The 105661-nt window shown below is 44.6% G+C and overlaps 13 non-coding genes across 13 annotated transcripts; 7 read left to right on the top strand and 6 right to left on the bottom strand.

Annotated features, from left to right (window-relative positions):
- Positions 1-5810: 5810 nt before the first annotated feature.
- On the bottom strand, positions 5811-5881 carry trnag-gcc (transfer RNA glycine (anticodon GCC)). Its single transcript has one exon. It is a non-coding gene; the product is annotated as a tRNA-Gly (tRNA).
- A 15468-nt stretch (positions 5882-21349) lies between these two features.
- Positions 21350-21438, bottom strand: trnap-agg (transfer RNA proline (anticodon AGG)). Its single transcript is given in 2 exon segments — positions 21350-21385; positions 21403-21438. It is a non-coding gene; the product is annotated as a tRNA-Pro (tRNA).
- A 4180-nt stretch (positions 21439-25618) lies between these two features.
- Positions 25619-25692, top strand: trnat-agu (transfer RNA threonine (anticodon AGU)). Its single transcript has one exon. It is a non-coding gene; the product is annotated as a tRNA-Thr (tRNA).
- Positions 25693-30295: 4603 nt separating this feature from the next.
- trnas-cga (transfer RNA serine (anticodon CGA)) lies at positions 30296-30377 on the bottom strand. The gene has a single exon. It is a non-coding gene; the product is annotated as a tRNA-Ser (tRNA).
- Positions 30378-36001: 5624 nt separating this feature from the next.
- On the bottom strand, positions 36002-36075 carry trnat-cgu (transfer RNA threonine (anticodon CGU)). The gene has a single exon. It is a non-coding gene; the product is annotated as a tRNA-Thr (tRNA).
- A 4029-nt stretch (positions 36076-40104) lies between these two features.
- On the top strand, positions 40105-40193 carry trnap-agg (transfer RNA proline (anticodon AGG)). Its single transcript is given in 2 exon segments — positions 40105-40140; positions 40158-40193. It is a non-coding gene; the product is annotated as a tRNA-Pro (tRNA).
- Positions 40194-45011: 4818 nt separating this feature from the next.
- On the bottom strand, positions 45012-45093 carry trnas-gcu (transfer RNA serine (anticodon GCU)). Its single transcript has one exon. It is a non-coding gene; the product is annotated as a tRNA-Ser (tRNA).
- Positions 45094-55192: 10099 nt separating this feature from the next.
- Positions 55193-55263, top strand: trnag-gcc (transfer RNA glycine (anticodon GCC)). The gene has a single exon. It is a non-coding gene; the product is annotated as a tRNA-Gly (tRNA).
- Positions 55264-58210: 2947 nt separating this feature from the next.
- On the top strand, positions 58211-58281 carry trnag-gcc (transfer RNA glycine (anticodon GCC)). The gene has a single exon. It is a non-coding gene; the product is annotated as a tRNA-Gly (tRNA).
- A 12817-nt stretch (positions 58282-71098) lies between these two features.
- trnav-cac (transfer RNA valine (anticodon CAC)) lies at positions 71099-71171 on the top strand. Its single transcript has one exon. It is a non-coding gene; the product is annotated as a tRNA-Val (tRNA).
- A 6241-nt stretch (positions 71172-77412) lies between these two features.
- trnat-agu (transfer RNA threonine (anticodon AGU)) lies at positions 77413-77486 on the top strand. The gene has a single exon. It is a non-coding gene; the product is annotated as a tRNA-Thr (tRNA).
- Positions 77487-87618: 10132 nt separating this feature from the next.
- On the bottom strand, positions 87619-87691 carry trnav-cac (transfer RNA valine (anticodon CAC)). Its single transcript has one exon. It is a non-coding gene; the product is annotated as a tRNA-Val (tRNA).
- Positions 87692-93732: 6041 nt separating this feature from the next.
- trnan-guu (transfer RNA asparagine (anticodon GUU)) lies at positions 93733-93806 on the top strand. The gene has a single exon. It is a non-coding gene; the product is annotated as a tRNA-Asn (tRNA).
- Positions 93807-105661: the final 11855 nt, after the last annotated feature.

Raw genomic sequence — 105661 nt, 5'->3', positions numbered from 1 at the left:
GAACGCCGAATCATAACCACGAGCCCACCAGGCACCTGTACGGACAGTTCACCCAATCCGGTTACTTTGATGATCTGCCCTACTCTGCTAGAAAAACAATAGGATGAAGAGCCCTTGTCTGTGAAAAGGTTTCCTCTCCCCATGATCAAACTAATATCTGCAATTGATGAACTGGAGTGAATTGCGCTCGAAGCAGATCTGGAAAATGCGCAATGCAGCCGCACAGGAATTCCAAATCCACTCTCCGTGGAGGAAAAGGAGTGACAGAAACAGAAGGAGATGCCACGTGAAAGATTTGGACCCGGACCTGCTGCATGAGACTTTAAATGTTGTCAGCCTTTAATTGGTGCTCACAGTGTGAGAACAGTCATTGTTATCATTTTCCTTTTATGTATCTTCTTGTACTGCATCTCTTCAATATCCCCGGGTTGTAACAGCACTGCTTTCTTCAAATTAAATCCCAGTGTGAAAACATACACGATTTCAAACCAAAGCGAGGTGTGTGAGATTGGAAGGAGAGTGTGAGTGGGGATCATGGGCCCGTGCGTGCGTGCATTTTGGAAATGGAAACAGAGACATCCGCTGCTTGTTGGAGTATTTCAACTCACTTTTCCATTTCACGCGCAGACCTACCCGCACTCGGTACTGTCATGGCCTGAACAAGTCTTTCGTGTTCTCACAGAAAATGCCACTCTGTGCGAGCAGTTTGTCCGGACTGGGCTGCAATGTGGTAGGACACTGGGAGTATTCAATTAATGAAATCAGTACTTCAAACAGAAAACATTCTTCACTCACTCATCCTGATACATTAGGGTCTCTATACTTGAATTATTGTTCCATTCATTGGAACTTGGGAACATGAGTAGGCCATTCAGCCCCTCGAGCATCCTTCCTGAGGTGGGTGCCCGGAACTGAATGCAATCCTCCAGATGGGGTCTCACCAGAGCTCTGTGCAGCTGTAACATAACATCCACCCCTTGTTTTCCAGCCCTCTTGAGATAAACGGGGAGAGTCAGAGCTCAAGAGAGAAAGCGAGAGTGAGCAAATGGGAGAGAGAGAGAGGACTATGCATTGCACAAACCGTCCCTGTGTCGATTTCTCAGGAGCGCTGTGAATCCCCACTGAGCTTTTGAACCACTTACTGCACCGCAGCAAAAGTTCCAAAGCAGCATATGGGTAACGTGAAATAACCTAATCGATAGCCGATTTGTGGTGCCATGGGTAGCACGTGGGACTTCTTCTAATCACTGCAAAGGTTGTGTGTCCGAATCTCACCATCGTTGAATTTTAGTTCAGGGTTCGGTGATTTTGGCGCTGGGAAGTGAAATTTTGCAGCAAAACCGCAACAGGATCATTAATGCTCGTCAAGGAAGGGAAATAACCCCCTACACTTCATCTGATACAAGTGGCTCCAGTCCCACCCGAATTTATAATGCTTAATCCACTCTGAGCTGGATTGGCGAAACACTCTCAAGAAGGAGGCACATCATCTGCTCACCACAAAAGTCAATCTGCTGGACTTCCGGCTCTGTCAGACTGCATGTTCCTTCAGTCAGGTTTCCAACTGGACACATGCATCCTGCTGCCGTGCGAGCATTGGTGCTTGAGGGGTAGACTTCTTGCTTGCAGTAATTCTATTCCTGTGAAAGTAGCTCCTGAAGATCGCAAGATGGAAAGTATCGTGACTGAGCGGTCGAACGCGCAGCGTTAAAGCTCAAACTAAATCCCATAATTTGTGGATGGATCAAAATCATAGCTTGCGGCTCCAATACCGCAGCCTCCCTCCTGTAAACTAATAACACGAAACATCTCATCTGATATTGCAACAAGAGGCGATACAAATAATGCACATGGCGATACAAATAATTGATGCATTTTGGAACACTCAATTATACGTTCAGCTCCGTTTCGAAATGTTCACAAGGAAATGGATTCGTTGATCTCGGTGAGACTCGACGAACAACCTCGCCATTTCCCGACCTTGTACGGTCATATAAGGACCGCGCACTGACTGATTGCACTGCTAGAGCCCGGTCACTTTGATCACCTCTCCTACTCTGCTGGAAAGAATCTTAAGGTGAGAGGCCCTTACCTGTGGAAACGTGTCCTGTCCCCGTGATGAAAATAATATCTGCACTTTCACTTTCAGCTTCTTTCACATCCTCTGCTCCATCGCACTACAATCGGGTTTTCTGTGAACAGATCAAAATAAATTTTGGCAGAAATTCTAACAGCAGTGGGATTCAAACCCACGCCTCGATAGAAACTAAATTTAACACTTTAGACCGCGAGGCCGCGCTACCATAATGTCACAGTAATGTTTAAAGAGCTGTTTAATGCTCAAATAAATGAATTGAAGCTAACTGACCGCATTTACCCCGTGCTCGGGTTGTTCTTAGATCAGAGAACGTTAAGAGGTGATTTGATCGAAGTGTTCAAAATCATGAAGGGTTGGAATAAATAAATAAAGAGAAACTGTTCCCATTGGCGGAAGGGTCGAGAACCAGAGGACACAGATTTTAGGTGATTGGCAAAAGAACCAAAGGCGATATGAGGAAACAGTTCTTTACCCAGCGAGTAGTTATAATCTGGAATGCGCTGATTGAAAGGTGGCTTTCAAAAAGGAATTGGATAAATACTTGAAGGGAAATAAATTCAGGGCTAACGGGAAGGGGCGGGGGAATGGGACTATCTTGATTGCTTTAACAACGAGCCGGTACGAGCTCGATGGGACGAATGGCCTCCTTCTCTGCTGTAACCATTTTATGATTCTATGATTCTGTTTATACTCTTTATTTTCTTTGCATGCATTTCTCTATCTCTCCCTGTCTCTGTCTCTTGTGTTGTCCTCTCATGGACTTCTCAGGCTTCCGTGAACGGCGACGGCTGATCGATCCTGCAACACCAGCAGAGAAGGCTAAAGAAAGGTTGAGACGGTAGGAAAAGTAAAGGTGCAACCCAGCTGCTGCAGCCAATGTCTAAACATTAAGATCTCTTCGCTCTCACAGTAAAACAAAGCACCAATTTGATTAAAGTATACTTATGGGAGAGTGTATGTTATCACGATGCCGAGACAGACGGCAAAACATATCATAGAATCATTAAAATTTATGTTAGCGGAGGACATTCGGCCCATCATGTTTCTTCCGGCCGGGAAAGAGATATCCAGCATCACCCGACTTACCGGCGTTTAGTCCGTAGTCTTGTCGGTTACGGCTCTTCAAGTGCATATTGAAATCCTTTTTAAACCCGATGAGGGTTTCTGCTTCTCCCACCCTCTCAGGCAGTGAGTTCCAGACCCCCACCACCCGCTGCGTGGAACAAAATTCCCCTCTGCTCCACTCTAATCCTTCTACCAATTACCTTAAATCTATGACCCTTTTTATTGAACTCTCTGCTACGTGAATCAGGTCCTTCCTATCCACTCTATCGAGGCCCGTGATAATTTTATACACCTCAATTAAATCTCGCCTCAGCCTCGTCGGTTCCAGAGAAAACAACCTCAGCCCATCCAATCTATCCTCATAGCCAAAATTCTCCACTCTTCACAACATCGTCGTAAATCTCTGTACCATTTCGAGTGTAGTCCCATCGTCCCTGTAATGTGGTGACCAAAACTGTACGCAATACTCCAGCTGTAGCCGAACTAGTGTTTTATTCAGTTCCAGAATAACCTCCCTGCTCTTACATTCTATGCCTCGGCTAATAAAGCAAAGCATCCTTTATACCTTTTTAACCACCTTAACCACCTCTCCTCTTCCCTTCAGGGATCTGTGGACATGCACTCCAAGGTCTCTCTTTTTAACGACACCTCTCAGTATCCTCCAAAGCAATGTAGTTTCCGAGCAACTAATTCTGAAACGTCTTGCTTGATAATATAAGTCGTGGAAACGAAACCAATTTAGTAAAGGGAAACTAATATTGGTGACTGGAAATAGTTAGTGTACAACTTGATGTTGCTGTATACCGGAATAGAAAACGAGATTGGATGGACAGAAGAGGTCTGAAAGGGTAGCCGATCGGCTATGGGAGACAGCGAAACTTTAAACTGGCTGCATGATGTAAGTAACAGCGTCTGGTTGGTCTAGATGTCTGATTCTTGTTTCGGGGGCTTTGGTTGATTAATATCTGAGAGTCCAGGGGTAAAATCCCCAATAAGCTCTTGCTGTTCAGCTACGTTGAGTGTAAAATACACCAATTGGCTTCTGACATCTTTTCAGTGTTCCTGTTGGTAGGATTAAAGTGCATGTTTGAGCTCCAGAGGAGAGAAAGCTGAAGTTTCCAAAGTGCAACACATGTGAAGTAAATAAAATGTCTCAAGATGAAGCAGAGATTGATGCTGAATGTGAATCTCCCCCTATTCAGGTGGTCTCATTGATATTGGATGACGGGACAGGGAACGACATATGGAAGTTTGCCGATGACACCAAAATGGGCAGCGTTATAAGCAGTGCAGATTATATCGGAATAGGAACACAGGAACAGGAGTAGACCATTCAGCCCCTCGTGCCTGCTCCGCCATTTGATAAGATCATGGCTGATCTGTGATCTAACTCCATATACCTGCCTTTGGCCCATATCCCTTAATACCTTTGGTTGCCAAAAAGCTATCTATCTCAGATTTAAATTTATAAATTGAGCTAGTATCAATTGCCATTTGCGGAAGAGAGTTCCAAACTTCTACAACCTTTTGTGTGTAGAAATGTTTTCTAATCTCGCTCCTGAAAGGTCTGGCTCTAATTTTTAGACAGTGCCCCCTACTTCCAAAACCCCCAACCAGCGGAAATAGTTTCTCTCTATCCACCCTATCTGTTCCCCTTAATATCTTACAAACTTCGATCAGATCACCCCTTAACCTTCGAAACTCTGGAGAATGCAACCCCAATTTGTGTAAACTCTCTTCGTAACTTAACCCTTGAAGTCCGGGTATCATTCTGGTAAATTCCAGAGAGACATTAATATAATGAATGAATGGGCAAAACTGTGGCAAATGTATTTCAATTTCGGCAAGTGTGAGATCATCCACTTTGGACCTCAAAAGGATAGATCAGAATACTTTATAAAAGGTGAAAAATTCGAAACTGTGCAGTTCCAAAGGAACTTAGGTGTCCATGTACATCGATCAATAACATGTCATGGACACGAACAGAATATAATCCAGAAGGCTAATGGAATGGTGGCCTATATGTTTAGAGGATGAGAATAGACATTATGCTACAGCTACACAAAGCTCTGGTTGGACCACACCTGGAGTACTGTGTGAACCGCACCTTAGGAAGGATATATTGGCCTTGGAGGGAGTGCAGTGTGATTTACTAGAAAGATAACTGGACTCTAAGCGATAAATTACGAGGAGAGATTACACAAACTATAGTTGTATTCCCTTCAATTTAGTAGATTAAGGGTTGATGTGATCGAAATGTTCAAGATATTAAGAGGAACTGATGTGGTAGATGGATAGAAACTATTTCCGCTCGTTGGGGTGTCTATGACTTGGGGACATAGGCTAAACATTCGAGTCAGGACTTTTAGGAGTGAAGTTAGGAAATACTTCTGCAAGCAAAGTGTTGGAGAAGTTTGGAACTCTCTTCCATAAACGGCAGTTGATGCGAGCTCAATTGTTAATTTCAAACCCGTGATTTATCGATTTTTGTTAACCAAAGATATTTCGAGATATGGGACGAAGGCGGGTGGAGGGATTTCGGTCACAACTCAGTCATGATCGGATTGAGTTGCGGAACAGGCTCGACGGACCAAATACCACAATCCTGTTCCGAAGTTCCTCATTGGTGCAGAATGCAAAACGATCTTGCATTGGCCGGGAATTGAACCCGGGTCTCCCGCGTGGCAGGCGAGAATTCTACCCCTAAACCACCAATGCTTGCTTTTGTAGAAGTTACATGTTCCTATATGGAATGCTGTCTAAACGAACATGCCGTTCACAGCTGCGATGGCCGAGTGGTTCAAGCGTTGGTCTCAAAACCCCATTTGGATTTTCCTGCCGAGTTTTGAATTCTGCTCGCAACACCCCAACTGTTTAAAGATCTCTTCAATGCTCAAATAGATTAATTGGAGTTAATTGACCGCATTTACCTCTCTCCTAGCATCAGAGATACTTCAACGTGGCCGGTGCTTTTAATTGAGCGTCCAATCTTCTCTTGCAAGATTTCAAGACCCGAGAAGGAATCTCTCCCAATCTGTAACTTAAATTCTGGTCGTTTGCAAAACCTGACATTTATACTCTTTATTTTCTTTGCATGCATCTCTCTATCTTTCCCTGTCTCTGTCTCTTCTCTCTCTGTTGTGCCCGACGGGCTTCTCAGGCTTCCTTGAACGGCGAAGGCTGATCTCACCTGCAACACCAGCAGAGAAAGGTAAAAAAAAAGGCACTGAGACGGTTGGAAAAGTAAAGGTGCAACCCAGCTGCTGCAGCTAATGTCTGCACACTTATGTCGCTTCACTCTCACAGTGAAACAAAGCATCAATTTGATTAAAGTATACTTCTGGTCGACTGTATATTATCGCGATGCCGAGACAGACGGCAATTATATCATAGAATCCGAGAAAGTTATGCCAAAGAAGGAAGCCATTCTGCACATCGTGCCTGTGCCGGCCGAAAAATCGGTACCGAGTCTCATCTCACTTTCCAGCGTTTGGTCCCTAATCTTGTCGGTTACGGATCTTCACGTGCATATTGAAGTTTTTATTTTTCAATGCGATGAGGGTTTCCGCCTCTCCCACCCTTTCTGGCAGTGATTTTCCGACCCCCACACCCACCACCCTCTGGATGGGAAAAAAAATTCACTCCCCTCTAATCATTCTACCGATTACCTAAGATTGATGTATCCTGATTATTGACCTCCCTACGAAGGGAAATAGGTCCTTACTATACACTCGATCGAGGCCCGTCATAATGTTATACACCTCAATTAAATCTCCCAACAGCCTCCTCAGTTCCAAAGCAAACAACCCCAGCTTATCCAATCTAATCTCATAGCTAAAATTCTCCAGTTCTGGCAACATTGTCTTAAATCTCCTCTGTACCATCTCCAGTGCAATCACATATTTCCTGTAATGTGGTGACCACAACTGTACGCAGTATTCTTGCTGTGGCCTAACTATTGTTTTATACATTTCTATCAGAACCTCCCCTGCTCTTATATTCTATGCCTCGGCTAATAAAGGAGAATATTCTGTATGGCTTCTTAACCACCTTATCTAGCTGTTCTTCTGCCTTCTGGGATCTGTGGACATACACTCCAAGGTTTTGCTGTTGATCTACATCTCTCAGTCTCCTCCCAAGCAATGTAGTTTCAGAGCAACTAATTCTGAAACGTCTTACTTCATAATTCAAGTCGTACAGTCGAAACCAATTTGTTAAACGGAGACTGATATTGGTGACTGGAAATAGTTAATGTACAACTTGATATTGCTGTGCACCGGAACAGCAAACGAGATTGGATGGACAGAAGAGGTCTGAAAGGATGGCCGATCGGCTGTGGGAGGCAGCGCACCTTTCAACTGACTCCACGGCTTCAGCATCAGCGGTTTGTTGGTCTCGGGGTGCGATTTTCGCTTAGAGGGTTGTGTTATGTAATACGTGCGCGATCTCAGCTTCAAATCCCGCATGACCCCTCCTGTTTCTGTGCTTTTAGTGAAAAGTCACCAATTAGCTTCCGATATCTTTTCAATGTTGCTGTTGGTGGAATTGAATTATATCCAGAGAATGTTTGAGCTCCAGAGGACAGAGTGCGGAAATTTCCAAGGCAAAACACAGGTGAAAAAAAAATTCTCAATATGATGAGGAGATTGAAGCTGAATTTGAATTTACCCCAGTGCAGTCGGTCTCATTGATATAAGATGACGGGATAGAGAGCGACATGTGCAGATGACGCCAAGATGGGCAGCACTGTAAGCAAAGTAGATGGAAGCAGAACATTACAGAGAGTATTTAATATAATAAATGAATGGGCAAAACTGTGGCAAATGGATTTCAATTTAGGTAAGTGTGAGGTCATCCAACTTGGACCTACAGAGCATTGATCAGAATACGTTCTAACTGGTGAAATGCTCGAAACCGTGGAGTTCCAAAGGGACTTAGCGGTCCATATACATAGATCATTAAAATGTTATGGACAGGGACAGAAAATAATCAAAAAGGCTAATGGAAAACTAGCGTTTATATCTAAAGGACCAGAATACAAGGTGATAGACATTATAGAATCATAGAAGTTACAACATGGAAACAGGCCCTTCGGCCCAACATGTCCATGTCGCCCAGTTTATACCACTAAGCTAGTCCCAATTGCCTGCACTTGGCCCATATCCCTCGATACCCATCTTCCCCATGTAACTGTCCAAATGCTTTTTAAAAGACAAAATTGTACCCGCCTCTACTACTGCCTCTGGCAGCTCGTTCCAGACACTCACCACCCTTTGAGTGAAAAAATTGCCCCTCTGGATCCTTTTGTATCTCTCCCCTCTCACCTTAAATCTGTGCCCCCTCGTTATAGACTCCCCTACCTTTGGGAAAAGATTTTGACTATCTACCTTATCTATGCCCCTCATTATTTTATAGACTTCTATAAGATCACCCCTTAACCTCCTACTCTCCAGGGAATAAAGTCCCAGTCTGTCTAACCTCTCCCTGTAAGTCAAACCATCAAGTCCCGGTAGCATCCTAGTAAATCTTTTCTGCACTCTTTCTAGTTTAATAATATCCTTTCTATAATAGGGTGACCAGAACTGTACACAGTACTCCAAGTGTGGCCTCACCAATGCCCTGTACAACTTCAACAAGACATCCCAACTCCTGCATTCAATGTTCTGACCAATGAAACCAAGCATGCTGAATGCCTTCTTCACCACCCTATCCACCTGTGACTCCACTTTCAAGGAGCTATGAATCTGTACTCCTAGATCTCTTTGTTCTTTAACTCTCCCCAACGCCCTACCATTAACGGAGTAGGTCCTGGCCCGATTCGATCTACCAAAATGCATCACCTCACATTTATCTAAATTAAACTCCATCTGCCATTCATCGGCCCACTGGCCCAATTTATCAAGATCCCGTTGCAATCCTAGATAACCTTCTTCACTGTCCACAATGCCACCAATCTTGGTGTCATCTGCAAACTTACTAACCATGCCTCCTAAATTCTCATCCAAATCATTAATATAAATAACAAATAACAGCGGACCCAGCACCGATCCCTGAGGCACACCGCTGGACACAGGCATCCAGTTTGAAAAACAACCCTCGACAACCACCCTCTGTCTTCTGTCGTCAAGCCAATTTTGTATCCAATTGGCTACCTCACCTTGGATCCCATGAGATTTAACCTTATGTAACAACCTACCATGCGGTACCTTGTCAAATGCTTTGCTGAAGTCCATGTAGACCACGTCTACTGCACAGCCCTCATCTATCTTCTTGGTTACCCCTTCAAAAAACTCAATCAAATTCGTGAGACATGATTTTCCTCTCACAAAACCATGCTGACTGTTCCTAATTAGTCCCTGCCTCTCCAAATGCCTGTAGATTCTGTCCCTCAGAATACCCTCTAACAACTTACCCACTACAGATGTCAGGCTCACTGGTCTGTAGTTCCCAGGCTTTTCCCTGCCGCCCTTCTTAAACAAAGGCACAACATTTGCTACCCTCCAATCTTCAGGCACCTCACCTGTAGCGGTGGATGATTCAAATATCTCTGCTAGGGGACCCGCAATTTCCTCCCTAACCTCCCATAACGTCCTGGGATACATTTCATCAGGTCCCGGAGATTTATCTACCTTGATGCGCGTTAAGACTTCCAGCACCTCCCTCTCTGTAATATGTACACTCCTCAAGACATCACTATTTATTTCCCCAAGTTCCCTAACATCCATGCCTTTCTCAACCGTAAATACCGATGTGAAATATTCATTCAGCTCTGGTGAGACCACACCTGGAGTACTGTGTTCAATTCTGGGCACCACACCTTAGGAAGGATATTTTGGCCGTGGAGGTAGTGCAGTGTAATTTTGCTGGATTGATACCTGGAATTCTAGGGTTAAATTATGAAGGGAGATTACACAAACTAGGGTTGTATTCCCTGGAATTTAGTAGAATAAGGGCTGATTTGATTGAAGTTTTCAAGATATTACGGGGAACTTTTGGTGTTGATGGAGAGAAACTCTTCCCGCTCGTTCGGATGTCCAGGACTCGGGAACCTGGCCTAAAAATTAGAGTCAGGAATTTCAGGAGTGAAATTAGTTAACACTTCGACAAGCAAAGGGGGGTAGAAGTTTGGAACTCTCTTCTGCAAGCGACAGTGTTAGCTTAATTGTTAATTTTAAACCTGAGACTGATAGATTTTTTCGTTAACCAGTGGTATTAAGGGGTACGGAGCGAAGGCGGTTATATGGAATTAGGTCACAGATCAGCCATGATCTCACTGAATTGCGGAACGGGCTCGAGGGGCTAAATGGCTTACTCATCTTCCTAATTGGTGCAAAACATGAAACGTTCATGCATTGTCCGCGAATCGAATCCGTGTCAGAGGCCAGAATTCTATCCCAGAGCCACCAATACTAGTACGTACACGCACTGCATATGTCCATTTATGTTACTCTCATAGTGATTGAAAGCAGCAATTTGAGTAAACTATACTTATGGTAGAATGTATACTATGACGATGTCGAGACAGACGATTATGTTGTTTCAGAGCAATTCATTCTTCAAAGTGTTACTTGATAATGCAAGTCTTACATTCAAAGCAAATTTGATAATAAGCGAGAAATATTGTTGATATGAAATGATCAGTGTAGAACCTGATATCGCTCCACATCGTGCATCGGAGAAGAAAGCGGGATTGTATGGACAGAGCCTTCTGAAAGGATGGCGGAAGGGCTGCATGGCAGCGAAATTTTACAGCGGCTGCACGGCTCTGTTGCTTGTTGTTCTTTGGGTCTGAATGTCGCTCAGGAAGTTCGAATCGTTCAAAATTCCGAATGAGCCCTGTTATGTCCCCATTTTTAGTCAAAAATCACCAATTGGCTTCTTACATCTTTTCAGCGGTGTGGAAGGCAGTTTTGACTTATCTCCAGCAGAGCATGTTTGAGCACCAGAGGAAAGAAAGCAAAGGGTTTGTCCATGCAACACAAGTGGACGAAATGAAGATCATCTTTCAAGAAGTTGTAGATTGAAGCCGGCACATGAATTTATCCCAATTCAGACAATCTCATGGGTGCAGAACAAAAAAGGTAAAGGATGCTGCATTGGCCTGGAAACAAACCCCAGGTTTCCCACCAGCAGGCGAGGGTTCCACCACTGAACCACCAATGGACACACGGCTGCAGGCAGCACATGTAGCTTTGGATACATGTCTAGAACATGCACTCTGGCAGAGTTCCTGTGATTACCCTGCGCAATCGACTCTACAGCCGCGCGATGCCTTTGTGTTAACTTATAGATTAAGCATGGTCGTGAAATTCACTGAGGGTTCGAAACCAGCTTACACGACGATTGTGAAACAGTCAAATAAATAAGAGCTGTAATTACCAGGCAGTGTTTACTTCTCTCAGAGGTTAAGGGATAATCCAGCCCAATGTTCACCTTTAAGATTTCACGACTTGAGACAGAATTTCAAAAAAACTGTACCTTAAATTCTGCTCAATCACAGAATTTGGAGATTTATACTATTTTATTTCTTTGCATGCATCTCCCTATCGCTGTCTACGTTTCTTCTCTCTCTTATCAGGCTTCCTTGAACGGCCAGGTCTGGAAACCCGGGATGGAAAAGACTGTCGGATCTTCAGTCCAATTGTTGGATTTCGACGGGATGAGCTTTGCTATTTTCCGTCTCCGTTTTAGGAAAATATAAACCCAGATGGGATTTCACCTCCTCAGTCCCGTCACCTCCGGGTAATGGGAATGAACCCAATCTATCGCTCGGTTGGAACATCCGTATTCTTATTGCTTACGTATAAAATTACGGGGTTACAGCTATATTCAGGACGCATTTTAGAAATTAACACGTAACAGACTTATGCGAAAACTAGAAGCACGTGGAATTAAAGGACCTGTGGTAACGTGGGCACCTAATTGGCTCAGGAATGGGAGGCAGAGAGTAGTGGTGAACGGATACCCTTATACATTAGGGTCTCTATACTTGAATTATGTTTTCATTTATTGGAGCATAGGAACAGGAATCGGCCATTCAGCCCCTCGAGCCTCCAGGTTAACACATCCTTCCTGAGGTGGCGTGCCCAGAACTGAATGATGTCCTCCAGATGAGGTCTCACCAGAGCTCTGTGCAGCTGTAACATAGCTTCCACCCCTTTGTATTCCAGCCTTCTTGAAATAAACGGGGAGAGTAAGAGCTCAAGAATGAAAGCGAGAGAGAGCAAGACGAATAGAGAGAGACAGACAGACAGACAGATCACTGGGCATTGGAGAAACCGTCGCTGTGTAGATTTCTCAGGAGCTGCTATGAATCCCCACTGAGCTTTCGAACCACTTGCTCCACCGCAGCAAAAAGTAATAAGCAGCAAATGGGTAATGTGAAATCGATTTGTGGCGCAATGGGTCGAACGTTGGACTTCAAATCACCAGCTCCAAAGTTGTGGATTCCAATTTGACTACCGTTGAAGTTGAGGGCTCAATTTTGGTGGTGGGAATTAGAACTTTGCAGCAAAACCACAACAGGATCACGAATGTTCATCAAAGAAGGGAAACAGCCCCCTTGTCGCTCTTGAAAATATCAAGAATTCAAGTATCGTGACTGAGCGGTCTAACCCGCTGGTTTAAAGCTCCAGTTAAATCCCATAATTTGTAGATGGATCAAAATCACGGTTTGTGTCTCCAATTCCGCAGCCTCCTTCCTGTAAACTAATAAAACTAAACATCTCATCTGTTTTTACAACAGCGTAGGCCGGAGGAACCACATGGCTGAACAAATAACTAGATGCATTTTGTAACACACCAATTGCACATTCTACTCCGTTCGAAATGTTCACAAAGAAAAGGATTGGTTGATCTCGATGAGAGTCAACTAACAACCTCGCCATTTCCCGACCCTGGACTGTCATATAAGGACCGCCCACTGACTGATCGCGCCGCAAGAGCCCGGTCACTTTGATCACCCGTCCCACTCTGCTGGAAGGAATATTAAGGTGAGCGGCCCTCTCCTGTGGGAACGTGTCCTGTCCCCGTGATGAAAATAATATCTACACTTTCACTTTCAGCTTCTTTCACATCATCTGCTCCATCGCACTGCATTCGGGTTTTCTGTGAACAGGTCAAAATAAACATTGGCAGAAATTCTAAGAGCATTGGGATTCAAACCCACGCCACCATAGAAATTAAATGTAACACCTTAGACCGCGTGGCCGCGCTACCATAATGTCACAGTAATGTTTAAAGAGCTGTTTAATGCACAAATATATGAATTGAAGCTAATTGACCGCATTTACCCCGTGCTGGGGCTGTTCTCCTTCGAGCAGAGAAGGTTAAGAGGAGATTTGATAGAAGTGTTCAAAATCATGAAGGGTTTAGATAAAGTAAATAAAGAGAAACTGTTCCCATTGGCTGAAGGATCGAGAACCAGAGGACACAGATTTAAGGTGATTGGCAAAAGAACCAAAGGCGACATAAGGAAACACTTGTTTTACCCAGTGAGTATTTATAATCTGGAATGCGCTGCCTGAAAGGGTGGTGGAAGCAGATTCAGTCGTGACTTTCAAAAAGGAATTGGATAAATACTTGAAGGGAAATAAATGCAGGGCTACCGGGAAGTGGCGGGGGAATGGGACAAACTGGATCGGTCTTACAATGAGCCAGCGCGGGCTCGATGGACCGAATAGCCTCCTATGCTGTAACCATTTTATGATTGTATGATTCTATTGATAATCCTTATTTTCTTTGCATGTATTTCTCTATCTCTCCCTGTCTCTGTCTCTTGTGTTGTCCCCTGATGAACTTCTCAGGCTTCCTTGAACGGCGTTGGCTGATCGATCCTGCAACACCAGCAGAGAAGGTTAAAGAAAGATTGAGACAGGAGGAAAAGTAAAGGGGCAACCCAGTTGCTGCAGCCAATGTCTACACATTAATGTCTCTTCGCTCTCAATTAAGTTACTCTCTTTTCATTCCTCTTATTTCGTTCTTTTTCTTTCTGCCTCCAGCACCTTTATCTGTATCCTGTTTTTATTCCCTCATGTGTCTCTGCTGGATGATCCAAAATTCAGACCCGCCGCTTCTTCCAGCTTTTTCTTCCTTCCACAATAATGGTCCATTTCATTGAGACTTTATTGCGGCCTTGCTACTCTAACATTCACCTTCATTCACCTTCACATTCTTACGCCTTTATGTTTGCTCTATATCGACCGCTGTTCCTCGGGGGCACATGGCCCGTTCATTTGTGCCTTGAAACATTTCCACCTGCGTGACTGTTCCAGAGACAAGCACAAAGAAAGCAGGTCTGGCATTCCGAAGGACAGCGGCATAGTTTTCCGTGGAATTTCCATGGGGTATCTTGTGACACGGGGGATGTTAACTGAAGAACTGGGATTTGTTTTCATGGTCGTTGGAGCTTTTCCCCGAGCAGTTGATGTGCGGGAGAGACGGGCGGCACTACATTGCTACGAATGACGGCTGAAAGGTGCACTTTTGGCAATCTGGGCGGTGCAGTAAAGTCGGAAATGTTCCGCTTGATCTTAATAGGTCTGTGGAAATGTCCGATTGAAAAGGAATGAGGAGAAATGAAAAGAGCGGCAATGGTGAAAAGGTGTCGATTACAGGAGATTGGCCGTGAGCGAAAGATCCTTTGAAAGCTCGGCGAAGAGGGGAATTTTGTTCGGAAACGGCAGACTTTAAGCGCGTGAGGAAAGTGAAGTGCGAGTTGCGTCCTTGGGTCAAATTGGGTGTTTTCAGGAAAACAGCCATTGTGAAATCACGAAAATGAAAACAGAAAATGCTGAAAACGCTGAACAGGTCAGGCAGCACCTGTGGAGAAAGAACCAGAGGGAACGTTCCAGCTGCATGACCTTTGCAATCAGAACTAAAAGGTTTGTCATGTGTTTGAGCAACTTTGCTGTCGAAGATGCTCGCTTCCATCTCTGAATTATTTGGGTTCGAATCTTACTGCTGCCAGAATTTGTGGAGTTTTTCATTTTGGCCGCCACACCAAAAACCCTTCTTTAATAAGAAGTGTTTTTCCGCATTGCTGGTTTACACCTGTTTGTAAAATTCAGCAAAGTCTGGATTGCCACCCAACTGTTTCTTAGACGGAGGTGTTGGGACGGTAAGGTGTGATCTCGGTGAAGTATCAATCAATGTGCACAATGGCGCCCTGGTGAAACGAGTACCTCTTATCGTCAGTATAATATCAAAGATATGTAACATAATTATGAATTTCTTCTTTACATCACACTAGGATTTATTATCAGGGAATGGACATGAGCAGGTCGATTTACGTCACGCTCCGGTCGCTTTGCATCGCCCCCGACACATAGAATTGAAACATAGAAAGGTCACAGCACGAAAAGAGGCCATGCGGCACATCGAGTCCGTGCCGACAATCTGCCAGTGCAATCCAGACAGACCCACTCCCCCACCCTATCCCTGTAGCCCTGTATTTTCTTTCGTTTCAAATACTTATCCAGTTCCTTATTGAAGACCATGATTGAATCTGCCTCCACCACCCCCTCGGGCAGTGTATTCCAGATCCTAAACACTCGCTGTGTAGAAAAGTGTTTCCTCATGTCACCTTTGGTTATTTTGCCAAACACCTTAAATCTATGTTCTTTGGTTTTTGATAGGAACAGTTTCTCTCTATCTACTCTGTCTCGATCCTTCATGATTTTGAATACCTCTATTAAATCTCCTCGTAACCGTCTCTGTTCCAAGCAGAACAACCCCAGCTTCTCCAATCTATCCATGAAACTTATGCCCCTCATCCCTGGAATCTTTACAGTAAATCTCTTCTGTGGGGATTCGGTATTAACATCGCCGATTCCCCCACCATCAACATACTGTTGGTCACCATTAACCAGAAACATAACTGGACCAGCCACAGAGGCTGGATATTCTGCGCCAAGTGACTCACCTTTGAATTCCCGAAAGCCGTTCAACCATCTACAAGGCGCAAGTTGAGTGAGTTCGAATAGTCATGTGATGGTCATCGACCTGAAACGTTAATTCTGTTTCGATGTCCAAAGATTCTGCCTGACCTGCTGAGGATACGCACATTTCCAGTTTCTGTTTCAGGTTGGCAACAGAGTCAGTATTTTCATTTTGAATAAAGGGGCTTTCACGCATTTCTCCATGCAACGAGGTGGTTGAGAGGTTAAGGCGATGACCTGCTAATCTGTTGTGCTCTGCAAGCGTGGGTTCAAATCCCATCTTCGTCGTTATTGTGTTTAAGTTTTGTTCCTCTCATTCGTGAAAGAATGTCTGGTTAAAGTCTCATCCTTCTCGAAACGGCAGACGGAGGGTTGTGCATTGTTTGCTGAAATCAGCAACAGTTCCTTCCAGGAAGGTGTTGAGATTGTATGGTCGCGAAGTATCAGATTGAAGATTGGTGTCATTGTAAAAAGAGTAAATCTTATGGTCATCGTAAGAGAAACGGATGTACCATAATTATGATTTATGTCCGGATCATTGCGTGTAAAAAATGGATGTGCTGTCAGTCCCGGATCATTCTCTGTGCGTTTTACCCGATTTTCTTGATACCTTTTTCCTTCTGAACTGAAATGACGATCCTCTCTCTCGAGAAAACGGTTCACCGCCTGCTTCAGGCAACTGGTAGGAAAAATAACAAAAACTGATGAGACCAAGTTCATTCTGCTCGGATTAAATTCCAATCTCCGCACTCTATCCCCCATTCAGACCCACCCCCGCCTGGACATTATAATCTGCGATATTCATAAGGGAATGGAGAAGCAGAATATCACGGTTATAATTTTCTTCGTTGCTCAACACTGAATAGCTTCAATTACAATGATTCAGAAGGTAATCATCGGATCATAGAATCTTACAGCACAGAAGGAGGCCATTCGGCCGTCGTGCCAGTGCCGGCTTTTTCGAAGACCTGTCCAAATTAAACTCACACCCCAGCTTTTTCCCAATAATCCTGCAAATTCGTCCTCTTCAATTATGTCCAATTGCCTTTTGAATGATCCTATGGAATCGGCTTCCACCACCCTTTCAGGAAGTGCGTTCCTGATCTTAACAAACCCTCTGTGTGAAAATAATTCTCCTCAATTCCCCTCTAGTTCTTTTGCCAATTATTTTAAATCTGTGACCTCTGGTTTACCGACCCACTTGCCAGAGGAAACAGTTTCTCCCTACTTGCTCTTTCAAAACCCCTCATTATTTTGAATATCTCTGTTCGGTCTCCCGTTAATCATCTCTGCTGTAAGGAGAATAATCCCAGCTTCTCCAATCTCTCCATATAACTGAAGTCCCCCATCCCTGGTAACATCCAGGTCAACCTGCTCTGAATCCTCTTCAATGCCTTTTTATCCTAAAGTGTGGTGCCCAGATCTGTACAATATACTCCAGCTGAGGCCGAACCACTGATTGTAAGGATTAGTATAATTTCCTTATTTTTTGTATTCAATGCCCCTGTTTACAAAGCCAAGTATCCCATACGCTTTCTTAACCGCCTTATCAACTTGCCTTGTTTTATGAATATGAACCCCCAGGTTCCTCTGCTCTTGGAACCCCCCATAAATTGTTCCATTTAGATTATGCTGCCTCTCCATGTTCTTCTTCCAAAAGTGCATCACTTCACACTGATCGGCGTTAAATCTGTCACGTGACCGCCCATTTCACCAGTCGATCCATTTCATCCTGAAGTCTGCTATTATCTTGCTCACGATTTACTACGTTGCCAAGTTATGTATCATCCGCAAACTTCGAAATTGTACTCCCGATTCCCACATCCCAGTCATTTATATATAACAAGAAAAGCAATAGCCCTAATCCCGACCCCTGGGGGATTCCACTGCATATTTCTCCCCAGTCAGAAAAACATCCGTTCACCACTAATCTCTGCCTCCAATCCCTCAGCCAATTACTTGCCCACGTGACCACCGGCCCTTTAATCCCACGTGCTTCTAGTTTTCGAATAAGTCTGTTATGTGTTAATTTCTAAAATGTGTCCTGAAAATAACTGTAACCCCGTAATTTTATTGTTAAACAATGAGAATACAGATATTAAGACCGAACGATAGATCGGGTTCATTCCCATTACCCGAAGGTGTCGGGACCCGAGGAGGTGAAAACCCATCTGGGTTTATATTTCCCGAAAACGGAGACTGAAAATAGCAAAACCCATCCTATCGAAATCCAACAATTGGACGAAGAACCGACAGCCTTTTCCCATCCCGGGTTTCCAGACCTGGCCGTTGAAGGAAGCCTGATAAGTCCATTAGGGAGCAACAGCGAAAGTGAAGAAACGCAGACAGAGATAGAGAGATACATGCAAAGAAAAATAGTCTAAATTTCCAATTCTGTGATTGAGCAGAATTTAAGCTGCAGCTTAAAGGAAATTCGTCTCATGTCGTAAGATGCACGTAGGGCTGGATTATAACTTTATTTCTGAGAGAAGTAAACATTGCTTGGAAACTAGAGCTGTTATTTATTTAACCATTTTACAGTGGCGGTGTGAAGTGATTTCGAATCTCAGTCAATTTCAAGACCATGCTTGACCCACTCGTTTGGTCACCCACAGGTAGCACGCGGTTGTAGACTGCGCAGGCTTATCACAGGAACTCTGCCAGACTGCATGTTCCAGACTTTTATCCAACGCTACACGTGCAAACTGCAGCCATGCGTGCATTGGTGGTTCAGTGTAGAACCCTCGCCTGCCGGTGGGAAACCAGGGGTTTGGTTGCAGTCCAATGCAGCATCCTTTACCTTTTTTATCTGTACCCATGAGATCGCCTGAATTGGGATAAATTCATGTGCCGGGTTCAATCTGTACAACTTCTTGAAAGAGTATCTTCATTTCATCCACGTGTCTTTCGTGAACAAACCCTCTGCATTCTGTCCTCTGGTGCTCAAACATGCTCTGCTGGAGATAAGTCAAACCTGCCTTCTGCACCGCTGAAAGGAAATGAGAAGCCAATTGGTGATCTTTGACTAAAAATGGGGACACAACGGGGCTCATCCGGGATTTGAACCAGTGAAACGCCTTGAGCGAGAATCAGACCCAAAGACCAACTCGCAACAGAGACGTGCAACCACTGTACAATTTCGCTGCGACGCAGCCGATCCGCTATCCTTTCAGAACACCATGTCCATACAATCCCGCTTTCTTGTACGATATACGATGTAGAACAATGTCAGGTTCTGCACTAATTATATCATTTCAACAATATCAAATTTGTTTTGAATGTACGACTTGTATTATCAAGTAACACTTTACAGAATGAATTGCTCTGAAACGACATTGTCGTCTGTCTCGGCACCGTCACAGTTTACACTCCACCATAAGTACACTTTACTCAAATTGCTGCTTTCATTCACTATGAGAGCGAAGATCCATGAATGTGGAGACATTAGCTACGAATTTATCAGCTGGGTTGCACCTTTACTTTTCCTACTGTCTCCGTCTTTTTTTTCTTTCACATTCTCTGATATTATTGCAGGTGAGATCAGCTCTCGCCGTTCAAGGAAGCCTGAGAAGTCCATCGGGGACAATACAGAGAGACAAGAGTCAGAGACAGGGAGAGATAGAGAGATGCAGGCAAAGAAAATAAAGAGTAGAAATGTCAGGTTTTGCAAACTAGCAGAATTCAAGTTCCTGATTGGGAGAGATTCCTTCTCGGGTCTTGAAATCTTGCAAGAGAAGATCTGACACTAATTAAAAGCACCGGCCACGCTGTCGAATCTCTCATTCTGGGAGAGAGATAAATGCGGTCAATTAACTCCAATTAATCTATTTCAGCACAGAAGTGATCTTTAAACAGTAGCTCTGCGAGCAGAATTCAAACCTGCGCAGGAAAACCTCAATTGAATTTTGAGTCCAACGCTTTAAACACTCGGCCACCGCAGCTGTAAACGGCATGTTCGTTCAGATCGGATTCCAAATGGACACTTGCCGCTATTAAGAACGCGCGCATTGGTTGTGCAGGGGTCGAATTCTCACCTCTTCTGCGGGAGACTTTGGTTCGATTTCCGGCCAATGCAGAATCATTCTCACCAATGAGGAGCTGAGGAATATAAGTATGCCATTTCTCCCCTCGAGCCTGCTCCGCAATTCAAACAGATCATGGCTGATATATGACCGAACTCCATATAATCGCTTTAGCCCCGGATCGCTTAATAACTTCAGTTAACAAAAATCGATCAATCTCAGGTTTACAATTAACAATTCAGTTCGCATCAACTGCCGTTTGCGGAAGAGAGTTCCAAACTTCTTCCTCCCTTTGCTTGCAGAGGTGTTTCCCAACTTCACTCCTGAAAGTCCTGACCCTAATGTTTAGGCGATGTCCCCAAGTCCTAGACACCCCAACCGGCGGAAGTAGTTTTTCTCCATCTACTCCATCAGTTCCCCTTAATATTTCGAAAAGTTCGATCAAATCAGCCCTTAATCTACTAAATTCGAGGTAAACCCGAGTTTATGAAATCTCTCCGCGTAATTTAACCCTTGGGGTCCAGGTAACATTCCAGTCAACCGAAGCTGCACTCGCTCCACAGCCAATATATCCTTCCTGAGGTGCGTTGCGCAGAACTGAATACAGTTCTTCAGGTGTGGTCTAAGCAGGGCTTTGTATAACTGTATCATAATCCCGATCCCCTTGTATTCTCGTCCTCGAGATATAAAGACCAACATTCCATTAACATTTTTGATTATTTTTTGTACCTGTCCATGACATTTTAATGATGTATGTAGATGGACACATCAGTCTTTTTGGACCTCCACTGTTTCGAGCTTTTCACCATTTACAAAGTATTCTGATCTATCCGTTTTGGTCCAAAGTGGATGACCTCACACTTGACTAAATTGATATCGATTTGCCACAATTTTACCCATTCATTTATTATATTAATACCTCTCTGTAATGTTATGCTTTCATCTGCACTGATGAAAATGCTACCCATCTTGGTGTCATCGGCAAACTTGGATATGTGACTTTCTATCCCGTCATCTAATATCCGCCTGAATTGGAAAAAAATCCAAATTTAGCTTCAAACTCCTCATCATTTTGAGACATTTTATTTCCATCACGTGTGTTGCGCCGACGATAATCCGGCATTGAGTCCACTGGAGCTCAAACATCCTCTGGATATAATTCAGTTCCACCAACAGCAACACTGAAAACATGTCAGAAGCTAATTGGTGACTTTTCACTAAAAGGGAGGCTCGTCCGGGATTTGAACCCGGGACCTCTCGCATATCACTCAATGAAACGCCCTAAGCGAGAATCATACCCCTAGACCAACGAGCCGCTGTTACTTCAGCTTTGCAGCCAGTGTAAAAGTTCGTTGCCTCCCACAGCCGATCGGCCATCCTTTCAGACCAGGTCTGTGCATCCAATCTCGTTTTCTGCTCCGGTGTCCAGCAATATCAAGTTGCACACCAAATATTTCCAATCACCAATATTAGTCTCCCTTTATCAAATTGGTTTCGAGTGTACGACTTGAGTTATCAAGGAAGACGTTTCAGAATTATTTGCTGTTAAACGACATTGCTTGGGAGGATACTGAGAGGTGTGTCGATTTGCGGCAAGCTCTGTTCCCTTTGCATCGCCTCATGCACATTGAGTTGAATCATAGAAAGGTTGCAGCACGGAAAGAGGCCATTCGGCCCATCGAGTCCGTGCTAGCGCTCTGCAAGAGCAATCCAGCTAGAAACATTCCCCCGCCTTTCCCCGAAGCCCTGCATTTTTTTTCCTTTCAAGCACTTATCCAGTTCCCATGATTGAATCTGCCTCCATCACAACCTCGGGCAGCGCATTCCAGATCCGAGCCTCTCCCTGTGTGAAGACATTTTTCCTCATGTCACCTTTGGTTATTTTGCCAATCACCTGAAACCGATGTCCTCTGGTTCTTGACCCTTCTGCCAATGGGAACAGTTTCTCTCCATCTTCCATGCCTGGATCCTTCATGATTTTGAATACCTCTATGAAATCTCGACAAAACCGTCTCTGTTCCAATGAGAACAACCCCAGATTCTCCAGTCTATCCACGGATCCCTGCAATTATGCTGGTAATTTTTTTCTGCTCCCCCTCCAAGGCCTTCACATCTTTCCTGAAGTGCGGTGTCCCGAACCGGACACAATACTTCAGTTGTGTTCGAACCAGTGTGTTATAATGTTTCATCCTGACTTCTATACTTTTGCACTCTATACATCTATTTATAAAGCCCAGGACCCCGAATGCTTTTTAACCGCTTTCTCAACCTGCCCTGCCACATTCAACTATTTTTTCACATGAACCTCTCTTTGTTCCTGGATCGCTTTCACATTTGTGCCCCGGAGTTTATATTGCCTCTCCTCGTTCTTCCAACCGAAATGTATCACTTCGCATTTTTCTGCGTTAAATTTCATCTGCCACGTCTCCGCCCATGCCACCAGCCTGTCTATGTCCTTTGAAGTCTATCACTGTCCTTCACACTGTTTAGTACCCTTCCAAGGTTTGTTTCATCTGCATATTTTGAAATTGTGCCCTGTGCACTCTGGTCCAACTCATTAATATATATCAAGAAAAGCAGTGGTCCCAGCACTGATCCCTGGGGAACACCACTGTACAACTCTCTCCAGTTCGAAAAACAACCGTTCACCAGTAATCTCTGTTTCCTGCTCTTAGTCAATTCTGCATTCATGTTGTGACTGCCCCCTTTATTCCATGTGCCGCAATTTTGATGATAAACCTACCATGCGGCACTTTATCAAACACCTTTTGAAAGTCCATATACACCACATCAACTGAATTGCCCTCATCTATCCGCTCTGTTACCTCATCAAAAAACTCTTACAGGTTAGTGAACCACGATTTGCCTTTAACAAATCCGTGCTGGCTTTCCCTAATCAGTCCACCCTCGTCCAAGTGACTGTTAATTCTGTCCCGGATTATCGTTTCTAAAAGTTTCCCCACCACTGAGGTGAAACTGTCTGGCCTATAATTGCTGGGTTTATCCGTACACAGTTTTTTGAACAAGGGTGTAACCTCTGCAATTCTCCAGTCCTCTGGCACCACCCACATATCTAAGTATGTTGGTAGATTATGGCCAGTACCTCCGCAATTTCCACCCTTACTTCCCTCAGCAAACCAGCATGCATCCCATCCGGATCTGGTGGTTTATCTACTTTAAGTCCAGCCAGCCGTTCAAGTGCCTCTTCTTTTTCAATTTTTAGACCATCCAGTATCTCAACTATAACTTCCTTTGCTGAGACTCTGGCAGCATCTTCTTCCTTGGTAAAGATAGATGCAAAGTACTCATTTGGTACCTAGGCCATCCCCTCTGCCTCCATGAGTAGATCTCCTTAATCGGCCTCACCACTCCCCTTACTACCCGTTTACTGTTCACATGCCTGTCGAAGACATTTGGATTCACTTTTATGTTGGCCGTCAGTCAATAGTAATATTTCTCTTTGCCTCTCATTTCCTTTTTCACTTCCCATCTGAACTCCCTAAATTCGCCCTGGTGAATGAGTGCATAAAAAAAGTTATCATTTCTTTCAGCCGGAAACAGAAAGTTACTGGTTGATCAATGGCGATTTAAACAAGTATTCCTCTTTTTTAGGGTTTAATGAGTTTTGCGAAATTAATACAGTGAACTAATACAGTAAAGTTGAATTCCTGATCGGGAACCGCCTCAGACAGCGCATTACTGCCCATCCCTGGGAAACAAGATACTACCGAAACTTTGACAACACATCGCAGGTCCCCCTGAAAAGACACAGCTTGCCAGCTGTTTCGAAATTTGGAGCCTGGACAGGGAGTTAAACGCTGGACCTTCAGCTCACTACCCACTTTAAAAGTCTGATACTCTACCGACTGAGCTACCCAGGCTCGATACTACATAAGCTCCCATCGTATATATTCATGAGAGGTGTCTGAATTATCCCTGCAGCCGTCGAACAAGGGTGAGGTCCGTTTGATAAAATTCTCAGAAACGTGTTGAGGAGAATCCTTGTTTCTGTTGAACGAGATGTAAGAAACATGGACAGTGAACTCGTGAGTTTACAATTCTTCTTGTTTGTGCCAAATGTCTTGTCATTCGTTAGCAGCAATTAAAATCACACTTTACCCAGCGGCTCAAAAGCTGAACTTGTCCCACACGGGAGTTGGAAAAGGCCTCACGAACTTTCAGCGTGTTAACATCTGTAAGCTGAATAATTTCTTCCGTTACACAGTGACACCAGGCAGCATATTTCCCTTCCAAATTTTCCCCACAAGAAACTTCCAACCGATGAATATCGGCTTGACGAAAATAAGAATTGTTTGTTTGGTTCTTTAGATTTAATGATCTCGTACCGGCCCCTTAGCCATATGAGCTGCCGCTAAAAGCCCCCTCTCCCCCGATGAACAAGTAAACTGGCACTTGCTATTGAAAGACGGTAGGCCAGAGGAACACAAGTGCCCACATGGGAACACTATGAAGTAGATGCATTACGGAACATACCAGTTGTACTTTGAACTCCGGTCAAAATGTTCGGAGTAAAAGGATTGATGTTTTAAAAGACGCTCGAACTCACAACCTGGTCATATCTGGAGCCCATACTGCTGTAAATAAGTAACGCACGCTTAACAATTGTGCAACACGAGAGCAGCGAACAACCGACAGCATCAGCGCTCCTGTCAAACAGCTACATTTTCGGTCTCTCAATTATCACTTCGAGATCTTACTGAAACACAAGCCTCCAATCAAGATGCGCTTCGTTAAATAAAAATTCCTAACTCAGGAAAGTTTTGATCGATCATGACTGAAGCATGTACAATTACCTCACCTGTTCCTTTTAATCCCTGGGGTGGTAACAATCAGGTCCTGGAGATTTGTCTATCTTTAGTCTAATTATTTTCTCCATTGCCATTATTTTACTTGTACGAAACCCCTTGATTTATTAACAGTTTTCCTCGTGTCTCTGCTATGTTAGCCTCATCCATTTCTGTGACGACCGATGCAAAGTAAAAATTTAGCAACTCTACCATTTCCTGATTTTCACTTACAATTTCACCTCCATCTGTCTTTAAGTGGCCCACACTACTCTAAGCCTCCCTTCTCTCTCTTAATATACTTGTAAAAACCTTGAGAGTTGTCCTTATTTTCCCTCACACGTTTTTCTCCTTTTCCCTTTTTGCTCCTCTTACGATTTTTTCGTTTCAGCACCACGATAAACAACACTTCGCTGTCAAGTTCGGCTCAATAGTTCTCCAATGTCAGAGCGAGAATTGTCTGATGCCCTAATTTATTTAATGTAACAAATACAATCACACATAATCATCCGTGTATCACCGCACTGATGGATACACAAAGATAAACAAAGCGAGAAATGCAGGCAACATCGAAATGCACAGGTGAACGGACAAGCGAAACAGACAAAGATAAAACGGCCTGAACCCCCAAACGTGAAGTGTCGCTGATAGATATTAATGTGAGGAGGTGAACACATAAGATCGTCACTTGGCGCTGTGGCTTAGCTGGTTAAAGCATCTGTCTAGTAAACAGGAGATCCTGGGTTCAACTCCCAGCAGTGCCTTGTGTAGCTTGTTATTTTACATTATTTGTGCAATTGAGCGACAAAATAACACTGTGGCATTGGTATTTGTTCAGGAGGAAACGGACACCAGAAAGACTGTTCAAAATCGCCCTTTCATTGTCCAGACAGACCTCTCATGGAATGTGTTTGAAACACGTTAATTTAAAGACACGTTCTTGTTTCTGGGCTCGTTGGGGTCGTGGTGTAATTCACGATTTGAGGTTCAAACCCGGAAGTAGTCCTAATTTGGACCTGGACTTGTGACCTTGACCTGCGTTGGAAACTTTTGCAAAGAGGGAAATGAAGTCCCCAAATCACTCCACCTGAATCGCCAGGCCCGGATGAAATATATCACAGGCTGTTAACAGAAGCAAGGAAGGAAATAGCGGAGGCTCTGACCATCATTTTCCAATCCTCCCTGGTGACAGGTGCGATGCAGGAGGATTGGAGGACTGCTGAAGTTGTACCGTTGTTGAAAAAGGGAGAAAGGGACAGATCGAATTATTGCAGGCCAGTCAGCCTAACCTCGGTATTGAGCTCAATTCTGGGGGTAAGTATTAATTTTCATTTAGAAAGGCACGGAATAATGAAGGACAGTCAACATGGATTTGTTCAGGGAAGGTCGTTTGAATTGAATTTTTTGAGGAGGTATCAAGGAAGGTGGATAAGGGTCGTGCGTTTTTTGTCGTCGACATAGATTTTTGCGAGGCTTTTGACAAATTCCTACATGGCAGATTGGTCAAAAATGTAAAAGCCCATTGGATCCAAGGGAAATTGACAAGTTGATCCAAAATTGACCGAGTGGCAGGAAGCAAAGGGTCATGGTCGACGGGTGTTTTTGTGACTGCAAGGCTGTCTCGAGTGGGGTTCCGCAGGGATCCGTACTAGGTCGCTGCTTTTCGTAGCACAGATCATTGATTTGGATTTAAATGTACGGGGTATTATTAACAATTTTGCAGAAGATACAAAAATTGGTCGTGTGGTTGATGGTGAGGAGGGAAGCTGGAGACTGCAGGAAGATATCAGTGGACTGGACAGGTGGATAGAATAGTGCCAAATGCAATTCAATCTGGGGAATGAGGTAATGTATTTAGGGAGGGCAAACAAGGCAAGGGAATACAAAATAAATATTGAAACTAATTTGCCATTTACAACCAATTTTGCAAGTTTACTGATGTCTTCCTGTATTTTTCGCATTTTTCCTTTGTATTAACTACAGCTACCAATTATGTGCTGTCTGTCAATTTCGAATTTGTATTTCCGATTCCTGTGACCAAATCATTAATGTAAATTGTCAACAACAGGGGTCCCATCACCGATAAATTGTGAACAACAGTGGTCCCAGCACCGATAAATTGAGAACAACAATGATCCCAGCATCTTTCAATTGTGAACAACAATGGTCCCAGCACCGATAAATTGTGAACAACAGTGGTCCCAGCACCGATAAATTGTGAACAACAGTGGTCCCAGCACCGATGAATTGTGAACAACAGTGATCCAATCACCGATAAATTGTGAACAACAGTGGCCCCAGCACCGATAAATTGTGAACAACAGTGGCCCCAGCACCGATAAATTGTGAACAACAGTTCCTCCAGCACCGATAAATTGTGAACAACAGTTCCTCCAGCACCGATAAATTGTGAACAACAGTGGTCCCAGCACCGATAAATTTTGAACAACAGTGGTCCCAGCACCGATAAATTGTGAACAACAGTGGTCCCAGCACCGATAAATTGTGAATAACAGTGATCCAATCACCGATAAATTGTGAACAACAGTTGTCCCAGCACCAATAAATTGTGATCAACAGTGGTCCCAGCACCGATAAATTGTGAACAACAGTGGTCCCAGCACCGATAAATTGTGATCAACAGTGGTCCCAGCACCGATAAATTGTGAACAACAGTGGTCCCAGCACCGATAAATTGTGAACAACAATGGTCCCAGCACCGATAAATTGTGAACAACAGTGGTCCCAGTACCGATAAATTGTGAACAACAGTGGTCCCAGCACCGATAAATTGTGAACAACAGTGGTCCCAGTACCGATAAATTGTGAACAACAATGGTCCCAGGACTTTTGACTTGAACTGCATTTGAAACTTTTGCATTAAAGGAAATTAAGTCCCCGAATCGCCCCACGTGGCTCTCAAACGCATTGGGAAGAAGTTCAATGCAAACAATCAGGACTTTAAAGGCAACTCAACGACCTGCACTTTCTTTGAATAAGTTTTGTTCGCCATTATATTTGAAGGTGAAATCGCTCTCGGCTTTCATCTAGCTGAAGCAGAGTGTGGCCGCTTTATATCTGTGAGCATGTCGGTGACGTGGTTAGCTTTGACACTGATCGCTTCCAATTTGTACAATTTCACCAAGCGTCAGCCAAAAGAAACCGAGAATCGAATTGTCCCTGCAAGTGATGAATTGAAGGGATTGGTGCTCCAAGCAGATCTGGAAAATGCACAGTGCAATCGGTCAGGAGTTCCAAATCCACCCTCCAGCCACTCACCAATCATATTAACTGAGCTTTACTGTGGTCCGTTGTCACCGCGCTGAAATCGAGTATTTCTCCGGCATGTTTTTCTTCACAGTTGCTGCTTTGAGAGTGAAGACCGGCTGTTTGGATTTGCACTCCTGCAAGCTTCAACCATTCATTTTGGACTGACTGTGGACAGTTGTTATATTGGTCGCTGCAAACTCAAAGTTTAGCCCAATTAATTATTGGTTCAGCAGGTGACCTCTTCGCCTGTCCAGTTGGTGCTGTCGGTTAGCACGGAAGTTTGATGTTTAGGTTCGAGCTCTTATTTGATTTTTCCTCAGGATTCTTCGCTTCAAAGTTCCAGGGATTCAATGTGTGTTTTGGAAGCAAGAAAATCACAATTCTCCTTGGCAGACAAGCCCCCGAAAGGCCAGAAGGGAGGCCGCACTCGCTGCAGGAGAGCTGGTTCGCTGTGACATGGAGATTTCTGTAGTGAGCGAGACCAGACTGTTCCTATGTTCAGAGAATAAATGGCGCACCCTTTATGTTGGAAAAGCAAAACGGTGGGGATTTTTGTATCAGATGTTGCTCGTTGCGTTACTTTCATCTTGATCGTAGAATCGGTTTGGGCGTTCCTGTGATCAACGGCGAAAATTGCCTATTCATTTTAAATTTAACAACAGCTGCACTGAGCTTTTAATCATACCCTTAAGATACAGTCTATAAAATGATGAAATTTGATCATCTGCAAAGCATAAAAATCTGATTAAAGTTTTGACAGTCTCTCGGTCACCACGTCAACATCTCCTTCAGTATGAAATAGAAAGTTATCGTTTGATTAATGGTGAATAAAACAGTCATTCATCTACCAATAGGGTTTAATTCGTTTCATGTCATTCATTTAATAATTTCATAACTCTTGCTAAAGTTAATTCCTTGACTTGGAATCGAACTCATGATGTGGTTGCGAACACTGAATTCTCACCATCAGTCCATCGGGAAGCTCCCAAGGTCGCGCACCCCCCGTGATTCATTCAACTGTGTGTTTATTCTCAGGCCTCTTATCTCTCCCTTCTTTTCAGCTTCTGACTGGATATTCTTGTGGTTAAATATGAATAATATAGAATATCTCACAGCCCCAGTATATGTGCTCCTTCTCTGTACAGTTCTGTACAAAATCAAACTGTACGGTTCACCCCCGACAGAAGCAGCAGGAGATGCCACTTTAAAATGGCAGTTGCTTCAATTGATTTATGATGGACCTGCGTGGCCTTGCAGTTTTCCCAGGAGCTGCATTCGGTGCGTGAATTTTGGAAATGGAAACATGTCCATCAACAGCTTGTGGGAGTATTTTACCTCACTTTCCATTTCATGTACATGCCTACTTGCAATTGATGCTGTCATTGCCTGAACATCACCTTCTGTCGCGATAGTGGTTTGAACATAAAATGCCATTTTGTGCGAGCAGCTTGTCTGGCAGGAAAATGACCTGAATTACGAAGGGGCAAGTGGGAAAGGTCGCGTTGGTCTGCCTGTTCGCAGCAAAGAATTTTCAGCGTTTCCTTGTGGCCCAGTGTTTAGATTCGGTCATCACCATGGCAACGGATCGATTGGTGTCTGTCTCGACATCCGCATTTAAACACTCTACCATAAGTGCACTGTACTCAAATTGCTGATGTTTTCACTGTAAGGGCGAAGAGACATAAATGTGTGTATATTAGCTAAAAATTCATCAGCTGGGTTGCACCTTTGCTTCTCCCCCCGTCTCAGTCTTTCCATCTTTACCCTTCTCTGCTGGTGTTGCAGGTTCGATCATCCTTGGCCGTTCAAGAAAGCCTGAGAAGTCCATCAGGGGAAAACTCAGAGAGTCAAGAGACAGAGACAGGGAGAGATTAAAGTACAGAAACAAATAGTACAAATATCAAGCTCTGCGAACGAGCAGAATTTAAGATGGAGATTTGGAGAGATTCTTTCACGTGCCGTGCAACTTTGCAAGTGACCATTGGGCTCCGAAATCGAAGCGTTTGCCGCGCTGGAGCATCTCTCTGAGGGAGGGAACACGGTCCGTCAACTCCAGTTCATATTTATTTGAGCATTGAACAAATCTTTAAGAAACAGCGCTACGAGCAGGATTCGAACCTGCGTAGGAAAACCCCATTGGATTTCGAGTCCAACGCCTTAACCACTCGGCCATCGCAGCTGTGAAACGATTTGACAGCTACTGCTACCAAAAGGGTGCAACCAGTGCAGAATTCGGTGCCAGCCACAGCCGATCGGCCATCCGACAATCCATCCGATCACTTTTTCTATTCCGATGTGCAGCAATGTGAAGTTGTACACTAACTATTTCATATCAACAATATTAGCCTCTCCTTACCACATTCGTTTTCAATGTGCGACTTGTAATGCCAAGTGAGACTTTGCAGAATTAATTGCTCTAAAGTTACATTGTTCTCTCCCTCGGCATCCGCAGATTATCCACTCTCCCACAAGTATAACAGTGACTACACTTCAAAAATACTTCATTGGTTGTAAAGCACTTTGGGACGTCTTGAGGTCGTGAAACGCGCTTTATAAATACAAGACTTTCTTTCTTTTTATAGTGGAATAAAATTACTGATGTTTTCACTGTGAGGACGAAGAGACATTAATGTGTAGACATTAGCTGCGAATTCATCATCTGGGTTAGATTTTTACTTTTCGTACCGTCTCAGTCATTCTATCTTCACCCTTCTCTGCTGGTGTCGCAGGTTCGATCAGCTCTGGCCGTTCAAGGCTGCCTGAGAAGTCCATCAGGGGGAAAGACAGAGAGACAAAGACAGAGATAGAGAGAGAAAAGTATCGAAAAAACCTAACATCAATTTAGCAGAATTTAAGATGGAGATTGGGAATCATAGAAGCGTCACTGCACAGATGGAGGCCATTCGGCCCATCGAGCCTGTGCCGGCTCTCTTTAAGTGCAATCCAGATCGTCCCATTCCCCCGTTCTTTCCACGGACACCTGCAAATATTTTCCCTTCAAATACTTATCCAATTCCTTTTAGAAACCACGATTAATTCTGCTTCCACCACCCTTTCAGCCGATGCATTCCAGATTATATCTACTCGCTAGTTTAAAAATTTTTTCCTCATATCGCCTTTGGTTCTTTTGTCAACCACCGTAAATCTGCGTCCTCTGGTTCTCGACCCTTCCGCCAACGGGAGCAGTTTCTCTTTATTTACTTTATCTAAACCCGTCATGATTTTGAACACTTCTATCAAATCTCCACTCAACCTTCTCTGCTCTAAGGGAACAACTTCACCTTCTCCAGTCGACCCACGTAACTGAAGACCTCATCCCTGGAACCATTCCAGTTAATGTTTCTGCACCCTGTCTGAGGCCTTCACATCCTTTATAAAGTGCGGTGCCCAGTTTTGGACAGTTGTGGAATATTGTGAAGTTCCCTTCACATATCTTGATATTTGGCAAGAGACCACTGGGCTCCCAATTAAAAGGATCTGCCGCGGTGGAGTATCTCACTGAGGGAAGGAATTGCAGCCCGTTATCTCCAGATCATATTTATTTGAGCATTGAACAAAACTTTACACAATAGCGCCGATAGCACGATTCCAACTTCTGCCGGAATACCCCGTTGGGTTTCAGATCTAACGTCTGAACCACTCGACTACCGCAGCTGCGAGCGCCTTTGATGCACGGCTGTTATTCAGAATGCACAGGGTACTCACAGGAGATTTGTGAGACTATATGTTCTTTCAGACAGGTTTCCAACTGGACACATGCAGCCGCTACCGTCCGGACGTTGCTGTTTCACTGGTAGAATTCTCACCTGCCACCCGAGGAGACGAGGATTGATTCCCGGCCGATTAAGGAGGATTTTCTTTCTGCACCTATGAGATCGCCTGAAAAGGGATAGATTCACATTCAGCTTCAATCTGCACACCACGTTGAGACATTTTCCTTTCCCTATGTGGTGTTGCGTCGACAAACCCTCTGCATTCGAGCCACTGAACGTCAAACATGCTCTAGAATTAAGTCAATCCTGTATTCTGCAACGCTGAAAAGATGTGGAAAACAAATGAATGCAGCTCCACTGAAAATAGTGACACAGGAGGGCTCGTCCGGGATTTTGATCCGCGGACCTCTCACATATCAATTAGTGAAACGCCCAAAGTGAAAACCATAATCCGAGACCAGTAACACAGCCGTGCAACCAGTCGAAAGTTTCCCTGCTGCACACAACCGATCGCCTATCCTATTAGACCGCTCTGTCCATCCAATCATCGAATCATAGAATGGTTACAGCACAGAAGGAAGTCAATTCGGCCCATCCAGAACGTGCCATCTCTTTGTAAGAGGAATCCAGTTAGCCTCATTCCCCCGCTCTTTCCACGTGGCCCTGCAAATTTTTCCCTTCAAGTAGTTATCCAATTCCTTTTTGAAAGCCACGATTGATTCTGCTTCCACCGTTTCAGGCAGCACCTTCCAGATTATAACCACTCGCTGCGTAAAAAAGTTTTACTCATTTCGCCTTTGTTTTTTTTTGCCAATCACCTAAAATCTGTGTCCTCTCGTTCTCAACCCTTCAGCCAATGGGAACAGCTTCTCTTTATTTACTTTTTCGAAACCCTTCATGATTTTGATCACTTCTATCAAATCTCCTCTCAACCGACTCAACCGACCACCTCATGAGTTCGATTCCAAGTCAAGGAATTAACTTTAGCAAGAGTTATGAAATTATTAAATTAATGACATGAAACTAATTAAACCCTATTGGTAGATGAATGACTGTTTTATTCACCATTAATCGAACGATAACTTTCTATTTCATACTGAAGGAGATGTTGACGTGGTTACCGAGAGACAGTCAAAACTTTAATCAGATTTTTATGCTTTGCAGATGATCAAATTTCATCATTTTACAGACTGTATCTTAAGGGTATGATTAAAAGTTCAGTGCAGCTGTTGTTAAATTTAAAATGAATAGGCAATTGTCGCCGTTGATCACAGGAACGCCCAAACCGGTTCTACGATCAAGATGAAAGTAACGCAACGAGCAACATCTGATACAAAAATCCCCACCGTTTTGCTTTTCCAACATAAAGGGTGCGCCATTTATTCTCTGAACATAGGAACAGTCTGGTCTCGCTCACTACAGAAATCTCCATGTCACAGCGAACCAGCTCTCCTGCAGCGAGTGCGGCCTCCCTTCTGGCTTTTCCGGGGCTTGTCTGCCAAGGAGAATTGTGATATTCTTGCTTCCAAAACATACATTGAAACCCTGGAACTTTGAGGCGATGAATCCTGAGGAAAAATCAAATCAGAGCTCGAACCATCAAACTTCCGTGCAAACCGACAGCACCAACTAGACAGGCGAAGACGTCACCTGCTAAACCAATAATTAATTGGGCTAAACTTTGAGTTTGCAGCGACCAATATAACAACTGCCTACAGTCAGTCCAAAATGAATGGTTGAAGCTTGTAGGAGTGAAAATCCAAACAGCCGGTCTTCACTCTTAAACCAGCAACTATGAAGAAAAACATGCCGGAGAAATACTCGATTTCAGTGCGGTGACACTCGACCAGAGTAAAGCTCAGTTAATATGATTGGTGAGTGGCTGGAGGGTGGATTTCGAACTCCTGACCGACCGCACTGTGCATTTTCTAGATCTGCTTGGAGCACCAATCCCTTCAATTCATCACTTACAGGGACAATTCGATTCTCGGTTTCATTTCGCTGACGCTTGGTGAAATTTTACAAATTGGAAGCAATCAGTGTCAAAGCTAAACACGTCACCGACATGCTCACAGATACAAATCGGCCACACTCTGCTTCAGCTAGATGAAAGTTGAGAGCGATTTCACGGTCAAATATAATAGCTAACAAAACTTATTCAAAGAAAGTGCAGGTCGTTGAGATGCCTTTAAATTCCTGATTGTTCGCATTGAACTTCTTCCCATTGCGTTTGAGAGCCACGTGGGGCGATTTGGGGACTTCATTTCATTTTATGCAGAAGTTTCAGATGCAATTCAAGGTCAAAAGTCCTGGGGCCACTGTTGTTCACAATTTACCGGTGCTGGGACCACTGTTGTTCGCAATTTATCGGTTCTGGGATCACTGTTGTTCACAATTTATCGGTTCTGGGATCACTGTTGTTCACAATTTATCGGTACTGGGTTCACGGTTGTTCACAATTTATCAGTGCTGGGACCACTGTTGTTCTCAATTTATCGGTACTGGGTTCACGGTTGTTCACAATTTATCGGTGCTGGGACCACTGTTGTTCTCAATTTGTCGGTGCTGGGTCCACTGTTGTTCACAGTTTATCGGTGCTGGCGCCACTGTTGTTCACAATTTATCGGTGCTGGGACAACTGTTGTTCACAATTTATCGGTAATGGGACCACTGTTGTTCACAATTTTGTCAGTGCTGGGACCACTGTTGTTCACAATTTATCGGTGCTCGGACAACTGTTGTTCACAATTTATCGGTGCTGGGACCACTGTTGTTCACAATTTATCGGTGATGGGACCATTGTTGTTCACAATTTACAAAAATGATTTAGTCATAGGAATCGGAAATACAATTTCAAAATTGACAGACAGCACATAATTGGGAGCTGTAGTTAATGCAAAGGAAAAATGCGAAAAATACAGGAAGACGTCAGTAAACTTGCAAAATGGGCGTGTAAATGGCAAATTAGTTTCAATATTTATTGTGTATTCCCTTGCCTTGTTTGCCCTCCCTAAATGCATTACCTCATTCTCCAGATTGAATTGCATTTGCCACTATTCTATCCACCTGTCCATTCCACTGATATCTTCCTGCAGTCCACAGCTTCCCTCCTCCCCATCAACCACACGACCAATTTTTGCATCTTCTGCAAAATTGTTAATAATACCCCGTACATTTAAATCCAAATCAATGATCTGTGCTACGAAAAGCAGCGACCTACTACGGATCGCTGCGGAACCCCACTCGAGACAGCCTTGCAGTCACAAAAACACCCATCGACCATTGCTTCCTGCCACTCAGTCAATTTTGGGTCAACTTGCCAATTTCCCTTGGATCCAATGGACTTTTACACTATTGACCAATCTGCCATGTAGGACTTTGTCAAAAGCCTCGCGAAAATCTATGTAGACTACAAAAAACGCACTACCCTCATCCACCTTCCTTGATACCTCCAAAAAAATTCAATTCAAACGACCTTCCCTTAACAAATCCATGCTGACTGCCCTTCATTAATCCGTCCCTTTCTAAATGAAGATTAATACTTTCCCCCAGAATTGTGCTCAATACCGAGGTTAGGCTGACTGGCCTGCAATAATTCGATCTATTCCTTTCTCCCTTTTTAAACAACGGTACAACTTCAGCAGTCCTCCAATCCTCCGGCATCACACCTGCAGCCAGGGAGGATTGGGAAATGATGGTCAGAGCCTCCGCTATTTCCTTCCTTGCTTCTGTTAACAGCTTGGGATGTATTTCATCCGGGCCTGGCGATTCAGGTGGAGTGATTTGGGGACTTCCTTTCCCTCTTTGCAAACGTTTGCACCGCAGGTCAAGATCACAAGTCCAGGTCCAAATTAGGACTACTTCCGGGTTTGAACCTGAAATCGTGAATTATACCACGACCCCAACGAGCCCAGAAACAAGAATGTGTCTTTAAATTAACGTGTTGCAGACACATTCTATGAGAGGTCTGTCTGTGCAATGAAAGGGCGTTTTAGAACACTCATTCGGTGATCCGTTTCCTCCTGAACAAACACCACAGTGTTATTTTGTCGCTCAATTCCACAAATTAGGTAAAATAACCAGCTGCACAAGGCACTGCTGGGAGTTGAACCCAGAATCTTCTGTTTACGAGACAGACGCTTTAACCAACTAAGCCACAGCGCCAATTGATGACACTTTGTCTCCACCTCCTCTCATTAATATCTATCAGCGACACTTCACTGTTGGGGGTTCAGGCCGTTTTATCTTTGTCTGTTTCGCTTGTCCGTTCACCTGTGCATTCCGACACTGACTGGATTTCTCGCTGTGTTTATCTTTGTGCATCCATCAGTGCGTTATTACACGGATGATTATGTGTGATTGTATTTGTTACATTAAATAAATTCGGGGATCAGACAATTCTCGCTCTGACATTGGAGAACTATTGAGCCGAACTTAACAGCGAAGTGTTGTTTATTGTGGTGCTGAAACTAAAAAAAAAGCGTAAGAGGAGCAAAAAGGGAAAAGGAGAAAAACTTGTGAGGGAAATTTAGGACAACTCTCAAGGTTTTTCCAAATATATTAAGAGAACGAAGGGAGGCTTGGAGTAATGTGGGCCGCTTGAAGACAGATGGAGGTGATATTGTAATTGAAAATCAGGAAATGGCAGAGTTGCTAAATTTTTACTTTGCATCGGTCGTCACAGAAATGGATGAGGCTAAAAGCAGAGACACTAGGAAAACTGTTAATAAATCAAGGGGTTTCCTTTTAGTAAAATAATGGCAATGGAGAAAATAATTAGGCTAAATATAGACAAATCTCCACGACCTGATGTTTACCATCCCAGGGGATTGAAAGGAACAAGTGAGGAAATTGTACATGCTTTCGTCATGATCGATCAAAACTCTCTTGATTTAAGAATTGTTATTTAATGAAGCGCATCTTGATTGGAGGCTTCTGTTTGAGAAAGATCTCGAAGTGATAATTGAGAGACCGAAAATGAAGCTGTTTGGCGGGAGCGCTGATGCTGTCGGTTGTTCGCTGCTCTCGTGTTGCACAATTATTGAGCGTGCGTTACTTATTTATAGCAGTATGGGCTCCAGAAATGACCAGGTTGTGAGTTCGAGCGTCTTCTAAAACAATCAAACCTTTTACTCCGAACATTTTGACTGGAGTTCAAGGTACAACTGGTATGTTCCATAACGCGTCTACTTCTTAGTGTTCCCATGGGAGCTCTTGGGTTCCTCCGGCCTGCCGTCTTGCAATAGCAGGTGCCAGTTTACTTGTTCATAGGGGGAGAGGGGACTTTTTGCGGCAGCTCATATGGCAAAGGGGCCGGTACGAGATCTTTAAATCTAAAGAACCAAACAAACAATTCTTCTTTTCGTTAAGCCGATATTCATCGGTTGGAAGTTTCGTGTTGGCAAAATTTGGAAGGGAAATATGCTGCCTGATGTCACTGTGTAACGGGTGAAATTATTCAGCTTACAGATGTTAATAGGCTGAAAGGTCGAGAGGCCTTTTCCAGCTCCCGTGTGGGACAAGTTCAGCTTTTGTGCCGCTGGGTAAAGTGTTATTTTAATTGGTGCTAACGAATGACAAGACATTTGGCACAAACAAGAAGAATTGTAAACTCACGAGTTCACTGTCCATGTTTCTTACATCATGTTCAACAGGAACAAGGATTCTCCTCAACATGTTGCTGAGAATTTTATAAAACGGACCTCACCCTTGCTTGCCGGCTGCAGGGATGATTCAGAGGCCTGCCATGAATATGCACGATGGGAGCGTACGTAGTATCGAGGCTGGGTAGCTCAGTCGGTAGAGTATCAGACTTTTAAAGTGGGCAGTGAGCTGAAGGTCCAGCGTTGAACTCCCTGTCCAGGCTCCAAATTTCGGAATAGCTGGCAAGCTGTCACTTTGCAGCGGGACCTGCTATGTGTTGTCAAAGTTTCGGAAGTATCCTTTTTCCCAGTGTGGGCAGTAATGTGATGTCTGAAGCGGTTCCCCATCAGGAATTCTAGTTCACTGTATTAATTTCGCAACACTCATTAAACTCTGTAAAAAAGACGAATGCTTGTTCGAATCGCCATTAATCAACCAGTAACTTTCTGTTTCCGGCTGAATGAAATGCTAACTTTTTTATGCTCTCATTCACCAGGCCGAAATTAGGGAGTTCAGAGGGGAAGAGAAAAAGGAAATGAGAGGCAAAGAGAAATATGACTATGGACTGACGGCCAACATAAAAGGGAATCCAAAAGTCTTCTGCAGGCATGTAAACAGTAAACGGGTAGTAAGCGGAGGCGAGAGGCGGATTCGGCCCGATCAAGGAGATCTACTCATGGAGGCAGAGGGGATGGCCGAGGTACCAAATGAGTACTTTGCATCTGTCTTTACCAAGGAAGCAGATGCTGCCAGAGTCTCAGCAAAGGAACTTATAGTTGAGATACTGGATGGTCTAAAAATTGATAAAGAAGAGGCACTTGAACGGCTGGCTGTACTTAAAGTAGGTAAATCACCTGTTCCGGATGGGATACATGCTTGGTTGCTGAGGGAAGTAACGGTGGAAATTGCAGAGGTACTGGCCATAATCTATCAACATCCTTAGATATGTGGGTGGTGCCAGAGGACTGGAGAATTGCAAAGGTTGCACCCTTGTTCAGAAATGGGTACACGGATAAACCCAGCAAATATAGGCCAGTCAGTTTAACCTCAGTGGTGGGGAAACTTTTAGAAACGATAATCCGGGACAGAATTAACAGTCACTTGGTCGAGGGTGAATTGATTAGGGAAAGCCAGCACGGATTTGTTAAAAACAAATCGTGCTCAACTAACCTGTAAGAGTTTTTGATGAGGTAACAGAGAGGATAGATGAAGGCAATTCAGTTGATGCGGTGTATATCGACTTTCAAAAGGTGTTTGATAAAGTGCTGCATGGTAGGCTTATCATCAAGAAAGGGACAGGAAACAGAGATTACTGGGGAACGGTTCTTTTTCGAACTGGAGAGAGTTGTAGAGTGCTGTTCCCCAGGGATCAGTGCTCGGATCACTGCTTTTCTTGATATATATCAATGACTTGGACTTTCGTGCACAGGGCACAATTTCAAAATTTGCAGATGAAACAAACCTTGGAAGGGTAGTAAACAGTGTTAAGGACAGTGATAGACTTCAAATGACATAGACAGGCTGGTGGCATGGGCGGAGACGTGGCAGATGAAATTTAACGCTGAAAAATGCGAAGTGATACATTTCGGTTGGAAGAACGAGGAGAGGCAATATAAACTCCAGGGCACAAATGTGAAAGCGGTACAGGAACAAAGAGGGGTTTATGTGTACAAATAGTTGAATGTGGCAGGGCAGGTTGAGAAAGCGGTTAAAAAGCATTCGGGGTCCTGGGCTTTATAAATAGATGTACAGAGTGCAAAAGTATAGAAGTCAGGATGAAACATTATAACACACTGGTTCGAACACAACTGAAGTATTGTGTCCGGTTCGGGACACCGCACTTCAGGAAAGATGTGAAGGCCTTGGAGGGGGAGCAGAAAAAAATTACCAGCATAATTGCAGGGATGAGGGACTTTAGTTACGTGGATAGACTGGAGAATCTGAGGTTGTTCTCCTCGGAAAAGAGACGGTTTTGTGGAGATTTGATAGAGGTATTCAAAATCATGAAGGATCTCGACATAGAAGATGGAATGCACTGCGCGAGGGTGTGATGGAGGCAGATTCAATCATGGCCTTCAAAAGGGAACTGGATAAGTACTTGAAAGGAAAAAAAATGCAGGGCTTCGGGGAAAGGCGGGGGAGTGTTTCTAGCTGGATTGCTCTTGCAGAGAGCGAGCACGGACTCGATGGGCCGAATGGCCTCTTTCCGTGCTGTAGCCTTTCCATGATTCAACTCAATGTGCATGAGGCGATGCCAAGGGAACAGAGCGTGCCGCAAATCGACACACCTCTCAGTATCCTCCCAACCAATGTAGTTTAAGAGCAAATAATTCTGAAACGTCTCACTTGACAACTCAAGTCGTACACTCGAAACCAATTTGGTAAAGGGAGACTAATATTGGTGATTGGAAATATTTGGTGTGCAACTTGATATTGCTGGACACCGGAGCAGAAAACGAGATTGGATGCACAGACCTGGTCTGAAAGGATGGCCGATCGGCTGTGGGAGGCAACGAACTTTTACACTGGCTGCAAAGCTGAAGTAACAGCGGCTCGTTGGTCTAGGGGTATGATTCTCGCTTAGGGCGTTTCATTGAATGATATGCGAGAGGTCCCGGGTTCAAATCCCGGACGAGCCCTCCTTTTAGTGAAAAGTCACCAATTGGCTTCTGACATGTTTTCAGTGTTGCTGTTGGTGGAACTGAATTCTTTCCAGAGTATGTTTGAGCTCCAGTGGACTCAATGCCGGAGTATCGTCGGCGCAACACACGTGAAGGAAATAAAATGTCTCAAGATGATGAGGAGTTTGAAGCTAAATTTGGATTTTTTTCCAATTCTGGCGGATATTAGATGACGGGATAGAAAGCCACATATCCAAGTTTGCCGATGACACCAAGATGGGCAGCATTGTAAGCAGTGCAGATGGAAACATAAAATTACAGAGAGGCATTAATACAATAAATGAATGGGTAAAATTGTGGCAAATCGATATCAATTTAGTCAAGTGTGAGGTCATCCACTTTGGACCAAAACGGATAGATCAGAATACTTTTAAATGGTGAAAAGCTCGAAACAGTGGAGGTCCAAAAAGACTGATGTGTCCATCTGCATACATCATTAAAATGTCATTGACAGGTACAAAAAGTAATCAAAAATGTTAATGGAATGTTGGTCTTTATATCTAGAGGACGAGAATACAAGGGGATAGGCATTATGATACAGCGATACAAAGCCCTGGTTAGACCACACCTGAAGTATTGTATTCAGTTCTGGGCAACGCACCTTAGGAAGGATATATTGGCTGTGGAGGGAATGCAGCGTCGATTTACTAGAATGTTACCTGGACCCCAAGGGTTAAATTACGCGGAGAGATTACATAAACTCGGGTTTACCTCGAATTTAGTAGATTAAGAGCTGATTTGATCGAACTTTTCGAAATATTAAGGGGAACTAATGGAGTAGATAGAGAAAAACTATTTCCGCCGGTTGGGATGTCTAGGACTAAGGGACATAGCCTAAATATTAGGGTCAGGACTTTCAGGAGTGAAGTTGGGAAACACCTCTCCAAGCAAAGGGAGGGAGAAGTTTGGAACTCTCTTCCGCAAACGGCAGTTGATGCGAGCTCAATTGTTAATTTTAAAACTGAGATTGATCGATTTTTGTTAACTGAAGTTATTAAGCGATCCGGGGCTAAAGCGATTATCTGGAGTTCGGTCACATATCAGCCATGATCTGTTTGAATTGCGGAACAGGCTCGAGGGGTGAAATGGCATACTTATATTCCTCAGCTCCTCATTGGTGAGAATGATTCTGTATTGGCCGGAAATCGAACCAAAGTCTCCCGCACAAGAATTGAGAATTCGACCCCTGAACAACCAATGCGCGCGTTCTTAATAGCGGCAAGTGTCCATTTGGAATCCGATCTGAACGAACATGCCGTTTACAGCTGCGGTGGCCGAGTGTTTAAAGCGTTGGACTCAAAATCCAATTGAGGTTTTCCTGCGCAGGGTTGAATTCTGCTCGCAGAGCAACTGTTAAAAGATCACTTCAGTGCTGAAATAGATTAATTGGAGTTAATTGACCGCATTTATCTCTCTCCCAGAATGAGAGATTCGACAGCGTGGCCGGTGCTTTTAATTAGTGTCAGAACTTCTCTTGAAAGACTTCAAGACCCGAGAAGGAATCTCTCCCAACCTGTAACTTAAATTCTGCTAGTTTGCAAAACCTGACATTTATACTCTTTATTTTCTTTGCCTGCATCTCTCTATCTCTCCCTGTCTCTGTCTCTTGTCTCTCTGTGTTGTCCCCGATGGACTTCTCAGGTTTCCTTGAATGGCGAGAGCTGATCTAACCGGCAACAATAGCAGAAAAGGGTAAAGGAAAAAAAGACTGAGAGAGTAGGAAAAGGAAAGGTGCAACCCAGCTGATAAATTGTAGCTAATGTCTCCACATTCATGGCTCTTCGCTCTCATAGTGAATGAAAGCAGCAATTTGAGTAAAGTATATTTATGGTCGCGTGTAAACAACAATGTCGTTTCAGAGCAATTCATTCTGTAAAGTGTGACTTGATAACACAAGTCGTACATTCAAAAGGAATTTGATGTTGTTGATATGATATAATTGGTGTAGAACCTGACATTTTTCGACATCGTATATCGTACAAGAAAGCGGGATTGTATGGACAGAGCGTTCTGAAAGGATGGCGGATCGGCTGCGTTGCAGTAAAATTTTACAGTGGCTGCACGGCTCTGTTGCCAGTTGGTCTTCGGGTCTGATTCTCGGTCAGGGAGTTTCACTGGTTCAAAACCCGTTGAGCCCCGTTGTGTCCCCATTTTCAGTCAAAGATCACCAATTGGCTTCTCATTTCCTTTCAGCGGTGCAGAAGGCAGGTTTGACTTATCTCCAGCAGAGCATGTTTGAGCACCAGAGGACAGAATGCAGAAAGTTTGTCCAAGCAACACACGTAGAGGAAATGAAGATAATCTTTCAAGAAGTTGGACCGATTGAAGCCGTCACATGAATTTATCCCAACTCAGGCGATCTCATGGGCACAGAATACAAAAGGTAAAGGATGCTGCATTGTCCTGGAAACAAACTCATGGTTTGCCGCCGTCAGGCAAGGGTTCCACAATGAACCACACGGCTGCAGACTGCACGTGTAGCGTTGGATACATGTCTAGAACATGCAGTCTGGCAGAGTTCCCGTATGTCCACCTCGAAGATTTCACGAATTGCCTTTAAGCTGCACCTTAAATTCTGCTCAATCACAGAATTTGGAGATTGATACTATTTTTCTTTGCATGTATCTCGATATCTCTGTCTGCGTTTCTTCTCTCTCTGTGTTTCCCCCGGATGGTCTTATCCGGTTTCTTTGAACGGCCAGGTCTGCAAACCCGGGCGTTCCAGAAGGGTTTCTGGAACGCCCGGGTTTCCAGAAAGTCGGATCTTCAGTCCAATTGTTGGATTTCGACGGGATGAGCTTTGCGATTTTCGTCTCCGTTTTTGGAAAATATAAACCCAGATGGGTTTTCACCTCCTCGGGTCCCGTCAACTTCGGGTAATGGGAATGAACCCAATCTATCATTCGGTCTTAATATCTGTATTCTCATTGCTTAAGAATTAAATTACGGGGTTACATTTATTTTGAGGACACATTTTAGAAATTAACACATAACAGACTTATTCGAAAACTAGAAGCAGATGGGATTAAATGACCGGTGTTAACGTGAGCACGTAATTAGCTAAAGGACAGGAGGCAGAGAGTCGTGGTGAACGAATGTTTTTCTGACTGGAGAGAAATATGCAGTGGAATCCCCCAGGGGTCGGTATTAGGACTATTGCTTTTCTTCTTATATACACATGACTTGGATGTAGGAATAGGGAGTACCGTTTCGAAGTTTGCGGATGATACAAAACTTGGCAACGGAGAAAATATTGAGGAAGATAGCAGCAGACTTCAGGAGGACATGGACAGAATGGTGAAATGGGCAGTTACGTGACAGATTTAACGCCGATCAGTGTGAAGTGATGCACTTTTGGAAGAAGAACAAGAAGAGGCAGTATAATCTAAATGGAACAATTTATGGGGGGGTTGCAAGAGCAGAGGGACCTGGGGGATCATATTCACAAAACAGGGCAAGTTGATAAGGTAGTTAAAAAAGCGTATGGGATATTTGGCTTTGTAAATGGGGGCATTGAATTTAAATACAAGGAAGTCACACTAAACCTTTACAAATCACTAGTTAGGCCTCAGCTGGAATGTCTTGTACACTTCTGGGCACCATACTATACGAAGGATGAAAAGGGATTGAAGAGGATTCAGAGCAGGTTGACCTGGATGATACCAGTGATGAGGGACTTCAGTTATGTGGAGAGATTGGAGAAGCTGGGATTATTCCCCTTACAGCAGAGATGGTTAACGGGAGACATGACAGAGATATTCAAAATAATGAGGGGTTTTGAAATAGCAAGTAGGGAGAAACTGTTTCCTCTGGCAAGTGGGTCGGTAACCAGAGATCACAGATTTAAAATATTTGGCAAAATAACTAGAGAGGAATTTAAGAGATTTTTTTTTCACACAGAGGGTTTGTTAAGATCAGGAACGCACTTCCTGAAAGGATGGTGGAAGCAGATTCCACAGGATCATTCAAAAGGCAATTGGACATGTACTTGAAGAGGACTAATTTGCAGGGTTATGGGGAGAATCTGGGGTGTGGGTCTAATTTGGACAGGTCTTCGAAAAATAGCCGGCAAAGGTACTAAGGCCGAATGGCCTCCTTCTATGCTGTAAGATTCTATGATTCTATGATTAGCTTCTGAATCGTTGGAATTGATAATTTTCAGTGTTGTGGAGCAAAGAAAATTATAACCATGATATTTGGATTCACCATTCCCTTATGAATATCGCAGATTATAATGTCCAGGCGGGGGTAGGTCTGAATGGGGGATAGATTGCGGTGACTGGAATGGAAGCCCAGCAGAATGAACTTGATCTCAACAGCAGGCGGTGAACCTTCTTCTCGAGAGAGGATCGTCATTTCAGTTCAGAAGGAAAAAGGTATCAAGAAAATCGGGTGAAACAGATACGGTATGATCCGGGACTGACAGCACATCCCTTTTCAACAGACACAGACACGGAATGATCCGGGACTGACAGCACATCCCTTTTAAACAGATAGAGACACGGAATGATCCGGGACTGACAGCACATTCCATTGAAACCGACACAGGCACGGAATGATCCGGGACTTACAGCAAATCCCTTTTTGAACAGACGCAGACACGGAATGATCCGGGACTGAGAGCACATCCCTTTTGAACAGACACAGACACGGAATGATCCGGACATAAATCATAATTATGGTACGTAAGTTTCTCTTGCAGAAACCTCCGTTGGCCTTTTCGAGAAGGAAGGGACCTGACCTTCTGGATGGACTGAATGAAAAAATACTGAACATCGACGAGGATGGGATTCGAACCCACGCGTGCAGAGCACAATGGATTAGCAATCCATCGCCTGAACCACTCGGCCACCTCGTCGCATGAACAAACTTGCACAAGCTCCTTTATTCAAAATGGAAATACTGGCTATGTTGCCAAACTGAAATCAAAACAATAAATGCTGGACATCCTCAGCAGGTCAGGCAGAATCTTTAGATATAGAAACAGAGTTAATATTTCATGTAGGTGACTATCACATGAGTAATCCATTACAATCCTGACTTGCGCCTTGCAGATGGTGGGACGGCTTTGGGGAGTCAGGAGGTGAGTTGCTCGGCGCAGAATATCCAATCTCTGACCTGCTCTTGTCGCCACAGTATCAATATGGCTGGTCCAGTTAACTTTCTGGTTCATGGTGATCACCAGAATGTTGATGGTGGGTGATTCCTGGAAAGATTCCATGAATGAGGGGCTTTAGTTTCATGGATAGACTGGAGAAGCTGGGGTTGTTCTCCTTGGAATAGAGACGGTTGCGAGGAGATTTAATGGAGGAATTCAAAATCATGAAGGATCTGGACAGAGTAGATAGAGAGAAACTGTTCCCATTGGCCGAAGGGTCAATGACCAGAGGACATAGATTTAAGGTGTTTTGCAAAAGAGCGAAAGGTGACATGAGGAAAAACTTTTTTACACAGCGAGTGTTTCGGATCTGGAATGCACCGCCCGAGGGGTGGTGGAGGCAGATTCAATCATGGCCTTCAACAGGGAACTGGATAAGTATATGAAATGAAAAAAAAATACAGGGCGACAGTGAAAGGGCGGGGTGGGGTCTTGCTGGATTGCTCTTGCAGAGACCCGGTACGGACTCGATGTGCCGAATGGCCTCTTTGCATGCTGTAACCTTTCTATGATTCTATTCTGTGTGTCGGGGGCGATGCAAAGCGACCGGAGCGTGACGTAAATCCACCTGCTCATCACCATTCCCTGATAATAAATCCGAGTGTGATGCAGAGAAGAAATACATAATTATGGTGCATGTCTTTCATCTTATGCTCACCACGAGAGATACTTCGTTTACCAGTGGGCCATTGCGCACTTTGATTGAAACTTCACCCAGATCACCCCTTACAATCCCAACACCTCCGTGCAAGAAACATTTTGGGTGGCAATTCAGACTTTGCTGATTTGTGCAAACAGATGTGAGCCAGCAATGCGGAAACGCACTTCTTTGGAAAGAAGATTTTTGGGTGACGCGGCCAAAATGAACAGCTCTACTAATTGTAGCAGAGGGGGGATTCGAACCCACATAATCGAAAGATTGACTCCACTATCTTGGACAACTGCATTGCTCTCCTCCATACCAGTCTGTCCATTTCCGATATAAAAGTTCAGAGGGCTGAAAGCTTACCTCTGGTTCTTTCTCCACAGGTGCTGCCTGACCTGCTGAGTGTTTCCAGCATTTTCTGTTTTCATTTTTGTGAATTCACAATGGCTGTTTTCCTGAAAACACCCAGTTTGACCCAAGGACAAAGCTCGCACTTCACTTTCCCCACACGCTTTAAAGTCTGTCGTTTCTGAACAAAATCCCCTCCGCGACGGACATTCAAAGGACCTTTCGCTCACGGCCAACCTCCTGTCATCGACACTTTTTCACCATTCCCGCGCTTCTCATTTCTCCTCATTCCTTTTCAATCGGACATTTCCACAGACCTATTAAGATCAAGCGGAACATTTCCGGTCTTACTGTACCGCCCAGACTGACAAAAGTGCACCTTTCAGCCGTAATTCGCAGCTATGTCGCGCCGCCCGTCTCTCCCGCACATCAACTGCTCGGGAAAAAGCGCCAACGACCATGAAAACAAAACCCAGTTCTTCAGTTAACATCCCCCGTGTCACAAGACACCCCATGGAAATTTCACGGAAAAGTATGCCGCTGTCCTTCCGAATGCCAGCCCTGCTTTCTTCGTGCTTGTCGATGGAACAGTCACGCAGATCGAAATGTATCGATTGGTTTCAAGGCACAAATGAACATTGGTGCGAGCGGGACATGTGCCCCCGAGAAACAGCGGTCGATGTGGAGCAAACTTAAAGGCGTAAGAATGTGAAAGTGAATGTTACAGTTGGCAAGGCCGCAGGAAAGTCTCAATGAAATGGACGATGATTGTGGAAGGAAGAAAATGCTGGAAGAAGCGACAGGTCTGAATTTTGGATCATCCAGCAGAGACACATGAGAGAACAAAAACAGGATACAGACAAAGGTGCTGGAGGCAGAAAGAAAAAGCACGAAATAAGAGGAATGAAAAGAGAGTGACTTAGTGGAGCGCGAAGAGATACAGTAGCATAGTGGTTATGTTAAGTTGCTAATAAGCCAGAGGCCTGGACTCATAATCCGGGGTCACGAGTTCATAATCCCGCCATGACAGCTGGAGAAATTCAATTCATGAAAAATAAAAGTTGGAATTAAAATACCAGTATCAGTAATGGTGGCCATGAAACAACCGGATTGTTGTAAAAACCCATCCGGTTTACTCATGCCCTTCAGGGAAGGAAACCTGCCTTCCTTACCCAGTCTGGCCTCTATGTGACTCCAGACCCACAGCGACCAATGTGGTTCATTCCTAATTGCCCTCTAAAATGGCCAAGCAAGCCACTCAGTTGTAAAATCTCGATTAAAAAAAGTCATAATAAAACCGGACGGGCCACTAGGCACCAGACACGACAAAGGCTCAAAACAAGCCTAGTCGACCCTGCAAAGTCCTCCTCACGAACATCTGGGGACTTGTGCCAAAATTGGGAGAGCTGTCCCACAGACTTGTCAAGCAACAGCCTGACATAGCCATACTCACAGAATCATACCTTTCAGCCAAAATCCGTAGACTCTTCCATCAGCATCCCTGGGTATGTCCTGTCCCACCGGCAGGACAGACGGAGCAGACAGTGGCGGTACAGTGATATGCAGTCAGGATGGGAGTGCTCAACATTGACTGTGGACCTCATGGCATCAGGTCAAACATGGGCAAGTGAAACCACCTACTGACAAGCCCTCAGCAGCTGATATCAGTCCTCCTCCATGTTGAACATCACTTGGAGGAAGCACTGAGGGTAGTTGGGGGACTTCAATGCTCATCACCAAAGGTGGCTCGGTAGCACCACTACTCGCCGAGGCCTGAAGGGCATTGCTGCAAGATTGGGCCGACTGTAGATGGTGAATGAATCAACACGAGGGAAAAACCAACTTGACCTCGGCCTCACCAATCGACGTGGCGCAAATGCATCTGTCCATGACAGTATTGGTAGGAGTGACCACTGCATAGTCCTCGTGGAGACGAAGTCCTGTCTTCGCACTGAGGATACCATCCAACGTGTTGTGTGGCACTACCACCGTGCTAAATGGGATAGATTCAGAACAGATCCAGCAGCTCAAAACTGGGCATTCCATGAGGTGCTGTGTGGCCATCCTGCAGCAGCATAATTGTATTCCAGCACAATCTGTAACTTCTTCGCCCGGCATATTCCTCACTCTGCCAACAAGCCAGGGAATCAATCCGGGTACAATGAGGAGTGTGGAAGAGCATGCCAGAAGCAGCACCAGGCGTACTTAAAAATGAGGTGCCAACCTGGTGAAGCTACAACTCAGGACTAAATGCATGCTAAACATGCTATAGATTAGAGCAAAGCGAATCCACAACCAACGGATCAGATCAAAGCTCTGCAGTCCTGCCACAGCCAATCGTGAATGGTGGTGGACAATTAAACAACTAACGGGAGGAGGAGGCTCTGTGAACTCTGTAGACATCCCCATCCTTAAGTGATGGACGAGTCCAGCACGTGAGTGCAAAAGACGAGGCTGGAAGCGTTTGCAGCCAGAAGTGCCGAGTGGACGAATCCATCACGGCCTCCTCCCCATATTCATAGCAGCCAGTCATCAACCAATTCGATTCACTCCACGTGAGATCAAGAAACGGCTAAATGCACTGGATAAAGCAAAGGCTATGGGCCCCGACAACATTCCGGCGGTAGTACTGAGGTCTTGTGCTCCAGAACTAGCTGCGCCGCTAGCCAAGCTGTTTCAGTACAGCTACAACACTGGCACCTACCCGACAATGTGGAAAATTGCCCAGGTATGTCCTGTCAACAAAAAGCAGGACAAATCCAATCTGGCCAATTACTGCCCCATCAGTCGACTCTCAATCATCAGCAAAGTGATGGAAGGTGTCGTTGACAGTGCTATCAATCGGCACTTACTCACCAATAACCTGTTCAACGATGCTCAGTTTGATTCCGCCAGGACCACTCGGCCCCAGACCTCATTACAGTCTTGGTCCAAACATGGACAAAAGAGCTGAATTCCAGAGGTGAGGTGAGAGTGACTGCCCTTGACATCAAGGCAGCATTTGACCGAGTGTGACACGAAGAAGCCCTAGTAAAATTGAAGTCAATGGGAATCAGGGGAAAACTCTCCAGTGGCTAACACAAAGGAAGATGGTAGTGGTTGTTGGAGGCCAATCATCTCAGCCCCAGGTCATTGCTGCAGGAGTTCCTCAGGGCAGTGTCCTCGGCCCAACCATCTTCAGCTGCTTCATCAATGACCTTTCCGCCATCATAAGGTCAGAAATGGGGATGTTCGCTGATGATTGCACAGTGTTCAGTTCCATTCGCAACCCCTCAAATAACGAAGCAGTCCGAGTCCGCATGCAGCAAGACCTGGACAACATCCAGGCTTGGGATGACAAGTGGCAAGTAACATTCGCGCCAGATAAGTGCCTGGCAATGACCATCTCCAACAAGAGAGAGTCCAGCCACCTCCCCTTGACGTTCAACGGCATTACCATCGCCGAATCCCCCACCATTAACATCCTGGCGGTCACTATTGACCAGAAAATTTACTGGACCAGCCATGTAAATGCTGTGGCGACGAGATGCTGGGTATTCTGCGGAGAGTGACTCACCTCCTGACTCCCCAAAGCCTTTCCGCCGTCTACAAGGCTAAGGTCTGGAGTATAATGGAATACTCTCCCCTTGCCTGGATGAGTGCAGCTCCAACAACACTCAAGAAGCTCGACACCATCCAGGACAAAGCAGCCCCCTTGAATGGCACCCTAGCCACCACCCTAAACATTCACTCCCTTCACCACCTGCGTACAGTGGCTGCAGTGTGTACCATCCACGGGATGCACTGCAGCAACTCGCCAAGGCTTCTTCGACAGCACCTCCTAAACCGACGACCTCTACCACCTAGAAGGACAAGAGCAGCAGGCACATGGGAACAAAACCACCTGCACGTTCCCCTCCAAGTCACACACCATCCCGACTTGGAAATATATCGCCGTTCCTTCATCGTCGCTTGGTCAAAATCCTGGAATTCCATTCCTAACAGCACTTTGGGAGAACCTTCACCACACGGACTGCAGCGGTTCAAGAAGTCGGCTCACCACCACATTCTCAAGGGGCAATTGGGGATGGGCAATAAATGCCGGCCTCGCCAGCGACGCCCACATCCAGTGAACGAAGAAAACATTAATGTGAAGACATTGGCTGCAGCAGCGGGGTTGCACTTTTTATTTTCCTACTGTCTCAATCTTTCTTTATTAACTGGACAAATCAAATTGGTCAGGGCAGCCTTGAGGAAGAGTTTATTGAGTGTATTAGGGATGGATTTCTTGAGCAGTATGTAACTTATCCAACAAGGGGCCAAGCAACCTTGGACCTGGTCCTGTGTAATGAGCCAGGATTAATTATTAATGTCCTAGTTAAGGATCGCCTTGGAATGAGTGACCATAACATGGTGACATTCCATATCGAATTAGAGGGTGAGAAGATTGGTTCTCAAACAAGCGTACTGAGCTTGAATAAAGGAGACTATGATTGTATGAGAGCGGAATTGATTAAAGTGGACTGGGAAAATAGATTAAAGGGTAAGACGGTACATGAGCAATGGTGTTCATTCTAGGAGTTATTTTACAAATTTCAAAAAAAAAATATTCCACTGAGGAAAAAAGGGTGTAAAAGAAATGACAGCCATCCGTGGCTAAGTAAAGAAATTAAGGACAGTATCCGACTAAAAACAAGGACATATAAGGTAGCCAAACTTAGTGGGAGGATAGAAGATTGGGAAGACTTCAAAAGACAGCAAAAAGTAACTAAAGGATTGATTATGAAAGGGAAGATAGATTATGAAAATAAATTAGCAAAATATATAAAAGCAGATAGCAAGAGTTTCTATAGTTATATAAAAAGAAAAAAGGGTGGCAAAGGTAAACGTCGGTCCCTTTCGAGGATGAGAACGGGAAAATAATGGTGGGAAACATGGAAACGGCAAAAATGCTGAATAAATATTTTGTTTCAATCTTTACGGTAGATGACACTAAGAATATCCCAACACTGGACAAACAGGGGGCTCGAGGGGGGGAGGAGCTAAATACGATTAAAATCACTAAGGAATTGGTACTCAGTAAAATAATGGGACTGAAGGCGGATAAATCCCCTGGACTTGATGGCTTACATCCGAGGGTCTTGAGGGAACTGGCAGTTGGGATTGTGGATGCTTTGGTAATAATTTTCCAAAATTCTCTGGACTCGGCAAAGGTCCCGGCAGATTGGAAAACTGCAAATGCAACACCCTTATTTAAAAAGGGTAGTCGGCAGAAGGCTGGAAATTATAGACCAGTTAGCCTAACATCTGTGGTGGGTAAAATTTTGGAATCTATTATTAAGGAGACAGTAGCGGAACATTTGGATAAACATAATTTAATAGGACAAAGTCAGCATGGCTTTACGATGGGGAAGTCATGTCTGACAAATTTGCTTGAGTTCTTTGAGGACATAACGTGCAGGGTGGATAAAGGGGAACCAGTGGACGTAGTGTATTTAGACTTCCAGAAGGCATTCGACAAGGTGCCACATAAAAGATTATTGCTTAAGATAAAGAATCACTGGATTGGGGGTAATATTCTGGCATGGGTGGAGGATTGGTTATCTAACAGGAAGCAGAGAGTTGGGATAAACAGTTCATTCTCGGACTGGCAACCAGTAGCCAGTAGTGTTCCGCAGGGGTCGGTGCTGTGTCCCCAACTCTTTACAATCTATATTAACGATTTGGAGGAGGGGACCAAGTGTAACATATCAAAGTTTGCAGATGATACAAAGATGGGAGGGAAAGTGGAGAGGGAGGAAGACATAAAAAACCGACAGGGGGATACAGACAGGCTGGGTGAGCAGGCGGAGATTTGGTAGATGCAATACAATATTGGAAAATGTGAGGTTATGCACTTTGGCAGGAAAAATCAGAGAGCAAGTTATTATCTTAAAGGCGAGAAACTGGAAAGTACTACAGTACAAAGGGATCTGGGGGTCCTCGTGCAAGAAAATCAAAAAGTTAGTATGCAGGTGCAGCAGGTGATCAAGAAGGCCAACGGAATGTTGGCTTTTATTGCTCTGGGGATAGAATATAAAAACAGGGAGGTATTGCTGCAGTTATATAAGGTATTGATGAGACCGCACCTGGAATACTGCATACCGTTTTGGTCTCCATACTTAAGAAAATACATACTTGCTCTCGAGGCGGTACAACGAAGGTTCACTCGGTTAATCCCGGGGATGAGGGGGTGGACATATGAGGAGAGGTTGAGTAGATTGGGACTCTACTCATTGGAGTTCAGAAGAATGAGAGGCGATCTTATTGAAACATATAAGATTGTGAAGGGTCTTGATCGGGTGGATGCGGTAAGGATGTTCCCAAGGATCGGTGAAACTAGAACTAGGGGGCATAATCTTTGAATAAGGGGCTGCTTTTTCAAAACTGATATGAGGAGAAACTTCTTCACTCAGAGGGTAGTAGGTCTGTGGAATTTGCTGCCCCAGGAAGCTGTGGAAGCTGCATCATTAAATAAATTTAAAACGGAAATCGACAGTTTACGAGAAGAAAAGGGAATTAGGGGTTACGGGGAGCGGGCAGGAAATTGGACATTAATTTAGATTTGAGGTTAGGATCAGATCAGCCATGATCTTATTGAATGGCGGAGCAGGCTCGAGGGGCCGATTGGCCGACTCCTGCTCCTATTTCTTATTGACCTTCTCTGCTGGTGTTGCAGATTCGATCAGGCATCGCCGTTTCAGGAAGCCTGAGAAGTCCATCAGGGGACAATACAAGAGACAGAGACAGGGAGAGATAAAGAAATTCATGCAAAGAAAATAAAGAGAATACATAGAATCATACAGTCATAAAATGGTAACAACACAGAAGGAGGCTATTCGGTCCATTGAGCCCGTGCCGGCTCATTGTCAGAGCGATCCAGTTCGTCCCACTCCCCCGCTCCTTCACGTGTGTTGCGCCTTGGAAACTTCCACACCCTGTCCTCTGGAGCTCAAACATTCTCTGGAAAAAAATCAATTCTCCCAACAGCAACACCGAAATGATGTCGGAAGCTAATTGCTGACTTTTCACGAAAAGCACTGAGATAGGAAAGATCGTGCGGAATTTGAAACTGAGATCTCACGTATACCATTTAACGCAAAAGCTCGAAGCGAGAATCATACCCCGAGACCCACGAACCGCTGACATTGAAATCGTACACCAGTGAAAATGTGCGCTGCCTCCCACTGCCGATCGGCCATCCTTTCAGACCTCTTCTGTCCATCCAATCTCGTTTTCTATTCTGGTGCACAGCAATATCAAGTTGTGCATTAACTACTTCCAGTGACCAGTATTAGTCTCCCTTTACCAAATTGGTTTCGACTGTACGACTTGAATTATGAAGTAAGACGTTTCAGAATTAGTTGCTCTGAAAGTACATTGCTTGGGAGGAGACTGAGAGATGCAGATGAACAGTGGAACCTTGGAGTGCATGTCCACAGATCCCAGAAGGTAGTAGAACAGGTAGATAAGGTGGTTGTGAAGTCACAAAGGATACTCTCCTTTATTTGCGAGGCATAGAATTAAAGAGCAGGGAGGTTATGGAAGAAATGTATGAAACAATAGTTAGGCCACAGCCAGAATACTGCATACAGTTGTGGTCACACATTACAGGATAGGTGTGATTGCACTAGAGAGGGTACAGAGGACATTTACGACAACGTTGGCAGAACTGGAGAATTTTAACGATGACGATAGATTGGATAGGCTGGGGTTGTTTGCTTTGGAACTGATGAGGCTTTTGAGAGATTTAATTAAGGTGTATAAAATTATGACGGGCCTAGATAGAGTGGATAGCAAGAACCTATTTCCCTTAGCAGGGAGGTCAATAATCAGGGTACATAGATCTAAGATAATTGGTCGAAGGATTAGAGGGGAGCGGAAGATTTAATTCCCAGCCAGAGGGCGGTGGGTGTCGGGAATTCACTGCCTGAATGGGTGGGAGAGGAGGAAACCCTCATCGCATTGAAAAATAAAAACTTCAACATGCACGTGAAGATCCGTAACCTACAAGATTAGTGACCAAACGCTGGAAAGTGAGATGAGGCTCGGTACCGATTTTTCGGTAAGCACAGGCAGGATGTGCAGAATTGGCTTCCTTCAGTGGCCTAACTTTCTATGATTCGATGATATGTTTGCCGTCTGTCTCGGCATCGCGATAATATACACTCTACCATAAGTATACTTTAATCAAATTGGTGCTTTGTTTCACTGTGAGAGCGAAGAGACATAAGTGTGTAGACATTGGCTGCTGCAACTCGGTTGCACCTTTACTTTTCCTACCGTCTCAGTCCTCTTCTCCAGCCTTCTCTGCTGGTGTTGCAGGTTAGATCAGCCTTCGCCGTTCAAGGAAGCCTGAGAAGTCCATCAAGGGACACACAGAGAGACATGAGACAGAGACAGGGAAAGATAGAGATATGCATGCAAATCAAATAAAGAGTATCAATGTCAGGTTTTGCAAACTAGAAGAATTTAAGTTACAAATTGGAGAGATTCCTTCTCGGGTCTTGAAATCTTAGAAGAGAAGATTGGACGCCCGATTAAAAGCACCGGCCACGTTGAAGCATCTGGGAGAGAGGTAAATGTGGTCAATTAATTCCATTTAATGTATTTGAGCATTGAAGAGATCTTTGAAGAGTAGCGCTTCGAGCAGAATTCAAACCGAGGCAGGAAAACCACATCGGAGTTTTGAGACCACCGCTTCAACCTCTCGGCCATCCCAGCTGTAAACGGCATGTTCGTTCAAACAGGATTCCATTCAGAAACATGCAATTTCTGCACAAGTCAGCATTGGTGGTTCAGGGGTAGAATTCTCGCCTGCCACGCGGGAGACCCGGGTTCGATTCCCGGCCAATGCAGGATTATTTTGCATTCTGCACCAAGGAGGAACTTCGGAACAGGATTGTGGTTTTTGGTCCTTCCAGCCTGTTCCGCAACTCAATGAGATCATGGCTGAGTTGTGACCGAAGTCCCTGTACCCGCCTTCGTCCCATAGTTCTCAATACGTTTGGTTAACAAAAATCTATAAATCACGGGTTTGAAATTAACAATTGTGCTTACATCAACTGCCGTTTGTGGAAGAGACTTCCACACTTCTACCTCCCTTTGCTTGTGGAAGTGTGTCCTAACTTCACTCCCGAAAGTCCTGACTCTAATGTTTAGGCTATGCCCCCAAGTCCAAGACACCTCAACGAGCGGAAATAGTTTCTTTGTAACTACCCCATCAGTTCCTCTTAATATCTTGATAATTTCGATCATATCAGCCTTTAATCCACTAAATTGCAAGGAATACAACCATAGTTTGTGTAATCTCTCCTCGTAATTTAACGCTGAGAGTCCAGGTATCATTCCAGGAAATCTACACTGCACTCCCTCCAAGGACGGTATATCCTTCCTCAGGTGCGGTGCCCAGAACTGAACACAGCACTCCAGGTGTGGTCCAACCAGAGCTTTGTGTAGATGGAGCATAATGTCTATTCCCTTGTATTCTCATCCTCCAAATATACAGGCCACCATTCCATTAGCCTTTTTGATTATTTCCTGTACCTGCCCATGACATGTTATTGATCTATGTACATGGACACCTAAGTTCCTGTGGAACTTCACAGTTTCGAATTATTCACCTTTTGTAAAGTATTCTGATCTATCATTGTGAAGTCCAAAGTGGATGACCTCACACTTGCCAAAATTGAAATCCATTTGCCACGGTTTTGGCCATTCATTTATTATATTAGTGTCTCTCTGGAATGTTATGCTTTCATCTGCACTGCTCACAACGCTGCTCATTTTGGAGCCATCCACAAACTTCGATATGTCGTTCTCGAACCCGTCATGTAATATTAATGAGAACGCCTGAACTGGGGGAATTCACATTCAGCATCAATCTCTTCATCATCCAGAGACATTTTATTTACTTTACATGTGTTGCGTCTTGGGAAACTCAGCACTCTGTCTTCTGGAGCTCAAACATGCTCTGCATGCAATTCAATCCTACCAACAGCAATACTGAGAAGATGTCAGAAGCCAATTGGTGTCTTTTCACTCAAAGTTGTGGAATAGCAAGGCACATCCGGGATTTGAACGCGGAACTTCTCAGACTTTAATTAACTAAAGCCCCAAAGCGAGAATCATGCATTTGGATCAACCAGGCGCTGTTACTTGCTTTGTGCAGCCAGTGACAAGTTTCGTTGTCTTCCAAAGCCGATCGACCATCCTTTCAGACCTCTTCTGTGCATCCAATCTGGTTTTCCATTCCGGTGTGCACTAATATCAAGCTGTACACTAACTATTTCCTGTCGCCAATATTAGTTTCCCTTTACTAAATTGGTTTCGTCTGTGCGACTTTTATTATCAAGCAAGACGTTTCAGAATTAGTTGCTCTGAAACTATATTGCTTTGGAGGGCACTGAGAGGTATCGATGAAAAGAGGGACCTTGGAGTGCATGTCCACAGATCCCTGAAGGTAAGAGGACACGTAGTTAAAGTGGTTAAAAAGGCATACAGGATACTCTCCTTTATTAGCTGACGCATAGAATGTAAGAGCATGGAGGTTATGGTAGAAATTTATAAAACAATGGTTCAGCCTCAGCAAGAAAGCAACATATAGTTGTGGTCACCACATTACAGGAAAGATGTGATTGCACAAAAGATGGTACAGAGGAGATTTACGACACTGTTGCCAGAACATGATAATTTTAGCTATGAGATTAGATTGGATAGGATGAGGTTGTTTGCTTTGGAGATGAGGAGGCTGTTGGCAGATTTTATTGAGGTGTATAAAATTATGACGGGCCGAGATTGAGTGGATAGCAAGGACCTATTTCACTTAGCAGGGAGGTCAATAATCAGGGTACATCGATCTAAGGTAATTGGTAGAAGGATGAGAGGGGAGAGGAAGATTTATTTCCCACCCAGTGGACGGTGGGGGTCGGGAAATTACTGCCCGAAAGGGTGGGAGATGCAGAAACCCTCATCGCATTGAAAAAATAAAAACTTCAATATGCATGTTAAGATCCGTTACTAAAAGTATTAGGTATCAAACGCTGGATAGTGAGATAAGGCTCGGTATCGATTTTTTCGGCCGGCACAAGCACGATGTGCAGAATGGTTTCCTTCTGTGGCCTAACTTTCTAGGATTCGATGATATGATTGCCGTCTGTCTCGGCATCGTGATAACATACACTCTCCCATAAGTATACTTGAATCAAGTTGGTGCTTTGTTTCACTGTGAGAGCAGAGACATAAGTGTGTAATCATTTGCTACAGCAGCTGGGTTGCACCTTTATTTTCCTACCGTCTCAGTCCATTTTTTTACCCTCCTCTGCTGGTGTTGCAGGTTCGGTCAGCCTTCGCCGTTCAAGGAAGCCTGAGAAGTCCATCAGGGGTCACACAGAGAGACAAGAGACAGAGACAGGGAAAGATAGAGAGATGCATGCAAAGAAAATAAAGAGTATAAATGTCAGGTTTTGAAAACTAGCGGAATTTAAGTTACAGATTGGGAAATATTGCTTCTCGGTCTTGAAATCTTGGAAGAGAAGATTGAACGCCCAATTAAAAGTACCGGCCCCGTTGAATTATCTCTCATGCTGGGACAGAGGTAAATGCGGTCAATTAATTCCAAATTATGTATTTGAGCATTGAAGAGATCTTTAAACCGGAGCACTGCGAGCCGAATTCAAACCAAGGCAGGAAAACTCCATTGGGGTTTTGAGACAACAGCTTGAACCACTCGTCCATCGCAGCTGGAAACGGCATGTTCGTTCAGACAGGATTCCATTTAGAAACATGCAAATTCTTCACAACCCAGCATTGGTGGTTCAGGGGGAGAATTCTCGCCTGCCACGCGGGAGACCCGGGTTCGATTCCCGGCCAATGCATGATCGTTTTGCATTCTGCACCAAGGTGGAACTTCGGAACAGGAGTTTGGTCTTTGATCCTTCCAGCCTGTTCCGTAACTCAATGAGTTGTGACCGAACTCCCTGTACCCGCTTTCCTCCCATATCTCTTAATACCTTTGGTTAACAAAAATCTATAAATCACGGGTTTGAAATTAACAATTGAGCTCGCATCAACTGCCGTTTGTGGAAGAGATTTCCACACTTCTACCTCCCTTTGCTTGTAGAAGTGTGTCCTAACTTCACTCCTGAAAGTCCTGACTCTAATGTGTCGGCTCTGCCCCCAAGTCCTCGACACCCCAACGAGCGGAAATAGTTTCTTTGTAACTACCCCATCAGTTCCTAATAATATCGTGATAATTTCGATCACATCAGCCTTTAATCTACTAAATTGCAGGGAATACAACCATAGTTTGTGTAATCTCTCCTCGTAATTTAACGCTTCGGGCCCAGGCATCATTCTAGTAAATCTACACTGCACTCCCTCCAAGGACAGAATATCCTTCCGAAGGTGCGGTGCCCAGAACTGAACACAGTACTCCAGGTGTGGTCCAACCAGAGCTTTTTGTAGCTGTAGAATAATGTCTATTCCCTTGTATTCTCGTCCTCTAAATATATAGGCCACCATTCCATTAGCCTTTTTGATTATTTCCTGTACCGGTCCATGACATGTTATTGATCTATGTACAGGGAAAACCTAAGTTCCTATGGAACGCCACAGTTTCGAATTATTCACCTTTTGTAAAGTATTCTGATCTATCTTTGTGATGTCCAAAGTGGATGACCTCACACTTGCCAAAATTGAAATCCATTTGCCACGGTTTTGTCCATTCATTTATTATATTAATGTCTCTCTGGAATGTTATGCTTTCATCTACACTGCTTACATCGCTTCCCATTTTGGGTCCATCGGCAAACTTCGATATGTCGTTCTCTATCCCGTTATCCAATATCAATTAGACCGCCTGACCTTGGGGAAATTCACATTCAGCATCAATCTCTTCATCATCTTGAGACATTTTATTTACTTTACATGTGTTGCCCAGGCATAGAATGTCAGAGCAGTGAGGTTGTACTTGAAATGAATATAACACTAGTTAGGCCACAGCTGGAGTATTGCCTACAGTTGTGGTCACCACATTACAGGAAAGATGCGACTGCACGAGAAATGGTACAGATGTGATTTACGACGATGTTTAGAGGACTGGAGAATTTTAGCTATGAGAATAGATTGGATAGGCTGAGGGTGTTTTCTCTGGAACCGAGGAGGCTGAGGGGAGATTTAATTGAGGTGTACAAAATTATGATGGGCCTGGATAGAGTGGAAAGGAAGGACCTGTTTCACTTAGCAGGGAGGTCAATAAAAAGGGCGCATAGATTTAGGGTAATTGGTCGAGGATTAGAGTGGAGCAGAGGGGATTTTTTTCCACCCAGCGGGTGGTGGGGGTCTGGAACTCACTGCCTGAGAGGGTGGGAGAGGCAGAAACCCTCATCGGATTTAAAAAGCACTTCAATATGCACTTGAAGAGCCATAACCGACAAGACTACGGACCAAACGCAGGTAAGTCGGGCGATGCTGGATACCTCTTTTCCGGCCGGTACAAACACGATCGGCGGAATGGCCTCCACTGGCGTAAATTTTTCAGATTGTCTGATTCTCTGATATGATTGCCGTCTGTCTCGGCATGCTGATAACATACACTCTACCATAAGAATACTTTAATCAAATTGGTGATTTGATTCACTGTGAGAGCGACGATACATAAATGTGTAGACATTGGCTGCAGCAGCTGGGTTGCACCTTTACTTTTCCTACCGTCTCAGTCTTTCTTTAATCTTCTCTGCTGGTGTTGCAGGTTCGATCAGCCGTCGCCGTTCCATTTCACGCTCAGGCCTACCCGCACTCGGTACTGTCATGGCCTGAACACGTCTTTCGTGTTCTCACAGAAAATGCCACTTTTGCGAGCAGCTTGTCTGGACTGGACTGCACTGAGCTGGGACACTGGGAGTATTCAATTAATGAAATCAGTACTTCAAACAGAAAAAAATCTTCACTCACTCATCCTGATACATTAGGGTCTCATTAGAAGCCTAAAAAGCCCATCAGGCAACAACACAAGAGACAGAGATAGGGAGAGAAAGAGAAATGCATGCAAAGAAAATATAGGTTTTCAATAGAATCATACAATCATAAAATGGTTACAGAACAGAAGGAGGCTATTCGGCCCATCGAGCCCGTGCCGGGTCATTTCAAGAGCAATCCAGTTAGTCCCATTCCCCCGCTCCTTCCGGTCGCTCTATATTTTTATGCCTTCAAGTATTTATCGAATTCCTTTTTAAAACCCACGATTCAATCTGCTTCCACCATCCTTTCAGGCAGCGCATTCCAGATTATAACTACTCGCTGGGTAAAAAAGTGTTTCCTCATGTCGCCTTTGGTTCTTTTGCCAATCACCGTCAATCTGTGTCCTCTGGTTCTCGATCCTTCCGCCAATGGGAAAAGGTTCTCTTTATTTACTTTATCTGAACCCTTCATGACTTTGAACACTTCTATTAAATCTCCTCTTCACGTTCTCTGCTCGAAGGAGAACAACCCCAGCACGGGGTAAATGCGATCAATCAGCTTCAATTCATTAATTTGAGCATTAAACAGCTCTTTAAACGTTACTGTGACATTATGGTAGCGTGGCCTCGCGGTCTAAAGTGTTCCATCAAATTTCTATGGAGGCGTGGGTTTGAATCCCACTGATGCTAGAATTTCTGGCAATGTTTATTTTGATCTGTTCACAGAAAACCCGATTGTCGTGCGATGGAGCAGAGGATGTGAAAGAAGCTAAAAGTGAAATGCAGATATTATTTTCATCAAGGGGACAGGACACGTTTCCACAGGTAAGCGTCTCTCACCTTAAGATTCTTTCCAGCAGAGTGGGACAGTTGATCAGAGTGACCGGGCTCTTGCGGCGCAATCAGTCAGTGCGTCGTCCTTATATGACTGTACAGGGTCGGGAAATGGCGAGGTTGTTAGTTGAGTCTCACCGAGATAAACGAATCTTTTTCCTTTTGAACATTTCGAACGGAGCAAAAGGAATAATTGAGGTGTTCCAAAATGCATCAATTATTTGTCTCGCCACGTGGTTCCTCTTGTTGCAATATCAGATGTGATATTTAGTGTTATCAGTTTACAGGAGGTAGACTGCGGAATTGGAGCCACGCACTATGATTTTGATCCATCTGTAAATTATGGGATTTAGCTTGAGCTTTAAACCAGCGCGTTCGACCGCTCAGCCACGATAATTTCCATCTTGCGATCTTCAGGAGCTACTTCTACAGCATAGAATTACTGCAAGCAAGAATTCTACCCCTGAAGCACCAATGCTTTCACGGCAGCCGGATGCATTTGTCCAGTTGGAAACCTGTCTGATGGAACATGCAGTCTGATAGAACCGGAAGTCCAGCAGATTGACTTTTGCGGTGAGCAGATGATGAGCCTCCTTCTTGAGAGTGTTTCGCCAATCCAGCTCAAAGTGGATTAAGCATTATAAATTCGGGTGGGACTGGAGCCACTTGTATAAGAGGAAGTGGAGGGGGTTGTTTCCCTTCCTTGAAGGGCATTAATGATCCTGTTGAGGTTTTGATGCAAAATTTCACTTCCCAGCGCCGAAATCACCGAACCCTGAGCTAAAATTCAACGATGGTGAGATTTGGACACACAACTTTTGCAGTGATTAGAAGAAGTCCCACGTGCTACCCATGGCGCCACAAATCGGCTATCGATTAGGTTATTTCACGTTACCCATATGCTGCTTTGGAACTTTTGCTGCGGTGCAGTAAGTGGTTCAAAAGCTCAGTGGAGATTCAAAGCAGCTCCTGAGAAAGAGACACAGCGACGGTTTGTGCAATGCATAGTCCTCTCTCTCTCTCCCATTTGCTCACTCTCGCTTTCCATCTTGAGCTCTCACTCTCCCCGTTTATCTCATGAGCGCTGGAATACCAAGGGGTGGAAGTTATGTTAAAGCTGCACAGAGCTCTGGCAAGACCCCATCTGGAGGACAGCATTCAATTCTGGGCACCCCACCTCAGGAAGGATGTATGAACCTGGATATTCGAGGGGCTGAATGGCCTACTCATGTTCCTATGTTCCAATAAATGAAAGAATAATTCAAGGATGGAGACCCGAATGTATGAGGATGAGTGAGTGAAGAATGTTTTCTGTTTGAAGTGCTGATTTCATTCATTGAATGCTCCCAGTGTCCCAGCTCAGTGCAGTCCAGTCCAGACAAGCTGCTCGCAAAAGTGGCATTTTCTGTGAGAACACGAAAGACGTGTTCAGGCCATGACAGTACCGAGTGCGGATAGGCCTGCGCGTGAAATGGAAAATTGAGGTGAAATACTCCCACAAGCAGCGGGTGTCTCTATTTCCATTTCCAAAATACACGCACGCACGGGCCGAATCGATGCAGCTCCTGGGAAATCTGTGAGGCGACGCAGGGCTGCCGTGGATCATTTGAAGCAACTGGCACACACAAGATTCGGCCCGTTTCACGTGGAATCTCCTGTTTCTGAATCTTCTTTCCTTCCTGCTTCCTCTACTCCTCCAGCTGCCAGTTGAATTAGATGCTTGATGCAAACACAGCGAATACATGAAACCCATCTTGACCTGGTCAGCAGGGAGAGGGAAAGGATGGTGCTGGCTATTGAGAAGGGATGGATTTTGCACATACCGGGAAAAATAGACGCAAATGTCTCATCTCCCTGCTTCTTTGCTTTGCGGAATATCTTAGCATTCAGAGATGATCTCACTGCCCCCCAGGCCCATGATCCCCACTCGCACTCTCCTTCCAATCACAAACACTTTGCTTAGGTTTGAAATCGTATATGTTTTCACACTGGGATTTAATTTGCAGAAAGCAATGCTGTGATAACCCGGGGCTATTGAGGAGATGCAGTGCAAGAAGATACATAAAAGGCTAATGATAATAATGACTGTTCTCACACTGTGAGCTACAGTTAAAGGCTGACAACATTTAAAGTCTCATGCAGCAGGTCCGGGTCCAAATCTTTCACGTGGCATCTCCTTCTGCTTCTGTCACTCCTTTTCCTCCACGGAGAGTTCATTTGGAATTCCTGTGCGGCTGCATTGCGCATTTTCCAGACCTGCTTCGAGCGCAATTCGCTCCAGTCCATCAATTGCAGATATTAGTTTGATTAAGGGGAGAGGACACCTTTTCACAGGCAAGGGCTGTTCATCCTATTGTTTTTCTGCCAGATTAGGGCAGATGATCAAAGTAACCGGATTGGGTGAACTGTCCGTACAGGTGCCTTGTGGGCTCGTGGTTATGATTCGGCGCTTACACTGATATAATTAATTACATGAAACCAAATAAACTCTACGAACAGAGGAATATTTCTGTAAACACCATTAACTAACCTATAACATTTTGTTGCAGACTGAAAGAAACCCTAATATGGTTACCGAATGACACTCACTAGTTTAATAATGATTTGTTTTGTATTTGAAACGCTTTTCCGACTGCATTTTAGGAGACTGTTTGGAAATGTTCAGTGTGTATGAGACCAGGAGTTTGGTGCAGCCGTTGTTAAATTGAACAGGAACAGCCAATTGTCGACCTATCAACACAGGAGAAGAAACTCGCCCCTGGAGGTACATCTGGAGCAAGTTCCAATATAATGAAAAAATTCTGCCCGGGATCGAATCGGGGGCTTTTTGCGTGTGAGGCAAACGTGATAATCGCGATAATACAGAAACCGCAACACGGTAAGTATTTTTAAAAATGCTCAGTGTTTATCACACCAGTAACCTGGTGCAACCGCTGATCAATTTCACAGGACCGATGCTTTGTATCAAACAGAAGTTAGCAAGCAAAAAGTGTTATTAATGGTAATAGTGGGACTGAGAAATGCTTAAACAACCGGCACTCTGTAAAACAGAACTCCAATTATCGGTTTAAATAAAATCCTGAACTGACAGAGCGGAGGGCAATTAAAGATTGAATTATATCGCAATTCACTGAATCCAAACAACGTTTAAAGAAGTGAATCTCTCAGGAGTAGGATTCCTGCGCTTTTGGTGAGGAAGTGTGGTTGGCTGCTGCTTTCGTCCCCTGCACTCCCAGAAGCGCGGTGGTGGTCAGTACCGATCGCCATCCATATGGATTTCGGATCCACAAGTTTCCTGTGGAGCTGGTGGCAGAACTGCAGCATCTGACTTCAGATCCGAAGACTAAGTGTTTGAATTACGTTGGGTCGCAGCATTTTCACTGCGGCTCAGGGCTCTGCGACTGATTTTATGTCGGGACAGTGTTTGAGGGATTGGCTGTTCAGCATTTGCGCAGTAAAGCAAAATTACATTTCATACATCAATGTTTTTTTTCTGTTACTTTATGTTTAGACCCTTTCCAGTTTTATATGGAAACAGATATCAGTATTTAAGGGATGTGCTGAGCAATGTTTGTGGAATCAGTGTAATTAAATTTGATACCTCAATGTTGTTTTTTCTGTAACTTTCTATTTACACCTTCTCCAGTTTTACATAGAAACAGGTATCAATGTTTGAAGGGTGTGGTGTGCAAAGTTTGTGTAATCAGCATAATTCAGTGTAATACAATGAATGGCTTTTTCTGTTACTTTCTATTTAGACCCTCTCCAGTTTTATATAGAAACAGGTCTCAATTTTTAAGGGCTGTGGTGTGCAATGTTTATGGAATCAGCGTAATTAAATTTGCTTATTTAGTCTATTCCGTCTCCAGCCCAAACTCTTGTCGTTAGATTTGTAACTTCACCGAGTTCAAACTGGGATAAATCCACCGTCCAGCCACTCGGCAATCATAAATTTTAATTGAACTTTACTCTGGCCCAGAGTCACCCGCTGTAATCCAGTCTTTCTCGGGCACATTAACATCATAACCACTGGTTTAAAAGAGAAAACTGCCGTCCGTTTCACTGGAAGTGCAAGAGACAACTTTGTGGACACCGGCTCGTTGGACCTTCTCATTTCAACTCATCTCATTTTCAGCAAACCAGAACGTTACTGAAATAGAGGATGGTGAATAACAGCTCGAAAAATCAATGTTGTCTATCATTGGGTGACTGAGTCTTCCAACATACAGACATACAGGCATTTCGGGGCAAGGGGAGTTTGAAGTTCAGAAATAACACAGCACAGATTTTCACTCGTGCAAGCTGCACACCCTTTATTTTGGAAAAGTGAACTGATGGTAAGACAGCTGTTACATTGATCACGACAAGCTGAAGCTTTCGCTCGGTGAATTAATGGTTCAGTGCGCAAGACGTCGTGTTTCTATAGCGCAATTGGTTCCTGTTAATTAATAATGGTTGGTGGTTCAATTCCACTCACAGAGGGTGACTGTTACCTTAACATTCATTGTCTCGCATTGCCGGGTTTCTAAAGTGCTGCTGCCAGCTGAGCACGGCTGATATTCCAACATTTCGCCTGCGGTCGGAGAGCAGGCACACGAACAATAAATAAAAAACCGAGATTGGCTTCAAGGTAATCAGAATTCTTCGTGACAGACCAGATCCGAAGATAATGCTCACGGTTTGCCGGAGAGCTGTCTCGCTGTGACGTGGATATTTCTGCAGTGAGCGACAGGCAAACTGTTTCCCATTTTTCCGTGATGAATGTCACTCCCCTTACTTTGGAAAAGTAAAATGGTATTCACATTCCGACAGGTTTCAGTTGATTTATGAGGGATCATTAAAGGATCCTGCAGCGCTGCCTCCGTTAACAACAGCAGTTCTGAGCCGCATCTCAGAAGCAGCAACAATCCCATCAGTTTTTTGTTGTTCCCCAGCTCCCGGAGTGAGCGAAACCGTGACAGCAGCACCATTCAGGCCGCCTGTCCAGCCCTGCCCTCTCCAATCACCGGCTGCCGATGGAAAGCAGCGAATGCAGTCTCAGACCGAGCATTATTGCCCTTCCCTGGGAAACTGGATACCACGGCCCGACCAAACGTCCCCATACACCGAGCACAGGCAGAGGAAACTCCGGGGAGTTTATATACTGATCACTCGGCCTTCCAGCAGGATTTAGCGAGAATCAGAGAGAGTGAAACTGCCATTGGGCCTCACTGAGAAAATCGGGGTCAGTAAATTAGAGATTCTGGAGTCAGGATGAGCCAGCGGTTGAGGTCGCTGTATTCAGATCGCAGTTTCCCTGGTGTTGTGGTTTTGAATCCTCAATCTTCACAATCAGTCCTTTGCTTGTACGAAATTCTTTCTTGTGCCTTAGGCTGGAGGTGTTTTTTTTTCTGCACAGTTGATTTGCTACTTCCAGAAAACCAACCCGACATCCGTCCCCGGCAGGTTTATTTTTATTGGTTGTAAGAATGTGTAGTGTTTGGGGTCAGTAGAACACGGCCCGTGGAATCAATCCACTGTGACATTGACCAGTTGTTCCAATTCCTTTGCCACGAGACTCATCTGGCGAAATGGAAATCCAGATGTGGCTCATTGCAATTGCCATTATTAAATAAAAATGAGTCATGGACACGGCCTTTAGGCCTATGGTCTCAATACTCATATTCGCATGTGGACTTTAAACTTTTTGTGTGTTGTTGATAAAATGGTGAAAAGCAGAGTGCGAATGTTTTTGATCGTTGTGAGTCCTTCACTTCATCGGTTACTGAATGGTGGGAGATGTTTGTTATGAAACAGACACATATGAAGTACATCTCACTGCATATTGTGCGCGTGCAAGATGTTTTCTGCTAAAATTCGTTCATGTGACTTAAACAATGCCACCATAGCCACACCTGCGGCTAGTCAGCAATTTCTCTTGGACAACACTGACATAGAGCATGGCCGAGTGCACTGAGTCCGGACATTGATGCTTCAGGACTGTCAGAGTGGGATTCGATTTTCGTCTCTAACAAAATTTCCATAGCAACGGAAAGAATGGCGGCTGGTGTTGCATAAACATCACAGTCAAACAAACACACACTCTTTGTATCTACTCACTTGAGGTTGTACAAGAGTGGGGGGCACTAGTTAATGTACTTTAACTGAGGCGGCACTAGTTGGGGTTGTATGATAGAGTGGAGCAGCCGTTGCCCTTCTGTATTACTAAGGTGGGAATCCAGACTACTTGTATCACAAGCACGGAACATTTTTAACCAAGTCCTAAAATACCGCCTGTAAAATGAGAACGGGTGACAATTCAACACAGGGAAAACACAGCAAACTCATTTAAGTTTAGCTGTCACTTGTTAACCAAGGTGGAAAGCCAACAAAGTGGAGCATTGTTCAGGGATGTCCTGTTCATAATAGGCTGGAAAAGGCCAATCCGGCAAATTATTACCCCATCAGTCTGCACTCAATTATCAGCAAAGTGATGGAAGGTGTCGTCGACAGTGCTATCAAGCGGCACTTACTCACCAATAACCTGCTCACCGATGCTCAGTTTGGGTTTCGCCAGGACCACTCGGCGACAGACCTCATTGCAGCCTTGGTCCAAACCTGGACAAAAGAGCTAAATTCCGGAGGTGAGGTGAGAGTAACTGCCCTTGACATCAAGGCACCCTTTGACCGATGTGTCTTCAAGGAGCCCTAGGAAATTTGAAGTCAACGGGAATCAGGGGGAAAACTCTCCAGTGGCTGGAATCTTACCTGGCGCCAAGTAAGATGGTAGTGGTTGTTGGAGGCAAATCATCTCCGCCCCAGGACATCACTGCAGGAGTTCCTCAGGGCAGTGTCCGACGCCCAACCATCGTCAGCTGCTTTATCAATAGCCTTTCCTCCATCATCAGGTCAGAAATGGGGATGTTCGCTGATGATTGCACAGTGTACATTTCCATTCGCAATCCCTCTACTAATGAAGCAGTACGTGCCCGCGTGCAGCAAAACCTGGACAACATTCAGCCTTGGGCTGATGAGTGGCAAGTAACATTCAAGTGCCAGGCAATGACCAACTCTAACAAGAGAAAACCTAACCAACTCCCCTTGACATTCAACGGCATTACCATCGCCGAATTCCCCGCCATCAACAGCCTGGGGGTCACCATTGACCAGAAACTTAACTGGACCAGCTACATAAATACTGTGGCGACAAGAGCAGGTCAGAGGATGGGTATTGTGCGGCGAGTGACTCATCACCTGACTCCCCAAAGTCTTTCTACTATCTACAATGTACAAGTCAGGAGTGTGACGGAATACCCTTCACTTGCCTGGATGTGTGCAGCTCCAGCTTCAATCAAGAAGCTCGACATCATCCAGGACAAAGCAGCCCGCTTGATTGGCACCCCATCCACCACCCTAAACATTCACCCCCTTCACCACCAGTGCACCGTGGCTGCAGTGTGTACCATCTACAGGATGCACTGCAGCAATTCGCCAAGGCTTCATCGACAGCACCACCCAAATCCGCGACCTCTATCACCTAGAAAGTCAGGGGCATATGGCACATAGGAACAACATCACCTGCACGTTCCCCTCCAAGTCACACACCATCCTGCCTAGGAAATATATCGCCGTACCTTCATTGTCGCTGGATCAAAATCCTGGAACTCCTTTCCTAACAGCACTGTGGGAGAACCTTCACCGCACGGACTTTAGCGGTTCAAGGAGCTGGATCACCACCACCTTCTCAAGCACAATTAGGGATGGCCAATAAAAGCTGGCCTTGCCAGCGACGCTCAAATCTCATAGAATCGTAGAATGTTTACAGCACGGAAGGAGGCCATTCGGCTCCACGCAATCGTAATCCAGCTAGTCTCACTCTCCCGCCCTTTCCCTGTAGCCCTGCATTTTTTTCCTTTCAAGCAATTATCCAGTTGCCTTTGAATCTGCCTTCACCACCCCCTCGGGCAGTGCATTCCAGATCCTAACCATTCGCTATTTAAAAACGTTTTTCCTCATGTCACCTTTGGTTCTTTTGCCAATCGCCTGAAATCTATGTCCTCTGGTTCTCGACCCTTCTACCATTGGGAACAGTTTCTCTCTATCTATTCTGTCTAGACCCATCATGATTTTGAATTCCTCTATCAAATCTCCCCGCAACCTTCTCTGTTACAACGAGAACAACCCCAGCTTCTCCAGTCTGTCAAAGTAACTAAATTCCCTCATCCCTGCAATCATTCTAGTAAATCTCTCCTGCACCCTCTGTAAGGCCTTCACATCTTTCCTGAACTGCGGTGCACAGAACCGGAAACAATACCATAGTTGTGGCCGAAACAGTGTTTTATAAAGGTTCATCATGACTTCCATACTTTTTTACTCGATGCCTCTATTTATGAAGTCCAGGATCCCGTATACCTTTTCAACCGCATTCTCAACCTGCTCTGAAGCCTTCAACGATTTGTGCACATAAACCACCAGATCTCTCTGGGCCTATACCCATTTTGGAGTTGCGCCCTTTAGTTTATATTGCCTCTCCTGGTTCTTCCGACCGAAATGTATCATGTCGCATTTTTTGTGTTAAATTTCATCTGCCACTTGTCCGCCCATGACACAGGCCAATATATAACCTCTTGAAGTCTGTCACCATCCTTCACACTGTTCACTACCCTTCCAAGTTTTGTGTCATCTGCAAATTTTGAAATTGTGCCCTGTACAAGCAAGTACAAGTCATTAATATAAATCAAGAAAAGCAGTGGTCCCAGCATTGACCCATGGGGAACACCATTGTACACCTCCCTCCAGTCCAAAAAACAACCAATCACCACTACTCTCTGCTTCCTGTCCCTTAGCCAATTCTGCATCCATGTTTCTACTGCCCCCTTTGACCCATGGACCTCAATCTTACTGATAAGCCTACCGTGCTGAAATTTATCAAAGACCTTTTGAAAGTCCATATGCACCACATCAACTGCGTTGCCTTCATCTCCCCTCTCTGTTAACTCAACAAAAAACTCTATCATGTTAGTTAAACACGATTTGCCTTCAACAAACCCATGCCGGCTTTCCCTAATCAATCCACAGTCGTCCAAGCGTCTGTTAATTCTGTCCCGGATTATCGTTTCTAAAAGTTTCCCCACCATTGAGGTTAAACTGACTGGCATATAGATGCTGGCTTTATCCTTACACACTTCTTTGAACAAGGATGCAACGTTTGCAATTCTCCAGTCCTCTAGCGCCACCCCCGTATCTGTGGATGTTTGTAAGATTATGGTCAGTACCTCCTACTATTTCCACCCTTCCTTCCCTCAGCAGCCGACGATGCATCCCATCCGGACCGGGTGACTTATCTACTTTAAGTACAGCTAGCCTTCCGAGTACCTCGTCTTTATCAATGTTTAGCCCATTCAGTATCTCAACTGTATTTACCTTTACTGAGACTCTGGCAGCATCTTCTTCCTTGGTAAAGACGTATACAATGTATTCATATAATATCTCTGCCATCCCCTCTGCCTCCATGAATAGCTCTCCTTTATGGTCCCTTATCAGAGTACGGCTCCTACTGCCCGTTTAATGTTTACATGCCAGTTTATGTTGGCCGCCAGTTTATTCTCACGCTCTCTCTTTGCCCGTCATTTCCTTTTTCACTTCCCCTCTGAACTTTCCATATTCAGCCTGGTGAATGAATGAATGAACAACATGTTGGATTTCCGTCAGCCTGAAACAGAAAGTTATTGGTTGATTAATGGCGATTTGAACAACTATTCGTCTTTTTACTGAGTTTAATGAGCTTTGCGAAATTAATACAACAAACTATTTTGTAAAACTTAATCCCCTGAATGGGACCCGGCCCCGTCTCCCACCACTGAGAACATTTGAAGACGGCAACGATCTTCCGAGCATTTCGTATGACCGTTTGCACAGCAGAGTTTCCGTAGTGTAGTGGTTATCACGTTCGCCTCACACGCGAAAAGTCCCCGGTTCGAAACCGGGCGGAAACATTTTCAAAACGTCATCCACGAAAAATCAATAAATATGAAAACACGCAAGATTTCACTCTGTCGTGAAATATGAATAAAATACAGAACCGGGATGTTTTCCTTTCTCTGTCCAGTTCTGCACACACTCAAACATTACACAGATACCGAAAATATACCTCCCTCACTTCAGTTTCCTGCCATGCCTGTGCAGAAATCTCCTCTCAAAGCTGCTCATTGCGACTGGTTTTTGTTGACTTGTGAGAGATTTTTGAAGGACCCTGAAGAGCTGCCTCGGTTCATAACTATAGTTCTAAACAGCATGGCAACCGCGGCAACAAACACATCCGTTTTTCGAAGTTCGATGTTCCCCAGCTCCCGAATTGAGTGAGGCCACGACAGCAACGACATTCAGGCCGCCTGTCCGGCCCCGCTCCCTCCAATCACAGGTTGCTGGCGGAAGGCCGCAAATACCGCCTCAGACAGCGCAATACTGCCGATCCCTGGGAAACAATATACCACCGAAGCTTTGACAACACATCGCAGGCGTCATTTGTCCCGCAAACATAGATACTTGCCAGCTGTTTCAAAGTTTATTGCCTGAACAAGGATTTGATTTCTGCACACGCAAATCACGAGCCGCTTATAGAAATCTCAGAGTCTACCGACTGAGCGACCCAGGCTCAAGATACGAAAAAGATCCATTGTACAAATTTATGGTAGGACTCTGAATTATCCTTCGTGAACGTCGAACTGAGTTGAAGATCCCTTTTGTAAAATTCTCAGTAACGTGTTGAGGAGAATCCTTGTTCCTGTTGAACATGATGTAAGAAACATGGACAGTGAACTCTTGAGTTTACAATTCTTCTTGTTTGTGCCAAATGTCTTCTCATTCGTTAGCACCAATTAAAATAACCCTTTATCCAGTGGCTCAAAAGCTAAACTTGCCCCACACGGGAGTTGGAAAAGGCCTCTCGACCTTTCATGTATTAACATCTGGAAGCTGAATAATTTCATCCGTTACACAGTGACACCAGGCAGCAGATTTCCCTTCCAAATTTTCCCCACACGAAACTTCCAAACCGATGAATATCCGCTGAACGAAAAGAAGAATTGTGTGTTTGGTTCTTCAGATTTAAAGATTTCGTACCGGCGCCTTTGCCATATCAGCTGACGCTAATCGCCCCCTCTCCCCCTGTAAACAAGTAAACTCGCACCGACTGTTGTAAGATGGGAGTCCAGAGGAACCCAAGTGCCGACATGGGAACACTAAGAAGCAGATGCGTGACGGAACAGACCAGTTGTACCTTGAACTCCGGTCAAAATGTTCGGAGTAAAATGTTCGACTGTTCTCGGTGAGGCTGAAACTCACAACCTGGGCATTTCTGAAGCTGATAAAAGTGCCGCACGCTGACCGCTTGCGCTATAAGAGCTTCGAGATCTTTCTCCGATTTCTCCAAGAAGCCTCCAATCAAGATGCACTTCGATGAATATCCGCAGTGGCCTTTAAAAGCCATGGAATCTGAAACAAAACCCCAGAAGATAAGAACTTTTAATTATATTATTATTAACTTAGGGACAATTTTTGATGGTACTTTAAGGAGGATTTGGGGAAAGTGTGAGACGAAACTGGGAAACTCTCCCTGGGATGTCGTTGATTGAAGAGATGGGCGTTATTTCATTTGAAAACCGAGGCTCGGAACTTTCTGATGGAGAAGTGTGACAGAAGATTGTGGTTCGTGACAGTTGCCGGTGAGATCGAGAGGAGAGGGAGAAAAGTCAAAGTCACAGCTGTGACAGCTCAAGTGCTCCGCTTATCTGTAATATTTAAAAAGTAATGTACACTACGGGGCAAACCGATTTGGTATCGCTTATCAAAAATATTAAAAGACACGGGGTCAAACGCGGATTTGTGAAGAGGGAATGGTTTTAACCCCCAAAGCGAAATCATTCCACATGAATCTGAAGTGTCTTGGGGAAAACGGCAGTGCGAACCGTTACGTTCGTGTCATGACTTGAAAGACCCACCAATTACCGACAGTAACTTTGAACGAGTTGTGTCAGCAAAACCGTGATTGAAGCCGCTTTGCGTTTGTCAAACGTGTCGGGGACGATATTGGGATAGATAAAGGTCGATTTCAATTATTTGAACTATCACTATGCGTCATGACCCGAAAATCGACTGTAAAATCGAGTTTTTCCTATCAGTCCTGAATTGAAGGGAAAGGCGCACCAATCAGATCAGGGAAACGAAGAGCAGAATAGGTGAATGAAACTTGCACGATTGAAAATCCCTGTTTGTCGGAAGATTCAGTCCCCAGTGGTGGAGAGGATTGGTATTTCGAGCAGTTATTCACCAGCCTCAATTTCAATAATTTCCCGTTGCTGACAATGAGATGAGTCGAAATGAGCAGGTCCAACGAGCCAGTCTGTAACACAGGCCAATGTCTCAGTGCAGCTCATTACCCAGTCACTGGGCTCCATTATAGCCGCTCCTGTCAGCAACACACAAAGAGAAATTGTAAATCTGAAACAGAAAGAGATAATGTATAAAACTTTATATCTACCACCGGGTTTTCCCTTTTTTCGGCTTTTAAAACAATCTGTTTCACAGTTTGTCAAACCCGAAACAGCCTCTGGGATTTGCCGATTGTAATTTCAATGGAAATTGCGACCGTCACTAATTATCGGAACAAATATACCCGCTGAGGTTTCGGGGTTGTTATTGGTTTATTTATATCAGTGAGTGACCGATTTTAAACTAGGTGAGGGTCTAAACATAACGTAAAAGCCTGGGATAGACAAGAGATTCTTCAATGCATCAAGTTAAATTACACTGATTCCACCAACACTGCACATCACATCCCTTAAACATTGTTACCTGTTACTATATAAAACTGGTGAGGGTGGAAATGGGAAATAACCGAAAAAAACCTTAATTGTATCAAACTTATTATTATTATTATACAAACAATGTACAGCCTATCCCTTAAAAAAGACTCAATGTAAAACCAGTCGCCAGTCCCAGACCCGCTGTGCCCGTGATGTGATTTGCATCCGATTCTGACTGACTTAGTATCAGACGCGCTCCCGTCAACAGTAAACGGATGGGGCCGGATTCATAAGACAAAAATGAGGACCGACCTCCGCATAACCTGTCCTCATAATTTAACCATTTTAGCCCCGGTATCATTCTGGTGAATCTGCGCTGCACCCTCTGCAAGGCCAATATTTCATTCCTGAGAGGTGGTGCCCAGAACTGAATGCAGTACTTTAAATGGGGTCTCAGCAGGGATTTCTATCTGTAACATACTTCCCCCCTTTGAATACCGGTTTCCCTGAAATAAAGGCCAACATGCCATGAGACATTTAAATTCATTTTTCTAACATTCCACTGGCTTTTAGCGATTTCTGTACTTGGACCCCGAAATCTCTCTGCTCCTCCACAGTTCCTAGATTCTCACCATTTAGAAAATACTCTGATCTATCTTACTTCAGTCGAAAGTAGATGAGCTCACACTTGCCCATTTTGAAAGTTTGAACAGACTGGGGCTCTTCTGTATAGAAATGAGAATGCTGAGGGGTGACCTGATATCGGACTTTAAGATTATGCAAGGGTTTGATAGGTTAGACGTAGATAAGGTGTTTGCACTTGTGAATGCGGGGACTCCAAATCATTGGGGCCATGATTATAAGGTAGTCACTATTTAATTCAATATGGCATTCAAGAGGAACACATTCACCCAGCGAGTGGTTAGAATGTGCAATTCGCTCCCACAAGGAGTAGTTTAGGCGAATAGCATGGATTCGTTGACGGCAAAGCTAGATGAACACATGGAGGAGAAAGGAATATAAGGGTCTGCACATACGGTTAGATGAGGAGGGGTTGGCGGAGGCTTGTCTGCAGCATAAACACCGGCATAAGCTAGTTGGGCCGAATTGCCTGTTTCCGTGATGTACATTCTTTGTAATTCTATGTAACTCCATCTGCCACAATTTTGCCAACTCACTTAATCTTTCAGTTTCCCTATGCTTCCATTTACAATATTCACTGTGACACCTAACTTGGTGTCAGCGACAAACGTGGATATAAGAACATCAGAACATAAGAAATAGGAGCAGGAGCAGGCCAATCGGCACCTCCAGCCTGTTCCGCCATTCAATAAGATCATGGCTGATCTGATCCTAACCTCACATCTAAATTCATGTCCAATTTCCTGCCCGCTCACCGTAACCACTAATTCCCTTTACTTCGAGGAAACTGTCTATTTCTGTTTTAAATTTATTTAATGATGCAGCTTCCACAGCTTCCTGGGGCAGCAAATTCCACAGACCTACTACCCTCTGAGTGAAGAAGTTTCTCCTCCTCTCAGTTTTGAAAGAGCAGCCCCTTAATCTAAGTATATGCCACCTAGTTCTAGTTTCACCCATCCTTGGGAACATCCTGACCGCATCCACCCGATCAAGCCCCTTCACAATCTTATATGTTTCAATAAGATCGCCTCTCATTCTTCTGAACTCCAATGAGTAGAGTCCCAATCTACTCAACCTCTCCTCATATGTCCACCCCCTCATCCCCGGGATTAACCGAGTGAACCTTATTTGTACCGCCTCGAGAGCAAGTATGTCTTTTCTTAAGTATGGACACCAAAACTGTATGCAGTATTCCAGGTGCGGTCTCACCAATACCTTATATAACTGCAGCAATACCTACCTGTTTTTATATTCAATCCCCCTAGCAATTAAAGCCAACATTCCGTTGGCCTCCTTGATCACCTGCTGCACCTGCATACTAACTTTTTGACTTTATTTCACGAGGACTCCCAGATCTCTTTGTACTGCAGTACTTTCCAGTTTCTCGCCATTAAGATAATAACTTGCTTTCTGATTTTTTTCTGCCAAAGTGCATAACCTCACATTTTCCAATATTGCATTGCATCTGCCAAATCTCCGCCCACTCACCCAGCCTGTCGATATCCCCTTGTAGGTTTTTTATGTCCTCCTCACTCTCTACTTTCCCTCCCATCCTTGTATCATCTGCAAACTTTGATACGTTACACTCGGTCCCCTCCTCCAAATCGCCAGAATATGCGTCAGTCTATTCCGTCGTCTACGTCATTTATACACCGGGTCTCTTCCTCCCACCTTCTAACCAACTCCCAACCCGTTTCGATAGGTTGCTTTGAATTCTACGCGCTCCCATTTATGTTAACAGTATCTTCTGTGGTACCTCATCGAATCCTTCTGGAATTCAATATTATATAACATCCATCGACACTCCATCATCTACCACGTTAGATATATCTTCAAAAAGTTCAACTAGCTTTGTTGGACTTGACTTACCCTTTATAAATCCATGCTGGTTCTCTCTGATTACTTCATATTTATCCAAGTGCTCAGGCATTCCTTCCTTCATAACGAATACTGGTAACGTCCCCACCACGGACGTCAGACTAATGGGTCTATAATTTCCAACTTCATCTCTGCTACCCATCCTAAATAATGGAGTGACATTGACAATGTTTCAATCAAAGGACCAATTCCTGAATCAAGATATTTTGAACGATCATGACTAAAACATGTGCCATTTCCTCGCCTATTCCTCTTGGTCCCCTCGGGTGGTAACGATCAGGTCCTGGAGATTTGTCTATCTTTAATCTAATTATATTCTCCATTGCCATTATTTTACTTGTACTGAATCCCCATGATTTATTTACAGTTGTCCTCGTGTCTCTGGTATGTTATCCTCATCCTTTTCTGTGAAGTAAATATTTAGCAATTCTGCTATTTCCTGATATTCAATTACAATATCACCTCCATCTGTCTTTGAAGGGCCCACATTACTCTTAGTCACCCTTCTTTCTCTTCATGTACTGGTAAAAATCTTGATTGTTGTCCTCATTTTCCCTCACAGGTTTTTCTCCTTTTCCCTGATTGTTCCTCTTCCGGTTTTTGGTTTCAGCACCGCAAGAAATAATACTTTGCAATAAATTTCGGCTCATTAGTTCTTTACTGTCAGAGAGAGAATTGTCTGATCCCCTAATTTATTTAATGTAACAAACACAAGCACACATAATCATCGGTGTATCAATGCACTGATGGATACACAAAGATAAACACAGCGAAAAAATGCAGGAAGTATCGGGATGCACAGGTGAACGGACAAACGAAATCGACAAAATCAAACGGTCTGAACCCCGAAGAGACAATAACGTGTCGCTGATAGATGTTATTGAGAGGAGGTGTGAACACGTTGTCACCAATTGGCGCTGTGGCTTAGCTGGTTAAAGCATCTGTCTAGTAAACAGGGGATCCTGGGTTCAACTCCCAGCAGTGCCTTATGCAACTTATTATTTTCACCTAATTTGTGGAATTCAGCGACAAAATCACACTGTGGTGTTTGGATTTGTTCAGGTTTCAGGCGGGAACAGATATCAAGATGACTGCTCAAAAACGCACTTTCATTATTCAGACAGACCTCTCATTGAATGTGTCTGTAAAACGTTCTTGTTTCTGGTCTCGTTGGGGTCGGGGTATAATTCACGATTTGAAGTTTAAACCCGGAAGTAGTCCTAATTCTGACCGAGACTTGTGATCTTGACCAGCGGTGCAAACTTTTGCAAACTGGAAAATGAAAGTTCCCAAATCACTCCACCTGAATCCCCGGGCCCTGACGAAATATATCCCAGGCTGTTAATAGAAGCAAGGAAGGAAATAGCGGAGGCTCTGACCATCGTTTTCCAATCCTCCCTGGTTACAGGTGTGATGCCGAAGGATTGGAGGACTGCTAAAGATGTACCGTTGTTTAAAAGGGAGAAAGGGGTAGATCGAGTAATTACTGGCCAGTCAGAATAACCTCGGTCAGGCTGAAGGTATTCCATTAAATCTACACTGTACTTCCTCCACAGCCAATACTGGGAGGAGGGTACTCTTGACTGACAAGCCTCAGCGACACCAGGAGAGCAAACTCACGCTCTCTCTTATTCCTGGGATGTGCTACTTTTGAAAAAAAAAGGTGAGTATCTCTATACGTTTAAACTCTCTGTCTCTCTGCACAGCATTGACAGTGTATTGTAGGATGGTGTGAGTGTCTCTATACCTTTAAACTCTCTGTTTCACTGCACAGCATTGACGGTGTATTGTAGGACGGTGAGAGTGTCTTTCTACCTTTAAACACTCTGTTTCACTGCACAGCATTGACAGTGGATTGTAGGACGGTGTGATTGTCATTATACCTTTAAACTCTCTGTTTCACTGCACAGCATTGACAGTGTATCGTAGGACGGTATGAATGGGATGAGGGTCTGTGGGGCGAAGTGTAGCCGATTGGGAGCAGCGCCCATTTGCGGGCTGAGTATTGCACGCTTGATTTTCTCGCTCCCTTCTATCTTTCTTTCTCTCTTTCTTCCTTTCACCTCCCTCTCTCCCATTCTTTCTTTCACTCTCATTTCATTCCTCTTATTTCGTGCTTTTTCTTTCTGCCCCAGCACCTTTGTCTGTATCCTGTTTTTGTTCTCTCATGTGTCTCTGTTGGATGATCCAAAATTCAGACCCGCCGCTGCCTCCAGCTTTTCCTTCCTTCCACAATCATGGTCTATTTCATTGAGACTTTACTGCGGCCTTGCCCACTCTAACATTCACTTTCACATTCTTACACCTTTAAGTTTGCACTGCATCGACCGCTGTTTCTCGGGGGCACATGTCCCGTTCGCATCAATGTTCATTTGTGCCTTGAAACCAGTCGATACATTTCGATCTGCTCCAGAGACAAGCTCAAAGAAAGCAGGGCTGGCATTCGGAAGGAGAGCGCATACTTTTCCGTGAAATTTCCATGGGGTATCTTGTGACACGGGGGATGTTAACTGAAGAACTGGGTTTTGTTTCCATGGTCGTTCGCGCTTTTCCCCGAGCAGTTGATTTGCGGTGGAGACGGGCGGCGCGACAAAGCTGCGAATGACGGATGAAAGCTGCACTTTTAGCAATCTGGGCGGTGCAGGAAAGTCGGAAATGTTCCGCTTGATCGTAATAGGTCTGTGGAAATGTCCGATTGTAAAGGAATGAGGTGAAATGAAAAGAGCGGCAATGGTGAAAAAGTGTCGATTACAGGAGATTGGCCGTGAGCGAAAGGTCCTTTGAATGTCCGGCGCGGAGGTGATTTTGTTCCGAAACCGCAGACTTTAAGCGCGTGGGGAAAGTGAAGTGCGAGCTTTGTCCTTGTGTCAAATTGGGTGTTTTCAGGAAAACGGCCATTGTGAAATCACAAGAATGAAAACAGAAAATGCTGAAAACGCTGAGCAGGTCAGGCAGCGCCTGTGGAGAAAGAACCAGAGGTAATGTTTCAGCTTGATGACTTTTGTCATCCGAACTGAATGGTTTGCCGTGTGTGTGAGTAGCTTTGTTGTCTAAGATGCTGACTTCCATTTCTGAATTATGTTGGTGCGAATCGCACTGCTGCCAAAATTTGTAGAGCTTTTCATTTTGGCCGCCTCACCAAAAACCCTTCATTGGTAAGAAGTGCTTTTCCGCATTGCTGGTTACACGTGTTTGAACAATTCAGCAAAGTCTGGATTACCACCCAACTGTATCTTACACGGAGGTGTTGGGACTGTAAGGGGTGATCGAGGTGAAGTTTCAACCAATGTGCACAATGGCGGCCTGGTGAACCGAGTACCTCTTATAGTCAGTATAATATAAAAGATATGGACCATAATTATGAATTTCTTCTTTGCATCACACTAAGATTTATTATCAGAGAATGTACATGAGCAGGTCGATTTACGTCACGCTCCGGTCGCTTTGCATTGCCTCCGACAAATAGAATAGAATCAAAGAAAGGTCACAGCACGAAAAGAGGCCATTCGGCACATCGAGTCCGTGCCGGCTCTCTGCAAGTGCAATCCAGATAGACCCACTCCCCCACCCTTTCCCTGTAGCCCTGTATTTTCTTTCGTTTCAAATACTTATCCAGTTCCTTATTGAAGACAATTATTGAATCTGCCCCCACCACCCCCTCGGGCGGTGTATTCCAGACCCGAAACACTCGCTGTGTAGAAAAGTTTTTCCTCATGCCACCTTTGGTTCTTTTGCCAAACACCTTAAATCGATGTTATCTGGTCCTTGAACCTTCCACCAATAGGAACAGTTTATCTCTTTCTACTCTGTCCAGATCCTTCATCATTTTGAATACCTCTATTAAATCTCCTCGTAACCGTCTCTGTTCCAAGCAGAACAACCCCAGCTTCTCCAATCTGTCCATGGAACTTATGCCCCTCATCCCTGGAATCTTTACAGGAAAGGAGCCGAGCCGAGCGGAGGGAGCGTCCGATAAAAGGCGGGATTTCAGAGCGCTGAGAACAGCTGAGAGGAGCCGAGCCCAGCGGAGGGAGCGTCCGATAAAAGGCGGGATTTCAGAGCGCTGAGAACAGCTGAGAGGAGCCGAGCGGAGGGAGCGTCCGATAAAAGGCGGGATTTCAGAGCGCTGAGAACAGCTGAGAGGAGCCGAGCGGAGGGAGCGTCCGATAAAAGGCGGGATTTCAGAGCGCTGAGAACAGCTGAGAGGAGCCGAGCCGAGCGGAGGGAGCGTCCGATAAAAGGCGGGATTTCAGAGCGCTGAGAACAGCTGAGAGGAGCCGAGCCGAGCGGAGGGAGCGTCCGATAAAAGGCGGGATTTCAGAGCGCTGAGAACAGCTGAGAGGAGCCGAGCGGAGGGAGCGTCCGATAAAAGGCGGGATTTCAGAGCGCTGAGAACAGCTGAGAGGAGCCGAGCGGAGGGAGCGTCCGATAAAAGGCGGGATTTCAGAGCGCTGAGAACAGCTGAGAGGAGCCGAGCCGAGCGGAGGGAGCGTCCGATAAAAGGCGGGATTTCAGAGCGCTGAGAACAGCTGAGAGGAGCCGAGCCGAGCGGAGGGAGCGTCCGATAAAAGGCGGGATTTCAGAGCGCTGAGAACAGCTGAGAGGAGCCGAGCGGAGGGAGCGTCCGATAAAAGGCGGGATTTCAGAGCGCTGAGAACAGCTGAGAGGAGCCGAGCCGAGCGGAGGGAGCGTCCGATAAAAGGCGGGATTTCAGAGCGCTGAGAACAGCTGAGAGGAGCCGAGCGGAGGGAGCGTCCGATAAAAGGCGGGATTTCAGAGCGCTGAGAACAGCTGAGAGGAGCCGAGCCGAGCGGAGGGAGCGTCCGATAAAAGGCGGGATTTCAGAGCGCTGAGAACAGCTGAGAGGAGCCGAGCGGAGGGAGCGTCCGATAAAAGGCGGGATTTCAGAGCGCTGAGAACAGCTGAGAGGAGCCGAGCCGAGCGGAGGGAGCGTCCGATAAAAGGCGGGATTTCAGAGCGCTGAGAACAGCTGAGAGGAGCCGAGCGGAGCTGCAACCGAGTTCGAAGTGACGTCAGGAATCAGATCGGGACGCGACACAGGGGAGGCACCTGATTGGTGAGTAGGTTCAGGTGAGTATTTCTCCTTCTCTGCAGTAACTGAAGTAAAAAGAAAGGGAAGGTCTGCAGGTCTTATCGGAAGTAGCGTTTATTTTTTAGTGAATCAAGGTCCCTAGTGTAGTTAACATTCTCTAAATTGAGAACAATTTAAAGGAGTAAACTCCTTAAAGGGAGTGGTAAGTAGTTTTTCTTTCCTTTTTTTTTCTCTTGACATTGTAGTTGTTCTTAAGCTAATTTAAGGGTTAAGTCATGGCAGGAGATCCCAGCGCCGTGTCATGTTCCTCTTGTGGGATGTGGGAATTCAGGGCTCCTTCCTGTATCCCTGATTCCTTCACCTGCGGGAAGTGTGTCCAGCTGCAGCTATTGTTTGACCGCTTGACGGCTCTGGAGCTGCGGATGGACTCACTTTGGAGCATCCGCGATGCTGAGAAAGTCGTGGATAGCACGTTCAGTGAGTTGGTCACACCGCAGATAAAAATTACTGAGGGAGATAGTGAATGGGTGACCAACAGACAGAGGAAGAGTAGGAAGGCAGTGCAGGGGTCCCCTGCGGTCATCTCCCTCCAAAACAGGTATACCGTTTTGGATACTGTTGGCGGAGATGGCTCACCAGGGGAAGGTGGCAGTGGCCAGGTTCATGGCACCGTGGCTGGCTCTGCTGCACAGGAGGGCAGGAAAAAGAGTGGCAGAGCTATAGTGATAGGGGACTCGATTGTAAGGGGAATAGACAGGCGTTTCTGCGGACGCAACCGAGACTCCAGGATGGTATGTTGCCTCCCTGGTGCAAGGGTCAAGGATGTCTCGGAGCGGCTGCAGGACATTCTGGAGGGGGAGGGTGAACAGCCAGTTGTCGTGGTGCATATAGGCACCAACGATATAGGTAAAAAACAGGATGAGGTCCTACAAGCTGAATTTAGGGAGTTAGGAGTTAAACTCAAGAGTAGGACCTCAAAGGTAGTAATCTCAGGATTGCTACCAGTGCCACGGGCTAGTCAGAGTAGGAATGACAGGATAGCTAAGATGAATACGTGGCTTGAGAGATGGTGCAAGAGGGAGGGATTCAAATTCCTGGGCCATTGGAACCGGTTCTGGGGGAGGTGGGACCAGTACAAATTGGACGGTCTGCATCTGGGCAGGACTGGAACCAATGTCCTAGGGGGAGTGTTTGCTAGTGCTGTTGGGGAGGGTTTAAACTAATCTGGCAGGGGGATGGGAACCGATGCAGGAAGTCAGTGGGAAATAAAGTGGTGACAGAAACAAAAGGCAGTAAGGGAGAGTGTACAGAACATGACCGGACAGATGGTCTGAGAAAGCAGGGCAAAGACCAAGGGAAGACTAGATTAAACTGCATTTATTTCAATGCAAGAAGTCTGATGGGCAAGGCAGATGAACTCAGGGCATGGATGGGTACATGGGACTGGGATGTTATAGCTATTACTGAAACATGGCTAAGGGAGGGGCAGGACTGGCAGCTCAATGTTCCAGGGTACAGATGCTATAGGAAAGATAGAGCAGGAGGTAAGAGAGGAGGGGGAGTTGCGTTCTTGATTAGGGAGAACATCACGGCAGTAGTGAGAGGGGATATATCCGAGGGTTCGCCCACTGAGTCCATATGGGTAGAACTGAAAAATAAGAAGGGAGAGATCACTTTGATAGGATTGTACTACAGACCCCCAAATAGTCAACGGGAAATTGAGGAGCAAATATGTAAGGAGATTACAGACAGCTGCAAGAAAAATAGGGTGGTAATAGTAGGGGACTTTAACTTTCCCAACATTGACTGGGACAGCCATAGCATTAGGGGCTTGGATGGAGAGAAATTTGTTGAGTGTATTCAGGAGGAATTTCTCATTCAGTATGTGGATGGCCCGACTAGAGAGGGGGCAAAACTTGACCTCCTCTTGGGAAATAAGGAAGGGCAGGTGACAGAAGTGTTAGTGAGGGATCACTTTGGGACCAGTGATCATAATTCTATTAGTTTTAAGATAGCTATGGAGAAGGATAGGTCTGGCCCAAAAGTTAAAATTCTAAATTGGGGAAAGGCCAATTTTGATGGTATTGGACAGGAACTTTCAGAAGTTGATTGGGAGAGTCTATTGGCAGGCAAAGGGACGTCTGGTAAGTGGGAGGCTTTCAAAAGTGTGTTAACCAGGGTTCAGTGTAAGCACATTCCTTATAAAGTGAAGGGCAAGGCTGGTAGAAGTAGGGAACCTTGGATGACTCGGGAGATTGAGGCACTAGTCAAAAATAAGAAGGAGGCATATGACATGCATAGGCAGCTGGGATCAAGTGGATCCCTTGAAGAGTATAGAGATTGCCGGAGTAGAGTTAAGAGAGAAATCAGGAGGGCAAAAAGGGGATATGAGATTGCTTTGGCAGATCAGGCAAAGGTGAATCCAAAGAGCTTCTACAAATACATAAAGGGCAAAAGGGTAACTAGGGAGAGAGTAGGGCCTCTTAAGGATCAACAAGGTCATCTATATGCGGAACCACAAGAGATGGGTGAGATCCTGAATGAATATTTCACATCGGTATTTACGCTTGAGAAAGGCATGGATGTTAGGGAACTTGGGGAAATAAATAGTGATGTCTTGAGGAGTGTACATATTACAGAGAGGGAGGTGCTGGAAGTCTTAACGCGCATCAAGGTAGATAAATCTCCGGGACCTGATGAAATGTATCCCAGGACGTTATGGGAGGTTAGGGAGGAAATTGCGGGTCCCCTAGCAGAGATATTTGAATCATCCACCGCTACAGGTGAGGTGCCTGAAGATTGGAGGGTAGCAAATGTTGTGCCTTTGTTTAAGAAGGGCGGCAGGGAAAAGCCTGGGAACTACAGACCAGTGAGCCTGACATCTGTAGTGGGTAAGTTGTTAGAGGGTATTCTGAGGGACAGAATCTACAGGCATTTGGAGAGGCAGGGACTAATTAGGAACAGTCAGCATGGTTTTGTGAGAGGAAAATCATGTCTCACGAATTTGATTGAGATTTTTGAAGGGGTAACCAAGAAGATAGATGAGGGCTGTGCAGTAGACGTGGTCTACATGGACTTCAGCAAAGCATTTGACAAGGTACCGCATGGTAGGTTGTTACATAATGTTAAATCTCATGGGATCCAAGGTGAGGTAGCCAATTGGATACAAAATTGGCTTGACGACAGAAGACAGAGGGTGGTTGTCGAGGGTTGTTTTTCAAACTGGATGCCTGTGTCCAGCGGTGTGCCTCAGGGATCGGTGCTGGGTCCGCTGTTATTTGTTATTTATATTAATGATTTGGATGAGAATTTAGGAGGCATGGTTAGTAAGTTTGCAGATGACACCAAGATTGGTGGCATTGTGGACAGTGAAGAAGGTTATCTAGGATTGCAACGGGATCTTGATAAATTGGGCCAGTGGGCCGATGAATGGCAGATGGAGTTTAATTTAGATAAATGTGAGGTGATGCATTTTGGTAGATCGAATCGGGCCAGGACCTACTCCGTTAATGGTAGGGCGTTGGGGAGAGTTATAGAACAAAGAGATCTAGGAGTACAGATTCATAGCTCCTTGAAAGTGGAGTCACAGGTGGATAGGGTGGTGAAGAAGGTATTCAGCATGCTTGGTTTCATTGGTCAGAACATTGAATGCAGGAGTTGGGATGTCTTGTTGAAGTTGTACAGGGCATTGGTGAGGCCACACTTGGAGTACTGTGTACAGTTCTGGTCACCCTATTATAGAAAGGATATTATTAAACTAGAAAGAGTGCAGAAAAGATTTACTAGGATGCTACCGGGACTTGATGGTTTGACTTACAGGGAGAGGTTAGACAGACTGGGACTTTATTCCCTGGAGAGTAGGAGGTTAAGGGGTGATCTTATAGAAGTCTATAAAATAATGAGGGGCATAGATAAGGTCGATAGTCAAAATCTTTTCCCAAAGGTAGGGGAGTCTATAACGAGGGGGCACAGATTTAAGGTGAGAGGGGAGAGATACAAAAGGATCCAGAGGGGCAATTTTTTCACTCAAAGGGTGGTGAGTGTCTGGAACGAGCTGCCAGAGGCAGTAGTAGAGGCGGGTACAATTTTGTCTTTTAAAAAGCATTTGGACAGTTACATGGGGAAGATGGGTATCGAGGGATATGGGCCAAGTGCAGGCAATTGGGACTAGCTTAGTGGTATAAACTGGGCGACATGGACATGTTGGGCCGAAGGGCCTGTTTCCATGTTGTAACTTCTCTGATTCTATGATTCTATAAAAGTTGTCCTTTAGTTAATAATAAGATCAATAAAAGTTCTTATCTTCTGGGGATTTGTTTCAGATTCCAGGGTTTTAAAGTTCACTGCGGATATTTATCGAAGCGCATCTTGATTGGAGGCTTCTTGGAGAAATCGGAAAAAGATCACAAAGCGATAATTCAGAGACGGAAAATGAAGCTGTTTGACGGGAGCACTAATAGAACCGATTGTGCGCTGCTCTTGTGGCGCAAGCGGTACTTTTATGAACTCCAGAAATGCCCAGGTTGTGAGTTTGAGCCTCATCTGGAACAATCGAACATTTTGAGTTCAAGGTCCAACTGGTATGTTCCATAACGCATCTACTTCTTAGTGTTCCCATGTGAGCACTTGGGTTCTTCTGGCCTACCGTCTTGCAATGGTAGGTGTGAATTTACTTGTTTATAGGGGAGAGGGAGCTATTAGCGGCAGCTGATATGGCAAAAGGGCCGGTACGAGATTTTTCAATCTAAAGAACTAAACATACAATTCTTCTTTTCGTTTAGCGGATATTCATCAGTTGGAAGTTTCGTGTGGGGAAAATCTGGATGGGAAATATTCTCCATGGTGTCACTGTGTAACGGGTGAAATTATTCAGCTTACAGATGTTAATACGCTGAAAGGTCGAGAAGCCTTTTCCAGCTCCCGTGTGGGACAAGTTTAGCTTTTGAGCCACTATGTAAAGTGTTATTTTAATTGCTGCTACCGAATGACAAGACATTGTTAAATAATAGCTACATCATGAAATAAATTTAAAACAGAAATAGATAGTTTCCTCGAATTAAAGGGAATTCAGGGTTGCGGGGAGCGGGCAGGAAATTGGACATGAATTTAGATTTGAGGTTAGGATCAGATCAGCCATGATCTTATTGAATGGCGGAGCAGGCTCGAGGGGCCGATTGGCCTACTCCTGCTCCTATTTCTTATGTTCTTATGTTCTTATTTGGCACAAACACGAGAATTGTAAACTCACGAGTTCACTGTCCATGTTTCTTACATCAAGTTCAACAGAAACAAGGATTCTCCTCAACACGTTGCTGATATTTTATAACAGGGACCCTCACCCAATTTCGACGTCGACGATGGATAATTCAGAGTCCTACAATGAATAAGTACGATAGGGACTCAACAAATTGCGAGCCTGCGTAGCTCAGTAGGTAGAGCAACAGACTTTTAAAACGGGTCGTGATCTGAGGATCCAGTGTTCTGGTTGTAAATTTTGAAACAGCTGGCAAGTTCTGTCTTCGCAGCGGAGCAACAACTGTGGGACAGACGATGCCTGCGATGTGTTGTCAAAGCTTCGGTGTTACCTTGTTTCCCACGGATGGGCAATAATGCGCTGCCTGAAGCGGCAATTGCAGCTTCCCGCCAGCCACTTGTGATCGGACAGGCGGCCTGAATGTTGTTGCTCTCGTGGCCTCACTCAATGCGGGAGCTGGGGAACATCGAACATCGAAAAACTGATCTGTTTGTTGCCGCGGCTGCAATGCTGTTTATAACTGTATTTATAAACCGAGGCAGCGCTGCAGGATCCTTTAATGACCTCTCACAAATCAACTGAAAACAATCGCAATGTGCAGCTTTGAGAGGGGCTTCCTACACAGTCGGGACATGAAACGTGAATGAGGGCGAGACACTGTCTGTATATGTGTAGTGTTTGAATGTGTATTGAACTATGCAGAGAATGGAAAATATATGGGTTCTGTGAGGTATTTTATTCACATTTAACCACAGACTGAATTCTTGCTTTTTTTCATACTTCTTGATTTTTAGTGGGTAACTTTTTCAAAATGTTTCTGCCCGGTTTCGAACCGGGGACCTTTCGCGTGTGAGGCGAACGTGATAACCACTACACTACAGAAACTCTGCGATACATTTCGCTTTCGGAAACCCTCAGAAGATAGCTGCCGACTGCAAATGCTCTCAGTGTGGGAGACGGGTCCCTGTCCCGTTCAGGGAATTAAATTCTACAAAATAGTTTACTGTATTAATTTCGAACCGGGGACTTTTCACGTTTATAAGCGAACATGATAACCATTACACTACAGTAACTCTGCTGCGCCCGTTGTTTTAGGAAACCCTCAGAAGGTCGCTGCAGTCTGCAAAAGCTCTCAATGTGGGAGACGGGTCCCATTCTCGTTTCGGGAATTAACTTCGACAAAATAGTTCACTGTTTTAATTTCACAATACTCATTAAACTCTGAAAAAAGTCGAATAGTTGTTCAAGTCGCCATTAATCAACTAATAACTTTCTGTTTCAGACTGACGGAAATCCGAACTTTTTTTTATTCATTCACCAGGCAGAATATAGAAAGTTCAGAGGGGAACTGAAAGGGGAAATAAGAGGGGCAAAGAGAGGGTATGAGAATAGACTGGCGGCCAACATAAAAGGGAATTCAAAAGTCTTCCACAGGCATGTAAACATTAAACGGGTCGTGAGAACCCAACTCTGATTAGGGACCAGAAAGGATATCGACTCATGGAGGCAGAGGGGGCGGCCCAAAAATGATTCTGCCCGGTTTCATACAGGGGACCATTCACGTCGTCGGCGAATGTGATAACCCCCAAACGACAGAAACTCTGCCGCAGACGTTGTTATAGTAAACCCTCAGAAGATAGCTGCCGTCTTCCACAGGCATGTAAACATTAAACGGGTCGTACGAACCCAACTCTGATTCGGGAGCATGAAGGAGATCGACTCATGGAGGCAGAGGGGGTGGCCCAAAAATGTTTCCACCTGGTTTTGAACCGGGGACTTTTCGCGTGTTTTGCGAACTTGATAACCACGACACTACAAAAACTCTGCCGCAGACGGTGTTATAGGAAATCCTCAGAAGGTAGTTGCCGTCTGCAAATGCTCTCAGTGTGGGAGACGGGTCCCTTTCCCGTTCAGGGAATTAACTTCTACAAAATAGTTTACTGTATTAATTTCGCAATACTCATTAAACTCTGAAAAAAGACGAATATTTGTTCAAATAGCCATTAATTAACGAATAACTTTCTGTTTCAGGCTGATGGAAATCCTAACTTTTTTTTTATTCAATCACCAGGCAGAATATGGAAAGTTCAGAGGGGAACTGAAAGGGGAAATAAGAGGGGCAAAGAGAGGGTATGAGAATAGACTGGCGGCCAACATAAAAGGCAATCCAAAAGTCTTCCACAGGCATGTAAACATTAAACGGGTAGTAAGAACCCAACTCTGATTTGGGAGCATCAAGGAGATCCATTCATGGAGGCAGAGGGGTTAGTCCCAAAGACTATAGACCAAACTCTGGAACGTGGGTTGAGGCTCGATACCTCTTTTTCGGACGGCTCAGACACGAAGGGCCGAATAGCCTCCTTCTGTGGGGTAACTTTCTATGATTGTATGATTCCATGATATGATTGCCGTCGGTCTCGGAATGGTGTTAATATACAATCTACTATAAGTATACTTTAATCAAACTGGTGCCTCTGTTTCACTGTGAGAGAGAAGAGGCATTAATGCGTAGACATTGGCTGCAGCAGCTGGGTTGCCCCTTTACTTTTCCTACTGTCCCAATCTTTCTTTAACCTCCTCTGCTGGTGTTGCAGGTTAGATCAGCCATCGCCGTTCAAGGAAGCCTGAGAAGTCTATCAGGGGATAACACAAGAGACAGACACATGGAGAGATAGAGAAATGCATGCAATGAAAATAAACTGTATAAATAGAATTATACACCCATTATTTTTTGAGTTCGTTCATGGGATGTGGGCGTCGCTGGCGAGGCCAGCATTTATTGCCCATCCCTCATTGCCCTTGAGGTATGGTTACAGTACAGAAGGAAGTTATTCAGCCAATCAAGCCCGTGCAGGCTCATTGTAAGAGCAATCCAGTCAGTCCCATTCCCCCGCTCCTTTCCGGTACACTGCATTTTTTCCCTTCAAGTACTTATCAAATTCCTTTTTGAAAGCCACGATTGGATCTGCTTCCACCATCCTTTCAGGCTGCGCGTTCCAGTTTACAACTACTCGTTGGTAAAGAAGTGTTTCCCCATGTCGCCTTTGGGTCTTTTGCCAATCACCTTCAATCTGTGTCCTCTGCTTTTCGACCCTTCCGCCAATGGGAACAGTTTCTATTTATTTACTTTATCTAAACCCTACATTATTTTGAACACTTCTATCGAATCTCCTCGAAATGTTCCCTGCTCCAAGGAGAACAACCCCAGCACGGGGTAAATGCGGTCAATTAGCTTCAATTCATTTATTTGAGCATTAAACAGCTCTTTAAACATTACTGTGACATTATGGTAGCGTGCCCTCGCGGTCTCAGGTGTTCCATCAAATTTCGACGGAGGCGTGGGTTTGAATCCCACTGCTGTTAGAATTTCTGCCAATGTTCATTTTGGCCTATTCGCAGAAAACCCGATTGTCGTGCGATGGAGCAGAGGATGTGAAAGAAGCTGAAAGTGAGTGTGCAGATATTATTTTCATCACAATGACTGGACACGTTTCCACAGGTAAGTGCCTCTCACCTTAAGATTCTTTCCAGCAGAGTGGGACAGGTGATCAAAGTGACTGGGCTCCAGCGGCGCAACCAGTCAGTGCGCGGTCCTTATATGACAGTCCAGGGCCGGGAAATGGCGAGGTTGTTAGTCGAGGCCCACCGAAACCAACCAATCCTTTTCCTTGTGAAAATGTCGGCCGGAGTTGAAGGTACAATTGGTGTGTTCCAAAATGCATCTAGTTATTTGCATCGCCGTGTGGTTCCTCCGGCGTATGCTGTTGCAATAGCAGATGAGAATATTTCGGACTGAGATGAGGAGAAATTTCTTCACTCAGAGGGTGGTGAACCTATGGAATTCTCTACCACTGAAGACTGTGGAGGCCAAGTCAATGAATATATGTAAGAAGGAGCTGGATAGATTTCTAGACACAAAAGGCATCAAGTGGTATGGGGAGAGAGCGGGAATATGGTATTGAGGTCCAGGATCAGCCATGATCGTATTGAATGGCGGAGCAGGCTCGAACGGCCGAATGTACGACTCCTGTTCCAATTTTCTAAGTTTCTATTTACAATTGGTGTGTTTCGTAATGCATCCAGTTATTTGTTCAGCCATGTGGTTCCTCCAGCCTACTCTGTCGCAATCGCAGATGAGATGGTTAGTCTTCTTAGTTTACAGAGGGAGGCTTCGGAATTGGAGCCACAAACTATGATTTTGATCCATCTCCAAATTATGGGATTTAGATTGAGCTTTAAACCAGCGCGTTCGACCGCTCAGCCACGATACTTTCCATCTTGCGATCTTCACGTGCTACTTTTACAGGAATAGAATTACTCGAAGCAAGAATTCTACCGCTCAAGCACCAATGCTCGCAGGCAGCAGGATGAATGTGTCCAGTTAGAAACCTGTCTGAAGGAACATCCCGTCTGACAGAGCTGGAAGTCCAGCAGATTGTCTTCCGCGGTAAGCAGATAATGAGCCACCTTCTTGAGAGTGTTTCGCCAATCCAGCTCAGAGTGGATTAAGCATTATAAATTCGGGTGGGACTGGAGCCACTAGTATAAGAGAAAGTGGATGGGGGCTGTTTCCCTTCCTTGACAGTTATTAATGATCCTGTTCCGGTTTTGCTGCAAAATTTCACTTCCCAGCTCCGAAATCAACGAACTAAAATTTAACGGTGGTGCGATGCGAACACACAATTTCTGAGCGAAAACTCCGATGTGCTCCCCATTGCGCGACTAAACCGGTTATGAATTATATGATTTCACATTACCCATATGCTGCTTATGAACTTTTGATGCGGCAGAGCAAGTGGTTCGAAAGCTCAGTGGGGTTTCAAATGAACTCCTGAGAAAGTTTGTCAATGCACAGTGCTCTCTCTCCCTCTTTCTCTTCCTTTTGCTCTCTCTCGCTTTCTCTCTTGAGCTCTCACTCTCCCCGTTTATCTATAGAGGGGTCGAATACAAAGAGGTGGAAGTTATGTTTCAGCTGCACAGAGCTCTGGTGAGACGCCATCTGGAGGACTGCATTCAGTTCTGGGCACCCCACCTCAAGAAGTATGTATTAACCTGGAGGCTCGAGGGGCTGAATGGCCTATTCCTGTTCCTATTTTGCAATGAATGAAACAATAATTGAAGAATCGAGACGCTAATGTATCAGGATGAGTGAGTGAAGAATGCTTTCTGTTTGAAGTACTGATTTCATTAATTGAATATCCTCAGTGACTCAGCTCAGTGCAGTCCAGTCGAAACACCTGCTCGCACAAAGTGGCATTTTCTTGAGAACACGAAAGACTTGTTCAGGCCATGACAGTACCGAGTGGGGATAGTCCTGTGCATGAAATGGAAAAGTGAGGTGAAATACTCCCACAAGCAGCGGATGTCTCTGTTTCCATTTCCAAAATGCACGCACGCACGGGCCGAATCGATGCAGCTCCTGGGAAAGCTACGAGTCGAGGCAGGGCTGCAGTGGATCATTTGAAGCAACTGAAACGCAAAAGATTCCGCCCTTTTCACGTGGCATCTCCTGTTTCTGACTATTTTTCCCCTCCCGCTTCCTCTACTCCTCCAGCTGCCAGTTGAATTAGATGCTTGATGAAAACACAGGGGAATTCATGAATCCCATCCTGACCTGGACAGCAGGGAGAGAGGGAAAGAACAATGCTGGCCATTGAGAAGGGATGGATTTTGCACATGCCCGGAAAATAGACACAAAGATCTCATCTCCCTGCTTCTTTGGTATGTGGGATATCTTAATGCTCAGGTGATGATATCACTGCCCCCCGGCCCATGATCTCCACTCGCACTCTCCTTCCAATCTCGCACACCTTTGCTTAGATTTGAAATCGTGTAAGTTTTCACACTGGGATTCAATTTGAAGAAAGCGATGCTGTGATAACCTGGGGCTATTGAGGAGTTGCAGTGCAAGAAGGCTAATGATAACAGTGACAGTTCTGACACTATGAGCGACAGTTAAAGATGAACAACATTTAAAGTCTCATGCAGCAGGTCTGGGTCCAAATCTTTCACGTGGCATGTCCTTCTGCTCCTGTCACTCATTTACCTCCACGGAGAGTTCATTTGGAATTCCTGTGCGGCTGCATTGCGCATTTTCCAGATCTGCTTCGAACAATCGGGACTTTAAAGGCATTGCAATGACCTGCACTTTCTTTAGATGAGTTTTGTTCGCGTTGCATTCGACTGTGATATCGCTGTCGGTTTCCATCTCAATGAACCAGACTGTGACCGCATTGTATCTGTCAGCGTGTCAGTGGCGAGGTTGGGGTCAGCACGGGTCGTTTTCAACTTTTGAAATCTCACCAATTACAAGAAAAAAGAGACATTGAATCAAACTGTCCCTGTCAGTGATGAATTGAAGTGAATATCGCTCCAAGCAGATCTGGACAATGCACAGTGCAGCCGCACAGGAGTTCCAAATCCACCCTCTCGCCACTCGGCAATCGCATTAACTGAACTTTACTCTGACCCAGTGTCACCGCGCTGAAATCGAATGTTTGTCAGCCACATTTTTTCTTAACACCATAGTTACTGGTTTAATGGTGAAAACTGCCGTCCGCTGCACTGTAAGTAAAAGAGACAATTTTGTAGACACCGTGTAGTGCCACAGACCTGCTCGTTGGACCTGCTCGTTTCATCTCATCTCATTTTCACCACACCTTTATATTACTGGAATGGAGAATGGAGAATCACAGCTCGATGAATCAATCCTCTCTGCCACGATGGGACTAAGACTTCCAACATACAGATGTTTAATGGCAAGGTGAGATTAATGTTCAGAAATAATACAGCACAGATTTTCACTCATGCAAGCTGCACACACTTTATTTTGGAAAAGTAAACTGATGGTAGAGAGATATTATATTGATCGCGGCAACCTGAATTTTTAGCTCGTTGAATCAATGGTTCAAAAGCAAACGTGTCGTGTCTCTGTGGCGCAATCGGTTAGCGCGTTCGGCTGTTAACTGAAAGGTTGGTGGTTCAAGCCCACCCAGGGACGGTAGGGAAACTTTTACCGGAAGATTCGTGGTCTCGTATTTCCTGGTTTCAAATACATGTTTTGTCTGCAAAAAAATGCACGGTTTCGATGGCCAGCTGAGCACGGCCGATCTTCCACCATTGAACCTGAGATTGCCTTCACGGAAATCAGAATTCTTCTTGACAGACAAGGTCCAAAGATTGCAGGAGAGCCGCTTCACTCTGACATGGATGTTTCTGCAGTGAGTGACACCAGACTGTTTCCACAATAAATGTCAGTCCTTTTATTTTGGAAACGCAAAATTGTTTTCGCATTCTGAAGGGTTTCAGTTCATTTGTGAACTCCACCACTGACACTGCTGAAGGTTGTAGGCTCAGGGAATGGGACCTCCAGGAGTGGACTGTAAGAAAGCTGGGCTTCGGCATCCTATCAAATTTATACCGAGGAACCAGAGGAAACCTTACGAAGGAACCGTCTGGGGTTTTGCCTGTTAGTTTAGGTCTCAGGGTGAATGATTCCTGACTCCCCGAACTGTCTTACATTAAACTCAGGTCAGATCAGGATGAATTCAGTTTACAGGAGGATAGTGTCAAATATTACCCACAATCGAGGGAGACAAAAGCAGCCATTAGAGGAGCTCAGAGATCATTGGAAAAGAAGATGGTGCAGAATTGTGGGAATAAAAGCAAACGCCTTTTCAGCTGCGTCAGGAGTCAGAAGACCATTAAAGATAGTTTAGGTCCACTGAGAGACAGTTCAGGGCAGATTCCCAGGCTATGGCACAGCTGTTAAATGACTATTTCTCATCAGCCTACTCTCCTGTAGATGATGCTCAGATTCCAGCTGCGGGATGTGCTGTCAACAATAACATCATAAATATTAAAATAGAAAGGGATGTCATCTTGGATAAAATACGAAATTTCAAAATAGATTGTGCTCCAGGTCCAGATGATATTCACCCACGGGTGTTTGAAGAGATGCGACGGGTGCTCTGTGAGCCCCTTGCCTGTATCTTCAACAGCTCAATAGAGTCAAGGATTGTCGCCTGAGATTGTAAGGTAGCTCACGTAGTTCCCATTTTCATTAAAGGGGACACATCATAGCCAGGGAATGACAGGCCCATCAGTGTGACCTCGATCAGAGGGAATGTGCTTGAAGGGATCCTAAGAGATGCTGTTTATGATCACGGGGAAAGAGAAGGGGCCATTACAGATACTCAACGCGGCTTCTGGAACACAAGGTCGTGTCTTACAAACTTGCCTGAGTTTTTTGAAGAAGTTGCTGGGTTAGTGGATGAGGGTAATCCGCTTCACGTTGTCTATCTCAGGCTTGTCAAACTAATTTTCGATGAAGAGCCTGATCCGATATCATGGCACTTGGCCTGGGCCACATTCAGCAAAAGTTATTAAACTAGAAATAGATGAAGATGAACCATATTGGTACTTACTTACGTTTAGATTTTATTTACTGCTACTGCTGCTCCCGCTACCTGGCACCTCTTAGCTTGAACCATTGCATCAATATTTGGAGTAAATGACTGGGCTGTGTGATGTCTTGGATAAAAACATGAGGCCACTTGTCATTACAGAACTTTGGAAGTGATTTCCACAGTTTCACATTCCCTGTGTAAAGAAGTTTCTCTTGATCACTGCACTAAAGCAGAAAGTCGGGGTTAAGGTTCGCTACTGAGACTGCTAAAAGGTGTAAAGTGCTGTTCCACAATGATCGGTGCTGGGACCACTGTTCACAATTTATATAAACGATTTAGACTCGGGAATCGGATGTACAATTTCAAAATTTACGGATGACACCAGTTTGGGGCGGGGTATAGCTGATACTGATGAAGACTACAAGAATATACAAGAAGACATTAATAAACTTTCAGAATGGGGGTGTAATTGGCAAATTAATTTTAATAAAGATGAGGATGAAGTGGAGCATTTTGGTCGCAAGAACAAGGAGGCCTCATAATGCTTGGACAATAAGAGTCTAAATGGGGTAGAGGAGTAGAGGGATCTGGGGACACAGATACACAAATCACTAAAACTAGTGATGCAGGTTAAAAAGGCCATAAAAAAGCAAACCAAGCTCTAGGGTTCATTTCTAGAGGGATAGAATTGGAAAGCTATGTTAAATTTGTATAGAATCTTGATTGGTCTACACTTGGAGTACTGTGAACAATTCTGGTCTCCATATTAGAAAAATGATATAGAGATACTGGAGAAGGTGCAAAAAGGATGTCACCATATAAGTGGTCGCTGGATTTGGTGTCTCTGTGCAACTGATCCCTGTATTTGGTGTCCCAATGTAAGTGGACCCTGGATTTGGTGTCTCTGTGTAAGTGGTCCCAATATTTGGTATCCCTGTGCACGTGTCCTTGGAATTGGTGTCTCCGTGTCAGTGATTCCTGGATTTGGTGCCCCAGTGTAAGTGGTCCCTGGATTTGGTGTCCCAGTGTAAGTGGTCCCTGGATTTGGTGTCCCAGTGTAAGTGGTCCCTGGATTTGGTGTCCCAGTGTAAGTTGTTCCCGGATTTGGTGTCCCGTATAAGTTGCCCTCTCTTTGGTGTCACAGTGTTCGCGATCCCTTGTGTATTGAGGCATCGCTCGTGGAAGTTTTCTCCACTTTCCACTTTTGCAAAAATTGTTGCCAGCTTATTAAAGCCGTTAACTGGCTCTCGGGTAGGCACAGAAAAAAATAGACCTCGTCAGTTTCCCGGAGAATGACAGGTCTGAATTCGAGTTAGAGAACATTTAGCAATTAAACCAGACTGGGCGGGTCGGGTCTGAGTTGCGACTTACTAACGGAAAAGTAGCGGCCAGTTTACTTCGCACCATGGGGAATTGCTGAGCACTCGGGTATCTGTATAATTTATTCATTTATTATGTTTGTTGCCTCCCTGTCACCAACCTCGATGGGATGACAATAATTAATTTTCTTTCATCAATTCCGGCTTTCAATGGCGGGGCATATCCCCACAATCCCCCGCGCCTCAGAATGTGCCCTTTCAATGACTACAGGAGATCAATGCGCAGTGGCAGGACCGGGCCACGCTCTGAGCAGTGCGAGTGGTGGCGAAGGACTGAGGAGGAACAGGCGAGTCGGAGGCCGGTAGAAGACGGGGGAGTAATTGAACCTGTGGGTAGGTGGAGAAGCTTCACAAGCACCTGATGGCGTCTTGAGGCCACAAATACGAGTCCACAGGCCCAGTGTTTGCACCTCAGTGACAGGCCCGACCAGCAGCCGTCGGAAAATCAGTGTGACTAGCCGCTGTCTTGCCAGCGGAAGTCATGGTAGAATCTTGGATTTGGTGTCTCAGTGCAAGTGTTTCCTGGATTTGGTGTCCCAGTGTAAGTTTCCCTCGATTTGGTGTCACAGTGTACGTGGTCCCTTGTGCATTGAGGCATCGCTCGTGGAATGCGCGTCCACCTTGGCACAGGTACAATGAGTGGGCGGGGCTTCAGGGTCCCAGTGACCGGGAACAATGAGTGGGCGGGGTTTCCGGGTCCCAGTGACCAGGAGAAAAAATTATTGCCTCATTTATTTTGTTCTCACTCTGCCCACAATGGGTGTAGAACTGAATCCAATCAGAGGAGAGGGAGGGAGAAAACTGGGAGTGGAGGGAGGAAATATTGGAGATGGTGGGATGGGTTTGGATTTCAGCACAGGGAGGAGGGATAGTGTGTGGGACGGGGGATTTCAGGCTTTGACGGAAAAGAGAGGATAGAAAGTTCCATAGAAACTAGAATCATCTGTTCCAAATTTCGATCCTGTGTTTGGAGTGATGACTTTTGTAAACTCTTACAGGGTATCAGAAGGGGAGGATTTGCAGACGGGAAATTCAAACGAAAGATCACGTCAAGATCTGACAGAGTCACTCGATTCACCAGGAATATCATCGGTCTTTGAATGTGGAAGGAGAAATGTTTGTATTTTCTGTCTGTGGGAGAAGATTTCAAACATCAGTGTGAGTGGAAAAGCACAGAGACACACACACCCGAGTGAGAGTGTTCCAGTGCACTGACTGTGAAAAGAGCTTTAACCAGTTACACAGCCTGAAAAATCACCGCACCATTCACAGCGGGGAGAAACCGTACACGTGTTCTGTGTGTGGACGAGGCTTCAACTGATCGTCCAACCTGGAGAGACACAAGGACACCCGCACCACGGAGAAACCGTGGAAATGTGGGGTCGGTGGGAAGGGACTCAATTACCCATCAGAGCTGGAAACTCATCGACGCAGTCACACTGGGGAGAGGCCGTTCACCTGCTCCAAACAAAACAGGACAAGCACAGTTTCCGATCTGGGGTGCGTTTCCTGATCTCACCGGAGTGGTACTGAGCCCCACAGAGCAGGAATCGCCCAGGTTCAGTCCCAGGCCTGTGCTGAATTTTCTATTGTCAGGCTCGTGGTTTCGAGACGTGGTTTGTGTTATAATTTTTAGGCTGATTTCACAGGCGGTCCCCAGTTCAAAATTCCCACGGCAAAGAGTTCAAGGAGTTTTTGATATAAATTAGATTCAAGGGCAGTATCAGAAATGTCCTCCTTGATTTTGGACCTTGATCTCTCTCCAACCGCTCGCTGCTACAGATTGAAAGTTATTTCAATTCACCTGCAGCTCGGGATCATTGCGGATCAGAGTGTCTTCGGGCCCATCTCTCCCTTCAGAGCCCATCAATGCCGGGAAAAGAATGGAAATTTTACAGACATTACGTGTTCTGTAACTTCTCATGAAAACTAAAGTGTTTTTCACTCCGTGTCCAACACTGTGAGGTCTCCCCTGGTGTGTCCACTTTCTTTGTTCAAAACACTTCGGTGTATTTCGTTCCGTGTCCATAACTGTGAAGTCTCCCCTGGTGTATTAGCATTTTGTATTTATAAAGAGTGTAAATTATTAGCCGGGTGTTAGTGTGTTGGGGGTTTGAGGGTGAGCTCTGATTCACGCTCCCTGATGGATTGAATGGAGGAAAGAATGAATGAGAGAGAGGCGCGATGTGGGAGACGGGATGATGGAAGAATGTGTCCACGAACCGAGTTAAATATGGCCCAAACACAAGATAATATTAAGATATCATCAGCAGAACATTAACAAAACCTGAGCTCCGAGATCTGGTCAGGTCCCATTCCCCCGAAGTAAGGAATGAGCGGGAGAGGCAATTCTACCCGGTTTATGTTTTTTTTTAAAAGCAACGCCATACTGTCCATCTTGGGATGGAGCCGAAATAGCTCAGCTGAGAATGCGAAAATTTGAAAGTCCCTGGTTCAATTCCGAATTTCAGCAAAATTTGTTTTTTTGGATCTCGTTCTTTTGGTCGAATCTCGCTTTAATTTACACTGAAATTTTAACCGGCGCTAGAGGCCTGGGGACGGAGTCGAGAGGCATCAAGATTGAGAAATATTGATAGCATCTTTATTTAGCTTTATTTCTTTCTGCATTTTTCACTGTTTTTTGCCTGTCTCAGTGCCGGGCGAACATCTGATTTGAAACATTTGATTTCTAAACTGATGCCTTTTCCTCATCTCGGGGCGGCCAGATACGCTTTGTCTGTTTGTTACTGCTTGTGACCATTAAAGAGAAAAAGCCCCGAGTTAAAGGTTTAAACCGGCAGAGAGATAACACAGCGGGAATAAAACTCGTTGCCTCACATTGTTAGATACTGAATGACACAGGTTGTAATGTGTGTCAGTAAACATACCCGGATACTGAGTGACACAGATTGTAATGTGTGTCAGTAAACATACCCTGATACTGAGTGACAGAGGTTGCAACGTGTGTCAGTAAACACACCCGGATACCGAGTGACACAGGTTGTAATGTGTGTCAGTAAACATACCCGGATACTGAGTGACACAGGTTGTAATGTGTGTCAGTAAACATACCCGGATACTGAGTGACACAGGTTGTAATGTGTGTCAGTAAACATACCCGGATACTAAGTGACACAGATTGCAATGTGTGTCAGTAAATATACTCGGATACTGAGTGACACAGATTGCAATGTGTGTCAGTAAACACACCCGGATACTGAGTGACACAGATTGTAATGTGTGTCAGTAAACATACCCGGATATTGAGTGACACGGATTGCAATGTGTGTCAGTAAACATACCCGGATACTGAGTGACACAGATTGTAATGTGTGTCAGTAAACATACCCGGATACTGAGTGACACAGATTGTAATGTTTGTCAGTAAACATACCCGGATACTGAGTGACACAGATTGTAATGTTTGTCAGTAAGCATACCCGGAAAAATGGTTCCGGAAATGGAAAGAAATAGAGAGATAGGATAGAGAGAAAAGAGACAGATGGAAATAGATCGAGAAACGGAAAGGTGCGTGAGAAAAGAAGGATAAATGAAAAATTAAAAGAAAGATGTGTTCCTCCGCCCCAGGGGCAAAGATATATCAAACATTGTAAAGAATGTTATTCCATAAACTATTCCTTCCAACTGATTGCTTGAATTTGCTTTTTTTTAAAATCTGAATTTTCAAAGTTCCAAGAAGAACGTGATAGATAACTGATGGTACGTACGGGGAACGAACCTGCGATTGTATGATGCTATTAGCACCACGCTCGAACCAACTGAGCTAACCAGCCATTCACCAATTTCACGCCCATTCGCCATTTTGTCGGCCATCGGCTTGGGGCGCTCGTTGAGTGGTCTGTGTTTTACTTCTCACACTGCGTAATACGGTTATTGCACGAATATAGAACAAACCACATCCCTTAAACATTGTTACTTGGTTCCCTTAAACATTGCACTCATATATACACACACAGTTCATATATAAACATCGCACTCATATATACACACCCACAGTTCATATATAAACATCGCACTCATATATACACACCCACAGTTCATATATAAACATCGCACTCATATATACACACCCACAGTTCATATATAAACATCGCACTCATATATACACACCCACAGTTCATATATAAACATCGCACTCATATATACACACAAACAGTTTATATAAACATCGCACTCATATAAACATAACCACAATTCATGTATAAAAATCGCACTCATATCTACACTCCCACAGTTTATAAAAGAACAGCGCTCTCCGAAGACACACGTATTTAATATCGACCCAAAGCCCTGTTTATATTTCTCACCAAAGTCTGAACACTGAAAGCTTATCTGTTTTCCAGATACTGTCCGTCCTGCTTTGCATTTTCAGCATCGGATTTCCTGCAGATCGGCAAAGGGATCGCAATATCGGTCCTTGTGGTGAATGCTGCTTCTAACGGACGTCTCGGTGTCCAGGAGTTGGCGGGGATTGGAAAGCTCTTGTGTCACACGACGTGTATGAAAGGCCTGTGTGCACATGAAGGTCCACACCTCGTGCTGCAATGTTAGCGTGCCTGACATCAACTTAAAAGGCGGCGTGCTCGAAACACGTTGTGGTCACAGTTTCTGTCTGCACATAACTGATCCTAAATCATTGAAGATGGAATGTTTTCTTTGCGACTTCACCTTAAATAAAATCTCATAATGAAGTTTGATTCTTCCTTCCCTGTCAGAGGGAAAATTGCATAAACCCGAGCCAGGTCGGAGTCGAACCTACAGTCTTCTGATCCGTACTCAGACGCGTTATCCATTGCGCCACTGGCCCATGTGATAATTTGTGTGTTTTATTTCATTTTTCATTCAGAATCAACCCGCAGATTGACAGAGAGAGATCAACACAGCGAGAGATACAGACAGTATCGCTGAACACAGCGAAATAGACAATAGATATAGAAATGTACCAAACGGCCTCAAACTCCAACAGACAGTAGCGAGTATCAGACAGGTATCAGTGAGAGGAGGTGGTGAAGTTGCAGCTTGAATTGACTTCGTGGCTTAGCTGCTCAAAGTGCCCGTTTGGTCGGGGCCTTTATTGTCTTAAGCCTTCGATGTGATATTTACCCAATTTGTGAATTGAACAACAAACTAACACAGGGCGGTGTTTGTCTTGGTTCCGGAGCCAACAAGGAAAGGATTCCAGAACTGCAGTGCGGAAGTGATCCTTCACTGCACAGACGGACCGATCATACAATGTGTCCGAAACACGTTTCAAGGATATTGCTCCAGAGGGCTGATTTTACAAACTTCTGTACTGACAACCAGCAACCGAATCTCTATTAAAAGTTGCGAAACGAAATTCTTTTCATCGCAGTTTTCGGTGTTCAGCTTTTGTAAAATTGGTAGAAACTCATTTTGAACACATCTTGGTATCAATGAGAATGTCAGGCACAGGATAATTTGGATGGAACCGTCTCTTACAATAAGTACAAAGTTTAATAGATCACAAAGTGAAAAAGCCAATCCAATCTCTTAGTCTCTCTCCGTCACTTTCTTGGTGAGTGAACGTAAACCAACAGAAGAAGCTAAAACAGTTTTGTTTGTTTCTTTTTCCCTCGGGCGAATACAGTTGAAGAGAATGATTTCTATTTCCTGCTGGAAAAATAACTGGAATGAGCAGTGTATCTGGTTCCCATGGAAATATCCACGTTCATATCTCACATTTACACTGAAACCTTCCTTCCTCACTAATTATCGGAAACTTTTGGTCAGATTCAATCACACTTCAGAAGTCCAGAAGCGCAAAGGAGGGTGGACACCTCATGGTGACGTCACCTACAGGCGAGGGAGGTTTGCAGTTTCACCTGGAGCTGTAAATTTATAAACTCCTTCCAATGTACAAACGCCCCTCAACAACAGCAATTCAATTCTAACTGATCTGAGACTTTGGCCATTTATGGTGATTATACTTTGTGGAGTTAAAGCAGCAGTAAAATCCGTTGTGTGTTATATACATAGTCGTTTATTCAATATAAACCATTGTCACCCGACCTACCATGAGCAATGCCACACGGGGTATGTTAGGTTACCACCAGTTCTGCCTCCAACAGTTGTTCTCTCGGTCACACATCCGGCATCACCTCTCGGTCTCACACTTCAGAGTCACGCCTGTATATAAACACATTCCTGCTTCAGACTTTTACCTGAAGGTTAACAAATCACAATTCAAAAGGGAGGGAACAAACAACTCAAATATTTAAGAACGTTAACCGATAGAAAATTCACCAAAAATGCCTGAGAACAAAATGAAGCAAACGGATCAAGATGAACAATTAGCAAAAGGTAACAAATAAAGAAAGGAGAAGTGGAACCGATCAAATCGCTCCAAATAGTTTTTGAAAAATCGTTTCGCTTTTCATCTTAGTTTCTCCTTTCAGTTGGGGACGAGCATCTGGAAATATTTTTCGTTACATCATAAAGAGAATTAGAATACAAATTTCTGCAATTGTTTTACCACTCTATAGGTTTAGAGGGATGTTGTGAATATATGTTCCACATTGAAACGTAAGTGGATTAATAAAATAAAATGAGGAAATTTGTTTCAGAACATGATCGGTTGCTTTTCCATGTTGGATATCGCGATATACTTATTTACGCAACTGTTATTTGCGAAATGATTCTTCCCTCCCTGTGAGAGGGAAAATCGCATCAATCCGAACTAGGTAGGAGTCGAATCTACAATCTTCTGATCCGTACTCAGACGCGTTATCCATTGCGCCACTGGCCCATATGATAACGTGCGTGTTTTATTTCATTTTTCATTCAGAATCAACCCGCAGATTTATTTTTATATCTGTGCAGGAAAGTAAATCCCCATTGGATCATTTCCAGGAACCGGTCAAGTGCTTAAATTAGTTTGTCAAACCCAAAACATCTGCTGGGATTAACTGATTGAAATTTTCACTGGAAATCGAGACCATCACAAAGCATTGGAACAAATATACCGGCTGAGGTTTCGGGATTGTTACTAATTTATCTAAATCACTGCGTCACCTATTTTCAGCAGCGTGAAGCTACAAATCTAATGATAAGTGTCTGGGTCAGAGAAGGAACAGATGAAAGTATCAAATTTAATTGCACTGATTCCACAAGCACTGCACACCACATCCCTTTAACATTGTTAACTGTTTCTACATAAAACTGGAGAGGGTGTAAATGGAAAGTAACAGAAAAAAAAGCTCATTAACGTATCAAATTTAATTTTAATATTGTTGCACAAAGACTGAACAGCCCTTTCCTAAAACATTGTCCCGGTCTAAAATCAGTCGGCAGGACCCGAAGCCAAAGTGAAAATGCAATGATTTGAATCTGGTTCAAACATGCAGATTTCTGAACGGGAATCACACTGTTGTTCTTGTACCAGGTCCACAGCAAACTGTTGAAAGTGGAGTTGGAGCCATTGGCGGGCGATTGGTCCGGACCGCCACTGCGGCTCTCGGAATATTCGAGGTCGAAGCAGCTGCAGTCAGACCGTCTCAACGACAGAACACGATCCTCGCTCCCGAGCAAAGAGCATACTTGAATCTGTGGCGCAATGGCTAGGGTGTTGCTATTTCTACGTAATGTATTAGCGAAAGTGTTCAAAAGTTGTGGTTTCGAGTTTCACCAAAGTTGGATTTTAGTTCAGGGTTCGGTGTTTCGGGCGATGGGAAGTAAAATTTTGCAGCAAAACCGCAACAGGATCATTAATGTCTGTCAAGGACGGGAAACTGCCCCCGACACTTCATCTTATACAAATGGCTCCAGTCACACCCGAATTCATGATTCTTAATTCACCCTGAGCAGGGTTGGTGAAACACTCTCAAGAAGGAGACTCAACATCTGCTCAGATGTAAAGTCAATCTGTTGGACTTCCGGCTCTGCCAGACTGCACGTTCCTTCAGACATGTTTGTAACTGGACACATGCATCCTGCTGCCGTGCGAGTATTGGTGCTGCAGGGATAGAATTCTTGCTTGTAGTAATTCTATTCCTGTAAAACTAGCTCCTGAAGTGTCGGATGGAAAGTGTCCTGGTCGAATTGCGCTCGAAGCAGATCTGGAAATTGCGCAATGGAAATCTTAGTGTCTATTCATCCGGGAATGTGCAAAATCTATCCCTTCTCAACGGCCAGCACCGTTCTCTCCCTCTTTCTTCCTGTTGTCCATGTGAGGATGGGTTTCATGAATTCCCTGTGTTTTCATCAAGCATTTAACTCCCCTGGAAGATGGAGAAGTTGTTGAAGCAGGCGGGAAAGAAGATTCAGAAACAGGAGATGCCCGTGAAACGGGCCGAAACTTGTGCGTGCCAATTGCTTCAAATGATGCACGGCAGCTCTGCGTCGCCTCGCAGCTTTCCCAGGAGCTGCATCGATTCGGCCGCTGCGTGCGTGCATTTTGGAAATGGAAACAGAGACATCCGCTGCTTGTGGTAATATTTCACCTCACTTTTCCATTTCTCGCGCAGGCCCACCTGCATTCGGTACTGTCATGGTCTGAAGAAATATTTCATGTTCTCTCATAAAATGTCACTTTGAGCAGCTTACCTGGACTGGACTGAGCTCGGACACTGAAGACAGTCAAATACTGAAATCAGCACTTTAAACATTATTCCCTCACACATCCTGATGCATTAGGATCTATATACTTGAATTATTGTTTCATTCATTGGAACATAGGAACAGGAGTAGGTTATTCAGCACCTCGATCCTCGAGGCTAATATATCCTTCCTGAGGACCGGTGCTTAGAACTGAATGCAGTACTGCAGATGAAGTCTAACCAGAGCTCCGCACAGCTGTAAGATAAGTTCCACCCCTTTGCATTCCAGCCCACTTGAGATAAAGGAGGAGAGAGAGATCGCAACAGAGTGAGAGAGAGTAAAATGGAGAGAGTGACGGCACTCTGTATTGAACAAACTGTCGCTGTGCAGATTTCTCAAGAACTGATTTGAGCTCCCACTGAGCTTTCGAACCATTTGTTACATTTTGGCAGGAGTTCCTTAGCAGCATGTAGGTAATGTGATTGAGTGCG

The sequence above is a fragment of the Heptranchias perlo genome, chromosome 20 (assembly GCF_035084215.1).
Source record: "Heptranchias perlo isolate sHepPer1 chromosome 20, sHepPer1.hap1, whole genome shotgun sequence".
Lineage (NCBI taxonomy): Eukaryota > Metazoa > Chordata > Chondrichthyes > Hexanchiformes > Hexanchidae > Heptranchias > Heptranchias perlo.
Note: the sequence above shows the minus strand (reverse complement) of the source record. Positions and strands in the feature narration are given on the sequence as shown.